At 42.9% G+C, this 141,666-nt stretch overlaps 9 protein-coding genes across 17 annotated transcripts in view; 4 read left to right on the top strand and 5 right to left on the bottom strand.

Moving 5' to 3' along the window:
* Nucleotides 1-949: 949 nt before the first annotated feature.
* Nucleotides 950-9,630, bottom strand: cdk13 (cyclin dependent kinase 13). Its single transcript, XM_015954793.3, has 14 exons — nt 8,271-9,630; nt 7,058-7,618; nt 6,832-6,984; nt 6,619-6,758; nt 6,336-6,506; nt 6,069-6,258; nt 5,930-5,986; nt 5,748-5,849; nt 5,596-5,673; nt 4,826-4,942; nt 4,616-4,747; nt 4,337-4,533; nt 3,755-4,234; nt 950-1,865 (listed from the first exon to the last, which is right to left on the bottom strand). Exons 1-14 carry the CDS (start codon nt 9,413-9,415, stop codon nt 1,165-1,167), a joined length of 4,224 nt encoding a protein of 1,407 aa, XP_015810279.3. The 5' UTR covers nt 9,416-9,630; the 3' UTR covers nt 950-1,164.
* A 5,982-nt stretch (nt 9,631-15,612) lies between these two features.
* Nucleotides 15,613-24,010, bottom strand: ralaa (v-ral simian leukemia viral oncogene homolog Aa (ras related)). 2 transcript variants are annotated; one of them, XM_015954797.3, is made up of 5 exons: nt 23,873-24,010; nt 21,354-21,573; nt 21,067-21,275; nt 20,372-20,546; nt 15,613-20,285 (listed from the first exon to the last, which is right to left on the bottom strand). In XM_015954797.3, the coding sequence occupies exons 2-5, from the start codon at nt 21,465-21,467 to the stop codon at nt 20,163-20,165; spliced, it is 621 nt and encodes a 206-aa protein (XP_015810283.1). In that variant the 5' UTR covers nt 21,468-21,573; nt 23,873-24,010; the 3' UTR covers nt 15,613-20,162. The 2 variants fall into 2 exon arrangements, with proteins under 2 accessions (XP_015810283.1, XP_054607382.1); XM_054751407.2 differs by lacking the exon at nt 23,873-24,010 and adding an exon at nt 23,628-23,764.
* med1l (mediator complex subunit 1-like) lies at nt 23,091-30,716 on the top strand. Of its 8 annotated transcripts, none has more exons than XM_070553093.1 (17): nt 23,091-23,162; nt 24,299-24,387; nt 25,565-25,640; nt 25,711-25,765; nt 25,842-25,968; nt 26,046-26,074; nt 26,407-26,478; nt 26,570-26,644; nt 26,712-26,788; nt 26,857-26,919; nt 27,602-27,716; nt 27,825-27,949; nt 28,019-28,113; nt 28,185-28,383; nt 28,462-28,557; nt 29,277-29,368; nt 29,466-30,716. In XM_070553093.1, exons 2-17 carry the CDS (start codon nt 24,301-24,303, stop codon nt 29,637-29,639), a joined length of 1,557 nt encoding a protein of 518 aa, XP_070409194.1. In that variant the 5' UTR covers nt 23,091-23,162; nt 24,299-24,300; the 3' UTR covers nt 29,640-30,716. The 8 variants fall into 8 exon arrangements, with proteins under 8 accessions (XP_070409194.1, XP_070409193.1, XP_070409190.1 ...); XM_070553092.1 differs by lacking the exon at nt 23,091-23,162 and adding an exon at nt 23,229-23,616; XM_070553089.1 differs by lacking the exon at nt 23,091-23,162 and adding an exon at nt 23,692-23,776.
* Nucleotides 30,717-33,197: 2,481 nt separating this feature from the next.
* On the top strand, nt 33,198-68,978 carry LOC107382590 (F-box/LRR-repeat protein 7). The gene is made up of 4 exons (XM_015954796.3): nt 33,198-33,731; nt 38,649-38,738; nt 64,886-65,503; nt 67,781-68,978. Exons 1-4 carry the CDS (start codon nt 33,695-33,697, stop codon nt 68,515-68,517), a joined length of 1,482 nt encoding a protein of 493 aa, XP_015810282.3. The 5' UTR covers nt 33,198-33,694; the 3' UTR covers nt 68,518-68,978.
* Nucleotides 68,979-71,106: 2,128 nt separating this feature from the next.
* On the bottom strand, nt 71,107-78,949 carry LOC107382593 (TNFAIP3-interacting protein 1). Its single transcript, XM_015954798.3, has 10 exons — nt 78,842-78,949; nt 74,653-74,723; nt 74,483-74,573; nt 74,253-74,324; nt 74,111-74,176; nt 73,945-74,025; nt 73,784-73,870; nt 73,625-73,705; nt 71,632-71,757; nt 71,107-71,557 (listed from the first exon to the last, which is right to left on the bottom strand). The coding sequence occupies exons 1-10, from the start codon at nt 78,842-78,844 to the stop codon at nt 71,504-71,506; spliced, it is 732 nt and encodes a 243-aa protein (XP_015810284.3). The 5' UTR covers nt 78,845-78,949; the 3' UTR covers nt 71,107-71,503.
* Nucleotides 78,950-100,964: 22,015 nt separating this feature from the next.
* Nucleotides 100,965-110,154, bottom strand: LOC107382594 (ADP-ribosyl cyclase/cyclic ADP-ribose hydrolase 1). The gene is made up of 8 exons (XM_015954799.3): nt 109,840-110,154; nt 107,838-107,964; nt 107,607-107,742; nt 107,277-107,359; nt 101,850-101,923; nt 101,683-101,763; nt 101,456-101,539; nt 100,965-101,387 (listed from the first exon to the last, which is right to left on the bottom strand). Exons 1-8 carry the CDS (start codon nt 110,019-110,021, stop codon nt 101,336-101,338), a joined length of 819 nt encoding a protein of 272 aa, XP_015810285.3. The 5' UTR covers nt 110,022-110,154; the 3' UTR covers nt 100,965-101,335.
* A 2,381-nt stretch (nt 110,155-112,535) lies between these two features.
* LOC107382595 (ADP-ribosyl cyclase/cyclic ADP-ribose hydrolase 1) lies at nt 112,536-123,329 on the bottom strand. The gene is made up of 10 exons (XM_015954801.3): nt 123,201-123,329; nt 117,449-117,509; nt 117,235-117,358; nt 116,750-116,876; nt 116,526-116,661; nt 114,270-114,352; nt 114,105-114,178; nt 113,934-114,026; nt 113,560-113,646; nt 112,536-113,285 (listed from the first exon to the last, which is right to left on the bottom strand). Exons 2-10 carry the CDS (start codon nt 117,486-117,488, stop codon nt 113,186-113,188), a joined length of 864 nt encoding a protein of 287 aa, XP_015810287.1. The 5' UTR covers nt 117,489-117,509; nt 123,201-123,329; the 3' UTR covers nt 112,536-113,185.
* Nucleotides 123,330-128,537: 5,208 nt separating this feature from the next.
* On the top strand, nt 128,538-133,838 carry impa2 (inositol monophosphatase 2). Its single transcript, XM_015954802.3, has 9 exons — nt 128,538-128,595; nt 128,897-128,998; nt 129,352-129,485; nt 130,729-130,833; nt 131,072-131,117; nt 131,233-131,341; nt 131,430-131,538; nt 131,764-131,915; nt 133,482-133,838. Exons 1-9 carry the CDS (start codon nt 128,566-128,568, stop codon nt 133,598-133,600), a joined length of 906 nt encoding a protein of 301 aa, XP_015810288.3. The 5' UTR covers nt 128,538-128,565; the 3' UTR covers nt 133,601-133,838.
* A 4,507-nt stretch (nt 133,839-138,345) lies between these two features.
* Nucleotides 138,346-141,666, top strand: part of LOC107382598 (inositol monophosphatase 1) — a 16,583-nt gene continuing 13,262 nt past the window's right edge. Inside the window, exon 1 of the mRNA XM_054751408.2 lies at nt 138,346-140,946. The gene's annotated coding sequence lies outside the window, so the exon portion shown is untranslated. The remainder of the gene's footprint in view (nt 140,947-141,666) is intronic.

Below are 141,666 nucleotides of genomic sequence, written 5' to 3' on the forward strand. Positions count from 1 at the left end.
AACTAATGTTTTTAGTCTCTGAGGGCACAGCTAAGTTACAGCGATCCATCATCCACGCCGTATTAATCCTAGCCGCCCATGTTCTGAATCCGATTTGCTGAACAGATCTCCTATTGAGATAATGGCTTTTTCATCAGCAGCAGCGTGGTGTGACCGACGCAGACACAGAGATGATGATGTGTGGATCCAGACTCTAATGATGTAAGATTTGGTTAAATGTCTGAATTTTATTAAATGCATCCGGTTTCATGTTGGGAGTTTGGATCTTTGAAAATCACTAAATATCTGAAATTGTTGACTTTACCTTAAAACCCCTCAAGATGAAATCGAAGTATCACATTAAATGTATTTGAATGCATGACTCAGCAAATAAAAGGTCTAAACATTGAGATGAGTCTTCCACACAATGTTTACAGCAGCTACCAAGTCCTGTTCAGTGGCGCCTAACATGATGGCGCCACCCAGTGGTTTAACGCATCAAGACGAAAACAACAGAAATGACACAGTTGGGATTTATTTAATAAACTTTAGCCAAAAGGAGGGGGACAGGGGGACAGTTCATTTTAGTACAAGAACAGTTGTTTCCTTTTATCTGATTATGATTGTTTTGCTCTTTATTTTACAGCCGAAGATTCGTGTGGAACTCAAAGTAAAAACAGCCTTTTTCCCATTAAGATCTGTTTGAACAAGCGCTACCGGTCTTTGTCCTCCGCTCCAGACGTGGACGTCCCACGCGCCGGCTCAAGACGTGGACATCCTACCCAACAGCCTCACCCAACCAGTCATACAACAACAATCTCTGTCACAAATGAAAGGACTCGGCATCATCCGTCAGATGGTTTCATAGCCAAAAACAGCTTCTGCCTACTTCGGACAGTACGGCAAAACATACTACTCTGCCTCAGAACGTTAGGAAAAGGCTACGGTAGAATAAAATGTACCCCGCCTGACGAACGTCCAAAAAAGGTCAAAGTTTAATTTAAAAGACTGAAAAGTAGATTACAAAAAAATACAAAACATTGTACGAGGAACAAAAGCTCCTCTGGTGTTATTCAGCGGTCCTTCTGCAACATACTCCAGATTAAGAAAAAATACAGATTTAAGTTATTAAAATGAATGTGCATCTCCAGAGCCGGCTGCTCTGTTCCGGTCCCACCGAGTCTCTCAGAAGGGCAGCCCTCGCCCTCTGATCGCTGCTGTTGAGTTTACATGTGGAACAAAGCCCAGAGGAAGGGGCGGGGCCCCGACTTGTGATGGAGAGCCCCACGGCTGTCCTGGCGCTGGGATGGGTGGAGGTATGCCGTCCTGCCGAGCCATGGTGTGGTTGTAGAGGTGGATCGCACTCGGGTTGGGTGGTGCGTCCCTAGAGATGGAGCTGTGACTGTACTCGAATCGGTGGTCCTTGTCCCCGCTGAACACCATGCTACTGGGACCAGTATTGGCTGGTGCTGGAGGGAAAGGGTCTGGGTGAGGCGGGGGAGGGGGCAGAACCCCAGAAGCTTGGGATGAGGGGGCAGGTTGTCCAGGCCCACTGAACACCTCTCTCAAGGTGTGAGGGGGCAGGCCTCCACCCAGCATGTGACCCATGTAGCTGTCCGCGAACACAGCAGGAGCAAAGGGAGGAGGAGGCGGGTGGGCGTACTCCGCCCCGTACCCAGAACCCTCCGTAGAAGGGAGGGGGGGATAGTCTGGCTCCGGGGGACGGCCTCCATCACCTCCATGTGCTGAGGCAATGGGAGGAGCATGGCCCATTTGAGGCTCAGGCGGGGGCTGCCGGTAGTCCAGGTCGGCATGGGGGGGTGGTTCTGGAGGCTCAGGTGGTCTCTGGTCTGGAGGTAGGATGGGAACTCCGCCTACTTCAGACACTAAAACAAATAAAACAAAACAAAAAACTTTCAGATTTCAGAAGTTGGAAATTGTCTCCCGACTCATTTTTAGTTTTTGGACAATTTTTAACATCTGAGACAAATAATTAGTATACATTTTACAGGACTTCGTTGGTGCCACTTGGAGAAACTGTCGATGTTTTTAAAGTCAGAGTTTTTTAAATACATGTCCATCTCAAAACATTTGCATGTTGTGATAAAGTTCATTATTTTCTGTAATGTACTGATAAACAGTAGACTTTCATATATATTAGATTCATTACACACAGCTGAAGTAGTTAAAGCCTTTTATTGTTTCTAATATTGATGATTTTGGCATACAGCTCATGAAAACCCAAAATTCGTATCTCTAAAAATTAGCATATCAGAAAAGGTTCTCTAAACGAGCTTTTAACCTAATCATCTGAATCAACTAATTCACTCTAAAGACCTGCTAAAGATTCCTGAGGCTTTTAAAAACTCCCAGCCTGGTTCATTACTCAAAACCGCAATCATGGGTAAGACTGCCGACCTGACTGCTGTCCAGAAGGCCATCATTGACACCCTCAAGCAAGAGGGTAAGACACAGAAAGAAACTTCTGAACGAATAGGCTGTTCCCAGGGTGCTGTATCAAGGCACCTCAGTGGGAAGTCTGTGGGAAGGAACAAGTGTGGCAGAAAACGCTGCACAACGAGAAGAGGTGACCGGACCCTGACGAAGATTGTGGAGAAGGACCGATTCCAGACCTTGGGGGACCTGCGGAAGCAGTGGACCGAGTCAGGAGTAAAAACATCCAGAGCCACCGTGTACAGGTGTGTGCAGCAAATGGGCTACAGGTGCCGCATTCCCCAGGTCAAGCCACTTTTGAACCAGAAACAGCGGCAGAAGCGCCTGACCTGGGCTACAGAGAAGCAGCACTGGACTGTTGCTCAGTGGTCCAAAGTACTTTTTCCAGATGAAAGCAAATTTTGCTTGTCATTTGGAAATCAAGGTGCCAGAGTCTGGAGGAAGACTGGGCAGAGGGAAATGCTAAAATGTCTGAAGTTCAGTGTCAAGTACCCACAGTCAGTGATGATCTGGGGTGCCATGTCAGCTGCTGGTGTTGGTCCACTGTGTTTTATCAAGGGCAGGGTCAATGCAGCTAGCTATCAGGAGATTTTGGAGCACTTCATGCTTCCATCTGCTGAAAAGCTTTATGGAGATGAAGATTTCATTTTTCAGCACGACCAGGCACCTGCTCACAGTGCCAAAACCACTGGTAAATGGTTTACTGACCATGGTATTACTGTGCTCAACTGGCCTGCCAACTCTCCTGACCTGAACCCCGAAGAGAATCTGTGGGATATTGTGAAGAGAAAGTTGAGAGACGCAAGACCCAACACTCTGGATGAGCTTAAGGCCGCTATCGAAGCATCCTGGGCCTCCTTAACACCTCAGCAGTGCCACAGGCTGATTGCCTCCATGCCACGCCGCATTGAAGCAGTTATTTCTGCAAAAGGATTCCCGACCAAGTATTGAGTGCATAACTGAACATAATCATTAGAAGGTTGACTTTTTTTGTATTAAAAACACTTTTCTTTTATTGGTCAGATGAAATATGCTAATTTTTTGAGATAGGAATTTTGGGTTTTCATGAGCTGAATGCCAAAATCATCAATATTAGAAACAATAAAAGGCTTGAACTACTTCAGTTGTGTGTAATGAATCTAATATATATGAAAATCTAATGTTTATCAGTACATTACAGACAATGATGAACTTTATCACAATATGCAAATTTTTTGAGAAGGACCTGTATATGAAACAGGAAAAAAGCCTGAAAATTCTGTATTATCTGTTTATTTACATCTCCCAGACTGCAGAAACCCAGCATGTGAAACAAACTCACCTGGAGAAACAGGACTTGGTTCTGGGGGCTGTTTGACCTCTGGAGGTAGAAGTGCTGCGGTTGTTGCTGGAACGGCGCCCTCTATTCCCTCAACGCCATCGCTGACTTCCTGCCTCTGAGGCTGTTGAGCCTGCAGCAGCTGAGCTAGCAGCATGGTCATGGCCGTCTGCGTGGCGGTGGCGGCGGCTTCGCCCTCTGGAACGCTAGACGGGGCAGACATGGGGGGCGACGGAGGCTTGGGCATGGGGGGGGTGCGGGGTACTCCTGCTGGAGCGGGCAGCTGGGGAGGCTGAGGGGGGGGCTCAGACGGATCAGAGGGAGCCACGGCTTTAGTGAGCTGCTGTAACGTCTCCTGGTTGACCTTTGTGCTCATAGACTGGACCAACTGGGCGGTGCTGATGGAACATTTGGGCTGACCAAAGAGGTTCAGGATGACCGCCAGCTGCTCCTGGGTGAACTGGGAGTTTGGACCCTTTGGATCTGTAATAAAAATAACATAATTTTTTTAATGTTAACAAAGCTGAATTAAAGACTCACTCCTAATTCTGCAGAAGCTAAAGATAAAAGCGTGGTGAAGCTCACCGAGCAGCACTGATGCAGCTGCATTCTGGGCTTTGACGCCTCCAGCAGCAGGGAAACCCTGCGGAGTGTTGCTGCGGCTGTCGTCGAGGCCGAGCTCCTTGCGAGGCGCCTTGGGAGCCACCAGCTCCTCTGGCAGCTGCTTCTGTCGCCGCCGTTTCTTACTCCACAGCTCATGACAGTCCTGCCACAGCGGTAAACTGCAGAAAGGGACGCAGTTCAGGTGTCAAGGGTCTGATAACGCTGTGGGGTCAGCGTGTGGACAACAACAACAAAACGTACTCAGGTGGAGGCATCTTGTCTGGATCGACGTCCTTCAGGAACTCGCTGCTCAGAGCTTGTTCAGCAGTGCAGCGCTTGCTGGGGTCCAGGTTCAGCATGTGGTCAAACAGATCCAGAGCTGTAGGCGGGATGCTGGACAGCAACAGAACCATCACACAGGGGAAGCCCGACTCTCAGGAAGGCAGAATCAAAGAATAAAGCAGAACTCACAAAGAAAACTCCTCCCTGAGGCGCCTCCGGTACTGCTTCTTTGGTTTCATGGTGTTGAAGAAGGGAAGCTTGATGACATCTGGCCAAACAGCTGGACAGGGGCTGCCACATATCCGACTGGAACACACACACACGAACATGTTGAAGTGTTTATTTTTAAACCTAATTATATCACCTCCTGAATGGCCTAAAATCAGAGAAAGAGTGAATGTCCTTCAGGATTGATATGCTATTGGGCAGTATGAGCACACTCCCGTAAAGCATCAGCTGTGTGAAGGTTTATGAAACGTTTGCTGTGAGCTTTAGAAAATCAAAGCTGTTCTGGGTTAGTCCTGGACTAGCCGTCAGCTCATCAGTCAGGGAGGTCTGATATGATGTTGTAAAGGAACAGAATTCAAAATGGCAGACATGTCCTTTCATAAACAAACACTGAAGTTTGATGTAATGAGTTTTTTGCATGCTGTCTTTGTGATAGATGATGTGTGACACGCTGCAACAAAGATAATGTGAAAAAGATGGATTCCCCTTCTTTCTCTGAAAACTGACCCTTAAAGACCGACCGAATCTGCCAGGACAAAAATAAAAACACTTCAAATCTACACAATTCACGTGACGCCATTTTTGGTCTCAAAAACGTCAATATGTGCCAAAAAGTGACTAATTTGCAGGTGTGGTGTTGACAAATCTCTGTAGCTGTGCCATCTGCTTGTCAGCATCCCCCATAACTAGCCGGTGTGAGACCCAGCTGTGAGAGTCCAGCGGACACCGACCTAATGAGCTCCAGCTGTGCGAGCTCCTGGTTTGCCTGGAAGATGGGTTTCTTAGTGAACAGCTCCCCGAGGATACAGCTGTAGAGAACAAATGAAAGTATTAATCATGATTATGGAAACTACAACGATGAGGTTGAGTGGCGTGCTCTTACCCGCAGCTCCACACGTCAATAGCAGGAGTGTACCTCTCTTCTCCCAGGAGCAGCTCCGGGGGCCGGTACCATAGTGTGATGACTTTATTGGTATATGGCCGACTGGAAGGGAAGACGTGGTTGTTGGTGACAAAATCATGATCAATGGCAGACTGAAGAACCGCCGATGTTAGCGCACTCACCTCTCCTCGGAGTTGTAAAGTCGAGCCAGACCAAAGTCTGCCAGCTTTATTTGACCTCTGGTGGAAAGAGAACACCGATCAAAGTTAAGAAGAGAGACAAGGCACGTGTGTTTACATTCTGGTCCAAAGAAAGTCTCACTTGTTATTGAGGAGAATGTTGGAGCATTTGATGTCTCTGTGCAGAAAGTTCTTCTTGTGGCAGTAGTCCAGGCCCTCCAGCAGCTGTCGCATGAAGGACTTGATGTGGTTCTCGTTGAAGTGGACCAGGCCCGACTCGAGCAGACCCATCAGGTCGTGGTCCATGTACTCAAACACCAGATAAAACGCCCCTAGGGTGAGAGGGACAAGCCTGAGTCAGCACAGATGTGCGTTTCCTGATCAACAGAACTAAATTAACAAACACCACCTTTATCGTTCCTGAAGTCCAGGGCGTCCTCCTTGTCGGTGACGATCTCCTTCATGTTTATAATACTCTTGTGATTGAGCTGCCGCAAAATCTTTATCTCTCTGATGGCTGTGATCGGGAAGCCCTCTTTCTCGTTGTCCAGTCGAACTTTCTTCAAAGCCACCATTTCACCTAATTAATAAATAGAAGAGGGTCGAGTGTTAGCTGGCCTTTAAAACAGCCGAGTCAGTGACTTGCATAAACATGTCGCCGTGGAAAACAGCAGAGATGACGAGTGACGTACCCGTGTCTTTGTCTTTAGCTTTGTACACCTGACCGTAGGTGCCTTCCCCCGTGATTCCAATGATCTCAAACTTGTCCACACACCGCTTCCCCCAGTAGATCTCAGTTTCTTTGATCTCACCAAATCTTGGGCCACAGATTCTAGAAATGAAAAGCAAACATTTTAATGAGGCCAAGAGAAGAAAAGGGGCTGTAGAGAATTATTAAAACCTACTTGGGTCTTCGACGAGGCGTCTGGGACTTTTTGTCTTCAGGAGGACTGTGAGGGGACGACGTGCCGCTAGGAAGCTCGGGGGGCAGCGGCAGGTCCGCCAGGAGCTGACGAGCCTTCCTCTCTATCTTCTTTTTTCCTGAGATGTCCTTTAAGCTGTTTGAGGGCGCATGAGAACGATGACTGATAAAGAACCACAAAAACACACGTGTGATCGGGATATTCATACCTGTCTCCCTTCTCCGAGTGTTCAGCAGCTGCTGGGGGCAACGGCAGCGACAGCAGAGTAGAAATAACCGGAGCGGTGGTTCGATCCTTGTCCTTGCTCTGCACAGATGCTGCTGCTTTCCTCTTGTCCCTGTGTACGGAGTCATCCCTCCCTTTCCCATCTCTGTCCCTACTGTTCTGGTGCTCCGTGGTCCTCTTGGACACCTTGTTAGCAGGGGACTGAGGCTGGCACAAGGGGGGAGTTCTGGGGCCCTTCTCTTGTTGAGGTGGTGAGGGGGGACGTCCCTTCCTGGATGTGTGGTTTAGTTTAGGGCTGGGCTGAGGAACCGATGAGGAACCCTCGGTTGGAGTCAACGTGTTGCTCGCATTCTTGGCTTTGGCCGCTGCCTCGGCAGCTTTAACCTTCTTCTGCTTGCTGAGCTCAGCGGCGAGGCTGGATTTGAACGTGAGCGTGCTCGGCGAAAGACTGGAGGGGCGGCTGCGGGAACGGGAGTGGCGATGGCGGCTGTGAGAGCGTGAAGGCCTTGAGGTTGTATATGGACTTCTGCTACGTGACCTTCGCCTGGACAGGAAGCAACACAAACTCAGTTATGATAAAAACACACGAAGAGGCGCTTGGGTTCGTCCGCTAACTTTAGGGCCCGTGACGGACTAGGAGGGATATAATAGACTCACAGAGCTGATAAGACTATTCTGATTAATCTTTTCCTTTCAAACTGATCACAAAAAAATGTAATGTGTGGTTTTTTTTTGCTGAACAAAATTATTGTGCAATCCAATTTTGCAAAAAAATATTTTTTAAAAATCTGTATTTAGGCTTCCACTCAGAAGTAATGCTGACTGGGGGGAATTTTAAAAATAAACAAGCCACTGCAGCAGTGTGATGTTTGTCACTCAGCTGCTGCTGCTCTGTTCTAACACCACGGGCCTTGTACAAAAGCAAAAATGTAATAATTACAAAAACAAAAAGGCAAATAACCCAACATTATCACGTAACACAAGAACAAATATTAAAGAATAAATAGCTCCAGCAGCAGGCTGGAGGTAGATGGGTGTCAAACCCCACAAGTTTTTTTAGAAGCCGATTAGTTTTTGTCTTTTATTTAACTAGGCAGCTGGTGAGTGAAGTGTTGGAACTGAGTAAAACGGCACCAAACCCAGACAGATGTTCAGCGCGTCCCGAGTTATCTCAACAGAAACCCGTCTGATCTTACCTGACATCGGGACTTGGGCTCAGCGACTTCCGATAAGGACTGCGAGATCTCCTGCGGCTTTTATAAGGACTTGAGACGAACTCTCCTTGTTCATACGGACTGTGTCGACCATAACTTGGTGACCTTCGCCAGTTGGCTGGGCTTGTTGGGGACCTCTTCCTCTTGTTGCTGGAGTACGAGCTGGGTGACTTGGAAGCACCATACGCTCCATACACATCTATGTCCCGGCTGTAGTACGTGGAACTGGGAGAAGCTCTTTTACTCCCATAAGTTGGACTTCTTCTAGATATCTGGTTATACCCACCAGGAGACTGGTAGCTGCATGAATAGGATGTCCCATAGGGACTTTCAGTTTTAGGAGCAGGACTTCTCCTGTAGGACCTCGGATCCTCTCGTTCTTCTCTGTAAGACTGTAAAGCATCTCTGTAGGCAGATGGGGGCTCTTTGTCAGATCTTGTTTTACTTTTGTGTCTTTTTGAGTCCTTTTTATCTCCAGATTGGGAGGCCTGGGCTGCAGAAGTCCTCTTACTGTTTTTGTCACTGCTCTTTCCAGTGTCTCTGTGGTTTTTAGAGGTGCTCAGGTTACCCCCGCTCCTGACTTTGGAAGGCTCTTTCTCACGACTTTGACGCTCCTTTTTCTTCCCTACCACCTTTTCTTGTTTCCTCTTAGCACATGGTACTCTTGTTATGGCGTCTTTACGGAGGCAAACTGCCTCTCGGCCTCCCAGGCGACCTCTGTCAGGGGATGATGGTCCATTATACTCCCCAAAGTCAGCATCGCTAAGCTGATCCACTGACAGGCTGTCCGCATGAGGGTAGGATTTAGGAGAGGGGCTTCCAGAGAAACGCTCCGACTGGGAGCTCACGTCGTCATACTCTACTAGTGTCCGAAGTTCAAGCTCCTTTTCAAAAGCGTTACTTCGATCATTCTCGATGTCTCCTGTTGTGCCAGCTGGCCACAAGTTTCTATTCCTGGCTTGCCTGCGTTTCTTCCTCCGAGACGCCGACAAGCGCCTCTTTTCCCGGTGCCTGTCTCGCTGAGCGGCACCGCTCCCCGGTTTACTCCGTCTGTCCTGCCTGTTAGCATTCCGCTGCCCAGAGGGGCTTCGTCTCCGACCCTCTCGAAGCACCTCCGAGTTAGGCATTTATTCTTGAAATAGAAAATCAATGACGAAGTTCTGACTAGTTGTACGTTGAGAATTACGTAAACTATGTCCCTTGTTGTGTCGTTGAACAGAACATTGGGCTAGGTGGCTAAGTTAGCCAACTTCTCAGCACAATCAGTTCGTTAGCAAGATATTAGCTATACATTTCCATGACAAAGCGAGCACAAATGAGCTCCCACACAAAGTAGTGACACTTGGCGACAAAAGACTCCACCACACTCCGTTACAAATGAGGTGCTATGTTATAGAGGCAGTCCATACTAAACCATTGCATTCCAGGACGGATTTGTTAGCCACAGCTAATCAGTGAAGCTAGCTAACGGTTACGGAGTCTGATTCCATTTCATGAGGCCCGGATCAGCACCGAATCTTTTAAAACACCATTCTACCCAAATATAACAGCTCACGAGAGGCTTTTAATCCATTTATCAGGCAGTATTAAAATGTCCAAAAACGAACAAAAGCTCTTGTCCACGTAAACTTCTCGCCATCCATTAAAATCCAATGTGCAACAAGGAAGTGAATAGCACGCAACTTTGCCGCTAGCTACCCGCTAGCAACTTAGCCAGCTAGCTTTCCTTTCTCCTTGCGTAGAGTTCCAGGCAAGTCAGTCACGAAAAACTTCCCATTCAAAGACGCCTCTCTGGTCTTGCATCCCGCCGGACTTCCGTTCCGTGTGTTGACAACATTCCCCTTAACGTAGCTGTCGTCTTGCCGCAAACTGACTACAAGATATCTTGGATTTATTTCAAAATAGTATAACTTTGTTCGTAATGTTGCTAACAGTACAGCTTTCAAGGCCCGTGCAGCTTTCAAACTACAGGCCTCGTGCGTCGACGTAAACCAATAGGAGCAGCCTGCGTCATTCCGATCAGAGGATACGTCATGACGAAGGGAAACCCTCACCTTCAAAATAGAACACAAAGAACCCTTTTTTCTTAAAGCTTTAGGTATTTGGTCACTCTACAACAGGGCCGTCAAACTCGAATTCGAACTCGGCCGAAACGAAAAACTGGGACGAAGTTGCGGGCCAAACTCAACAATTATTAAAAAATGACGGCAAATGTGCCCATCTATATGTATTATTGAACCTTTTCATTTTGCATAAACACAGAATCTGCAATAACAATAACCAAGTTATACACGAGCAAGTAATTTTGAAATAAGAAACACATCAGTGATATTTGTTACTTATGTCTAATTTTTTAAAATCTTTTTATTCCTTAAAATGTGTTTATACTGTATCTTTGCATTTTTAATCCTTGAGTGTTTTACATAAAATACTTCTGTTTGTTTGTTGTCATTCACTCTTTATTCTTACTTTTTACGCTCCGTTTTTGCTCTTTTAATGAATGTTGTTGCTGCTGTGACAACAAGGATAATAAAGAGACTTTACCGTTTTGTACTTATTTTTTTAATTATGATCGGTCACATGCAGGCTGAACATGAACATCTATACCCTTATTTCCAGCATTAGCCGCTGATAGAACATTGCTGGGTAAACGCTTGGATTAGAAAAGTCAGTTAATTCTGCCTCACGTTGAAAATTTGCATTCATGGACTCCTATCCATCAGCATTAGCATCTCCATCACATCACAACTCTTTCAGGCTTGAGTTATTTGTGGCGATAAAACATTAACATTGCAGAGCAAACCGAGTCCATGGTAGAGTTGTGTTGGTGTTAAACAATCAGAGGTGAGATATCTGAATATCAGAAAATAAGGCTTCAAAACCAGCTGTCTTCTGCTCACCTCTTCTGTCAACCTTCTAGTTCCTGAACAGGAGAACAAGAGAGCTGATTTTCCCACAGAGATCAATTCACAAGGCTTTCGTTTATGCAAGGGACCACAGCAAATGTGTTGAAACAGGAAACAGTAGAGAACAGCATGGCTTGTGGAAGCTAACCATTAGCAACTTTACCACACAGCAGAAGCTCCTTATGCAGATTTATAAAAAATCTATCAAAGACTTTTTTCAAAAAGAAAAATTAAAATATCACATGGTCCTAAGTATTCAGACCCTTTGCTCATTATAGAAGCACCCTTTTGAGCTAATATGGCGATGATTCTTCTTGGTAAAGATGAAACAAGTTTCTTACACCTGGATCCGGAGATCCTCTGCCATTCCTCCTTGCAGATCTTCTCCAGGTCTGTCAGGTTGGTGAATGTTAGTGCACAGCCATTTTTAGGTCTCTCCAGTGATCTTCAATTGGGTTTAAGTCAAGGCTCTGGCTGGACCATTCAAGAACATTCACAGAGTTGCCTTGTAGCCACTCCTTTGTTAATGTAGCTGTGTGCTTAGGGTCACTGTCATGTTGGAAGGTCAACCTTCAGCCCAGTCTGAGGTCCTGAGCACTCTGGAGAAGGTTCTTGTCCAGGATATCTCTGTAATTGTCCAAAATTCATTGTTCCCTTGAGTGCAACCATTCCTCCTGTCCCTACAGCTGAAAAACACCCACACAACATGATGCTGCCACCGCCATGCTTCACTGTGATGAGCAGTGCCTGGTTTTCTCCACATATACCGCATAGAATTAAGGCCAAAAAGTTCTATCTTGGTTTCACCAGACCAGGGAATCTTATTTCTCTCCATCGGGTCTTACAGGTGTCTTTTAGCAAACTCTATGTGGGCTTTCGTGTCACTTGCACTGAGGAGAGGCTTCAGACGGGCCACTCTGCCATAAAGCCCTGACTGGCGGAGGGCTGCAGTGATGGTTGACTTTCTACAACTTTCTCCCATCTCCTGACTGCATCTCTGGAGCTTAGCCACAGTGATCTTTGGGTTCTTCTTTATCTCTCTCACCAAGGCTCTTCTCCCCCGGTGGCACAGTTTGGCTGGACGGCCTGCTCTAGGAAGGGTTCTGGTCGGCCCAAACATCTTCCATTTAAGGATTACGGCGGCCACTGTGCTCTTAGGAACCTTAAGTGCAGCAGAGATGTTTTTGTAACCTTGGCCAGATCTGTGCCTCTACACAATTCTGTCTCTGAGATCTTCAGGCGGCTCCTTTGACCTCATGATTCTCATCTGCTCTGACATGTGTAACATCCAGCAATGGTCAGTTTTCACCTACAGATTGACCCACATGCCACCGGTCATCTGCAGACATAGATTCCATTCTCTAAAGTGGATTTTACATCCTAGCTTCCAACAAGCCCAGAAGGATACTGCAGCCTTGTTGACATTTCAGGAGGAACAAGATGTCAGGCTGTGTTCCCAAACAAAGCCTTCTTTTGATAACACTGCAGGATTGCTCACTCTCTGAATAAAGGGACTATTTTCAGCCCATATGAGTTAATCAATCGTGAAATGAAATGAACAATAATGGTTGATGACTAATAATAATGTCTTGATTAATCTGTGCTTAAATTAATAAGGTTGATTAATCTGTGCTTAAATTACTGAAGTTTGAAATGAATGTTATTACATTGAAAGATTTATATATATATATATATATATATATATATATATATGATCAGTAATGTTTGATATGACAAGTGAATCATTATCTGAACTCAGACACAAGGTTCATTAGAGATAAATTAAAGTTAAGTTAAATGTCATGACACATAGATATTTTTTTAGCCACAAATCAGAGCATCCTGTATTTGAAAGAAGGCATGATGTTCTGAGGTTTGCTTGTTAACACCCCTTAACATGGCACGTCCCGGTTGGCCAAGAAATCATAATATGAGAATATAAAAGCAGAGCTCACTAGACGGTGAGTCAGTTCTAGAGAAAGCTACGGACAGGCCATCCGGAGCGAACCCTCTTTAACCCAGAGCATTTTTGACAAGCTGTCAAAAACCTGCTATACGCTGAAGCTGACACAGCAAACGGCTCTTGCAGAATAAAGCTGATACAGTTCAGACTCCGTAAGAGTCCTTCTAGATGCAAACCATTTCATCTATCAGTTGTGACTCGGAAACATCTCTGGACTGGAGAGTCGGTGCTGCGGGTAATCTACCAAACCTCAGTGCCCAGCGGTCATCCGACCTCCCTGACCTCCGGATCCGCGAAGAGGGTCTCCAAAGAAAGGGTGAGGTAGACACACAGATTGCGTCTGATGCCATTTTGATAAGAACCAACTTCATAGTTTAATGCAAACCAAATTCCTTTTCACACCCAGAACTCAGTTCTTCTAGATACAAGGTTCTGATAAACACACACCATTAAATCACCATACATCACATCCCATCCTCTTAGATTCATCCGCCACAGTAGCCTTGGTTAACTTGTCATGTTTTTTATTTGTTTAGAAAATAAATTTCTTATCTTTTATAAACCTGACTCTGTCTGAATTGAGACAAAGTGTGTTTGATCCCTGAAAAAAGCAAAGAATCCTAGAATCTTCTGATTAAACATCCAAAGATCGAGCAGGTTGATATTCTATATTTATATAGAGTATCACAGCTTATTGGTCACAAGTAAAGGTAGAATATTAAGCTTAAAAGGAACAACATTTACCCTCTACACATGCGTTGTGAGCTGTAAAGTCTTAGACAGGTGTGTGGCTTTCCTAATCAAGTCCAGTCAGTATAATCAAACACAGCTGGACTCCAATGACGGTGTAGGACCATCTCAAAGATGATCAGAAGAAATGGAAAGCACAAAGTTAGATATGAGTGTCACAGCAAATGGTCTGACCTTGTGATATTTCAGTTTTTCTTTTTTAATAACTCAGCAAAAATTCCTAATATGGGGTGCTGTGTGTATTAATGAGGAAGAAATTAATTTAATTGATTTTGGGGAATGACAGCAATGTTACAAAGTGCGAAAAATTGGCAGGGTCTGAATACTTTCTGTACCCACTGTATAGAAGAAATCATATTTGAAATGAAAAAAAAAAAAAAACTAGAAAGAAGAAATAAACTAACTCCACCAGGGTGCATTGTATCTGCCAGAGTGGAAGACATCATCAGTGAGTGCATGTCACTTAAAGAGGGGTGTGAAAGTTTGGGCAGCCTTGTTAACCCATTTGTGCCCAAACTTTGAGTTGTAATGCATATCATTTTATCAGTTGAGTCCCTCTGAATCATGTTATATATTTTTTTTTCAATTGTATACTTTTTTTAAAAGAAAATCACATTTTTATTGTTGCTAGTGGTCACACAGCTTGTCAGTAGGTGAAGTCACCTAATAATAGGAATAGAGAAGTAATAATATCTTCATAACCAGGGCCGACCCTAGGGCGATGTTTACCCTAGCACCCCCCTTCCCCCAACCCCACCCAGCACCCCCGGGGCAATGGCAATGCCCTCCTTATGTGAGGCATCATTTTGGCACCACCATGTTTTACTGTAGGTAGGATTTTTTCTTGGAATGCTGCGTTCTCTTTCCTCCGTGGATAACGCCGCTTGTTGTCCAAACAGCTCAATTTTGTTTAATCAGTCCACAGCACCTTATTCCAAAATGAAGCTGGCTTGTCCAAATGTGCTTTAGCATACCTCAAGCGGCTCGTTTGTGCTGGGCGGGAAAAAAAAGGCTTCCTCTGCATCACTCTCACATACAGCATCTCCTTGTGTAAAGTGCGTTGAATAGTTGAACAATGCACAGTGACGTGATCTGCAGCAAGATGATGCTGTAGGTCTTTGTTGCTGGTCTGTGGGTTGAGTCTGACTCTTCTCACCGTTCATCGATTCTGTTCATCTGCGATTTTTCTTGGTCTGCCACTTGGAGCCTTCACTTGAAATGTGCCTGTGGTCTTCTATTTCCTCAATATGTTCCTAACTGTGGCAGCAGACAGCTGAAATCTCTGAGACAGCTATCTGCATCCTTCCCCTAAACCATGATGAACAATCTTTGTTTTCAGCTCATGTGAGTTGTTTTTAGACCCCTAGGTTGCTGCTCTTCAGAGAATATTCAAAGAGGGAAACTTACAATTCACCCCCTTAAATACAATAGAGTATTTATACAACATACAATATTGTACATTGACCTAATAAAATGCTTTCAATAACTATACAATTGTTTTAATAACCTTATAATACAATAGATCAGTCATTTTTTAAGCTTGAATCAATCAGTGAAAAATAAAAGCCAGTAAAACTGTGAAGTGGTACAACATAAATGGATCCTGAGGTCAAGTCACGAGGTTGTAAAACTCCGTTTGGCTAAAAAAGAATTCTTTCTGTAAAGATTAACCTGTTGAGTGAAAAAAGTACCCAGACACTTAGCGTAATATTATTAGTAATATCCAGTTTATTTGCCATTTCCAAATAACTCACAAAAACTAACTGAAATGTAAGCTCGACCTCTTGCATTCACAAACAGGCTACGTTAGTGGTTATGCTCAAATTAAGTAAACATGGAGGAAACATTGAACTCATGGCAAACATACACCCATCCGGCTATAAGGGCAGAGATGTTTAGCTTTATTCCGTAGTATTATTATAAAAGGCAGAACTAGTTATTTGGACATTCAGTTAGACAGTTTGCTCGTAGCTTTCACACAGATGTTGAAAATATTTGGGCCGTCAAGTTTATGACCTCATTTTTTACATGAGAATAAAGCAAAAATAATTAATTTCCTATAAAAACAAATGAAGGTGTTGTTACAGCAAGCGAGCACGATGGTGATCAGTAAGCTGCTGTGATGAAGACACACAGCTGTTAATATAACCTAAAGCCGCTCAGACCACATTAAGATCCTCAGTTTCTGTCACTTTAACTTGTGGGAGGGTAGGATCAGCGAGGGTTAGCCCTTAGAATGACTGAAACGGCTTTCCGTGTGCTCTGTCAAAGGCGTCCAAGCGTTTCAGGTTTGGCCTCCTTTTGTCTGAGCTTGACTCTCCCGTGTGCTTTTTGGTCAACGTCAAATATGTTTTCGTTCAGTTAGGAAGAGCCTGAACAGTTTGGGCATTAACTTTTATGGTCAGTGTTTTCTGGGAGCTATCTGAGGGACATTTCAGCCATTAGGAGTGTAAAAAAAAGAAAAGTAATTACCATCCAAAGATGGCTTCCTGAACAGCCTCTGCTCTGAGAAATAGCATGTCTTTGGGATTTGATGGCCCTCTGAGTGATTTTGTTTGGCCCCTGATTGCATTTCGACAGCTGCGTTTCCACTATAGAACATCCAGGAAGCTTTCAGGACTTTGTTGACGAGTGCGTGCAAAAGCACGACACATTACAGATGGGGTTACGGTTTGACAAAACAACAAGTTGGCTTTTTATCTTAACTTGCCAAAATAAAAATGCAAAACTTTCTGGAATCCGCAAACGGCAGACTGTCACAGACGGGACCGGGGTGGGGTGGGTTAGTATTTGTTTAGTCATGTGAACAGTGAATGAAATCATCTCAGAAGCATAAATGTGTGCGTTGTGTGTACATAATAACATAAATTCAGCTTTAATAATTTTCATTTTAGACAAAATCTGATTATTTTAGAAGCATTAATGTCAGTATATCGGTATCTGCAAATACCGGTTATTGGCCATAACTGTGATCTTAACATTGGATATCGGTATCGGCCAAAAATTTTCATATCGGTGCATCACTAACCAGAAGTAATGTTTTTTTACTACGCTTCGTTGAAGACCACAAAGCACTGAGAATTACGGAGTGGGGGGGGTCTGGCGTATTTTCGCCCAGTGATTCAACAGGGTGAGTTCTGAGTACATATCCCAGTTCAGGTACTCGACTGGTCCCTGAAACAGCCCAGAAAATCCTTTCTAGTCGGAAAGGCCATGCCAGGAAAGTCCGGTAAAGTTATCCAGAAGTTCAGGCAGTGGAAAGAGACATTACTATTCTAATTATCCCGATAAATATTCGTAAACCTGAAACCCACAAGCAGAACTCTAGGAACCTTGGCCCAAAAGACAAAATATTTTTTAAGAGTCTTCAAGGTCAAATCAGAGGCCATCCATGAAGCTCGAAGTAATTACTTAAAACTTTTACACAGAAACAGACGCTAAACTGGCTGAAAAACCCGTTAAATGCATCCGAGTTGTGGCGCGTCTATGAAGACTTGCCTCTTTAAAAGGCAGATTTTAAAACAAGGACGGTGCTCTGAAATATTCCACGGTTTCACATTTCCACTTTGCATAGACTCCTCATCTTTACTCTTGAAGACTGATTAGTGTGGATCTTCAACTCTGTCTGGCTATTAATATTACACAAAACCATCGTTTCAAAGTGTCTCAGTAAAACTAAGATTTAAGGGGAAATTTTCACTGAAGCTTTTGAAAACTGTCACACTGTTTTACCTTCATCTCACCTCTGAAACGATTCAGCTACAAAGAACAAAAATAAAAACAAGCACACGATTTTCATTATTATAACACAGCCTGGCACCAAATGTAGCAAAAGGAATAAAATTAAACTGAAGCACTGGCCGTCCAGGATTACAGGATGAGTGAGTGGGGATTATCCAGTTTCACATCCCACAGGAATTCCTAAAGCCCCCGTAACCCTGTTTAGTTGCACTCCCATGATAAGCTAGCTTACTCTATCTACTCAAACTTCGTAGTGCTGATTTCTTTATTCTCACTCACCAGAATTAGGAACTGGTCACTTATTTGTGAGCAGTTTTCTTTGGTGACTGACAGCTCATCCATTTTATTCCTAAATAATAAAAGTATTGAGTTTAAAACCACATAGGACCACATCTGGAAGCCATTAGTTTCATCGTAAGTGTCAGAACTTCACGTAGAAAAGACGTAGTGTTTCTGGAATCTCCTCTTATCAGAGCACCAGGGATTCCTCAGTCACAGCAGAAGGCAACGGCAGCCATTAGCCCGGCCTTTAGAAGCTAGGAGGCCAGTAACAAGTTCAGGTGTTGCTAAAATCCTTCTCGGCTTTAAGGGTTCGATGTGGTTTGTGCATTTTCGGAAGTGACTGAGAAAAGGGGGGGGGGGGAATACCCATATTTCTATAATCCAAGAAAAAAGAAAAATGACCCTTTGCAGACTAATATAGTGCTCAAGAACATTTCCAGGAGTAAAACAGGAAGGAATGGCATCAAATTTCAGCTCTGGTTTGGATAATGAAATGTTTAAATAAAGAAAAAATCCTCCCCAGGTTCAGATAAACTTTCATTTTTTCTTCTGTGGCAAATAGGGACCTGTGGTCGGTTTGCTTTTCCTACAAAGATGTTAAATTCATTAAATGGATTCAGGGCTTTCCTCCTATCTTCTTCCATTTAAAGTTATTTTTACTTGAACTCAACCTGCAGTCTGAGTACTTTATAAACAACAAGCGTTACAATGAAAGGTTCATTTAGGAGCTTCGGGGCACTGATGTATGATGGGATCTAAGGGCCGTTGTAGTTTAAATAGAACAGGAGCGGAACGTAGCAGGGGGGTTAAACTCCTAGATAAGTTGCAGAAATGCTGAGATTAATAAAATATTTTAATTTAAAAAAATGACCAGTGCCTACTGTTTTTTTTTTGTTTGTTTGCATGAAGAAAATACTAATTTAATAACAAAAGTCTAAAAGTACAAAACTAGAACTGGTAGATGTTTGTTTTTAACCATAAATTTAACACTTTAAGAATATCTGGACATTCTTTTAATTTTCTACTTTATTCTTGGGAATTTTTAAGTTAATGATCAATTTAAAGGGACAATGTGCAGTTTTTACCGTTAATCTGGAAAGATCCATCGAAACATTGAAAATGAATAAAATAATGTCCAATCGTTGAAAAATATTGGTGGCTTCGTACCACATAACCATCAAAATCAGGTCTAAAGGGGGACGCCATATTAGATGCCATGTTTCCTTCTGGCCAGCTTGGGGTCCTGCGCCTGTCGATGACATCACACCAGATGATTGGCTGGAAGAACGGCTTATGGAAGTTACATTACCACGTTCAAAATCATTTAAGCAGTAAGAAACATGAATTTAATAACAAAACTGCTGAACTCTTTCCAAAACATGCATGAAAGAACAGAATAAAAAAAGAAATGAAATACATTTTGGCCGAGTGGTATTGCCGTAATAAGATGATGTCATCAGCAGGCGCAGAACTCAAGCAGTTCCGGAAACTACAGCGCCAGAAATCTAGCATCAGCATTCCTTTGATGGAATTAACTGAAGGATCATCAAAGTCTGAGGAGCCACGCCGAGGTTGCATGCTTTCTTCTCCGCAGGTAACGACATTTACTGTAATGTTTTTTTTAAACCAGCGACAGTCATGGCGATATGTTGTAAAATTACCCCGAAATGTATGTACTGCCCCCTAGTGCCAGGATACTACACACTGCCACTTTAAGTGTTTCAGTAAATTCACTTCCCTATATTTTTTTTTTCACAAATTTCTAACTTTAAAATGTCAATATCAGTTTTATTTTTGTAAATTTGTGTGTTTTAGATAAGGACATTTTCACACTTTTCCTTGCAAATGAAGGACTTTCAAGAACAATAATTGTATTTTTGTGTTTCTATGTAAATATGACATTAATCTCTACATTTCTTCTAGGATTTCATTCCCTCAGCTCTATATCCATATTTAATTTCTTTTAAATCAAAGACGGCCCCAATATGTTGTCAGAGTTTAAAAAAATAATAATAATAAAATAAAAAGAGTATTTGAATCCTAAATTATTTGGAGTGTCAGCACATAAAAAGTTAGAGTTATAAATGGTGGATGGAGTGCCGTCTTTACTACTTCCTGACACGGATGTCCTGTTAGCCAGAAACAGGAAGTGGTGTTCAGGTATGGGCACAAAATAAATGCAAAAGTCTGAGAAATGTATATGTACACAAGCAGCTAACCTGCAGAACTTCACTATAAAATACAGCATCTCTCTCTAATTCTCTTAGCCAAACTTTTACTTTTCTTCTTCCCGTTCTTTTCTTTGCTGTCTTCCATTTTCCTCGCTCGGATCTCTCTCATCAGGTCAAAAAACACCTGGACAGAAATAAACAAAATAAAATCTTGTTCTATTTGCTCCAGGTAAACACGGTGGGGCGACTGTAACAGGTGTGCCAACAAACCTTGTCAACATTGGCGCGGGTTTTGGCAGAAGTCTCCACGTAGCACACCCCCCACTGCTCAGCGCGGGCCTTGGCTTCGTCCGCGCTCACCTGCCGCCGGTCGTCCAAGTCCGACTTGTTACCCACCAGGAGGAAGGGCACGTTCTCATCCTCCTTCACTCGCAGAATCTGCTCTCTGCAAAACAGAGACGATGGATAGAAACAAAGCTCTGTAGGTGGTTTGGTTTAGAACAGCTGATAAAACTTGAAGGGATTTCATTTTGATGCACCCGTAGATCCTCCACCAGGGGGCAGTAGACAGAGCTGGATTTGAAAGTGATGATTGTTCTGCAGTAATTAATGAATCATTGGATAAAAGCAGATGGCTGCACGGTGGCACTGCTGATAGCACTGTAGCCTCTCCACAGGAAGGTTGCAGGTTTGAATCCCAGCAGCAACATTCCTAAGCGGAGTTAGCATGTGCGGGTTTTTTCACACGGACAAAAAAAAAACGTTTACTTCAGGTTAATTAGACTTCATCTTGTTCCTAAGAGTGAGTGAGGGGTTGTTCGTCTCTGTGGTGGACTAGAGATCTGTCTAGGATGCCCCCCCCCCCCCCCCTCACCTAATGACTGCTGGGGTTAAGCACCAGCTTCTACTGCTTTCAGATCACGAGTCAGTGAGAGGATTGACTGTAACATAATTATAAAATGTACCTGAAATCTACTGTTGCTGCGAACGACTCCAGTTCTGTGATGGAAAACACGCAGAGGAAGCCCTCTCCGCTACGGAAGTAGTTATCCCGGATGGCTGCGTAGTCCTCTTGGCCAGCCGTGTCGAGGATGTCAATCTGCACCTCCTCCCCGTCCAGCACCACTTTCTTCCTGTAGCTGTCTGCTTTAGTGGGCTCATAGTCCTCCACAAACTTCAAAGAAACATCAGCAGTTAAGATGAAAAGGCCTAAAATGAGTAAATCATTCATTCACCACTGCGATGCACTGACCTCGTCATACATGAACTGGAGGGTGAGGGCGGACTTCCCCACTCCTCCACTGCCCACCATGATCACTTTGTGAAGAGCTAGTGAGTTCTGTCCTTTTGGCTTCGCAGCTGCCATGACTCTGCGTTGATGCGCGTGTCGGGGGGAGAAAGCTCAAGGTGATGGGAGGAATGGTGAAGAGGTGAGAGGATTCCAGGTGAAGCAAAAGGCTCAATGAAGACTCCTGTGGGGGTTGAATGAAAGAGAGAGAGAGGGAATTTGCATCATGAATTCCAAAACCTGCATTTAATTTCAGCAGGTAAATCGACAGGAGAAAGTTGTTTTACAACAAATGTGGTGCAGGAACACAACAGATAGATTAAAAATATGATTCCCCCCCCCCCTTCATTCCTCACATTTTCCTCTTTGAAATGCAATATTAACTCATTCACTGCCAGTGACGACTAAAGTCGTCATTTGCATTTTTTTACTGTTTGAGCATCAGAACGAGCCCCCGCGCTGAGAGAACAAACATCTCAGCCCTGAAGCCGATCTTCATCCACATACGCCAGACGTCACATGATCAGGTAGCAAATCATCCATGTAATTAGGAGATCGTTTTGGGCCGTTCCTGTTAAAAAAGTGAGGCGCGAACCGGAAAAGCTTCCGCCGATCACAATTCAACAACGGATTATGAAAGAACGGATAACGCTGGAAACACACGGATTCTTCCTGATGTAAGAGGTGAGTCTCCTCTGTTTCTGTTGTTTAGGCGTCGACATCATCCTAGCGCGCAACGTTCTGTGACTCTTAAAAAACAGTAAAAATGGTGAGAAACGCTGGCAGCGAAGGCCGTTAGCGATCAGGAAACAGCTGGCAGTGAATGAGTTAATGTAGAAAAAGTGCTTGAGCACAGCTGTGTTACGCAGGCATAAAAGGAGTCTTTCACAGGTTGGATTAGAGAATTTCTAATGATGGACAACTCTGTTGGCCGAAAATCTTATAATCCACAGGTTTAAACTCAATCAACGCAGAAAAATCTCTTTTTGCAAAGATGAAAACGTTAGAAGTCATTTTCAGGCTGGAAGCAGCGCAGGAAAAGAAAAAAACATAGTTGTTCATCATTTTAGGTGGACGCTGAAACAAATCCTGTGGTCTGAATAATAATTGTAGGAGAGGACGGAACTAGACTCCTTTTCCTAACAAACGCTGTCAAAATAAGCATCTGATTTAAAATAATAATAATAATAATTCACACACTGCCAGTGATGGTAAGCTACTATGTAGCCACAGCCGCCCTGGAGCGGCCTGACAGAGGCAAGGCTGCCATTTGGCGCTGTCTGCCCCTCTGACCACCACCAACACAGGCAAGATGGGTGAAGTGTCTTGCCCAAGGACACAACAGCAGAATACCCCTGGCGGGAGCTGGAATCAGACCCATGACCCTCCGATCATGAGGCAACCCGCTCTACCACCTGAACTACTGCTGCCCTAAATGCTCTTTTATGTAAATTACAAACTGCTTCATTTCAAATCAAACAATCCGACTATAGCCGTGTGATGAGCAGCAAGTCATGAGGAATCGTAAGACCTGGTGGTGTTTCCCTTTCTTTGACAGCGTTGAGTCAACTCGGACACATGCTACAGTTATTTAGAGGTCAGATTGTCAGTACGAACGACCCACAACCACCATGACAGAAGCAGGATGTCCAGAAAAGTATGTTTCCTACCCAGGCCAGGCAGACCTCTGGGGATAAATAAGGGAATGATGCCAATAGTTCATTAGCCAAATTAACGTAGAAATCTATACCCTGGAAGTCAATACAACGATTGGTGAGGCTCTTTTAACTAAATTAATCTGGACATACAATAAGAACATGGGTGGAAATGAAGGCGATCATTCATAATGTGTTTAAATTTAGATCATTTCTTGACAAAGCTGCACCGTCACGATACAAAACTCATGTTAGGAAGAGGGCAGATGAAAGTAAAGAGACTACACGGACCACAGCGTGACCAAACCTGTAAAAAAAATAATCTGTGAATCATTACATTGCACATAAATAACGACAAAAGCTCGGTGGGGTTTTTTCGATGCTAACTTAGCAGACTGAGAGCTGTATCCAAATTCTTACAGTAAATAGGAAGAAGTCATAAATAGCAGTAATCATCACGTCAGCGTTAACTCGTTACCAGGTTTACATTTTAACTGTTATTAATCTAGCCACAGTGGTAGACTAAGTGGGCTATGTGGCTAAAAGGCTAACCAAACCCAACAAGCCAGCAGGTAAACGTCACCTGATTTGTAATGAGCAGCTGAGGGAGGTCAGCCTAATTGTAGCGGCTCCGAAAACGTCTGAAATCCCAATTTTTGACAAATTCCAGCAACAGATGCTCGGTCGATGCTCTCAAATTCAGCAGCAAGCTAGCACCACAGCTAAAGCCAAGCAAGTAGCTAACTACAACATAACCACGTTAAAAACGTAAAAGCGTGACTAGCACGCACAATTGAAAGCTCTTCATTTGCGCGAAAAACCACCTACCTGTTTCAAGAAAGCTTAAATCGAGGCGGAGAAATAAAAATAGCTAGCTGTTAGTTAGCTCATGGCTAGCTTCGTGGCTAACTCAAGGGACTGTTAGCAGCAGACTGACTGAGCGTCCTGTGGGCTTGGCTCCGTCTGACAACGCCCGCCCGTCGGAGACAACCAGACAACAGTCCGTTTAACTCCGATTTTCACAAAATAACGATAAAATAATCTCGTGGTAACCCGCCTGGTGCATAGAAAACCGAAAACACATAGCATATGACTGAATAATAAGTATGATGATGGCACGTGAGCAGCTAAGGAATTTAAAATTCGTGTTTTTGTTTAAAATTTTAATACAAATTTACTGTACGTTTTACGGTTACAGCCAAATACACAACTTCATTTTTGATGGAATTATTTGATTGTCTTTCTTTTGTTAAGTGATGAAGGACGCCATAATTTCCAACCTGCACACTAAGTTCGCAGAGAAGACTTGGAATGATACTTTTCAGCTGGTTCGAAGATGCATGGTGAGACAAACGTGCATCTCAACAAAACTCAATTCACACGTTGAAGTGTGGTCCAGTGGACCGGTTTTTAATAAACATCTTACCTGTTGAAGATGGCTCTGAACAACCTCAGTTTGGAGAAATGGATTTGTTTTGATTGACCTAAAGTGCTGGGACATAAGAATGTGTAGGTTTTACCATTAATCTCTGGAAATCTCAATTGAAATATTGTTGAAAATGAATTAAATGACGCTCAGTTGTTGTAAAATATTGGTGGCTTTTTAAAATGTAACCATAAAAATCGGGTCTAAAATACATGAGAGCAGGTCTAAGTATCTGGGTGGCGCCATATTAGACACAGTGTTTACTTCTACAGGAGCTCATGAGGACAAAACACATTTATTGATTTAATAATACATTCCACCCAGAAGTATATCGACTAGCTTCATCTCCTTTCTGCTGCAAATAACTGCAGAATTTTCCATATAATGTGAAATTTATGGATAAATCACCTACAAAAGATCAGATTAGATATTTTTCTTTGCTAAACTGTGACCTAGACTGGGAGATCAGCTGTGAATTTGTACCCTTTGTGCTCATGTGGTCCAGTTAGATCATTCATACTGGAACACACGAGTCTTTGTTTCAAAATAGAGAAACACAGCGGTTTGACACTTTTCTTGAACTTTTTATTTCTTCCTGCAACGTTTGCATTTATTCTGGCCTTGTTCTAGCTCTAAATGCAGATTTCTGCTGTCTGGGTGAACACAAGTTTACATTTTGTGTAGATTTCAGAGTTCAGATGGTGCATGTTAACACTGCAAGGCTGAGACTGTGAAAAAAAGAGTGAGTTAGTTTTCTTTAGATTAGTCACGGGTGGAGCAGCAGAGTAGATAATGCTTGTGGATTAATCTAAAGTGGAGCTTGGCAGTGGCTAGTCTCTGGAGTCCGGTTGGGAAGCGTGATTATTCTGTGGTCTGGAGTGATGTGTGGTCCGATGGGATAATGCTGCATTGGCTAGTTGGCGCTGATGGACCCAGAAAGGTTTAAAGCGTCTCAGTGTCAATATTTCTCTTTGCCATGGTGTCACGCAGCTTTGTGTTCCACGGTGGCACGGGCAGGCTGTTGACACAAGCCTCTCACTGCAGTACAACCAGCCCTTTGTTGGCGTTTTAACTCCTTTTTTGTCTCACAACAGGAGAAATCCAGAGATGAGTCCAAACCTTGTGAACCTCTTGTTAGAGCTCTGGAAAGAATCCAGAAGGTGCTTCATGGTAAACAAACACACGTTCGCATCACGTGTCTGAGAGCATGGATCTGATGGTTTTTGTTCTGGTGTTCCAGCTTCCTCTCTGAGCACCATCATGTCACGGTTGGAGATGATAGCCAAGCAACAAGGGTAGAATTCACTGTTCTCTGCTGTTCTTTTACTAAACTAGATCTGTGTCGTAAAATGATCTATCTGCATTCTAAAGGATGGGCTTCCACATCACCGAGTCCACCTGCTACCTGACAGCTGACCTGTTTTATGTGGAGGTGTTGCTGCTGCCATGTGGTGAAGTGCAGGAGGTGAAGGTGGCTCCACATGGAGAACCTCCTGCTGTATGTCTCCAATAAGCACTCTAAGCACCACTTTCTTTTGATATTTGTGATAATTTTATGCATTTCCCCCCCAATAGTCCAGCAAGTTCCTTCTGCATCTGCTGAGGTGAGAGGTAGTTGTCTTAATTCCTATTAGACGTTTATGTTTCTGAGATTTGCTGCAGGAAAATTATGCAAAAAGGAAAAATGGCTGCACCGGTGGTGGTTAATGGCACAAATAAACTGTCCTCACCTTTTTGTTGGGTAATTCTCGAATCTTCATTTAACAAAATAGTTTTTAGAGCTGGGATAAGTTGCACATCTGCTGCTTTTATTCTGAAAAAAAGATCACTCTCCAAAGAAAGAAAACTGACTAAACATGAGGAGCTTCAGTGCAGAGCGATGGACCAGGGAGTCTGACCTAAAACGTCCTAAAATCCAGACTGTTTCATTTCAAAGGTCCCAAAATTTTGCAGATTTCTCCGTGAGGTTGAGATGCCTGTTTACCCAGTATGACATCCCCGGAGACAAGTATGTATCCACTATTAAAATATTATTTAGTTCTTTTTTTCTGATTTGAGTCTCTTGTGGGGCTTTAGCAGCTTTTGTCACTTTTTCCCAGTGAAATGAAGTTAAAACTGTTGACGTCACTTCAGCATCTCTGGAAAGACCTGCAATTAATATCAGACTTGCAAAAGTAGGTAAATATTTTACTATTTTAAAGGCAAAATAATTGGAATTTAATTATTTGTTTTTGCAATCAGGGAATCTAAACAATTTGACTCCCAAATGGATTTGATCAACTACGGCAAGGTTGGCCTTTTAATCACAGGAAAGGAAGGTACAGCGATAAATTAGCCAAGTATGCATTTATAAATAAAACATTTAAAGTATTTTTTTAAATTCCAGATTTTTCTATGGCTCTCCAGTTTTACGCCCCGCCCACTGATGTCCTAAAAGCCTCCAACTCATGTAAGAAACAAACTTTAAAGCAACACTAATTAAGTTTCTTCCTTCTTCTCCCTACTGGTTTAATGCTGAACGCTAACGGTCGTAAGCAAGCCTGCTCTAGCTAGTGGTAACAACAAGCTAATGCTAACACAAGCTAATGCTAGCTTGATCATGAATAACCTATGAAGTGAAAAGATCCACACTGTTGGACTATAAATATTACAAGTCTAGTAGCAACAATGCCAGGTCACCATCAGTCTGATTTCGTAGCCTCCTTTACCACCCTCAAACGATAGGCGCCATTGTTCACCCTGGTTTTAGCTCTTTTCTTCGCCTCCACAGACTTTACTTTCTTAAAACCCCACCAAATTCTTCTTCCTCTGACTTGTCTGCGAACTAAAACAAGCTAACTGCTAGCTTTTACATTAGCTACTGACAGTAAACAGCTATTGCTATAAAACAGGTAGAGGCCACCCACAAGTGTTCCTACCCAAACCATAAACCTAAGTCCAGTTTCTGGTCACCAGAGGACTACAGAGTGTTGTCCGTGAAGCTGCTCAAGTTTCTAGCTCAATACCTACTATAAGCAGTTTGAAAGCAATAGCTTAAAGTGTTAAAAACTCTTTAGTGTTGCTTTAAAAAAGACACATTCAACCTTTTTCTTGCAGTTGAATTGTGATTTTCTGTTCATGTTTTTATAAAGCTGATTTGGAACCAGGCATCCAGGCAGCCCAAGTTACAGTTGGCCTCAGCAACGTGACTCTTAAACTTCCAATGGCGTCTGTCATCCTGCAGCCTCCTGCACTGGATCCCCAGGGGTTGGTGTTTTAGTGTTTTAATCTCTCACTCAGCTGGACTTTTTTCATTTCAGCGAGTCTTTCGCACAGCCGCTGGAGCTAACAGTAAATCTGTCCTGCATGGGGCAGCTGTCCTGTGTTTGCTCCGCTCAGTGAGGTGCAGAATGAGACGTTCCCTGCCTGCTTCTTGCTCAGGCTGCAGCCACCAATCCCTCTGATGATGCCTTTTGTTGAGAAGCTCAGACAAATAACAGGTTAAACTATTTTTGCAGGTTCAAATGTAGTAACAAACATATTTTTACACTGATGCTCCTGTCATATAGATATTGCTGTACCTGATGCTCACCTGCAGGGGTCACCCTTACCCCAGCTGCTTGTAAGATCACCAAATGCATGCTGGAAGGAGATTTTTACAGTGGTATGAGTATGCATTGACTATTTAATAAACTTAATTCTACAGTTTTAGTTATTCAGTACTCGTTTTTCCAGCCCTCTCCTGGCGGCCCGATGCACAGTTGCATTTTCCCTGAAGCTGCGTGGGATGTACCCACACAGAAAGCAGTCTTAGTGGACAGGGTTCCCTTCACTCAACCAGCCCACATCCCATCTCTGCTGGAGCTGCTGCGCCATCAGTGTGCCATTAACACCCTGCTGAGGACCTGCACCTCCGGCCGGCGCTCCAGTCCAGGTGTGATGTTAACAAAATATGCTAGGCTGCTGATGTCCTTTTATTTGTGTTTCACTTTACTGATGCGGATCCCTTCAGGTGAGATTGGTGACCTGCCTTATGAAGTCCTCCCAGAGTCTTCTACCAGCTTTTCGGTGACCTTCCACCGACCCCACGCTGACTCCCTCGCTGTCTGTGAGCACCTGTTTTATGTAGATTATTTTTGTTTTACTGAGATTAAACCAGTCTCAAAAATCTGTCATTTACACACAAATCTATAGTTAGCTGTAGCACCGTTAGCACTCGGAGTACATGTTGTTAATGGCTTTCAGCTACATAAATGTCACATTTAAACTTAGTGTCTTTAAACCCCCCCCCCCCCCCCCCCCCCCCCCACTGTCCTAATGGGTGTGACCCCGCGAGGAAAGCCCAAGGGATAAACCATCAACCCTGCTCAATGGTCAACTTTCCTCGCGGGGTCACACCCATTAGGACAGTGGGAGGGTTAAAAATGACTGAGTTGTAGCCATTTTGTGTTTGGGAAGGTCGATTGGCTATGGCGGCCATCTTGAATCCCAAACAAACTGTAACAAATTGTGGCTTTAGATCTGGTGATGTAAGACTCATTAATAATCCATTCAGAGGCTCATGAGATATTTAGTCCATAAAAAAACCAAACATGGTCATGATCAACTTCAGTCTTTACTGTAGTCTGACTAGCTGTTATCTTATCAATCTTATTACAACTAAAGTATTTCTCTAAACTGAGGCTGCTCAGAGAGCTATCTGCAGAGGAGAAAACTGATGAAAGAAAATCAAAAAGATCTCAAACAATCTGAACCATCCCTTAGTCCAGCTAGAGTTGTAGTGCACCAGTAGGTGATGGAGCATCATGATCTCCTTCGTCTCTACAGTGATGGTGAGCGTTCCCAACCCACGTCAGATCACGTGCAAGCTGTTTGGTGTAGGAATATGTGACCTGTCGCTGGATGAACACATCTCCACAGTTATGAACAGGTTTTTTTTTATTTTTGTATCATAAATTAACTCTTTTATGGTTTCAGAGCTTTTCAAATGATATTCTTAATTCGTCTCGGCTCTAGTTGCATGTCCATCCCTGTGACCATGACGACGTTATACGGCAGACTGGAGGAAATCTTCTCTGTCGCCACAGAAGTAGAAAAAGACTCCTCGAGTCCTGCGATGGACATCAGCTGAGAGTCGCCCACGCTTGTCCAAGGGACGACCGCGCCAGAGGACAGCGTCTGTGTTTGTGATTCAGCCAAATCTGAGCTGCTTTCTGGAATAAACTCCAGCGCTCCTGACAACACTTAAACATTCTAGCTGTGGGTGGGTTTCCTTGGAGATGATATAAACATGAAAAAGTGTGGCATCATTTGTTTTCTTCACCCACTTTATCCAAGAAATGTGTGCTGCGACTCTGCGTTTGTCCGGTGGAGATGCTGATATGCAGCCACTGGAGGTTGGATTTGTCTTGTTGTGCATTCCAGAGTGGCACAGATTGCTAGTTATAGAGGTTTGAGGTCTGAGATTTGACCTCAGATGGCCAGAAGCCCAGCTGCTCGGTACCGGCCAAGCCAATCTAACACTTTAAAGACGTTCTGGATGGCTTTAAAGCAAACACATTAAAATGAGAAGCATTTAGGATGTGTTTTTGTTGAATGAGATTTCCAAAAGCATTAAAAAGGTATTTTGGGGCATTTTTAGACATCTCTGCATTAGAATTCGATAGGATTTCAGAAATGACCCCTGAAATCAGCAGGTGATTGGAATCTGTGGTCATGCTACCAACATTCAGACATTTAATAAATTTTTTGTGACATCGTCATTGCTAATCACTAATCCATGCTAGCAATAAGGAATCGCTCATGTGGAAATTTTACTTGCTGGACCACAGCTTTCTAGTTATCAGATATTTTAAGTGTATTTGGTAATTATAGTTTTGAGATGCATCAGAATTAGCCAAAATTCACATCTTCATTTCCAAGTAACTTCACTTCCTGAATGGCCCAGGACTGATAGGCTAACAGCCAGTCAGAGCTCAGTTAAGGCCAAAGCAGTTTGCTTCCATATTAAAACAATTCCAATTTCCTAAGTTTCCCATCAGTTCATCCAAAAGTTATGTTCGAAACCTCTACTCTGCCATCAGTTTAGCATAAAAGGGTTACTTCAATGGAAGCATTAGCAGTTACTGCTACATTTGACCCCTAAATGCACCAAAGTGCCTGCCTGGCAACCTATCCTACATACAGTCAGGTCCATAAATATTGGGACATCGACACAATGCTAACATTTCTGGCTCTATACACCACCACAATGGATATCATGAAACGAAGAAGACGTGCTTTAACTGCAGACTGTCAGCTTTTATTTGAGGGTATTTACATCCAAATCAGGTGAACGGTGTAGGAACTACAACAGTTTGCATATGTGCCTCCCCCTTGTTAAGGGACCAAAAGTAATGGGACAATTGGCTTCTGAGCTGTTCCATGGCCAGGTGTGTGTTATTCTCTCATTATCCCAATTACAATGAGCAGATAAAAGGTCCAGAGTTCATTTCAAGTGTGCTATTTGCATTTGGAATCTGTTGCTGTCAACTGTCAAGATGAGATCCAAAGAGCTGTCACTATCAGTGAAGCAAGCCATCATTAGGCTGAAAAAACAAAAGAAACCTTTCAGAGTGATAGCAAAAACATTAGGGGTGGCCAAAACAACAGTTTGGAACATTCTCAAAAAGAAGGAATGCACCAGTGAGCTCAGCAACACCAAAAGATCACGGAAAACAACTGTGGTGGATGACCGAAGAATCCTTTCCCTGGTGAAGAAAACACCCTTCACAACAGTTGGCCAGATCAAGAACACTCTCCAGGAGGTAGGTGTATCTGTGTCAAAGTCAACAATCAAGAGAAGACTCCACCAGTGTGAATACAGAGGGTTCACCACAAGATGTAAACCATTGGTGAGCCCCAAAACAGGAAGGCCAGATTAGTTTGCCAAACAACATCTAAAAAAGCCTTCACAGCTCTGGAACAACATCCTATGGACAGATGAGGCCAAGATCAACTTGTACCAGAGTGATGGGAAGAGAAGAGTATGGAGACGGAAAGGAACTGCTCATGATCCTAAGCATACCACCTCATCAGTGAAGCATGGTGCTGGAAGTGTCATGGTGTGGGCATGTATGGCTGCCAGTGGAACTGGTTCTCTTGTATTTATTGATGATGTGACTGCTGACAAAAGCAGCACGATGAATTCTGAAGTGTTTCGGGCAATATTATCTGCTCATATTCAGCCAAGTGCCTCAGAACTCATTGGACGGCGCTTCACAGTGCAGATGGACAATGACCTAAAGCATACTGCAAAAGCAACCAAAGAGTTTTTGAAGGGAAAGAAGTGGACTGTTTTGCAATGGCCAAGTCAATCACCTGACCTGAATCCGATTGAGCATGCATTTCACTTGCTGAAGACAAAACTGAAGGGAAAATGCCCCAGGAACAAGCAGGAACTGAAGACTGTTGCAGTAGAGGCCTGGCAGAGCATCACCAGGGATGAAACCCAACGTCTGGTGATGTCTATGTGTTCCAGACTTCAGGCTGTAATTGACTGCAAAGGATTTGCAACCAAGTATTGAAATGTATAAATTTGATTTATGGTTCTTATTCTGTCCCATTACTTTTGGTCCCTTAACAAGTGGGAGGCACATATGCAAACTGTTATTCCTACACCGTTCACCTGATTTGGATGTAAATACCCTCAAATAAAAGCTGACAGTCTGCAGTTAAAGCACGTCTTCTTCGTTTCATTTGATATCCATTGTGGTGGTGTACAGAGCCAAAAATGTTAGCATTGTGTCGCTGCCTCAATATTTATGGACCTGACTGTATGTAATTATATAGTCTGGCCATGACTCGTAGACAGATCAGTTGGTGGACGGAAGGTCTGCATGCAATTGGACAGGACTAGGACCAACCAGAGCAATGAACATGTCACTCATCGCTATGGTAATCAGTCAATGGAGTACTCCACCACACACTGTCCACCCAACGTCTCTAAATCAGAGTGCTGTGATTGGGCCAACTTAAAATTGTTTGGGCCAATGGTAGACCTGTTGAGGCTATAATGGAGCGTGGCTAAGCCGACCAGCAGAGCCAAGTCTTTTGCTACAAATTTCTAGGCTAACCAAGTGCTATATTTTTCTGATAGTAATATTTATGCTTGTAAACAACCTTTAAAGATAGCAGCAATCTGTTTAACTTATCCTGCTCGTCATAAAAGCAATTACTCTAAACTGAGGCTGCTCAGGAAGCTAGAACTTTTATACCAAAACTCTACAAAATTCAAGAAAATCCCAGTTAAACTACTTAAAATTTCTAGAATTATTTGTTTTGACTAAATCAAATGTACAATGAAGAACAAGAAGAACATCGTTGATGCTGCAAGATGAGACGCCAAAAACAAATGACTACGGTAGTTTGAGATGTAGTGGGAGTAATTTTACTACTTTATGCACATAAAAGACTGTGTGTGTTTTATGTAGATCTTTCAGCTCCGTGCACATGGAAGGAGATTGTTCAGAATATTTGGTCAACTGTCAGCAGGAGACAACTGGCTTTGTCTGGTAACTTTGCTCTTAGGTATCCAATGACCTGCCGGGCTGCTATTCATAGGAACACACCACACATGTTGGATAAATGGCTCTCTTCTTAGGATCTGATCCTCTGACTGTTAGGGATTATGTGTCCTTGGGTCGAGAATAACTCTATAAAAGTGACACATGTCCTGTGTGGTTCCCAGCAACAATATGTTACCATTTGAGCATTTCTGAGTCACGATCTTGGCCTTTTTAGGTCTTTTTTCATCCCTTCCATCAACATCCAGGCTTCCCTAATTGGTGCGCGGTCCCTTTAAATCCGGATCCAGCGGGAGCGGGGGTCCGCTGCGCGTCCTCGCTCACCCGGCTGGCCGCCGTGGCTCGCCCGCACTCATCCCGATAAAAAAGCTTCTTACCATTTTAGGGAACTTCACGAAGTTTTCTCGGACCTCCTCGAAACAGGGACTTTTGTTTGCAGCGCTGAGACTCAGCGGAGGTTCGCGTTCATGGACAAGCCTGCACCGCTGGATTCTCGGTTTGCGTAACTCTGGGGCGTTCTCAACATCTGGATTAACTGTTTGAAGCCAGAGATAACGGTCCTGCACATTAAACTCTGCCTGCGTTGCCATTTTTAAATGAAAATACTGCCTTCATTTTTTTTCACCCTGGAGTTCAGCCTGACAACGCGAGTGTGTGCGCATAGATTATGTATTCTTTAAAATGGGTGCGAACAATGGAAAACTGTACGGGAGCGAGGGTAAGTCCACTCTAAAAAAAACTATAAACTCACACTAGGGGGAAAAATGTCGCAAAGTAACAGTTGGTGACGTCACTCATAACTAATATTAGCTAGTTTAAAATGAGCACAAAAACATTAACGCTAACTCTAGTTTGTTTTCATAATTTATCCCGCTGCTTTGACCTGTGTGTAGCTGATTTCCATTTTAACATGTAATTAGTACATTTTCATAACTTTTTATCTATGTGGAATTTTTATATTGTCTAAATTACGCAGCGTGACATCTGCTGGACGTGTTTCGCATCTAATGCTGAAAAATGATGCTAGCTGCGCGTGCCAGTTTTGGTTTTCTTCTTCGGATCTGAAGCAATTACCTCCACTTGACCCCATTGTTCTTTTGGTTTATGCTAGAAGTTCACAGCTCCTTTATGAATCTACAGCGGGGAGTTTATTGCGTCCAGTAGTTTTGAAATATACTAGTTTTAATTTATCATTAGCAGAAATATTCACTTTGTAACCCAGACACAGATTAATTTAGATACATTGTTAGATTAAAAACAGGTGGGTTTATATTCTCGTTTATTTTTGGCTTGTTTTTATTAATAGGAAACGTTTATTTCCCACATGGAGGTGAATAAGAGGATGTGAGTGCTTGCTTTTTAGGACATGTTCTTATCTTGACAAGAGCCAGTTACTGGGATTTTTGTTCATAATCCCAGATCCTGTTGTTCTTGGACTTGGGAGCTATTCATTTCATATGGGTCAGCTCATATCAAAGTTGTAAATAATATGGTAAATCCAGTTTCCTTGCAGAATTCTTCTGTTTCGTGTTCTTTATTGTCTCTTCTAAAAGTTTCAGATCAGCAAAAACACTTCAGTATAGGACAAATATTCATTTTAGCCATCTAAAACAAACTGGCTCTACATGAATTGATAGATTAACCAGATTATTTGGAAACTTGAGTTCACTTCTACTAGCCACACCAGGCCTGATTACCACCACACCCGTAGAACCAAGACAACATGAGGTAGGCTGAAAGTTCTCAAAAAGCAACACACCATGGCCTTTTTTAGTAAGAATTTAAACTGAAAAGCTCAGAACAGATCTGTGTTCTGTTGTGGTGTAAAATGAACTCTGCAATTCAGAAAAATAACAGTCAAGCATGGTGGTGGCAGTGTGATGGTCTGAGGCTGCCTTGCTGCTTCAGAACTTGGACCCCTTGCTGTTTTGACCTTTGACCTTGCTAGAAAACCTTCCAATATGGCTGAATTTTTAAATTTCAGCAAAGACAAATGGAGCTTAATTCCTCCCCGTCATTGTGAAAGATTTGTAAACAGTCCAAAGGTGTTCCAACCAGTCATTCACTTTAGCAGCAGTTACTTCACATTACGTACTCAGGTTTGTTTGAACGAGTTTTTTTCACTTAATAAAAGAAATAATCATTTAGGCTAATTTAGTAAAACTTTGCAACAACAACAGTGTTTTTGACGTCTGGATGATTATTTCTGTTAGTGTGTAACTATTTCAGTTTTTAAAGTGCATAAAAATGAAAATTTTTCTTGTTCGGTAGTTTGCAGAAACCATAAAAATCAAACAGCAACTTTCCTGACATTTTTTGTGATTAAATTTAGAGATTTCGATATCTGTTCATGCAACTGTTGACCCAACTCAAATTTTATTTTTATGAAATTACTCAGTTTGCCCTCATACCACAAAAAACAACTCATCTAACTTAACTACAGTTAATATTTGGACATCATTTTGGGTGTTACCACCAAAAGAGTATTTACATTCATCTTGTTTTTATCTCTTGCACACATTTCTGATTTCATGAAAGAAAAACAGCTGTCCAGCTTAACCAAAGGCCTTAGAGAGATGCTTTTGCACATAACATTCCAATGAGCTCTATCCCTAAGTCCGGAGGAAAGGTCGGACATCGGGGTTTTAAAAAATAACATGTGGAGCAACTCCACCTCGGAGGTCAGTGTGTAACAGTTTCTAGCTGATCAGCGCTTTTCACAGCAGCTTTATTTATATGGTACATTTCGTACACAGAAGCAATTCAATGTGCTTTCCAGGAGCAACATCAGCAAGAACATAAAGCATAAAAATCAACGTGACAACATAAAACAGTTGATTATAAAATTCAATTTAAAATACACAAATAAATTCAATGATAGAAATAAATAAAAAAGCTAAGTGAAAGACTGAGCAGTTACAGTGCAGAAGGTGCAACATAAGAAATAGTCATTCAAAGGTTGATGAATACATGAAAGTTGTCTGTGTTGATATAAAGCTGCTTTAGCAAATTTACAGAACAAGCAGGGTTTTGAATGCAAACATGGTCACAGAACACTCAGCCCTCCCCTTGGGTATGGGGAGCCTAAATCACGCCCATCTACTTCCGGACCACGGGTCTTCGGAAGAACAAAAACATTTATGCAAGTCAATAGAGCTAAAAACGTTATTTTTTATTCCTGTTTGTTATGTGCTGTGGATTTCACATATGATGTCTATGAATTTTAAAGACACATTGTGATGCTGAGAAAGCACTTATTTTCAAACAAGGGCAAAAGTTATTTTAGGTTTTGTGTGAAAATATGTCCTGGACTACAAATGGGCATCAGCAAATTGATGTCATTGTCGGGCTGACATCTGATTTGTAGTCCTAGGAATTACAAATTTTTACAAGCTGATAAATCTCAAAGTACGTGACAGACGTGGGTGAAACACCCATCGTTACTTTTCATTTAAATTGAAGTGCAACATGTGCGATTCAGGGCATAAGGCAAAGCAGATTAGAAAATAGCTATTTTAGCCCCATTGACTTGCATTCCCTGAGACGCTTCTGCTGGAACCAGATACCTGTGATGCCGGGGAATACGAGATAGTGCCAAACACCAGTCGCAGTTTTCTAGGTCCAAATGACTTATGTTGTCCGTGACTTCAAATTGTGGTTTTTCTTTTGGGACTCTGGTAGTTTGTCCCAAAGTTGAAGTGGTAGCAGCCGGCTGTTTCTCCTTCTCTGATAATATGGAGCAGAGAACCTCCAATCCAGTGATGTTCAGTTGCTAAATACATTAGTCTGTAATCAATGAAGGACCCAGGAAAGTGCAGCTGACAACCGGATGGTCCAGTAGTTGCTTTCTGTCTGAAACGTGTTATTGGTGGAGATTTTGAGACAAATGTGAGAGAACCATTTAATTTATATATTTATTCATTATTAAGCGTCCTGCAAGCAGTGCCCTTGTTGTTATGCTCCTAGGGGGAGTTAGACATTAATCACCTTTATTTTTCTTCTTCCACGGACATTAATGCGGCTCGAATGGCTGCGTGCACCCCCACAAATTATACATCAAAACGAGTGGCTCAGGTGTGGGCGGTGTGCTATTACTTTACTAAGTGATCTGATTTACCATGGCGAAATTATTAGTAAAAAACTTTGAAGAATTTCTCATTTTTGGGCAGACTGAACTACCCTTTCAAACTTTGAGTGTGTGACATTCTTTAAATTTACATAAAAACTGTCTTGTGCCAGGTGACAGGTCCCTTTTAAAAGATTTCTTCAGGAATTTTCCAGTTTTTTTTAAATATGTCCACAATATATTTGTAGCTATACTATGTTAGAATGCTGTTAAGAGGCATAAAACATGTTTTAAGCTCATTTGTATTTCAAATTTGCCATTGTAGCTGTAAATGTGGCATATATTAACCAGTTAATTGGTCTACCTAAACTTCTTGGCAGTCACAACAAACAAACTGTTCAGATCTGCTGAACACAAAAGCTAATTTCTATTAGACAATATCAAAATCTACAATATTAAAACAGCATATGGTTTAGATAAAGCTGCACAAAATCAGACAGCCCTTCCTCTGGGGCGTACTTGTTTGAAGATGAAAGATCAGAAAATTAACACACAAAAAAACATTAAAAGAACTGCATTATGGGTAATTTATGCATCAGTTTTTAATAAAATTAATGTTTCTGCTGCTTCGGATTCCTTACTGGGAGTGATGCCAAACCTTTAAACTGTAAATAGTCTCATATTCTTATTTAATAAAAGCATAAACGTGCAGCTTTTACTGACCAGAGCTTTATTTACAAGATCAGAATTCTGCAAGGCTTCAGTCCACATCTGTTTTCAAGTGTGTCTCCACAATTAATCACACACCGGTCACAAGTATGCAGCAACTATCTACAAGTGGGAGTTTTAGAGAAACTTGTTTTCCTAAAAAGACTAAAACAACAACCAGAAATAAGATAGTTTTGTCTTTCATGAAACCAGCTTTGCTCTAAATGCTCTCATGTGTCACCATGTTTTCCCACCTGTCTCTGGTTTCCATATTTACCGGCTATTCCAGGAGGAGTCTAGCCCGTGTAGGTGGCAGTTCTCCTCGCTGAAATGCTAACGTGCTCTCAGGAAAGCCACAGAGCTGCATGTATAATCTGACAGAAGAATGGGCGCCACAAACAAACTATTCCACGAGCAGCCACTCAGAACAAACACAAACTCAGATCCAAAAAAAAAAAAAAAAAAAACTTCTGTCGTTATTTAGAAACATGAATCTAATAAAGCAAATTCAGCTGCTTTGCTGTTTTCAGGCAGTGACCTCAAAAATATGCTTCCATCTTCTCTAAAAGTCATCCCCGCTTGTTCTGGGTGGAAGTAAAAGCAGAAAGACGCGTTTAATAAACATTTTTTCCCCTTGAAATATCAAAAGCTGATGCCAATTTAAACAAACTCGGCCAAATTTTGTGTACGAGCCAAGGGAAGCTCCTCACTCCCAGCTGGAAAATGTCAAATCAAAGCAGACAGTTTATATTTCCTCACGCTTCATACCTCTGACAGACGCATCTCAGCGTCATCTACAGAGGGACTGGTTCTTATTGTGAGATCAAGCATCGTTTCAAGCCCTTTCTCTGTGTTCTGCAGGTAAAGGCAGCTCCAGCATCTCCTCTGACATAAGTTCAAGCACAGATCACACTCCAACTAAAGCTCTGAAGAATGTTGCTACCATCGAAGGTAGGGCATCTGGTGCTCATTAACCCTACTGCCCTCCCTTTTCTCCTCCTCCATCTGTAGCTGCTGCTGCCTTTTTGGGACAGAAACCTGTGTGTTCCTGGGATAATTCTTCAAATGAAAAACAAACTCAGCTTGCATCAGAACCCAACATCTAGAGAGCTTCTCCTGGAGGAGGAATGCTTGGCTCATGGTGCTGTATAATGTGGAAGGAGGGGTCCGAGCACCATTTTTTAGAAGGTGTAGGGAGTGGGAAAAGGGAGGCAAGCTTCCCTTTTTCTCTCAGATCATTTTTTAAATTTCTTTTAGCTCTTTTGTCTCCCTCGCCTCCTCATCTCCTTGCCTTCCGGTCCAGCCCAAATTGTTTCTGTCAGGAACAGTTTGCAGGGTGCACGTGTTACGAATGTAAACTTTACACTCACTGTAACAGTGCCAAAATGCGGTGCAGCTGTGAAAACAGCTGTGTTGGATGTAGGGCTTTAATAATAAAATAACATCAGGAAGAAACAATTATTCATAGTTCCATAGTTCTGCTCTCTAAAATGTGTTTTCTGATTGCCAGATGGCCTTTATATTAAATTGCAATCAAAGGAATAATTTTTATTCACAAGAATAATAATAATTCACGTTTTTATTTATCTTTAAAAATTGATGATCAGAATAGGGTTAATATTCATCATGATCCGCCAGTCTAACCAGGCCTTTCCATCAGACGCCTAGGCATCAAGTATCCTCCGTGAAGTGCAGAACGCAGCTGTTAGCCACGACTCGGTTAATGGGTGTGTTTCCATCAGACATGAAATGGCGCGCTTTGTCCTAGAAGACATTCACACGCTGGTGATGATGAGCTACATCCAGCCCCAGCTGCCCTGGGGCGCGCTGATGGATAGTGTTTTGGATGGTGGTGGTTTATGACTTTTATGAGTCATTTGTCTTTGCATGAATTAGTCGCTGTTCATTAGTGACTGTAGACCTAAGTTTCTCAATAGAGACAGTAACGTTTCTCAATCTAAATATAAACATCTGACAATTCTTTATGTTCATGTGGAAGAGTTTCCTCCCTGAATCAAAATTCCAAAGCTATTCAAATGTTTTTTATTGTCCTGCTAATGATCATTTTTTTTAAAGATAAAACACAATGTGGCGAATTTATTTTCAGGTCAAATATTTGCTTTAATCAAATCGTGATATGAGGCTGATACTAAAACTAGGATCAGTGCATCTTTATTTATGACATAATTTCATTGTTTCTTATAATAAATCTAGAGTTTTTTTCTCAGAGGACACCATCTAGAGGCCAAAACATGTATTGCAACTCAAGCCCCTTTCCCTATTTCTGTGATTATGGCTCGAAGCAACACCTCTTATTTGTGAACGCGCACCTCTAGCCAGGCAACAGAGCTAAAACACATTGTTTTACAATCATTATTCTGACATTATGTTGTTTATTCATATATTTATATTTTAAAGACTGGCTTGTAGATAAGAAATGCCGCTAACTCTGCATCAGTCTGGAAGTCCACAAACGCACTCACGCTCTGTGATTACGTAAGCAAATCTCTAACAGTATCGGCTAATTCTGAGCAGCGCTCTATTGGACTGGGGTGAAGCAGAATAAGCAAAATAAAATTTGATTAATTGTTTACATTTTCACATTACAGGGTAAAACCATCACTTTAATGGGATTCTAAAAAAAATTCTACATCAGGGGTCCTCAATTATAATGGTCCAAGGGCCACACACAAAAAAGACACAGAAGGTGGGGGGGATTTGGATTGCTGGCTGTAATGCACATAAAACACAAGCTTGCAATATAAAGGAGGACAACACCTATTCCCCTCCAGCTCGGCTGTGACTGCACTAACCTGTCCTGTGTGACCTTCACCATGTAACCCTTATGTCCATGCTGTCTCTGGAGGAGCAGATAGGAGACAAGATCTCCTGTAACCTAAAATGAACCAAAGCTTCCTCCCAGTTTCTCTTTAAGCTAAATTTAACATCAGTTTATCTTCATGAAACAAAAGAATAAAGTGGAACAAGAACTTCTATCTTCTATTTCTCTCTCCTTTTAACTTCTCTGTGTCCCTAAATAAAAGAGACAGATGATTACGCTGCAGTCGCCGTCACTCACCCCGCTCCCTCCCCAAGACCGGACCTCCCGACATCACAGCACTCAGTCTGACTGAGCGCTTCCAGGAGAAACCATAATGAAATTACGAAAATAATAATGCGTGTTTGGAGGAGCATCCTCCGATCCTCTCTCTTGTGTGAGCAGACAATCAATCAATCAATCAATCAATCAATCAATCAATCAATCAATCAATCAATCAATCAAAACTTTATTAATCCCAGAGGGAAATTAGAGTTTCAGTACACACAATTCAGAGATCAGACATACATGGGCAAGACACATTACAAGAATTGGTGACTGTGGTCCTTCGCAACACAAGTCGCGCTACCTTAATAGATGAAAAGGGAATTACATGAGGATAAATTGGGGGAGGGGGAAAAAAGGCACACCAGTTACTCCCGGCAGGGCATAGCTTTACTATGCAAAAAAAAAAAAAAAAAAAAAAAAAAACGCCTCAAACATATAAGCACGAACATCACAGTTCACAACATGAGACTCCGATAGGGAGGTGGGTTGGAGGGTGGGGGGATGGGGGGGTGGGGTGGGGGCTGGGAGCCTGTTTCCCCAGCGGGCTGGGAGCCTGTTTCCCCAGCGGGAGCAGCCCTGTGTGGCGCTCAGCCAACTGTATCCACAGGTGGGTGGGAGATCTTGGGAGGAGTGCAGAGCACATTGAGTTCCTGCAGTTTGATGACCTCGCTAGGCAGAAGTCCACAATCTGAAGGGGGGGGGGGGGGGGGGAGGTCGGGTTTTCACAGCATCTGTCTGCATTCCTTCCTTCGTGGGGGTTGTTGTTAGCTAGGGCTGCAACAAACGATTATTTGGATAATCGATTAATCGGATGGGGTCTCGACACGATTAATCGATTAATCGGATTACATGGGGAAATTTTTAAAAACTGCTAGGGAAACGTTATTTCTCTCCTTCCTTCACTTTATTTAACACAACATTATTAGAAAACAGTTCAATAGCAGAAAAACAACATGCCATCACCTAAATTGTCTTATAAGGTGTATAGACAGAGACCCTAAGCTACATCTATCTGTGACCTAAAATGCTTGGTCCAAGTTAAACAGCTTAAGGGCAATTCTCATCTGTTTTGTTTGATCTCATCTGTTGACATTTATTTTAAATGTAATTAAACATAGGCTGTGAATTAATCAAAATTGATCACTATTTCCAAAAATGACTGAAAAAAATACCAAATAAAACAAAAGTAAATGAATGCCATCCTCCTTGCGATGATGCCCTGGGCAACTGCCATAAAGTCACATCAAGAAATGCTGCTGATCATTCCAATGATCCCAAATAGACTCGCATTAGGCCACATGAAAGCAACTGAACCCAAAAATATATTAACCAGTATATAACTGCACTCTCACACAACACGCCTGCAGCAACAGTTAGTACTCCTCCCTCCCTTTTAAAAGCGTTTTTGCTTCTGAGGACATTGTGGTTGTAAAACCACATGCTAGTAGTCTGGCCCCGGTGTGATCAACCAGTTTCCGCGGGAATGTGACGGCGGAACCAGGGCCAGATTAACACTTTGTTGTACCCTGGGCAACAATATTCAAGGGCTCCATCATCACGACCCGAGGATCACCATAATGTGGTCACATACAGAATATTTTACTGTAATATGCAGTAAATATACTCAATACTTGAATGCCTGACAACACATAACCCGCCCAGAGTAACCTTTGACCCACCTCGTGTGGACTGACCAATGAGGAGAGGGTCTTAACTTGAGGCCCTCTCTTCATTGGTCAGTCTGCATGAGACTGACTCTCAACTGACGTTCAAAGTCATAGGCAGCGAAGCGTCTCTGTGCAGTGCAAAAGCCTGGGTGGACAGTTTGTTTAATGTAGGGTGATCATATTTCCATTTCCAAACAAGAGAACAGGGATCTGTGCCTATGACGTCACACTATGGCAACGCCACACAAACAATGTTGGGACCCATTTTTTGTAAGAACTAAATTAATATCAGATTCTGCCAATTAAAGGGCTCTAAAACAATTCATATGTAAATATTTTGCATATTTAATGCAAAATCTAATTTTTCTGCTTTAGTGCTGCAACAAGGTTTTATTAATAATAAATTATTATACCTTTTGTTTTACTACAGCATCGGTAAGCTTCCTGTGCACAGATTATTAAGGATGCTTGTTTCAGCTGTGAGATTAGACGATAGGATCAATGAAAAAATAAGTTGTCACACACTCCATGGAAACTTTCAGAGAATCCACAAATAGTGGCTTTCAAATGGTTTTGTTACTTTTTGCAAGTTTATAAAAGCAGCAGATGAAACAGCATGTCTGATAATTTAGTTTTTCATCTGATAATATTAGAACATGTCAGTAATGTCTGAGGGGCTTTTATAAACACTGTATAACTAACACTACTGGAGAGGGTATGAATTACACAGAGGCTTCTGGGGAGCCCAGTTATTGGGGGGGGGGGGGGGGGGGGGTCGCATTTTGCCTTGGCCCCCAAAATGTCTTGAAACCCTGGGTGTGTGACTGAGTTTTGAAGGTGATCTGAATTGTATCAGATGTATAAATATTACATGTGTATAACTTATTGTTTTTTACTGGTAAAAACGTGTAGTGGAGATAAATCTACCTACATTTTACTTTTCAACACTTTGTTTTGTTTTCTTGTTTTTATTGAACTATTTTCCTGTCCTGTCTGTCTCTCATCTTCCTGCATCTCCTCTTAATTCTCCAGAAAATCTGTTGCCTGGATTCTTACCTTTTCACCTCATCAGTTACTTTTGAGCAGATCAAAGGGATCTCCTGACCGAAAAGCTCAGAGCGCGTTTTCGATGCTGCGTGAGGTGACATCACCACAGCACAGGTGATGAGCTCCGCAGTAGCGCGCTTCAGGCACAAATAAGACAGAAAATAGAGAACATGTGCGGACATGAACGATCGTGTGCTAATTATAGTTTTTTGGTTGCGCCACTTTGAGAATGGACCGTGCGCTGGAAGCAGCTGCCTGGATCGCTGTGCAACAATGCGGAACCGGTTCGCAGCAGCGCAAGTCTGCCGGCTTTCCCTCGCGCTGATCTGCCGGTACGGGCTCTCCCTCACGCTGATCTGCGGCTCTCCCTCGCCCTGATCTGCGGCTCTCCCTCGCGCTGATCTGCGGCTCTCCCTCGCGCTGATCTGACTTGCTCTGGTCTGCGCGCAGCGGCGGGCGGGAAGGGGGGGCGCTTTTGGAAGAGTTGTGCGACACAACGAATCGATGACGCAATTCGTTGCCAACGCTTTTAGTAATCGATTTTCATCGAATTTATCGATTCGTTGTTGCAGCCCTATTGTTAGCAGCTCAAGGCTGCCTTGGCATCAGATTTGGATAACAAGACTTTGTTAGGGTCAGGCAGAGATAATTTTCCTCTCTGCCTTGAAGTCTGTATTGATCATTCAAGTCCTCCAGTGAAGCCAATTTAGGTTCTAATCATCCCCACACCGTCTGGTGACCCTCTCCGAGATGACATGCATTTTGCGCACTAATACCGGTAACACAGCAAGGACATTGTCCAGCTTACAATTCACCGCTCTCTTTGTCTCAGTCGCTGATCGAGCGAGCGAAGCGCGCCGTGCGACAACCCGCTCAATTAACATAATTTACGGCCCAAATCCAACAGAACCGGTCGGGCTGATTCGATTCGGGTTCGGTCTCAGGTTATAACTCCAGCGCTCAGCCCTGCAGTACCGCATAAAGGCAGATGGGGGTGCTCCAAGGCGGTGGGGGGTGCGCGCAGGGTTTGGGGGCCACAAAGAGAGGGCGGCCCGCGGGCCGCCATTTGCGGACCACTGTTCTACATGATTACTGAAAGGGGAAAACTCCGAATTTTAAATTTAATGGTACGTCATACAATCTTAATCTCAGCTACTACCCTAACACATTTATCTTAGTATGTTAGCCTTTTATGTGTTAGCTAAGGTAAGTTAGCTGTCACAGTTAACTCCATAACATTAAAGCTGTAATACGGAATCTGCAAACACGGTCACGGAACACTCACCCCTCCCCTCTTTTCGGGATCTGCATCTATCTGAACAAAACCCCGTGTTACCAGAGGAAACGAGATAGCGCTAAACACCAGTCACAGTTCTCTAGGTCCAAACGTCTTTTGTTGTCTGTGACTTCAAATGGTGTTTTTCTTTTTGGGATGCAGAGAAGCGCAGCAGTTCGACGATTCCGACAACCGTGCAGTAGTTGCCATTAGTCTGAAACGTGTTATTGGTGGAGGGTTTTAAACAAAAGCGAGAGAACCACTTCATTAATTTAAAAAATAAAAATTCATCTCCTCAACATATTTACAGCTATACGATGTTAGAACGTTGTTAAGAGGCATGAAGAAAATGTTTTAAGCTATTTTCCACATTTGCCACTGCAGCTTTATTTAGTTTCATGAACATGGAATGATTCATTTCTGAAAATCAAACTCAAATCCTTTGTGGTTTGTGAGATATTTCTAAAACAGAAAGGCAAAACTTTTTCAGTAAGTACATTTTTTTCTCTGTCGTGTTAGCATGTTTTGGTCTTAAGCAATCCTGATGCTAGCGTCGTAAAGCGTGCGAAACATTTAGTAGTAGCTCCATCTGAAAACTTCCTGATCAGACCAGCGGTGTCCTCTTCACCTTTCTGCTGCAGCTCCACTCAGCTAAACAGTGACTCACTGCCTTCTCGTATACAACATACTCACCCCGTTGCTCACATGCGTTGCCATCACGGATCTTGAATTTGCTCTGGTCTGGTGACTGTAATATTCTTGTGGTTTGGCTCGGCCCACACAAAAACAAATAGCAGCTCCAGGCTGTGTTTATAGCCGTCACTCAGCTGAAGGTTTCAAGGTGCACCTCCTCACGAGATTGGCTTTTGGCTCCATGCGAGATGCGAGCACATAGGCTAATTCGCTGATTTGTCTTTTTGAGTATAGAAACGAATGCAAGCTGTGTGGGAGGAGTCTGTTCACTCGGGGGCTTCTGGGGATAAACTTCTAGCCCTGAATGCGTGGACAACCTGTGCTGATCTGAACAAAGAAAAGATCATAGATACAACTGTGTCCAAACCATAATACCCAACTGTGTTTTGACTGAAATAGTTTTTTTTTCTCCGTGCTAAGTGGGAGTAATTACACAGTCCAGAACCGCCACGGCCACAATCAAATCCCCCTCCTTCGAAAGACGCACACACACACATGTAGACTCACACACAGTAGCCCATCGCACAGCTCCTGCCCACCCAGACCTGTGGTCCACCAAACTAATAAGGAAGCAGTCTGGACCGTTTCCCCACCACACACTGGGAGTATTCAGGACCCACACGGTCCCAAAGCTGCAGGAAGGTCACTCCTGCGTCGCTTTAATCTCTTGACACTACACCAAACCTCAAATTAGAAGATGTTTTCTACATCTCATTTAGGAATTGAATTAAAAAAAAACATTCAGGGATGTTTTATCACACAGAATCTTTCTAGTTTTTTAACGGTGATCCAAAGCCGCGAGCTATTTTGGCCAGTAAACTGTTTTTCTACCATTCTAACTAAACTCCTTTGGAACTGGGCATTAGCTTTTACAGAGATGTGTTTGTTCTGTTCTGAAGATTAGAATATCACGTTTATTTTCCAAGACAGTTTGGTGGGTTCGAGGACATTTTCTGATTTACTGCGGTGAGAAGAGGCAGACACCTCCATCTGCACCCTAACGTCCGATTGATCCGTTTACTGCGTAAAATAACAGTCTGTTATTAACAGGCAACTCTAGGGAAGTTTGGGTTCGGTTTTAGTTTTTTTTTTTTACGAGTAATGTTACACTTTGACCTCGCAGCAGTCGCTGAGTCTAGGATGATGACGATGAAAAGTTACAGGAGACTGCAAGCTAAAGCCTTCCAGAGATATTCTGATCTTCTCAGACCTCCAAACGTCAGCCCTAATGTCCGTGCGCTAATGGAAAGTAGGACATAGCTGTTTTCGTTCACGGATCCTTCATGCATTCCCGCAAAATCAACACGAGGAAGTCACACTCGTTCTCCTCCTGAAAGCAAACGATCGTCTGGCAGGTTTCTGCTCCGTGTCTCTGCTTTCAGTTATTATTTAGGCAAGTTTGTGGTGGCCTGACCCAGTTAGGTTCCTTATTAGCTGCAGACTGAAAGGCACAGTCCTGGAGTGTAAATTCTTCCTGTGGGATGGAAACTGAGTTTGTCTCAGCAGGGGTTTCTCCATGACCCTCTCTGGGCCTCAGGGATTTGCTGTGGCAAAACCCAAACCAGGGTCCCACCTAATTAATACAGGTACTAGAGTCTGATGTGACACAGACCTGCAGACCCAGGGTCAGTTCCTTCAGCCGTTTAGAGCGGCACCAGGAAGGTGGGAAGTACTGGGAACAATGGACATGCCGACTTCCTCTCTGGCTGTGTGGGAGCAAAGGAACGGAGATAACAGCGATCAGGAAACCGCTTCTACACCTCGGACGCTGCGCTGCTCTGTGAACACGCTGTGCAGCTCTAACATGTCGTGTCATTTAGACGATATTTCATAACAGATGTCTGCTACCAGCTATAAGTCAATTCTGCCTGTCTCTGAAGGCTTAATGTGTACAAATCATTTAATATGTCCTGCTGTGAATCCTACAATACTACTACTAATACTACTAATAATAAGATGTTTATTTGGGTACATTTGCAGTTAAATCTAAGCTATTTAAGCCTAAATGGTTTATTTTCATGACAATTTCTGTTCCTGAAACTTTCTGCATCATGTTGATAAATTAATAACAATTATATTTTGTCTGAGATTATCTTATTTTCATTATTTAATCCAAACAAGGTCCAATTTGTTTGCATGGAGGGGGCGGGGCTTAAAACATATACTGAAACCAGCCACAGGGGGGTTCTTGTTTTGCTTGTGGTTCACCTTTCAGGTTAGATTTAGATGTTTATTTATTCTAGTAGCTTTAACTTACATTGTAGGGGTAGACCGGCCGATATTTACTGTTTTTTTAATACATCGGCATCAGCTGATGTTTGTGCTTAGTAAACCCGATTTAAAGTCAGGCACATCCTTGGGCAGCCCAGGGCTGTTGCAGAATTTAATTTAAATCTATTTTTACATCCACTAATATCTTCTTCATGATAAATACTCTAAATTAACTTTATTTAGGTGTCTGACTTTAACTCTGAACAGTGCATAAAGTTAAAATGTAACAGTTAGTTAAATTCAGAGGTCAAAAGCTGACTCAACTTCAGAAGCTTTGGGCACCAACTGGTGTCATTAGTCACATTTTACCATGAAAAAAGGTGGAAAACGTCTAGGTTTCGGCCATGAAAATTGGCCCATAAAAACCAGCCATCAGTTGACCATGTCTCCTATTTATTGATATCGGCAATAGAATAAACATTATCGGTCGACCTCTAATCTATATATGTCTCTTCACAAATCAAAGTTAGTAAAGTATTTACGAGAAAATAAACGTGGTACGATGTCGCGCAGAGCTTTCAACAATAAAAATAATGGTTGCACTAAATGCAGAAACAATGTTGAATATATTTCCTAAACAACAGTTAGTTGTTGCTAAACGTTTCAAATGCCAAACTAGTAAATCAATGTGAAAATATTGTCTTTAATTCTAGTAACTTTTGAAAATAACATAATCGTACAGTGTTAGGTTAGGGTCCAGCTACCTTCATCCCACCAGTGCATTGCCTGATGTTAGTTTGTTTGTTTGGTTGCCTGATGTTTGTTTTGTTTTTGGGAATATTTCAGCCATTTTAAAGTCAGAATCTGTGTAAAAAAAAAAGATTATTTCCTCAGTGGTCTGAGTTCATGTCCTTCATTACTGATGAGCTAACTGCTAATCAGGACCAGAACATCTTGTTGTTGTCTTAAAACAGCACCACCTGATTTCAGCTAGTCTCTACCCCTGGATACAGCAGAAGTGCTATAGTTTACTGCTGCAGAGGGACTTCTATGTAAATAATAGTTTAAAGCAGTGTGAAAGTTTCATGAACTGAGATTGGAGTCTATTTAAAACCAGTCATTAGCGTTTAAGTCTCAAATGCCATAAAAACTATTTCTCATAACAGACGCTGCTCATGAAGTAATCTGCAACAGCTAAGGTGGCAGTTACTTAAATCTGTTAAAACACTTTAAAATGACCAAAACGTCCACAGAGATGCTAGTTTCTACACGTCAGTTAGCATAAAAACAGTAAAACAGCCGTTATCAGTGACAGACAAGCTCCGATCTGAAAGAATGCACAGAAATCTGCTCCTAATATTTCCACTCTGATGTGTTGAAGGATCAGATGTTGAATCTAAACAGCTCGGCTATTAAAACTCCCGTTTCCATCTTCAGTCTCTTTGCCTTTCCAGCACCAACAAATCCCTCTCGCTTTATCTATAAACCAACCTCGACTCGTTTACTCCCGTTTACTCAGACTGATATATAGAGGGAGAGTGTGTGTGTGTGTCACACCGTCACTGGGACGGTTTTACAATCACAGCTTGTTCTTTAAACAGACACGCAGAGGAGGGTTTGTTTTTTGAGAAGAGACGGCTCTAATTTTAAGAAGAAACTCAGTTTTCTGTTTTCATGAACCCGTTGAAACTGCGGTCTGCTTTTAATATTTGTCATGAACTGTCAGTGTAAAAGACACAGAAAGGAAAAAGTTCCTCCATCAGCTGTCCTCAGCTCCTCCCTCTCGACTGCCTGCAGAGCCAGGAAATCTGAGCAAAAGGACTCGGAAGAAGAAAAGGAAAACAATTGCTAGCAGATTACCAAAGGAGGAGGGGCAGGCCGCTCCGTGAGCAGACCTCTCCATCTCATAACTCTTTTTGACCCAGAGGAAATGGCGATCCTGTTGTCCTAGTCTCTCCTTCAGCCCCTGGCTTTGCCTCCTCCTCTTGATGGATGTGTTCTCTCTGATCCACCCGGCTCTTTGTGCCGTGGAGCAGCGGGACCGACGTGGCGGACCCCCATCACCCTTCTCTGGTGTTTTGTTACATAAGCGGGGAAGTGTCAGCCGTGGTTCAAGCTGCAGTACAAAAATGAGAAACATTTCTCTCTAAATGCAGCTCCCTGAGGACTCCTGGCTGGGATCGTGTTGAACATGGAGACAGTTCAAGGAACACTCACAGACAGACCAACGCTGAACTCTTATGAGCAAGAATGCCAGTAACTTTCTATCTAATCCCAGTAATAAAGCATGTCACTGATCGCATTAGACAACGGCACCAAAAACACCCATCATCTCATATTCATAAACATTTAATCCCTTTTGTCTGAAATATGATGCAGCGGCAGCTTTTATCTGCTTTCAACAAACTAAATTTGTAAACAGCACAAATATTTTGCAACATCAACTCAAAAATGGTTTAAACCTGCTGAACATTGATGCTAACACATCTGCTATATTAATATAAATAAAATACCTAAATGATAAACAACCAATAAACAAAACCAACTTTAGGTTAATACCTAAAATATCTATTGGTTTTAGGTGTAGTTATTTTAAAAAAACTGGAGGGTGAAGTAATAAATTTAGTGTGAAGTAATCACGAAACAGTCTAATATCTCACATTGGAAGATTTAATCAATATATTTGCAGTGGTCTTTAGTAGGAATTAATGCCTTGTAAGTTGTTCTCGGGAAGGGGGTACACAGGTGCACCATTTCTTGGAACTAGGAGGTGCCCACATCACAGCTGAGCTTTAGACGGCGGGTTTTGGAGTCTTATTTTCTGATCTTTGGACATCTTACCTCGGATTACATAACAGCAACACGACTCTACCACGAACTTGCAACATTGATGTTTTATCTCCACAAATAACACAAGCCTGGAGGAGATTTCGCTGTGTGGTGTTTGTTTGTTTATTAAGATCCCCATTAGCTGCTGATATACAGCCACTTTTCTTCCTGGGGTCTCATCTCATACAGTCATTACATTATTTATATATACACATATAGTGCACATCATTCATACATGACCACACACACACACACACACACACACACACACACACACACACACACACACACACACACACACACACACACACACACACACACACACACACACACACACACACACACACACAAACTAATTTCAACATAACATTGCAGTGTAGAAAAATCACAGTTCAATTCTCAAAAGCCCAAACATAACAAAATACATTCTTAAAATTTAAAATACAGCTCACTTCAGAAGATGTTTAGCTTGACATTAACTTTGGGAAAATAAAAATATTTGGAGTTTTTTCTGAAAACATTTTTTCAATTTCCCTCAACAGAAATCCTGGTAGTGCATTCCATAGCACCATTGCACGATAGACCACAGTTTTCTGCATTTGATTTGTTCTGCACGTATAACACACATCGTCCATGCATACTTTGTCTTGTGGAATAATCATGTTTATCCGCGAAAAAAGACGAGGTGGAATAAATTCCATTTGGAGTTTTTGTCGTAATGATATTACTAATAAACATTGTTAATGAAAACTCCAATCTCTCTCTTGCTTTTAGCCAGGACAGATTTACACTGGTTCTGTACGGACTCCCCAATACCATGCACACTGCCTTGTTTTGTAGCAAAATATACTTGTTTTCAATTGCATTTATTGTGCCCACTTACTTTTTCTTAGGCCCACCCACAAATGAGTTTCTGGCTACGCTAATGGTGACATGTGACAGACTTCTCTGAGCTCCGCAGCCATTACACTTTTCACCTCGCGCACCACACTTAGGGAATCCCTGGTCTAAAACATCAAAAGCTGCCCTTAAATCAAGCAGCACATTTCCAACTAGGTTTTTATTGTCAATTTCTTGCAACCAATCATCTGTTATCTGAGTTAATGCTGTGGTGGTAGAGTGCTCCCTTTTATATGCGTGTTGATATATTGTATTTAACCCATTCACCAAGAAATAACTCTGAATTTGTTCATAAACTACCTTCTCCATGATTTTACTCAACGCAGGTAATAGACTGATTGGTCTACTATTTTGACCTGAAAATGGCTCTTTATTGTTTTTAATCAGGAATAATTTTTGCCTTTTTCCATTGTGAAGGAAATACACTTTGCTCCAAACTTAAATTAATTATATATGAGAGCGGGGAAACAATAAAGTCTGCTGCTAACTTCAAGAGCCTTACCTCAATATTATCAATGCCTGATTGTGTATCTGTCATGGTCTGTGTCTGCGTCTTTCCCCATGTGTCTCCTGATGTCCTCCATCCATCTCTAGATTCCCCTTTTGTGTCTCATAGCTCCCTCATGTGTCCTTTGTCTGCATCTTATTATGTGTGTCTTCTGTTTGTAGCTCCAGCCTTTTTGTCCCCAGCTCCCTCCTGGTTTGCTTCATGTTCTCTTGGTCTCCCCACCATATCTCTATAGGTCTATTATTTCAGTTTTGTGTGTATGTGTATGTCCTTCTCCAGCTGTTTGTGTGTGTGTGTGTGTGTGTGTGTGTGTGTGTGTGTGTTCTTCCCCAGTCAGGTCTGGTGTCCTTTCCTGCTCCTCCTTCCTGATTAGCTATCGCCTTCACCTGGTTCTCACCCCACACACCTGCAACTCATCTCCCTCTCATCTTCCCAGTGTATTTAAGCCCTGTCTTGTCACTCTGTGTTTGTTGGTTCATTGTCGTATGTGTCTGCGTTGCTCGCTCCCCTCTCGAGTTTTCCTGAGTCTGTGCTCATGTGTGAGCTTTTGTTTGTTTTGGAATTTTCATTCTGGGAATTTCTGCATCTTGGGTCCAACCTCCTACACTCAACGTGACGGTATCTTTACTAGTTAGCAAAATCTTCTTAACCGTCTGATCAGTAATTTTTTCAAATTTAATTGTACATCCTTTTCTCCCCATCATTTTTATCATTCTACATGAAATGTAATTATGTTGTTTTTGATTCATGGAAGATTTCCAGGTTTGAATTTTGTCCTTAAAGAATTTGCTTAAATGTGTGGCGATATGTTTTGGATTTGTAATAAAGACCCCATAGACTTTCAAAAGAAGTGGAATTGTTGTAGCTTTCTTTCCCAATAGTTCATTTAATGTACCTCATATGCATGCATTATCCATTTTTGCCTCTTTAATTTTGTTTTGATAACCGATTCTCTTCTTACTTTTATTTAGTTTGGTAACATAATTTCTCAATTAGCGATATTTATTCCATAATGCTGCATCATCATATTTAATTGCATTCTCTTTAATTGTGTTTCTTTGAGTCATAAACTCCTTCAACTCTCGGTCTAGCCAGGGGGTCGAGTTACAGCTAGCTTCCTTATAGGAGCATTCTATCTTTCATTTCTTTTTAAAACACAGAAAAGGTTTATTTACCTGCAACGTTTTGTTTGCTGCAGACGAAGCGTTGCAGGTAAATAAACCTTTCCTGTGTTTTAAACAGAAATGAAAAGATGGAATTTGAAACTCAACACAGCAAGAACACACCAAAGATGCTTATAGGAGCATGTTTATCAAAAAGCTTTCTTATTAACTCATTGAAAACCTCCACAGCACTATTTGGGGCACGCTCCTGATTTACTCTTTTCCAATCCATATTTTTCACATCCTCTAAAAAGTCATTTTCTTCAAATTCCTCTTCACTATAAATCTTTGGCCTGATTTAGGTACTTTTGTTATCCTTCTGATTACAATGAAGTTACGATCACTGCAGCCTACCGGGATTGAAACTGCGATTGAACACACCTGACTCATATTTGTAAATAATAACTCAATTAAAGTTGCCGATTGAGAACCATCAGCTTTTACATTCACTCTTGTATGAGACCACCTGTGTCAAATTGCACGTAAGAGCCGCTGAGTACAATTTATTCCTTAAAGCACAAGTTGTAGAATTCCAATCAATGATGAAATCTAACAAGTAAATATCATATACTCTTTCACATACTGTGTCCAACATATCACATATTGAGTCTAAATACATCACAGACACATTTGGTGGTCTATAACAACCTCCTACAAGAATAGTTTTCAAATGTGGCAACTGCAGCTCTAACCAGATCACTTCCACTCCTAATACATTCAGACCACTACGAATCTTTACTGGTATTTCACTCTGAACATAACACGCTACTCCTCCACCATATAAATTCCTATCTTGTCTATAAATGTTATATCCCTCGACGCTTAATACAGCACTGTTTATTGAAATATCCAGCTGTGTTTCTGATAACACTAATACCTGTAAATTATAGTCCTTCATAATCTCAGATACTTCTTGTACCTTGTTTCTTAAACTACAAATATTCAGATGAGCCATTTTAAATCCACCTTTCAGAATCCTTACATCCTCTTTACTCATCCTTATAAAATATTTGGGTTTTATCTATAACAATTGCTTTTAACATGTTTTGGGCTTTTAAACAAATACACACTATGTGATCCCACTTTATCCCAGCACAAGACAGTCTCATCCGCACCCCAGACTCACCCACACATATTGTTGTTGTTATTGTTGTTGTTAGCCTCAAGGGCAACATGCCGATTATCACTTGTAAGTCGCTTTGGACAAAAGCGTCTGCTAAATATACAAACATAAACATAAACACCCACACACTGTCATGGTCTGTGTCTGCATCTTCCCTCATGTGTCTCCTTGTGTCCTCCATTCGTTCTCTAGGTGCTCCTTTTGTGTCCTAGTGCCCTCGTGTGTCATGTCTGCATCTTCCTCATGTGTCTTCTGGTTTTCCCCATTTGCCCCTAGATCTCCAGCCCTCTAGGTTTCTCAAGTCATTTCCTTTAGTTACAGCCTTTCATGATTTAGTATGTGTTTTCCCATCAGTGTTTATTATTTTTCTCCCTCCTCCCTTTGAATTGTAGTTGTTTCCTGCTCTTTTGTATTAGGTTTTATTCTTAGGTCAAGTTAGTTTCTCCCCTGATTAGTCATTGCCTTCACCTGGTCCTCCTCCCACACCCCACACACCTGCAGCTCATCTCCCTCTCATCCTTCCTGTGTATTTAAGCCCTGTCTTGTCTCAGTGTCTTGTCGGTCCATTGTTTGTATTCTGTTGGTCTTGTCTACGGTGTTTTTGATCTCAGCCTTCTCTAGTCTCCTGTGTTTTTGGTCTCTAGTTTTTGGACTGCCTTTGGATTTATTGGCTCCCAGCCTTTTGGATTAATTTTATTTTTTGGCTCCTCCAATAAAGGATTTTTCCTTATATCTACTCCTGCCTCGTGTCCTCCTGGGTATCTGCATATTTGGGTCCTAAACATCCCCGAAACGTGACACACACATTTCTTAGCCATTGTAATGTAATACATAGACAATGCGTCAGCTGAGCCAACTCAAGAATTCATGATAGAACTCCTCTATCAACTAAAGTGAGCTTAACAGAATCCAACCCGGCTTAATATATGCATTACCATACATTTGTATGTTCAACATTGTGCTTTCTCCGGTCTGATTGTGGTCTTAACATATGTCTCTGCCACACTTCTATCCATAAATTTTTTTGTTTCACCTTTAAAAGTTATAAGTGTGGCTGGATGAATTATGCCACGTCTCACCCCAGCTTTTCTCAATTCGCTCCTGATGTCGTTGGAGCTTGCTCGCCTCTTGGTCATCTCCGCCATCAGATCCGGGAAAATGTGCAGCTTCATTCCTCGAAATTCCAACTCCCCAGTTTTTTTGGACATAAAAAGTTGCAAACTTTTGAAGCCTCACCATCATCACTCTGTCCGCTGCTTTTCCCATTGATCCTATGCGGTGTGTGCTCTCCACTTCCACCTCCAGTTGCAACTTGTCACCAAATATTTCTTTAAAGTTGATGGACATAGTGGGTAGGTTTACCCTCTTCAATACCATTTGTTAGACCAAACACACGCAAGCACAAGATTATCCCTGTGTAGTTGCTGAACAAAAACAAAACAAAAGTTCATTTCAAGACCATTAACAATATTTATTCATGCTCTGAATGTTTTAGACTGAGATTTAATGTAAACAGCAATGAATCTAAATTTGGCGAGAAGTAGTTTGTTTGTTTGAAAATTGTTAAAGATTTTTTTGTTTTTTAAGTAGCACAAACAGCAACATGCATGTGTTGCAGTTGATAACCCAATGCTCCCTGTCCCAGTTCAGCAATTATTTGCACACCTACTGTGGATTTCCTCCAAGTGCACTTTGCTGAAGACGGGGATGACAAAGCGTACAGGGAGCTGACTCAGGTCTTTGTGGACTGGTGTGAGCAAAACTACCTCCAGATCAACACTGGAAAAACCAAAGAGCTGGTGGTAGATTTTTGCAGGCAAAGACACCCTCCAGTACATCCACTGAACATCCAAGGAATGGACATTGAAGTTGTTGAGACCTACAAGTACCTTGGTGTTCATTTAAATAATAAACTAGACTGGTCAGATAACACAGCAGCTCTCTACAAAAAAGGGCAGCGCAGGCTGTACCTGCTGCGGAGGCTCAGGTCTTTTGGAGTCCAGGGTCCACTACTCAAGACCTTTTACGATGCTGCTGTGGCCTCAGCAATTTTTTATGGCATGGTTGGCTGGGGTAGCAGCATCTCGGTTAGGGACAGAAAAAGGCTGAACAGACTGATCCAGAGGGCCAGTTCCATTCTTGGAGCCCCTCTGGACCCAGTGGTGGTGACTGAGAGGAGAATGATGGCCAAGCCATCTTCTCTGATGGATGACATCTCCCACCCCTTGCACCGGACTCTGACAGCACTGAATAGCTCTTTCAGTAGCAGGTTGCTGCATCCACGCTGCGTGAGGGAAAGGTTCAGAAGGTCGTTTCTCCCAGCAGTGGTTAGATTTTATAAGGAGGCCATTGCAGCTGGCCGTTGAAATGAGGAAGATTGTGGTTTTCTTTTGGTAGTTTTTATATTTTTAAATATTTCGGTTTTTTATCAAATTATATGTTATTTGTCTTACCTGTTTTTCTGACTGTACTGTCCTCTATGCTGCAACGATGAAATTTCCCTCGTGTGGGACTAATAAAGGTAGTATCTATCTATCTAGGGCGCAGTGCGAGTATTGGGATTGGGCCCTAGTTTACAATCTTCCTTGCCTCTATACTTCCTGGTTTCAGAACCAGCGTGCAGGGTTGCCAAGTCAGCAGGAAAACCTTGTGGGAAAAACATGTTAAGCAGTAAACCGGAGTGAACCAGAAGTTGTTTCTAGAACCCCCAAGAAGCCACGGCATCTTTTTGTCGTACTCTAATACCTGATAAAGAAAACTAAAAGCTAATGTTGAGCTAACAATGCTAACATGGTAACTTTCTTTACCCCTGATGCTCAAGCCCAGTTTAGATGAAAGTAGTCGAGTGATCACAGATTAGATCTTCGTCTCATCTTCTGAGCTGTGTTTCCTCAGTAGGGCAGCGGGGAGCCATCAGGAGAAAGGTGGGTGGACTCTCGCTGTAGCATCCTGTAGCCCACAGATTCAATTGTCATAGTTGCAGCTATTCCTAATATTGTCTAATTTTATTTTCATCAGCTTTTTCATTAACTTTATGAAACACTAGTTTTAGTCTTTGAAATCAGCACACGTGTAGCCATCATGTTAACCCAGATGCATGCGGTAGTGTTGCATTAAACCATTATAACATAAAAGAACCATGATTCAGGCAGGCTCGCTCCAAACTGGAAGCGATCCCAGTGAAGTTTCTAGCCACAAAGCTTCAGGCTCTCTTGATCTAACCACTGATCATCTCTGCGTTTGCTCCTCATCAAAACCGGCTTTCCCTTTTCCTGTGTAATGTGCCCTTCTTCTGGGTGCCATGTTTCCTTTGCCAGACACATCGTGCTCCCTCCTTTAACTTCATCACCTCATCTTCAGCATCCCTATTCAAAAAATTTTAAGCAATGACATCATTTCCTAAAAGAGCGGGTCAGCTTAGCGCGGTGCCAAATAACTTTTGTGTTTTCAGTTTTTATGCAGATTTCAACCTCAAAACAGGATTAATGGGATGGCGGAGGCAGCGTGGGGGGATGTGTGAAGGATGAAGGACTTTTGTTGATGGAAACAAGTTATATGATGGAAAATACGTCGGAGTTTCTGCAAAGCTGTAGCGGTTGTTTTTTTTAGGTCTAGAGGCTGTGAGAACGGCTCATAGTAGAGGAGCTGTGGGGGGGTTGTGTTGGGAGAAAGAGTCTATTTCCTGTCTGAGTTTACACATTGTGAAGGAACAAGTGGGTTCTATTGTTTCTCAGGTTGCACGGTGACGTTGGAGCTTCCTGTAGTGAAGGCTCTGCTGATAGCATGGCCGCCATGCTCTACTGTAATATCGACTTCCATGTATTCAATAAAACCCGAGACCGAGCCAGATGTTTTTCATCCCAGCGCTTGTTGGATGTCCCAAAAGCCATCCAGCGTTGCTTTTGGTTTTGCTTCAGTCCAGTCCTCTTTGCCTGGTAGTGTTACCTTCTTCTCTGGGTTTAGATTTGATCTCCTTCCTCAGGAGCATCCCTGATTCCCCTCACACTTGGCTGGCAGGGTGCATCTCGTGGAGTTGGAACATGTCACAGAGCTAACGGCGTTGAGGTAATGGACTGGTCCGCTCTGCCAGACGCAGCGGTAATAATCCTTGGAGCTCCAGACGAGGTCTTAGCAGAGCTTTGCAGGACTGTCAGATCCTGAGCGGAATCCCTACGGCTTTGCTTTATAACCCAAGTCTGGTCTGACCCTGCCGGTGCACTTGTCCTCGTCTCTAACGTCTGCCGCCATTTTTCCTTTTCTCTTTAGTTTTGTCCTGCCTTAAAGCTTTTTAATTAATTAGGTTAGTATCATTAAAGCAGCATCACCACGGACATCTGAGGCCTCTTGTCGTAGTGATCATGCTGATGGATTTACATGAAACTCCTGGTATGAAAGCAGCATCCAGATGTGCCTCTGAAGTAAGGCCGATGTTAATGAGATCCTGCTGCAGGCCTGCCGTGGATCCGCACAGATTGAGTATTAGTGGCGAATGGTTTTAGCCAAGTATGCCTTGCTGTGGCTCTACGTGCATTCACAACCCATGAGATTTTCTTTCACTTCACCACGGCTCAGTCGTTCTTTGTCCTGGGCAAAGACCAGATGTTCTACTGTTCTCCTCTGATTTCCTAAACCAAACAGAATCTTCCACCAGCTGCACTCTCAGACCTTCAAACGGACTCCGACAGCTGCGTGGTATTTGCTCGGTTAATGATAGGTTTGCACCGATACAGAGATATATAACATGACACCCTTGGTTAACTCAGCTTTTTTCTTTTTTTTTTTTTGCAACAAGTGGAAGATTTAGGAAAGTTAATTTTGAAACTTAAGTTTAGGAATGAATGCTTCACTTACTGTCCTTTTTAAGGAGTTTTCTTTCATATTGGTTTTTCTGTGATATTTAAATCTTGAGATGGAAATTTAGAAGCTCCATGACGGACTTCATGTTCCTACTGACTTGTGTAAATTAAAACAACAAACTTGTTTTTGAGTTCAAAAAGAAAGTCGATGAGTTTGGAGGTCAAGGTTCTCCTCAGAATTCATTAAACTTCAGACTGATGATTGTTTCCTTCAATGCTGAACTGTGAGGTTGGGAAATATTGATGGGTATAGCAGGATCACTGGTGTGTGTGTGTGTGTGTGTGTGTGTGTGTGTGTGTGTGTGTGTAGATTTTCTTTGTCTGCAACAACTTAACTTCAAATGCCTAACATATATTTGTATGTAGTTTTATTCCTAAAGAGGAAGTTCACTGAGAAACGTGTCACTTTTTGAATATGATCGATCCCTCTTAAGTTTAAACTAAACATGAAAATAGGCGTTTACTCTTATTTAATCAATTTCCCTCTGGGATTAATAAAGTATTTTTGAATTGAATTTGAATTGAATTGAATTTCCTGCCCTATCCACCGATAGACAATAGCCTGACATCTACATCCCACTGTCACGTAACATTCATGGACTCCCTCACCTTGGTTCACAATGGGGAATGTTGTTGTTGATGGGGAAACAGAAGAGGACATCTCAGCTAGTAGAAGCTAACCGCTGGCATTAGCAACTCCACCGCACAGTGGAGTGCTAACTCCGGTGATTGAGCCACCATCCTGTATGTTTTAGTTGTTTCTCTGCTCCAACACACCTGCTCATTCAGGTTTGTGTTATTAGTGGAGAAAAAACATCAATGCTGCACAGCAAATGGAGTCAGTGGTAGAGTCACATTGATGTTAGCTAGTCAGAGGCGAGATGTTTGAATATCATATTAATTAGTGAGACTCCAAATCCTGCCTTCCACTTCCTGAAACAGGAGCACCAGAGCTTTTTCGCTATAGAGATCGACTCACAAGACATTCATTTATACTGGAGACCACAGCATCCACATGTCAACTTTTTCTGTTGATAAACTATATAAATGAATATCTAGTCGTGCCATAGACACGTGTAGTCAATAATTAGGCACTTTAGTGCGTCTTAGCTAAAATTGAAATATTCTGTCTAAAGATGTCAGTGTTGCACCGTCTTTAGGTAAAAACTCTGCACTACATTTGAATTTGTCTGCCATCGTTATTGGTTAGGAGGTACCCTATGATGTTAGCTGGTACCATATGATGTCACAGCACCGCTGTGTGTGTGTGTGTGTATTTGTTAGCAGCTCCGCCCTCTCGTTCTGCCAGGAAAAGCCTCCTTGTGGCGCATTTTTCAAACAGGAAATGGGAGTGGAGTTAGACTCTGGTAGGGGGTGACTCACTCTTTAAAGCTCAAAAATGTAATTCCTCAATTAGTTGCACGTGTTACCATTATTTACTATGACATTTTACTTAATTTATTCCCCTTCATGGACAATAAATGTGATAAAAATCACAGCACCAGATCAAAGTCATGTTAAGCACCTTCATGGCTTTAGTTCTGTTCTTTCCTGAACACACAGGAAGTGATCAGGCTTAAAGTGTGTCACATCTAAATCCGTCCTAGTGGAAACTCTCTCTCTTCTCATCCTTTCTGATCTGACCCACTCTTGGATGTTGTTTCTGGCTCTAATTGTCTTTAGTTATGTTTAAAAAAAAACACTTCAGATTTTCCGTGTAACATTCAGACCTGTCGCTCGTCCTTTAACCTGAATGCAGATGTGAGAGAGGCGGTCTGAACGTGCATGAGACGACTGGTCTGTGGATGTCATCAGAGGCAGACCCAGACTCGGGTCTGGAATACAGATCTATGGGACGTCACCACCCAGCTGCCAGTCCCAGCGCACAAATCCACATGACAGACAGGATGCTCTCCATTAGTCATAAATATTTCTGTGTAAATTTCAGCCGCTCACCAACACACGTTCAGACTGGGACTTGAAATTTAGGTCGAAACTGTGCTTCCAACTCTGGCTTTGAAACAGAGGAAGTTCCAACCGTTACTCAAAAATGGAAAAGGAAATGGAAAATGAATTCTGTAATAAAAAAGCATGAATTTCCAGGACATTAATTTACCAAATACTAAAGATTAGAGCCGTGGTGCTAACTCCGGTGATTGAGCCACCATCCTGTATGTTTTAGTTGTTTCTCTGCTCCAACACACCTGCTCAGCAGCCCTGGAGAATCACCCCTCTAACTCAAATCAGGTGTGTTGGAGCACATTAACCAGGATTAAACAGTCGATGGAAGTGTCAGACGTTTGTATTTGTGATATGATGTACCCAACAATCTGGAGGTGTAATGTTTAGTTCTGTCACCTCAGACAAAGATGGGTTTGTTGGTGAATTATTGGATTGCTTTTTCTCTAATCTGTGTCTGTATCACAGTTTTCTGCCTCATTTTAAAAGAATTTGGCACTTTTTTTGTGCTTATTTTACAGCCAAGTTTTAGATGGTTGCATTCTTGTTTGTTTACATTTATATTTAGCTTCTTTTTACATTTTTTGCGACAACTTTCTTCTCTCTAGATTTTTTTTTACATTCCTGTAGATTTTTCTACATTTCTGTTATTGTAAATTATTTCTGCTCCGCTTTGTCTTTGTTGTTTTACAAAAGAATTCCTAAAAGATGAGAAACGGGTATCAGCAAAGTCATTACCATCATATCTTCCTATAGGTAGTGGAAATATTTTAGGAAAAGAAATAAAAACATGTTATTTCTTTATTTCTGAAATATTTACTTTTCCTATTTAACATAAGGAGACTTCTCAGGGTTAGGCTGATGAAGGACGCTGTCGCTGTGATGGGATCCAGAGTTCGCCCCTCACAGCTGGATTTACAGATAATTAGTGCACATCTGTCAGAGGGGCCTCAGCATTTACACATGGCTCACCACACATCGCCAGCTTTGAAGCTCCATAATTTATCTGATGAAGAGGCCCAGTGAGTGCTGCTCCAACGCCTAGCAGATAAACCTAACGCGGGTTTTCCCAAACATCCCAAAACAGGATAATGAGATCCATGGAAACCCTCCCACATGTACGATAAGCGCTGGTGTGGCACCATGATGGTGGACTCTGAGCTACATGACTCATGTCCTGATCATTTCAAACTAAAACGTTCATGTTTGTGATTTCAAACACTATTTTTATATCATGATCACACTTTTATTTAAATTTCATTTAGAGGTTATGTAGCTCATTTTTAGTTGGTGCATTAAACTGGTGCTCACAACTCGTTTACATTCGTTCAAATGAAAATAAATCGTGACATCTGCACTATCTGCTACAAAGAGCAGTAATTGAGCTTGTAATAATGAGAAAATGAGTGTAAACACAGGTCACACCTGTGTCGTTAGAGCAAAACCTGAAAGCCGTTTATTTACATCCAAAAGCAAATGCTGAGGAGATGAAGGTGTGGAGAACTGTCTCAAGTTCAGAGCGGGACAGAATGGAACTCAGCTTAGCAATGTTCCTGAGATGGAAGAAGGAAGAGCGAACAAGAGAACTGACATGAGAATCCAGGGTGAGAGCTGGGTCAAAGGTCACGCCAAGATTCCTGACAGAGGGTTAGGTGTGAGAAGAAAGCTGACCAAGAGAGTCTCTGACTTTAGGAACCAGGGGTCTCATTTATCAAACATTGCGTAGAATCCTTCCTAAAACCGTACTTAAGCTCAGCAACAACAAATGTACTTACGCCAAGTAGGTTTGTGATCTATCAAACATGGAGTACGCACAGCTGCACGCAATCTCCGCTTCATAAATCAGACACTATCTAGAATGTTTCTCAGCTGCATTTTAGTCACATCCCGCCCTCAACACGCCCACTTACTGCCATAAATAGTCAATGCAAAGTGCCTTGTGGATCTCATGCATACACATAAGCCGGCTGTTGCAGCGCTCCGCCAATGACGATGGCGACCGTAGATCAAGGAAGCGCTATTTCACAGAAACAGAAATTCAGGTACCTGTGGGTGAGGTGGAGAAATGGAAGGTGGTGCTTTTGCAAAACAAATTAGAGAAAAGCCACGGAGTGGCACAGCGTTGCTGAAGCTGTCAATGTTGTGAATTCTTCAGAGAGATCTGTGGCGGATATAAAAAAAATGGTCCAATCAGGATTCGATCTCCAGACTCCTGGGTGAAAGTCACGCGCTAACCAGTCACCCAAACGGAAATCTCCCCTGTACAAGTAGCCAGGGTGCATGATCAATCAAGTCACAGTGACAGGACACACACACTGTCACAGACGGATGACATTCTGTCTCAATCTGTCCCCCTGTCCGTATTCTGCGCTTCAGGCTGTGTGTGTGTGTGCGCGTGCGTGTGTGCATGCATGTGTGTGTATGCGCGCGTGTGTGTGGGGTGTCTTGTTCTGTGTGAAAATGAAGCAGTACAAGTGATAATGCTGCAGGATTTCATCATTTTATCCTCAGCTGCAACACTGCAGATGCTCTCCATGTCCAAAATGTGCTTAAGCCAGGTCCTTAGTCAACTTAACGTTGCGCACATTTTTCTGCTAAGTTTTCTTACATAAATCCCAAAGTTTGCGTGGAAAGTTGTTTACGCAGTTTTCCGACCCCGTTTTGTGCGTAAGCAAGCTTGATAAATGAGGCCCGTGCTTGTTTGGGGCACAGATGAGGATCTCAATCTTATCTTCATTCAGCTGTAGAAAGCTCTAAGCAGGAGTGTAACAGCTGCAGCTTAAACATCTCATGGGGCTTAAAGAAAATGTACAGTTGGATGTCATCTGCATAAAGATGATAGGAGATTCATTTAAAGGAGCTCAGGATGTGCTGAAAGGATGCAGATAGAGGAGGAAGAGCAGAGGCCCCAGCACAGAACCTTGTGGGACACCATGGGTGAGGGAGGAGGACCAAGACTTGGAGACGACCATAGAGAAGGAGTGCTCAGACAGATAAGAGGAGAACCACTCTAGAGCAGATCCTGATAGTGGGATACCCAGCTGCCTGTGTACTTATAATGTACTGTACCATTTGTTCATCACAAAAAGGAATCTGAACTCCCAATCCCCATATTAGGTCCTTAGAGTGACTCGGTTCTGTTTTGTGTTGACAAAATTAAAAGTTTACTTCTCTTTTCCCATCAAAACCTAATCCTCTGTCCTTAGAGTATTTGGTCCTTAAAAACCAAAGGTGATAGATAATTTGCTGCTGTGGCCCCCAGACTCTGGAACTCTCTCTCCCCCTGAACCTGAGATCAGTGGACTCAGTGGTCTCCTTTAAAAAAGCAGCTGAAGACTCACTTGTTCAGGCTGGCTTTTGTATGACCTTCATCACCCTCTCCTTGTTCTGCTCTCCCCACCAATTCCACCTTCCTCAGGATCCACTGATTTCCCTCTTTTCTATTCACTCTCTCTCTCTTTCTTAACATTTTTAATCACAATTGTCTATGTTTTGCTCATTTTAAATATATTTTTAATCATTTTCTAAATTCTTTTTATATTTTTACATATTTTGTTTTTGTGAAGCGCCTCGTGGTTTTTATCTTGAGAGGCACAATAGAAAAGATCTTTTCTTCTTCTAGTGTGACTTTGGATGTCAGATTTTATCATCTAGACATGAGATCTGATCGTTATTTTCTGACACTCACCCAAAGGGTCAACACATTTTCATCTAAAATGTCCCATAAGATTCATCTGGTGTCCTTTTTTCCTGTCTTCAGGCTTGGAGAGCAGCACAAGAACACTGAGCACCCCCAGTCCGGGTCTGATCCTGCCATCCAAGTCCTCCTCCCTCTCCTCACCAGCCTTGTCCAGTAATGGCCATGAGACCAACTCCTCGTCCTCATCCTCCGCCCACGCTGAAACGGTGGCTGTGATCCACCCTCAGCCCGGCGGCCACACTCGCTCCAGACAATCAAAAACCCACCACCACGCCCCCATCGACCTCCTCCCAGATCACAGCCTCATCCAGATCCTTTCCCATCTCCCAACCAACCAGCTGTGCCGCTGCGCTCGTGTTTGCCGGCGCTGGTACAACCTGGCGTGGGACCCGAGACTGTGGATCACCATCCGCCTCACAGGAGAGCTGCTTCAAACTGACCGCGCCATCAAAGTTCTGACCCACCGGCTGTGCCAGGACACCCCCAATGTGTGTCTGACACTGGAAAAGGTGGTAGTCAACGGCTGCAAGAGGCTCACCGACCGGGGGCTGCACGTTCTGGCCCAGTGCTGCCCCGAGCTACGGCACCTGGAGGTCGCTGGTTGTTATAACGTCTCCAACGATGCCGTGTTTGAGGTGGTGTCCCGCTGCCCCAACCTGGAGCACCTGAACCTCTCAGGTAAGAACAACCTTAAAGCTCCTATCTCACCAGGCTTGGATTGGTGGAGACACATAATTGCAAGAAAATTGCCTGTTCTAATCAGACTGATTTGGTTTGTAGAAGACATTTGGGAAGCTTTATATCTGTCTGGGTCATTTTACCCGCATTATTATCACAAAGCAAAAGGACATTTTAGGTATTCACCACATCTGACTAATCAACACTTGTGATAGCGTGGTTATTGTCCAACCCGATCCTGGTATCAGGGCCTCTCTAGAGGGTTCTTTAAGTCTAAAATTGGGAGCTTTGAGAGGTCATAAACAAGTAAAATGGATGTAAATTGAGAAATAATAAAGATAATTTGTGACTAAACACAGACTGGAGGATCAGTCACTTTAGTGTTGCCCCACACAAGTTTGGAAGTTCCATTCCAGTGCGATTCAGCCCTCTGCGATCCTGGCTTTAGGCAGTCAGGTTGGGTAAAATAAAATCTACTGTATACGATGAACATGTGTGGAATAATGTGAATGGATTCCTCCACTCAGAGCTGCTCAGCTATTCCCTGTCAAGCTGCTAAAGTCATTAGAGGAGCTGGAGAGCCTCACGTGTGCGAGAAGAATGAACCTGGACACGAGCGAGACGAGCAGGCTGCTGCCTTCATCCAGCTGCTGGAGCCAGACGTTAAAAACATCTGGGTTTCATTTGCAAACAGAAAATCAAGTTTAGTTTAGATGCTTAGATTAACAAAAGTTCATTTATTTTAGCATCAATGAACATAAAATGTGCAGCTATCACTCCACTGCCCCCTGGTGGTTAATCCTTGCATCTCCTTGTGTTTATTTACATAATTTTGGTTGCTGTGATGATTCAGTCTGTCCTTAGTGGCCATTAAGAGATTCCATCCCTGATGACTTTTTAATGTAAGCAAGCTGAGATAAAACCCGCAATCCTCCTGCTGTAACTAAAATAACTCACAAACTTCAGTTTAATTTATTATGTGGTGGATCAACTAATGTTCTTCAGGCATTATGGGCTTGTCTCGTTTTTTTTCTCCTGCTCTGAGTGAGACCACTACAACTTTACTGTAGGAGTAATTATGGAGCAACATCAAGATCAAAGCTCAGACTTTTCTGCTCCTTTAAATCTGTCACTGATGTGTTTTAACTTTTAAAAAGTTGTGTCAAAGAAAATAAACAGAATCAAAATAAAAAAGTAATTTAAAATACTCAAGTGAATGATTAACATTCACACACAATAATACGCCCGCTGCCATGCTTCACACAGGAACTTTGATTCATCTTTAGAGTAAGCGATGCGAACACGTCTTTAGCATCAACTTAACTTAAGATTCTGTACAGAATCCACAAATTTTTACAATGTTGTTAAAAATAGATAGCTTCCTAAACGGCTTTGACTTGGTGAAACAGTTTGTCTGTCGGGACTGATGAGCTAACGGCTAGTGAGAGGACACTAAAACAGCTGTTTTTTTTGTTTTTTTTTTACAAATTGTTATGTACAGCAGCAGCTAGGTGCAGCACTTGCTGTTTCTCTAGAGGTCAGGTCAACATATTTATGTTTCTGCTTCAATAATTATGCTAACTATGAGCACAAATATTTTACAAAAATTCTCTGTTTAAGAAGGAAACTGTACACTTTAATCTTGCTTTCCAGATAACCATTAGCTCATTAGGTGTAAACTATTTCTCCAAACTGAGGTTTTTCAGGAAGCTTTTTCATATTTCTAATTCCTTTCCTTGAGACAGTTTCTGCTAAAATGACCCTTTACAGGGTTAATGAAGTGTCCCTCAGACCCACACCACTCTCCATGGCCAGAATACCAAACTTACAACTTCAGAGTGCTGGTCCAGTCTGTTGGACTTAGAACTAATTAGAGCTTACATACCTGGTGCTGCAGTCTGTTTACAGCAGGTTTCCTGCATGTTTTAGATCATGAACACAACTGATTTGTTACATTTAGTGATAAATCAATCCTGTAAACACTAAAGAAGGCTGGGGAGACATTTCAGCTGTTAAAAAGACAAACGCACGGCGAGGAGATACATTTTGCTTTCAGTCCTACTGAACTACTGAACTCTGCTAGGGGCCGCTAACAGCAAGCCAGACCTTCCCAGTCTGCCTTTAACTCTGCTTTGTTGTCCCTTTTCCTGTCGTATCCAGTAAAATCTGACTGTTTCTGATACTTTTGGTTTTACATGCAAACTGGAAACTTTGTCCTGACAGGTGTAGGCATTAAAATCTCAGATGGTCTGTAACCTGATTGGTTCTTTTTTGCAGGCTGCTCTAAGGTGACCTGCATCAGTCTGACCCAGGAGGCCTCGCTCCAGCTGTCTCCACTCCACGGACAGCAGATCTCCATCCACCACCTGGACATGACCGACTGCTTCTCTCTGGAGGACGAGGGTTTGCGGACTATCGCCTCCCACTGCCCCCGCCTCACCCACCTGTACCTGCGGCGCTGCAGCAGACTAACGGATGAAGCCCTGCGCCACTTGGCTCTCCACTGCCCGTCCATTAGGGAGCTGAGTCTCAGCGACTGCCGCCTGGTGGGTGACTTCGGTCTGCGGGAAGTGGCTCGGTTGGAGGGCTGCCTGCGCTACCTGAGCGTGGCTCACTGCACCCGCATCACGGATGTGGGGATCCGCTACGTGGCCCGGTACTGCCCCAGGCTGCGGTACCTGAATGCAAGGGGCTGCGAGGGGCTGACGGATCACGGCCTAGGACACTTGTCCCGGAGCTGCCCCAAACTCAAGTCCCTGGATGTGGGGAAGTGCCCACTGGTGTCGGACAGTGGGCTGGAGCAGCTGGCCATGTACTGCCAAGGCCTGAGGCGGGTCAGTCTCCGGGCCTGTGAGAGTGTGACGGGCCGAGGACTCAAAGCTCTGGCGGCCAACTGCTGCGAACTGCAGCTGCTCAACGTGCAGGACTGCGAGGTGTCGCCGGAAGCCCTGCGATTCGTCAGGAGACACTGCCGGCGCTGCGTCATCGAGCACACAAACCCGGGCTTCTACTGACACGCGTCAGGAGCCGGTCCGATGTAATAATCCAACTCTTTCGTTGGCAGAACCGGTTAGCTGCAAACGCCGACTTTCATCAGAATGTTTTTAACGTATTTATCCGTGGCGGGTGTGACGTCTGCCCCCACCAGAACAACGGGCCTCAGCACTGAGCTCTGGGGACACTTATGTAGCATCCATCCTCACATCAAGGCCCTGAAACCGAATCACTCGTCTACGTTAATCAGAATATTTATATCAGAGGAGATCAACGAGGGCGGAGCGGCAAAAGCAGCGTTCAAAAGTGTTCTGTCTAAATGATATTGTTCAGACAATCACTTCAACTCAGCTCAGCGTGTCATATCTTACACAGTCAGAGGTTTTTCTCATGCCGGGACTTCCAGTTCCTATAGAAACCACATGTAACAAACAGGAAACCGCTGCTAAAACTGCTAATAAATCTCTTGTTAAACCTTCAATGTTTACGAGTCGTCATTTCACCAGAATCCTGATAAAATATACACATTAAAATCTTAAGAAGTGTGCTCTTTTAATTGGTTTCATTCATTCCTTCTTCATTTGGCTTAATTTAAACAAATTTTTTGCATCAAATTAGGAATTTTTTTTATTTTAATTTCATTTCTTGATTCTGACCAGCAGAGGTCACCAGAGAGCTGTTTTCTCAGCCTTGATTTATCTGATTAATCTAAATAATCTGACTTTTTGGTTTGTTTTCTTTGAATAATCTGGATATTTTCACCTTTTTGCTGTTTTTTGGGGGCTGTGATGACTGCTCATCCCACATTTATCGTTGATGGACAGCTCGCTTCAGACATTCTTACTGCTGTAATGAAGTCAGAGGGTAAATTGGATTAAATAAATTGCTTAAGAGCTATTTATTTCTGTTCTCATTACTTTGTGACCAATAGCTGTAATGCTCTATTATTACAGAATATCACCTTGCTTGGTCTTAGGATGATTAATTAGAAGGTTCTAGGATTCTTTTAATTATTAAGGGATCGTCACACTTCGCTTATGATTCAAGAACCAGTCGGTGTTTGCAAACAAATAAGAATTTATTTTACAAACAATTTTAAGCCTCGACAAATGGTTTAAACTATTATTTACTGTGAGCGGATGAGAACTAAGAGATGGGTGTCTGGAACTATGAATATAGTATTTCAGAGTCAAAATCTCCACATCTCAGAGAGAGGTGAGTTCTGTATAATAAAATAATTTAGTTTGCATCTGAGCTGTAAGCAGTTCTTATCAAACTGCATACAGACGCTATCTCACTGTGTTCTACGTACCTAAGTGGAGACGCCCTTGCGGATCCGAGATGTCAGGGGGTTGGAGACCCCGGGTACAGAAGTCCGTAGTACGACCAGGTCGGTCCAGGGTCGCTCCAGGTAACACAGGTGGACTGGATGAAACCAAGCGTCTCAAAACCACTCTGAAGGAGTGTTGTAAAATCAGCTTTGTTCTGCAGGAAAAATCTATTGTTGTCCTCGGCTTTGCAGGTGCAAAGGTTTAAGGGTTTTGACAGCGTGTCAAACTCCTTCCTTCGAGTTAGAGATCTGCTAAGAGGTGGCCGACCTCCGCTTGCTCTCCGAACTCTCATTCTGCCGGTGTTCTGAGAAAACGTCCTACTTTGGCGAAACGTCCTACCCGTAGGATAATTTTACGGTGTTTTACATGACACAAACCCTAACCCTAACCATAACTGTAACCCTAACCCAAAAAAAAAATCAAGTATCAACATCATTAAAAAGTACTAATACTACTTATCTATTTTACTGCAAATATGACAGTGGAGTAGCATTCTCCTTTTGTGTTGTGCGCATGCACACACATGCACAGTAACAACGGGTAGGACGGTTTACAGGGTAGGAGAAATTCCCAGAACACCTGTTCGAGAAGCAGAGCGGCTGGTTTATATAGCCCGCATTACCAAAGTTATCAAGAATTCTCAGAACGTACCCTCTGTGATGCAGAGCCGCTGAGTCTGCAAAACAAGGTCAGTTTATGTGTACTGCTTCTTAATTTAGCCTTACTTCTTGTCTGGTGTGAGTGATCTAATCCAGTAAACATACTTAGCATCACTGAACAGATTCGTGAAACATTTCATCATTTATAATTATACATGGCAATATTTAGTGATTATTAATTGTAAGATCTTCTTTTCTTCAAGGATTATTCTGAAATATAAAATGATTACTTATATTATGAAATCTTCTTTACTTCTGGGAATAAACGTTTATTTTAGGAGTTCTCTTGTGAGGAACCTCGGGGAAATGAATGCTACTGTTCATCTTTATTATCTGGTGAAGCTTCAGTTCAGCTGATGAAGTCATCTGATTAAAGAGCCTGTGTGCAGACATTCCATCTCCTGTCAGGGTAGAATACAGCAGAACGTGTGTAGCCTGGGTTATTTGCTCTGGCCGTGCATATGAACTGTAGGATCGCAAAATCAGTCCATTTGGTGACGTTACACTGTATAATATTCTTTAAACATGGTGAAAACTTTTATTTTGTTGACATTTAGCTGTTTTTAAGCAGCTTTTTTCTGCATCGTGGTCATCCAACCAAACAAGCCGGTCAAGCCACTTGTCATCAGGTGGTTTATTTTTATTATAAATAAAACAAAATTCATTTACATTTGTATAAATATACGGAACAAAACAAATGTTCCCATGTGTGTTTTATTCTTTTCCAAACTCCAGATCTTAAAGGAAGTCGTGCAGCTGAAGAATCCTGAGAGGAGCTGAGGAACTCAGAACGATGGGTGTTTTTTAGTCCGAGCGTGGTTCCTGTTACGGTTAGTTAAAGCTGATGAACGTTTGTTTTTTCGCCTCCCGAAGAAAGCATCACGTCTAGTGTTGTGGTCAAGCAGAAACTGGATGATTTTCCCATCCTGATGCTTCCTGATGAACCAGGATCTGGATCAGACTTCCTATAAAGTGCAGTTTGTTGCTGTGGAGAATGCCGTTTCTCCTCCCACTTCTTACTTTTTAGCCCGATTTGTGCAGGAACAGCAGTGCACTGGCGTCGTCGTCACCTGGGGCAACAAAAACACCCGTTTCATCAACGGCGCCCACACCGAGCGCTTACACCTTTTGTGTTTCTTGATACCTGGGATTTGTAGGCGAACAGCTCGCTGTGAACCTTCCTATAGCGCTTCTCCAGCTCCAGAAACTTGGACTTTAGCTTCTCTCGGTCCTTCCTCTCCTTCATAAAGTCGTCCTTGTAGGTTTCGGCCTGAACAGGAAGACTTGCAGTCATTTAGTTTGACTAAAAAGACTCAACAGGACCTTTAGCGCTCATGTTTCACATCTCAGGTCAGGATCATTTGGTCTAAACAGGAACTTTATTCAATTTATTTTACAGATTATTCAGAAAGTGGATAAATGAAAAGTAAATTACTCTTTTAAAGAAACAGAAATTTTACTTTTGGATCCTTTTTTTAAATCCCCACTCATAAAAGGTAAACAGCAACATTTTCAACGTATCTCTATTTTAAAACACATCCAGAGCTCTTATTTGACCAATTAAGAGATATTTTCTGCTGTTTTTAGGTCTGTTTTTGCCACAAAATGAGATCAAATGTCTTCCTGAATGACATCAGTTTGGGTAAATAGAGTTTATGTCCAACAAGACTGATGATCTGAAGGCTAGTGTGAGCTCGGCAAGGTACGAGGTGTGTTACAGATCCAGTCTCCTAAATCTCTCAACAGTTTAAAAGGATACGTTACAACTTTTTCATATTTAACGTCTTTTTCTTGAGCGAGCATGTGCTAAAATGACCCTTTACAGCACGTGTCAGACACAAGGCCAGATGTGGCCCACGGAGCATTTTTATGTGCGAGATAAATATCAAAAATATATTAAAACTGACCCGCTGGCCGATTTTACCGCAAAAACTACGACTCCCATGATGCTTTGCGGTGTTAGGGCGGAGCCGAAGCGCCCCCTCCTTTGTGTTTTTTCCAGCGTCTGCTGCCGGTGTCTGCAGCTCCGCTGTCTTGGACAAACTAAACACTCTCAATCAGCGCCGAGTTTACTCAGCTATTTTCGAACGTTGAAGCCCAGCAACGGAGATTTTAACCGCTCAGTAATGTGTTCACGACTGAAAGAGAAAGTTTTCCAACTAACGTCCAGACAAAGCTGATATAACTCCAGCGAGCAGCGACACGCTCAAACCAGCACGGCTCTGTGGCTGCTGTCGTGTTTCCTCCCCGACACACAACAACGTGGTCAAGCTGCTCAGACATGTTCATCAGCACAAACCTATGTGAGCACCTGTTGTCGTTATTATGATGAAGATGAACAAAACAACAGGAGTCTCCTCCTCAGCTCAGATCAACCCCATGATGCAGGTATCTGGCTGGAACAGGTGAGCATCACAGTAAACCAGTGGAACAAACTGAGCTTTAAATATTTGGTTTTATGCTCTTTTTCTGCTCCAAAACATGAAAGCTAACAGGTGAGATGTTGCATTTTCACTTAAGATAAAATGATATTTTTATTTTGTAGTTGGCGCGTGAGAAAAGATTTAACCTACAGTAAAACAGGAACTGGAAAGGCTGCAGATACAAAACAACGTCAGTTTCCCATCACGCAATTATTTTTGCACAAATTGTACAAAATTCAAGGTGAATTTGACTTGGATTAACTAAAATACTTTAAAGCTGCTGGTGATGTTTATTTGAATTTAATATAAATAATGCTATAACATTTAAGAGATTTTAGCAGTTTTAGGATGCAGCTGCACACTGAAGTCTGGGACTAGCCGTTAGCTTATCAGTGCTGTAGGATGTAGACTCTGTTTCTCCAAACAGAGACCACTCAGGGAGCCATTGCTTATCTTTGTTACACAGAAACACCCCAAAGTAACCTTTAATTATAAGAGATATAAAAATTTATATTTTAAAAGTCGACTTTTTTGCTGTTTCTTTTTTCGCCTGATTTAAAGCTTTTATTTCTTTAGAAAATTTGCAACATTCTAGATTTTATTCTGACCTGAAAGTGTTTATTATGGCTCAGTCTTAAAGGGGGCATTTCTCTGCCAGCAAGGAGAAAACGAGAATCCCCCAAATCTCCGACAGAAGCGATGACTCAAACCCACCTGGTGTTTCCAGATGTCCTGCGGCGTCTCGCTGCCACCGTCCCCCAGCTGCTGCGAGGTGAGGAGAGCTTCCTGTAAGGCCTGCGGCGAACAGAACCACTCTGATGATGCTAACGTCTAAACATGATGAAGAGAGGTCAGAGTTCACCGCGGTCTCACCTTGTTGAGGCGTCTGATCTCCTCCTGCTGGTGCTGCCCCCTATGGGTCAGAGTGGTGTTGCGTGCTCGCAGCTCTGCAACTTCCGTCTGTCAAATCAAATCAAAACATGAGCTTGGGGAATATAAACTGTTTCTATGTGAATGTCTGGAAACACTTGTACTCGTCTGTCTGTGTTCTCCCGCTCTTCTTCATCACTCTTCTCCTCCTCAGACTGAATGCTCACTTCTTTTAGATGTTGCACCTGGATGTTAAACAACAGCACACTAAAATGAGGTGAAAGTAGAGCAATAACTTCAGATCAGAGTGATAAAACAAGTCCTCCTCACCTTGTTTTTGTAGTACTGCTCCATGGTTCTGTACTCTTTGGCCCACTTCTTATTGATAGCGAGAAGCTGAGTGAAACAAAACAAAAACCCTTAGAAGTCCCAAAGTGTCTGACATGTTGATCAGATTATGAGATGTGCTCACCTCTTTATTCTGCTCCTCGAGCACAAGAATCTCTGCTTTCATCCTCTCAGAAGAGCCGAGCGGTTCTTCTGACTGAAGAACACACACAACAACAAAAAAGAAAGAGGAAGTATAAAAATCCACACAGGCAGAGAGGTGCAACAAGACTTCCTTTTACACGTTTCTGGAAGTTTTACTGTTGCTGTGAACACAAAGAATCAGGATTCTGTCAGGTCACGTAAATCACCAACCGGTTTATCTTCCAGTAAACTCTCAGGATGGGACTCTGCAAATGTGGGACGTTTTTCTGAAGAGGAGCCGACCGGCAGGCAAAACTCGAGCCTGAAAATAAGATTCAGACGCAAAATGATGACGAGATTATCTTTGATAACTAAAAATGGTGAGAAAAGACGAGCCTCGCCTCTTTAAACTGGGTAACGCTGGGTAAAGTCGGTTGGGCTTCAGGTCTGTGGACTCCATGAAGTTTTTACTCTGCCACAAAACAAAAAAAAAAAAAAAAAAAAAAAACCAGACGTCACATCATTTGTCTAACAGATAAATCCTGGTGGTCAAACATTTCTCAGAATTTCATTAATTTCTTTTATCCAATTTCCTCAAATAATGTAATGAATAAAAATCAGAAAACTTAGAAAAGCACTGATTCAGATTTTGAGGGCCAACACCGATTTCTGGTTCCTGTTCTAACCTGCTCATGCTGATTTTTCCTGTTTCAATTCATCTCAAAACATAAAGTTAACAGATTACATAAAAAAAAAACATTTACTTGAAAATTTTTGTCTTTAGCTAAATTTTGCTGAACATCGGCCAATTAATTACAATTACCAGACGATTTTTGGGAGCCTCAAAACACAAACTACAGTCAGGAGCCAAAACATTCCTTTAACGTACATTATTTTAGCTTTTTAATTTTTAACATTATTTTAGCTTTTTAATTTGTAACTTAAGTGAATAATTATTAGATATCCTAATAAATGTATGAAGGTGGGATTCTGAAGCTAACAGCTGAGTCTGTCTGAACAGACAGCGAATGGAAATAATCTCAGCTTTACATTTTAAATCAAAACTCAAGCTACTAATTCTGGGTTTCGCATATTCTATTAAAAATTAATATAAATAAACATACATTTACTTAAACATACATAATTCATTCCAAATATACACCTTAGAGGACATAACAAGAATAATTGATGATATGTGCAGAATGCCTTTCCTATAAATGTTATGCAATGTGCAAAAGTTTGAAAAGGATCCCTGGTTTCACAATATGTCGCTTTTCCTAAAATTTTAAATGTGGTATTGATCAATAGATTTTCTTTACTGCTTTTTCACGCAGAATCTGAAAATAAATTTTAAGATAATAGAAAAAAAAAGATATTAACCAAAAACCTAAAATGGCATAAATCCTGTATGGTTTTCAGCTAATGGCTCGTTTCTGTCAGGACCAATTTGGATGTGACACACCCTAAATCTGAACACTGCTTTGTGTTTGCAAAAGAAAACCAGTGCACACTAAAATGTATCTATGATTATTTCTGGCTTTGCTCCACACAGAACTTTAGTCTTAGTTAATAAACTCTAGGATGATAATAAATGGACTAGCATGTAAGCACCGGGCAGCTAATGCTTTATTACACTAAATAGCATCATTTGCTGCTGCTGAAAAACTCAGCTGTTTTGTTTCTTCTTTTAGGAATATAAATAAAAATCATAGTAGAAATTATGATTTCATAGCAAAAAATAAATCGTATCATATTTTCATATATAGCTTAGCCACAGATTTGGAAAAGGTTTGTACACAAGTTCTGGATGGGATGGAAGGATGTTTTTCTAGTCTTGTTAGATCTCAGTGCTGCCTTTGACACAGTTGATCACAATGTTCTTTTAGAAAGACTTGAACATGTTGTGGGGATCAAAGGAACAGTGCTAGGCTGGTTTAAATCCGACCTGTCTGACAGATTTCATTTTGTAAATGTACATGACAAATCTTCTTCATACTCCAGGGTTGCTTGCGGAGTACCACAGGGTTCAGTGCTTGGACCAATTCTTTTTACTATATATATGCTCCCAATTGGTAAAATCATTAGACAGCATGGGATAAACTTCCACTGTTATGTTGACGATACTCAGTTATATTTATCCATTAACCCTGATGAACCTAATCGGTTGGGTAGATTACAGGCTTGTCTTGAGGACATAAATTGGATGACTCTAAACTTTTTACTTTTAAATCAAGACAAGACGGAAGTTCTCATCTTTGTACCAGAAATCCAGAAAAGGAAATTGCTTAGTCAATCACCTGACCTGAATGGCATTACATTAATCTCCGAGAACAAAGTAAGGAACCTTGGTGTTATCTTTGACCAGGACACGTCATTCAAAACCCAGGTTAAACAGGTTTGTAGGATTTCCTTTTTCCACCTTCGGAATATTGCTAAGATTAGAAGCATACTTTCCAGGAGTGATGCTGAGAAACTAGTTCATGCATTTATTACATCAAGACTGGATTAATGTAATTCATTACTCTCAAGAAGTCCACAGAATGTAGTTAAAAGTCTTCTCTTCAGCTTGTCCAAAATGCTGCAGCTAGAGTTCTGATGAGAATTAAAAAGAGAGATCATATCTCTCCTGTCTTAGCTTCCCTACATTGGCTACCTGTTAAATTCAGAATAGATTTTAAGATCCTTCTTCTCACATATAAAGCTCTTAATAATAAAGCTCCATCATACATCAGTGATCTGATAGTTCCATACCTTCCTAAGTGAGCACTTCGCTCTCAGACTGCAGGTCTGCTGGTGGTTCCCAGAATATCTAAAATTAGGATGGGAGGCAGATCTTTTAGTTCTCAGGCTCCTCTCCTGTGGAACCAACTCCCAGCCTTTGTCCGTGAGGCACACACTTTGTCTACTTTTAAGAATAGGCTTAAAACATTTTTATTTGATAGGGCCTATGGTTAAAATCTGATGTTAGCCTAAATCTGGACAAGTGGGGGAGTACAGGGAGGTGGAGTGTACAGTCGGTAAATACGGCTCTCCCTTGCCCTGACTCCAACATGCCTCCATCTAAATAGGATAGATTATCCAGAGTTATCTCTGTAGTTATGCTGCTATAGGCTTAGACTGCTGGAGGACACACTGACCACTTTTCACACTCTACTGCTTTCTTCTACAATCTGCTCTTTAACTGTACTATTTTCTACAATTTCAGCTGTTAACTTTATTTTCTCTGTAAGTGTTTTTCTCCCCAGAAGAAGCTACAACAACGTTCTGCTGAGCTGTGGTGCCATGGAGTGGGCCATTGTCTAGCACACTGCTGCTAACCACTTAAACATTCTCACTCTCCTGATAATAACTTTTTGTTTTCATTGACTTTTGATGTGCTAATACTAGTTTATCCGTTTAATTATAGATTCACTAGGATAAATACAATAAAGTTTATCTTTCACCAAATAGAATATTTACTAAGAAATCACAATGTAACTACAGACACATTACTTGTCTGTGTGTGTGTGTGTGTGTGTGTGTGTGTGTGTGTGTGTGTGTGTGTGTGTGTGTGTGTGTGTGTGTGTGTGTGTGTGTGTGTGTGTGTGTGTGCGTGTCTGCTCTGTCTTCTCGATCCCCAGTGAGTCGTGGAGGATGGCTGCTTATACTGAGCCAGGATCCTCTGGAGGTTTCTTCTTGTTAAAAGGGAGTTTTCCTCTCCACTGTTGCTTATGCTTGCTTAGTGTGAGGATTGCTGTATAGTCACTGACACTAGTCAGTGACTTGATGCAATTTGCTGGGTTCCTTATATAGGAAACATTATTTCTGATTGGCTCAATGAACTGACCTGAATTGGAATGTTTATTATGTGAAGTGCTTTGAGACAACTCTTGTCGTGATTTGGCGCTATATAAATAAACTTGAATTGAATTGAACAAGTAAAAAAAAAAAACACTTTCCAACTTTCAGACATTGTAGCAGGTGACATAAGATGCTCACATGTTTATCTCACTTCCTTATCCCTTAAAAACTTAAATTATTATACTGAGTTAATAAACTCACAAATTATACGTCTCTATCTTAAACTATAGCTAAAATTCTTATTTTCAACAAACTATTTTCCAAGACATTTTGCGTCATGTAAACATGTTCTTTTTAAAGTATTTCTTCTCTCATTTAAATCATGATTTTCTTCTTTTGATCTGAGATTTAATATTTTAAACACCCAAAAATGCTTTTTCCACCCACGTCAGTCAAACGTTCATGCCTCAACCTTGAAATGTTTACATTAAATTCACTATTTATCAAGGATCTCAAGAACCCAACAACAACAACAACAACAACAATAATAATAATAATAATAATAATAATAATAATAATAAAATATACCCCGCAGGATTGAAATTTTATTTATTAAATCCGAATTTTACATTAAAAACATGAGTACGTTTTATAATCACACCTCTTTTAATAGATGTCATAAAACTTTCCCAGCTTGATAAATAATTAAAACAAAAACTTTTAGACAAGCTTGGAGAAAAGTTAGCGGTACAAACTACTTCCATAAAATCACATTTCACTAAACAAGTTATATTAAAGGGCAAAACTCACCATATTGGCGTGATTCTGGAGCGCTTTGGACCAGAACAGCTTCTGTTCTTGGAGCAGCTGCGGCTGTTTAGCAGCACCTCGCTCCGCTTGTTAAATTTAACCAGGAAGCCACGTGACGAGGCTAAATCAGCTCTGTCCAATCAGCGGCCGGGATTCCCTTCAGTGAACAGCCGGTCACGCGAGAGCCACTGACGCAGTTGTCTCAGAGAAAGGAAAGTACAAGTGGCTCATGGGCCAGCGCGTGCGGTAATAACGAGTGTTTACAGTACGAATGATGATTCAGAGAAAAATCTGCCGACAGGCTTCAAAAAGTGGCCTAAATATCAAAACTCCTGCTTATTGGAACTTTTTGTTTACCTGAACATGAAAGTTCTTGTTCACGCAGCTGTTTTATTAGTTTGTGTTTTATTTGTTTCAAATTTAAAATGTATAAAAGCAGCATAAGTGGGCAAATATTTTCCCACATTTTACATCTAATTTGTCATTTAGTTTTGAGGCTATTTTAATTTAGATATTTGCACTTCACCCGTCAAACTAATATATATGAAAAAAATAAAACTAAAATGAATATCCTCTCATACTTTAAGAGTAATTTATAATACAGACAATAAACCTAAAACATGATTATAATTAAATTATTTTTGACTAAATTTGCAACCAACAGAGCATGCAAGTCAGGATGTTAAAAATAAAACAGACTCCATAATGCAGGGCTATTTAATTCCGGGCCTCGAGGACCGGTATCCAGCACATTTTAGTTTTAACCCTGCTTCAACACACCTGATTTAAATTAGTAGGTGATTAACATGCTTCTGCAGAGCCTGATGAGCTGCTGCACAGGTGACTCAACCACTCAATCAAGTGTGTTGGAGCAGAGAAACCACTAAAACGTGTTGGATACTGGCCCTTGAGGCCCAGAATTGAATAGCCCTGCCATAATATTTGGATGTCATGGTTGTGATGAAAGTCTGTAAGTAAAGGTCATCTTTTTTTTCCTTTTTACAGCAGACAAACTACAATTGAGTCATGTGATGTTTATCAGTGTTAGCACATTTTGACTGCCAGGGAGATTTAACATGCAGAATGGTTTCAGAGCCACTAATGCTAACAATCTGAGGGCTATGGGGGAAAAACACACATCTCTCAAGCTTTATCTTGTCACATAATCTGTACACAGTCCATTCTGAAAGGTTTTGACTCAGAGCAGAAATGTTTCAGGAAAGAAGAAGAGGGGAAACCACACCACTGCTCCTCCTCCAGTAAATGCTGTAGCTGGGGCTGGACCCATGGCTGCTCTTTACTATTCATCATGGAAACATGTAAAAACTGGTGGATTTGAAGTGTAATGGATTGACAGATAAAGCTAAATCCACTTCATGCCCTGTGCTTGGAGTGGTTGGTTAAAACAGGAGCTTTGAGTCATCGCTGGGCAAGTTTTAAACAGGCATTCAGGTGCCTATACCTGAGATAGGCCTATACCCAAACTGCTGTCTCTACTGATTCAAAAAGTTTAGAAACATTTTAAATTGAATAATTTCCTGTTTTCCCATCAACAGACCAGAGTTAGAGAAAAAAATACCAGAAAGAATGTAATTTTCTGACCGGAATGAAGACTAAATTTGCAAAACTGTCAATAAATATACTTAGTGACAAATCTATAAAAAACTTCTCAAAGCAAGCAAAATTATCCAGAAAAGTCACCATGTTAGTTCTCTATTAAATGCTCCACAGCTTTGAAAGCAGCCACCAGTTATAACAATTAATATTTTTATAACGTAAAGGCTGAATATGGAACATGAACCCCAAAGCGACATCTAGTGTGTGGAGGTTGTAGTTGCAACTGTGGATCAAGGATTCCAGCCGTTGGGATACCAGGTTTGCTGCCAATTTGTGACAGTTTTAGGCTTCACCTGAACTCACGCTGGTTTAGATCTTTTATCGTCCTTCTCTTCTGAGAAGGATAACAACATCTTCTGGGCTCAGAAGCAGCTGCTTGACTTGCAGGCTCGCTGTGCTGAGCAGACTGTTTGGCAACCTACAAATGTGTTCTCTGTTGGCTGGTAGATGTAAACATAAACCCAGTGTCATACTCGTCAACAAATATTTGATTATTTTTTTTAAAATAAAATATAGCTTTTAAAGAAAATACTGTAACTTCATTATACACACCTCTAATAGGCATCCTTAAAATAAATATAGAGTAGAATGGACTTTATTGAGCCCACAGTGGGGAAATTTATTTGTTACAGCAGCAACACTTAGAGAATAATTTGAAGAGAAATAATAAGAAAGGTATATGTACATAAGCAGTAAGCTGTTTTTGTTGCCTTCGACCACTAAAAACCACAAATAAAAATGAAAAACCTGGGTTCCAGAACAATGCAGCACACTGTAAAGGACACAGATATACTATGTAAATCCAGTATTGTACAAGAATCCAACACATACTAAATATTGCATTGGTGTTGTCGTGTACCAGGATAATGCTAGTACTAGTTAAACTGAGGAGTTATACACTTGTAAGAAAGCGCATCTGCAAACGCTTCATCACGTGTACCGAGGTCATCTCTGGACCGGGTCGCAGCACGCCTTCGTCTTCTCTGCCAGCTGAGGTGTCACCCCTGGATGAAATATCGTCCTTTGACGTCCCGGGTCTAAAAGAGGGTCCGAATACGGTGAGGCAGTCCACGAGAAATAGCGTATGATGCATCTTTTCCAACAAAACCTAAGTGTATTCAAACCATCACTTTTCACTCAGACACCTGTTTCTTCCTGAAGCAAAATCAGATACACACACATTCATCTCACCTTATTCTCAATTTTCACTACATTTTGCACACACACATCCATAATCACATCACATCACTCTCAATCTTCACACATTCAACACAAGGTCTATTTGAGCAAGTTTACAATATCAACTGTTAAAGATTGTTCAACAAAGTTGCCAATGTTGATTGTTGTTTCCTATGCTTGTCATTTCAAAATCATTAGTTTAATTTGAATAATTAAATCTTTTAACTTTCAAACTTGTCTCTTCATTGAACTGAAACACAGACCCACGGATATTATCGACAGTTTATCGATGAAAACAACCTTTGAGTCTTCTTAAAACTACAAAATATGTAGGATGGTTCCTCTTTCATAAAAGAGCATAAATCATTACTCTACATAATTAAAAGAGCCTAATCAGGTTCACTACACACTCTTACTGCAGAGGGGATGAATGACCTATGGTAGCGTTCTTTTTTACATCTGGTATGTTTCAGTTTGTCTCAGCAAGAGCTGTTCATAGTCTCCACAGTGGAATGCAGTGGGTGGGAGGGGTGTTTTAAGATGGTGATCGTCTTCCCCAGCATCCTCCTTTCACACGTCTCCTCAGCTGTATCCACTGGGCAGCTCAGAACCGAGCTAGCTTTGTTAACTAGCTTGTTCAGTCTCTTCCTGTCTCAGTCAGAGCTGTCTGCACCCCAACAGACCACAGCAGAGTGAATAACAATACCAACAACAAAGTGATAAAAGGATTTTAGCAGCTGGGAATTAACTCTGAAGGACCTCAGTCTCCTTAGGAGGCCCTTCTTATACAAAGCCTCTGTGTTTTTGGACCAGTTAAGTTTAATGTAGAGGTGAACACCCAGGCACTTAAAAGTATCTGCCACTTCAATGTCTGCTCCCTGGATGTTTACTGGTGAGTGTGGAGGAGTGTTTCTCTGGAAGTCAATCATCATTTCCTCTGTCTTGCTGGTGTTCAAGCGAAGATGGTTACGCTCACACCAGTCCACAAAGTCTATGATGACTGACCTATACTCCTGGTCATTCCCGTCAGACACACAGCTGACAATGGCCGAGTCATCAGAGAACTTCTGAACGTGACAGCTGCTGATGTTGTAGCTGATGTGTCCGAGGTGTAGATGGTGAATAGAAAGGGTGAGAGCACCATACCCTGTGGAGCTCCAGTACTGCACACAACCACCTCAGACTTATAATTGTGCAGCCTCACATATATAGTTTTTTTTTAATTGTCCCATATTCAACCTTCAAGCAGAAATTAATTTCCTCTGTTAGGGGACTGGTATCATCTTTTAATTTAAGATGAGGAGCTCAGAGGAGCTTCTTATTGGAAGGAGCTAACTAAGGTGGTCACCTTTTTTGGAGGTTTCCAAGCACTTTCCAGAGGTGGGAGACACTGGGTCAGACGTAGAACTTGCTGGAGGAATTAAATATTTTTAATTTAGGCATACCAGTGGTTCCTCCATGAAAATGCTGGTGTTGCTGTAGAAAAGGAAGTATTGGTTTCTCCTGGATTAGTTGCCTTTGAGATCCAATCTTAGATAAATCAAAGAAAGCGAGTGGACTTCTTCAGATGATTTCGAACAAAAAACCATAACGTATATATGGTGAACCATTTAATATGGTTTGTTCAAAGATAGGTCAAAGGTAACCAACTGGTTTGTGAAGCATAAATGTAACCAAAGCAAGAGTAGACCTAATCTCATGAAATCTGGAGCTTTGCCTACAGATTGAGCACCACAAAATGAGAGGCAAAAACTCCCTCTTGGAAGTCCTATTTAGAAACATGGAATCAACCTCAGTTGGCAAAAAAAAAAAAAATAAAATAAAATAAAAAAAAATAAATAAAAAAAATAAAATAAAATAAAAACAAAAGCAAACTGGATTGATGGTTGGTACATTGGGTGATTGGTAGGTATGCTAGTTGGTATTCCAGTTGGTATGCTGGTTGGTTTTTTTGGTTTGATGGTTGCTAGATATGTACTTTGCTTGGTTGGTGTGTGTGCTGGTTTGTTGGTTGGTTGGTTGGTTGGTAGGTACGCTAGATGGTAATCTGGTTGATATGCTGTTAGGTTATTTGGCTGTTTTTTTTTTTTTTTTTTTTTTTTTTTGGTAGGTAGACATGTACTTGTGCTTGGTAGGTGGGTATACTGGTTGGTAGGTAGATTCGTTGGTTTGCTGGCTGGTTGCTTGTTATGCTGGTTGGTTGGTAGATATGTACTTTGTTTGATGTGCTGGTTGGGTGGTTGGTTTGTAGGTACATTTGTTGGTTAGTGGGTATGCTGGTTGGTTTGTAGATACATTCTATGGTGCACCAGTTGGTTGGTTGGTACATAATCTGGTACACTGAATGGCTGGTCAGTATGTTGGTGGGTACGCTGGTTGGTGGCTTGGTATTCTGGTTGGTAGGTACGCTTGTTGGTTGGATTAAAGGATGGAAAATACTTTGACTATACTAACATAAAATTATTGGGATGCTTTTGAGACTTTACATGTTTCTGTGACTATCAGTAGAGTTCCCCTGTAAAAAAAATTAGACATGTGTCTTGAATGTTCAAATGACCCTTGAGGTCAGTTTCTGAGCACGAAACATTCCAGCACAAAACAGAAAAAGGCTCTTGTGTTTCTAAAATGCCCTAAGTGTCTCAATGTTGTTTCCTTTCAACCCATCAATGTGGCAGCACATCCTCATTTCTGAACACATTTTCACATGACCTAATGCTGCTGATCATCCAAGTGTTACATGATACTTTCAGAAACTACACATAGGAACAAGCTCAAATTTGTACTGAGTGACTATGTGTATGTATGGAGGTACACTCATGACCTTTTACTTCTTCATTTGTTGCTATTAGTTTAATTGAGAAAATAAATAAATAAATTAATTAATTAATTTAAAAAAACAATAAATATTTTCAAAAGTATGTATGTATGTATATGCCAAAATTCAAATTTCCCTTGGGAAAAATGGACTTAGGAAAGCATTTTCTCCATCAGTTTTATAAATCTATTAATGATGTGTTAATATCAATAAATAAAATAGACACTTCAGGCATGATTCTGTTTACTAATTCTGGGAGGAAAAATATTGCATAGTGTGGTAAGAAGGCGTTGGTGTAGGCAGATCTACAAACAGTGATGAAGTGGAAACTTAGAGGAGCTCAGAACAAAACGATCTTTTGCCAAGTACCAGAGAAACATTTAAACAGGTCTCCATGAATCTGTTAGATTAGAAGTTTTTCTACGCCAGCAAGCACAGAACGTCTATTTAAAAAATATCAGAATCTCTTATAAGTTTTTCATGTCTTAAAGTTTTTTATACAAATATTTTTTAATAAAAGGGTTTTGACATTTAATCTTGACATTTCCTTATCAGAGAAACATTTTCTTATCTGCAACAAGTTTCTCTCATTTTCAGGTGTGACAAAATACATTCTCACAGCCAGAGCGACTTCCTATATCAGAATTTACCCCATTTCTAATGTGTGTGTACATTTAATGAGAATGTTTAAAAATAAACAAATAAACAAAAACAATCCCTTTGGGAAATCCTTTTATTGATGTTCCCACTAAGTCATTGATAAGAGAGTGAAGCAAACAGACCCTGAGTAAAAACTATCAAGATTTTAGTTTTTGTATTTTGTTGGCTTTCCAGGCAGGACCCATTATTTTTACATTTGTTATTTATGTCATAGCCACCCTTTGCTCTGATTACTGCTTTACACACTCTTGTTGCCAACAAGTGCTAAACACCTCTGGGAACTCCATCTAGACTATTGGAAAACCATTTCAGGTGACTACCTCTTGAAGCTCATCAAGAGAATGCTAAGAGTGTGCAAAGCAGTAATCAGAGCAAAGGGTATTTTAAAGAAAATAGAATATAAAACATGTTTTCAGTTATTTCACCTTTTTTGGTTAATTACATAGCTCCAAATGTGTTCATTGATAGATTTGATGCATTCAGGGAGAATCTACCAAGAAAATAATGACAACACTTTGGCCTGTACCGTATATATAGTTCACTTGTTCTCTCTTCCTTCTTCCATCTCAGGAACATTGTGTCAGGCTGATCAGACTGGATGAAGGAGACGAACAAGGTGAGACGTTTAACAGTTTTATTATTTCTCTGGTCGTATCTCTGTGAGGAAGAAACGATGACTGAGATGAGAAGCCGGTCACGGCGTCTTCCATATATAGCCTTGCTTGGCTGTGACGTGGAGGGAATCCCCGCGAGGAGCACGCTGGGAGCTCCCCACGAGGGGCATGTCGGGAGTTGTGGTCCGAAGGTCAGCCGGGAGATACCTGAGTCCTGACAGGACCCCCCGGTCCAGGGACGGCTCCAGAAGTCCCAGCGCGACCCCGGCGAACCCAGAAGTCAGAGATCAGGGAAGGGTCCAGGATGGACCGAGCCGGCTCCCAGGAGCGTTCCTCGGGGCCATAGTCCTTCCAGTCCACCAGGTACTGCCAGCCCCGACCCCTGCGGCGAGCGTCCAGGATGCGCCGGACGGTGTAGATAGGCTCACCGTCGAGGAAGCTGGCAGGAGGCGGCGCCGGAGCCGGAGGCGGGAGAAGGGAGGACTCCACGTAGGGCTTGAGCCGGGAGGTATGGAAGGTGGGATGGATGCGGAGAGTAGCCGGCAGCCGCAACGTGTACGTGACCGGGTTGATGACCCTTTGGATGGGGTATGGGCCGAGGAACCGAGGGGCGAGTTTCTTGGACCCGGCACGGACCCGAAGGTCAGCCGTGGACACCCAGACCTTGTCCCCAGGAGCATAGGAGGGACCAGGACGGTGTCGACGGAGATGCTGGTGAGCATAGCTGGTGTTAGCTCTGGTTATGGAGGCTCGTGCTTTGATCCAGGCGCTCTTGCAGCGTCTCACCATGGCTTCCGCTGCTGGAACGGCAACCTCGGGTTCTTGGTGGGCAAAGACCGGGGGCTGGAAGCCATAGCAGACCTCGAAAGGGGACAGCCGAGTGGCAGATGAGGTGTGAAGATTGTGGGACAGCTCCTCCCAGAGGAGGTATTTAGGCCACTGCGAGGGTTGAGCCGAGACAAAACAACGAAGGTACCGACCCAGCTGTTGGTTAGCCCGCTCCGTCTGGCCATTGGTCTGCGGGTGGTAGCCTGAAGATAGACTGACCGATGCTCCCATCAGCCGACAGAAAGCTTTCCAGAACCGGGCCGTGAACTGGGGCCCCCGATCCGAGACCACGTCGACTGGGAACCCGTGGAGACGCACCACGTTCTCCAGGAACAGTTCCGCTGTGCGTTGGGCTGAGGGGAGACCCGGAAGGGCGATGAAATGGACAGACTTGGAAAAGCGGTCCGTAACCATCATGACAGTGTTGAGGTTATTGACCGGCGGGAGACCCGTGACGAAGTCCAGCCCCACGTGGGACCAGGGGCGGCTGGGCACCGGAAGAGGTCGGAGGGCACCAGCCGAGGCCTGGTTGGGGTTCTTGGAGCGGGCACAGACGTCACAGGCGCTGGTGTATTCTTTCACATCCCTCGCCATGCCTGTCCACCAGAGGGCTCGCTGGAGGAATTTAAGAGTTCTGGAGAAACCAGCGTGGCCAGACAGGCGTGATGAGTGGGCCCAGGACAACGCCTCGCTGCGACAGGCCGTGGGGACATAGAGGCGACCCGCGGGGGTCTCTGGAGGCGCGGGGTCGTCCCGGAGGGCGTTCTGGATAGCTTCCTCCAACGGCCACCTCAGTTGGCCCAGGAAGCGGTGTTCCGGGAGGATTGGTGCTGGCTCGGACGAGGGCGTGGAGTGGGTGAATTGGCGGGAGAGGGCGTCCGCCTTCTGGTTCTTGGCTCCCGGGCGGTAGGCGAGATGGAAGTCGTAGGGTTCAAAGAAGAGGGCCCAGCGAGCCTGGCGAGGGTTAAGCTGCTTGGCAGATTTAATGTGGGTCAGGTTCTGATGGTCAGTCCAGATCGTGAAAGGCCGAGTGGTGCCCAGAAGCCACTGCCTCCATTCCTCCAATGCCCATTTTATGGCCAGTAACTCACGGTCGCCCACACCGTACTTCCTGGAGAAGTAGGCGCAGGGATGGAGCCTGTCGTCGGGCCCGCCTTGAGACAGGATGGCGCCGGCGCCGACGTCAGAGGCGTCGACCTCGACCACAAAGGGAACTGCAGGATCTGGATGGCGGAGGATCGGGGCCGAGGTAAAGCAGGTGACCAGGTGGCGGAAGGCCCGAATGGCGTCGGGAGTTAGACGAAACAGCTGGCCAGGGGAGCCTGGTCGAGTGAGAGAGGTGAGAGGGGCTACGAGGGTGCTATAGTTCTTTATAAAACGGCGGTAAAAGTTGCAGAAACCCAGAAAACTCTGCAGTTGTTTCAGGCTGGTTGGCAAGGGCCAGTCCTTCACCGCCTGGATTTTCTGAGGGTCCATGGTTATCCCTTCGTCCGAGATCATGTAGCCCAGGAAAGATATGGACTGCTGATGGAAGGAGCATTTCTCGGGTTTACAGTACAGGTTGTGGTCCAGGAGCCGGGTCAGGACGGCGCGAACATGATGGATGTGTTCGGCCTCGGATTTGGAGTAGATCAGTATATCGTCCAGATAGGCGAACACCCACCGTCCCAGCATGTCGCGGAGGACATCATTAATGAGACATTGGAAGACAGCAGGGCTATTGCATAGTCCGAAGGGCATAACCAGGTACTCCCAGTGGCCGGTGGGTGTTATGAACGCGGTCTTCCACTCATCCCCGGCCTTTATACGGACCAGATTGTAGGCGCTCCGGAGATCCAGTTTCGTAAAGATCCGTGCCTGGGAGATGGCATCCAGAGCGGTAGTGAGGAGCGGCAGAGGATGGCGGTCCTTGACCGTGATCTTGTTCAGACCCCGATAGTCTATGCAGGGGCGAAGATCGCCTTCCTTTTTCTTCACGAAGAAGAAGCCAGCGGCACCCGGAGAGGAGGAGGGTCGGATGAACCCCTGCTGGAGGGCCTGGGCGATGTATTCTTCCATCGCTTTGGTCTCGGGAGGCGCGAGAGAGAAAAGGCGCCCGCGGGGAGGACTGGTTCCGGGTAGCAGCTTGATCTCCATATCATATGGCCGGTGAGGTGGCAGGGAGGTGGCGCGCCGCTTGTCGAACACCGCGGCCAGGTCCCGATAGGGCAGCGGCAGGTGGGGCGGTGTGGAGCCGGGGCGGTGTGGAGCCGGGGCCCCCGTCCGGAAGACCCGCCGAGGATGGAGGAGGAACGAGGTGGGTCTGGCACGAGGTCCCCCAGCCCAGCAGGCGGTTCTGGGACCAGGAAATATGAGGGTCGTGGAGACGGAGCCAGGGGAACCCCAGGATTAGAGGAGAAGAGGGAGCAGAAATGACCAGGAAATGGAGGGTCTCCTGGTGGCCTTGGGTGATCATACGGAGTGACTGGGTTCGGTCTCGGACTGGGTAGGTTTGGAGAGGCCTACCGTCCACCGAGGTCACTGGTATAACTCTCTCCAGGGGTTGTAGGGGGATCCGTAGGCGTTTTGCCAGATCTAGGTCCATGAAATTGTCCGCGGCCCCCGAGTCCACCAATGCGTTTACGTGGAGTGAGGCCTCACCATGGAGGAGGGTGACAGGAATAAGGAGACGGTTAGTAGCGACAGGGGTAGAAGAAGACCCAGACTGAGCGACCCCAATACTCAGTGGGGCCCCCCGTTTCCCGATCGTAGCGGGCAGTCCAGGCGTCGGTGGTCGGGAGAGCCACAGTAGGCACAGAGGCCCTCGCGCCACCGTCGTTGTCTCTCCTCGGGGGGAAGGTGGCTGAGCTGCATGGGCTCCTCCGCCAGCATGGGTACAGGAGCTGGCGTGGGTGAACGAGGGCGAGGCACCGGCGTCCTGGGTGGACGCGTGGATAACTTGGGTCGAACCAGAACCCGCTGGTCGATGCGCAGCGCCAGATCAACCACCTCATCCAGGGTCTGAGGCAGCTCCCTTCCCGCCAACTCATCACGGATGTAGGGTGACAGCCCCTCCAGGAAGGCGGCCCGCAGAGCGGAGTCATTCCACTGCAGCTTGGCGGAGATGGTGCGAAACTCCGACGCATAAGCGCACACCGAGCGTTCTCGCTGGCGGAGTTTGAGAAGGTGTGTCTCTGCTCCCACTTCGCTGCTGGGGGGAACAAAGGTCTTCCGGAGAGCGGACACAAACGCAGCATAGTCGTTGCTGGCAGGGGATTTGGAATTGTAAAGCGCAGCAGCCCACTCAGCGGCGCGTCCGGAGAGCAGGGAGGTGAGAAGCGCCACTCGGGAGCGCGCAGATGGGTAGCGTCCAGGTTGGCATTCGAACTGCATGTCCAGCGTGGCGAGCAGACCATCGGGGCTCCCCGTCTCCCCGTTCCACCTCTCCTGCAGGCTGAAGTGGGGCTCCTCCCTAGGAGCAGAGCGGGTTGGCTGCTGGAGTGCAGCGATCTGTTGCTGCTGATCGTTTGCCTGTTGTTGGAGAGCCGTGAGAGCCGTGGATAGACGCAGGGTGTGGTCGGACAAGGAGTTCACCTTGGTGTTGAGCTGATCTACCATGGAACGCAGCTGCACGTTCTCGTGGCGGAGACGATCGATCTCCGTCGAATCTACTCGGATCTCAGTCATCCTGTCAGGCTGATCAGACTGGATGAAGGAGACGAACAAGGTGAGACGTTTAACAGTTTTATTATTTCTCTGGTCGTATCTCTGTGAGGAAGAAACGATGACTGAGATGAGAAGCCGGTCACGGCGTCTTCCATATATAGCCTTGCTTGGCTGTGACGTGGAGGGAATCCCCGCGAGGAGCACGCTGGGAGCTCCCCATGAGGGGCATGTCGGGAGTTGTGGTCCGAAGGTCAGCCGGGAGATACCTGAGTCCTGACACATTGCTAAGCTGAGTCCCATTCTGTCTCGGTCTGAACTTGAGACAGTTCTCCACACCTTCATCTCCTCACGCTTAGACTACTGTAACTCTCTTTTCACGTGTCTGAGCAGAACCTCCCTGAACCGTCTACAGGTGGTTCAGAATGCCTGTGCTCAGCTTCTGACCAAGTCCTCCAAACACACCCACATCACCCCGCTTCTCCTCCAGCTTCACTGGCTGCCAGTCAACTTCAGGATTCATTTCAAGATCCTGGTTCTGGTCTATAGGGCCTTACATGGACAAGCACCATCTTACATTGGTGATCTTCTTAGTCCCTACACCCCCAACAGGTCCCTGAGGTCCAGTGATCAAAGCCTACTGGTTGTGCAGCACCAGGCTAAAGACCAAAGGTGACAGATCATTTGCTGCTGTGGCCTCCAGACTCTGGAACTCTCTCCCCCCGAGCCTGAGATCAGTGGACTCAGTGGTCTCCTTTAAAAAGCAGCTGAAGACTCACTTTTTCAAGCTGGCTTTTGTGTGACCTTCTTCACCACTCTCTCTTTATTCTGCTCTCCCCACCTATTCCACCTTCCTCAGGATCCACTGATTTCCCTCTTATCTATTCACTCTTTCGCTTTCTTAACATCTTTTTATCACAATTGTCTATTTTTGCTCATTTTAAATATATTTTTAACCATTTTCTAAATTCTTTCTGATATTTTTACATTTTTTGTTTTTGTGAAGTGTCTCATGATTTTTATCTTGAGAGGCGCTATAGAAATGATATTTTCTTCTTCTTCTAGTCCATTATTAAAACTATTATAAATGTAATTTTAATAACTGACTAAATAATTGTCTAATGTTAACATTATAATTAAAACATAACTTTTTTTATTGTGTCTTTTTCAAACAATTCAACAAGAATGAATAAAGCTTTACCACATCAGCACTCTGTCAGTCTGAGAAGTGCTACACAGATTATTATTAGTGGGGTGCATTAGTGGCAGTATCAGTGACTCAGACTGTGATGGTGTTTACCGACATTACAGTACTTGTCCCAGTAGCCCATGCTGTGGTTTTCACAGAAGGGGGGCCTTTTTCTAGCAGCATCTCTGCAGAGACAAACCCGAGCATTGGTTCCCAGCACCACCTCAGGTCTTTTACGGTACATGTGACACAGCATCATGTCAACAGAAAGGAAAGAGGAGGTTCAGCTCTTCTTCATGGGCTTCCCTCTTCCTGCCACAGCACTCTGAAGCACATGCAGCTGCACACTTTGTGCATTTGTCTCTGTGGTCTGGAGATATGAACCCAAAAGCACATGAGAAATGTTGTTTGGATCACTTTCTTTTCTCTTTGGTGGTTGAGCCAGTTTGCATATTTACAGAAGTTTGTGACAGCAGGTTGGAGTTTTGTGAGAAACAAAAAAGAAAGCAAGCCTAATAGTGTTTGTAAAGACACATTTGTAAAAAAAAAAAAAAAAAAAAAAAAAAAAACCTTTTGAGTTTAGGTTATTAAAAGTAAATGATGGTTTTATGAGCATACAACATTTAAGCAATTTTTAAGCATGTGAAATGTTTCTTGTGTCTTTCCCTAAAAACACAAAACGTCAATGAAAACCTAAATAAATGGCTTTTGGTGGTGCTTAGCATGTTTCTTTAAGTCTGTGACACAAAATGCTAGAAAAATATGAATTTTCAGGTGGAAATACCCCGAATGACACATTTACAAGAACATATTGCAAACAAATTGGCACATGTTTCTTATACAAGTTTTTTTGGGTCACAATTTAGTCACAGAGGGTTTAAATTAGTTCCCAGATTACCCTCCTTTTACTGCACCAGTGCAACCGGGTGTTATTTGTAGATAAACACAATTGAAAAAACACAGACAGAACGCATTAAATCGACAGAAACAAAGTTCTAACTTTTCTTCTCAAACACGTTTTCATTTCTCACAATGCTCAAGTAACATTTTCCCAAAGTACTTTTTATAGGTAAATATTTGTGTCACTACATTTTACACAACACCTCAGGTCAAAAGCCTCTTTCATCCACATTGGATGGACATGCTGTTAGGACGTTCTGTCGGACCTCTTCGTTTACAACGCTGCCTCCTGGGTAACTCCACATCTGTGAGCGTTACTAGTATCGGCTCGTCGTTCTCGGATGTAGGACCTTTCTTGTCCACAGCACGTAAAGAACAAATATATGTGTACCACCCTGAAAATCTGCTCCTCCACATAAATACTGCCACCGATTTCTTTTGTCTGTCTTTATTTTGGCCCATTCCCTTTCCAGCTGTGTCATTTTATTGCAGATGTTAGCCGGCTTTGAATATGGGATAAAAAAAAGATTTCTCTGACATCCGATCCCTCCTCCTTGAACTGTCACCTTATCGTGGTGGAGGAGTTTGAGTGTCCTAATGATCCTAGGAGCTATGTTGTCTGGGGCACTTTGTGCCCCTGGTAGGGTCTCCCATGACAAATTGGTCTTAGGTGAAGGGTGAGACAAAGAATGGTTCACAGGATCTTTCATGGAGGTAAATTCAAAGAGTTGGAGTACCCGGCCCGAAGGGTTACCGGGGTCCCACCCTGGAGCCAGGCCTGGGGTTGGGGCCCGTGAGCGAGCGCCTTGTGGCCGGGCTTTCGCCCATGGGGCCCGGCCGGGCCCAGCCCGAACTGGATACATGGTCTCATCCAACTGTGGTCAGGTGCAGTGTGGATCGGGTGGCAGACCAAGGCGGGAGCCTTGGCGGTCCGATCCCCGGACAAGAAAACTGTTTTTTGGGACTTGGAACGTCACCTCGCTGGCGGGAAGGAGCAGGAGCTTGTGGCAGAGGTTGAGCGGTACCTGCTAAATATAGTCAGACTCACCTCGACACATAGCATTGGCTCTGGAGCCCGAGTCCTTGAGAGGGGTTGGACACTCTCCTTTGCTGGAGTTGCTCCGGGTGAGAGGCAGAGGGCTGGGGTTGGCTTTTTGTTAGCCCCAAGACTCTCTGCCTGTGTGTTGGGGTTTACCCCGGGGGACGAGAGGGTAGCTTCCCTGCACCTTCGGATCGGGGAACGGGTCCTGACTGTTGTTTGTGCTTATGGGCCAAATATCAGTTCAGAGTACCCACCCTTTTTGGAGTCCCTGGGACGAGTGCTAGATAGTGCTCCATCAGGGGATTCCATTGCCCTGCTGGGGGACTTCAATGCTCACGTGGGCAATGACAGCTTGACCTGGAGGGGTGTGATTAAGAGGATCGGCCCGCCTGATCTGAACTCGAGTGGGGTTTCGTTATTGGACTTCTGTGTAAGCCGCAGTTTGGCCATAACGAACACCATGTTCAAACATAAGGATGCCCATCGGTACACTTGGTACCAGGGCAGCCTAGGTCGCAGGTCGATGATAGACTTTGTAGTCGTATCATCTGACCTGCGGCCGTATGTTCTGGACACCCGAGTGAAGAGAGGAGCGGAGCTGTCAACTGATCACCACCTGGTGGTGAGTTGGATCAGATGGCAGGGGAAGATGCCGCGTAGACCTGGCAGACCCAAACGCATAGTGAGGGTCTGCTGGGAACGCCTGGCAGAAGAACCTGTTAAGGCGGTCTTCAACTCCCACCTCTGGCAGAGCTTTGACCGCTTCCCGAGAACAGTGGGCCTTGTTCCACTCTGCGATTTGTTGAGGCAGCTGTTGCTAGCTGTGGTCGCAAGGTGGCCGGTTGCAGTCGTGGTGGCAACCCCCGTACCCACTGGTGGACACCAGAGGTTCGGGGAGCCGTCAGGCTGAAGAAGGAGGCCTACAGGGCGTGGCTGGTCTATGGGTCTCCGGAGGCAGCGGACAAGTACCGGATAGCCCAGCGGGGTGCAGCAGTGGCAGTTGCCGAGGCAAAATCTCGGGCATGGGAGGAGTTTGGTGAGGCCATGGAGAAAGACTATCGATCGGCTCCAAAGAGGTTCTGGCAAACTGTCTGGCGCCTCAGGAGAGGAAGGCAGCAACTCGCTCACACTGTTTACAGTGGGGATGGGGAGCTGCTGACGTCAACTGGGGCTATAGTTGGACGGTGGAAGGAATACTTTGAGGAGCTCCTCAATCCCACCTATGCGCATTCTGAGGAGGAACCAGAGACTGGAGACCTGGGGATGGACTGTCCAATCTCAGGGGCAGAAGTTGCTGAGGTAGTCAAACAACTACACTGCAGCGGAGCCCCGGGGGCAGATGAGGTTCATCCTGGGTATCTCAAGGCTATGGATGTTGAAGGTCTGTCATGGTTGACATGTATCTGCAACATTGCATGGTCATCGGGGGCAGTTCCTGTGGAGTGGCAGACCGGGTGGTGGTCCCCATCTTTAAGAAGGGTGACCTGAGGATGTGTTCCAACTATAGGGGGGGGGGGGGGGGGGGGTCACACTCCTCAGCCTCCCTGGAAAGGTCTACTCCAAGGTACTGGAGAGGAGGGTCCAATTGATAGTTGAATCTCAGATTGAGGAGGAGCAATGTGGAGTTCGTCCTGGCCGTGGAACTGTGGACCAGCTCTATACCCTTGCAAGGGTGATGGAGGGGGCATGGGAGTTTGCCCAACCAATCCACATGTGTTTTGTGGATTTGGAGAAAGCTTATGACCGTGTCCCCAGGGGCACCCTGTGGGGGACGCTCCAGGAGCATGGGGTGGGTGGCTTTCTGTTAAGGGCCATTCAGTCCCTTTACCAGAGGAGCGTGAGTTTGGTCCGCATAGCCGGTAATAAGTCGGACCTGTTCCCGGTGAGGGTTGGACTCCGCCAGGGCTGCCCTTTGTCACCGGTTCTGTTCATTACCTTTATGGACAGAATTTCTAGGCGCAGCCGTGGTGTGGAGTGTGTCGAGTTTGGTGGCAGGAGAATCTCGTCTCTGCTTTTTGCGGATGATGTGGTCCTCCTAGCTTCATCCAGCTCTGACGTTCAGCTCTTGCTGGGTAGGTTCGCGGCCGAGTGTGAAGCGGCTGGGATGAGGATCAGCACCTCCAAATCTGAGACCATGGTTCCCGACCGGAAAATGGTGGCTTGCCAACTCCGGGTCGGGGGAGAGGTCCTACCTCAAGTGAAGGAGTTTAAGTATCTTGGGGTCTTGTTCACGAGTGAGGGTAGGAGGGATCAGAAGAATGACAGGCAGAGTGGTTCAGCGTCTGCAGTGATGCGGACGCTGAGCCGATCTGTCGTGGTGAAGAGGGAGCTGAGCCAGAAAGCCAGGCTCTCGATTTACCGGTCGATCTACGTCCCAATTCTCACCTATGGTCATGAGCTTTGGGTAATGACCGAAAGAACGAGATCGCGGATACAAGCGGCCAAAATGAGTTTCCTCCGTAGGGTGGCCGGGCTCAGCCTTAGAGATAGGGTGAGGAGCTCAGACATTCGGGAGGGACTCGGAGTAGAACCGCTGCTCCTCCGGATCGAAAGGAGCCAGTTGAGGTGATTAGGGCATCTGGTCAGGATGCCTCCTGGACGCCTCCCTGGGGAGGTGTTTCGGGCATTTCCTGCCGGCAGGAGGCCCCCGGGTCAACCCAGGACACGTTGGAGAGGTTACATCTCCAATCTGGTCCAGGAACGCCTTGGGGTCCTGCCGGAGGAGCTGGTGGAGAAGGCCGGGGAGAGGACGGTCTGGAGCTTCCTAGTTGGGATGCTGTCCCCGCGACCCGGACCCGGATAAGTGGAGGAAGACGACGACGACGATATCCAATTCTGGTATCTAGAGTCCAATTTGCACAACCGTTCCTTCTCATTTGAACATCTTTAGAAGATAAAACAACTTTGTGACCATAGCCAACTGACTCAGACCCATAGCCACCCATACAAAATGCATGGTTGTTTGTCTAGGGCCACCTCCCAGAATGCATTGTGACATTATACCACAATCTATTTCATCTACTTTAAAGTCAGCTATTTGGTAATCAACCTCTCCAAATGATATCTCCCATTAATTATCCTTTAAGACTCTCAAAAACTAAATTGTGAATGGATCAAGATGCACACAATTGCCTTATGATGAAAGCCTTTACTACCACTATACCATATTTACAATGAAATGTGTAGCACACTCCCTGAAACAAGTACTCTGGAAGAAACACTAATTTTAAATTTTTTTAACAGAAATTGGATTTTGTGAATTTTTTTAACACATTAAAAATTCCTGCTACTCATGAGAGGAAACTGAGAACTCTTGCAAACATTTCAAGACTTTTTGACAACTTTCTTAGGAATGCTGATCGCAAATTGTCACCAAAAGTTGTTTTCTGCGTTTACCATATATAGCATTTTGCTTACATCTTTCTGACTTGGTTGCAAGTGTTTGCAACTATTTAGAGACATAATAAATGGCAAGGAAGCATGCACACACAATAAAAGCTGAATTAAGGGTTTAAGTTGGTGTTGGACCTATATTCAAAAGAATAATTTAAATGTATCTAAAGTTCCAGCGATAGAAGAATGAGGCTCTGTGACTCAAATGAGCAAACTGAGAACCCTCTGCCAACATCTCGGAGCACTTTGGAGACTGCTTCGTGAATACCAATCAAAATTTATAGCAAAAAGTTTTTACATATTTCTGGCCTTGAAATCTAGACAAGCCGTTGAAGTATATATATTATCTTTATTTCATTCAATAAAAATAACACAACAGATACTAAACAATATTCATGAAAACACAATATATATTTGAATGAAAGTGTAGGGTAGGGCAGATAGAAGAAAAATCTTATTATTTCTGCCCCCTTTTTAAACTTAAATATCAATTTATATTTGTGCAGTCCCTCACCAGTTCTTTCAGTCCCGTAACTGTTCACATTTGTTAATTATTATGTCCACATCAATTGTCCGTTGTCATATCCACTCAACACACGTGATTTAATGTGTAGACTGAACACTTTTAGAGTTCTTGACTCTTTCCATTCTCTGTCCAGGCAATTCCACAACTTCACACCATTCACAGATATACTCATTTCCTTCATTCCAGTAGTTACGGTCAGTTTAGCCATGCTTAATTGTAGCCTCAGCAGGTCTACTATTGGCCTGAACAGTTGTGTGTCCATCAACTAAAAGCACTCTGTTTGTTGGGCGAACTTGGCACTAGAGTTGCAATGGAGAAAAACTACAAGTATGGCGTCGGCTTAGGAACGAAACTCGTTTGAAACGGCCTTGGTTTCAACTTTGTTTTAGACTTGGGTTTTTCTCTAAGTCACCAGCAGATAGAGGTCAATTAGTGAGAAACAGAATGCATCCTCGACTGTGTATGGTGGACTACCCCCAGGCCCGGCGTCAAGGCCGGGCCTGGGCGGGCCCGGCCCGCCCATTTGCCGATCTGGCCCGCCCAGGACAGATTACAGCACTGCATGCAAATGTATTGGCTTGAGACAATCAACAGAGGGCGCTCTAGGTTACTAATCGACAGTTTTAGATGCAGTAGAAGAAGCCGCTTTGGTACAGTAGCTTGCTAAAATGGATATCAGAGCTTGGTTTAGCAAACAGAAAAACAATGCTAGCACAAGCAGGGATGACGCATCATCAAAAAGGCCAGTGCAGCCAGAAGTTGCAGCTACAAGCACTTCTGTTCCTCCTCTCTCCGTGCCTCCAGCACAGTCTCAGCAGGCAATTGCGCCACCGAGTGGCAGCAGCACCAACATAAATCGCTGTTCAGATGACGTCGGGGTGGATAAGCATAATCAGGTGCGCCTGGAAAATTATCCAGTTCGACTTTTCTCTGGGAAAAAAACGCAGTTTTTCTTCATCATGGTACCAAAATAGAACATGGTTGGAGTATTTAGTGAAAACAGATGCAGCATACGGTTTCCCCTGCAGACAGTTTAGTTCTCATTCCTCATCAAACTCTTTGTTACCATTTTGAATTCAGGGGTGTCTGCTGTCCTTTTTATTCAAATGTTTTAAAACGCATATTAAAGTTGAAACTGTTCCATCTTAAATACAGGGTTGTCTGTTCTCTTTTTAGAAAGAAAACAGTCTAGATTTTCTAAATCTTGTTTAGAAGACCTAGGTTACACTTCTTACCAGCTGGTAGCAGTAACGCACCAAGTCAATGTTTACCCAGAAGAAGAAGCACGCAGCCAAGAAGTAGCATGCTAACCTGATGCTAACTAGTATTCATGATGTAAACATTATGAGAAATACGTGCAAAAAGAAGAATTTACTAAGGTATCAAGCTGCAGGGCAGGATTTGGAAGAAGACTTTTGGACTAAGTATGTTATTGGAGAACATTAACTGGACGTTAGGATTGTTTTGAGATGGTGACTCTGTGGTGCCCAGGCGCAGCTAAGAACGGTGAGTTGCAAGTATTGGTTCAGTAAAATTGGTTACTTTGTCTTAAGTTTTGATTGCATCTTTAATTTGCATACATAATCGGAATAAAACAATGAAGAATCTTAGCTTTTCAGTTAGTTATGTAGAACAAGTTGGTGATGCAAAACGACGGATTTGACCCAGAATTATATGTATGTAACGTCCACCAGACAGATTATAAACATGCAAAGGGGTTGAAAAAAACACGGTTTACTGGGCCCCCCCAGAAAAACCCACTGCCCCTCCAGGTGAAGTCCTCTGGCGCCGGGTCTGACTACCCCGTTAACTGACATTTGTGAGTATGTCACGTTGTTTGTTCTCAATTAGCATGCAGAGACAGTCTGGGAGACAGCTGTAGATCTCCGCCCAGTGCCATGACTGAGTTCTGTCTATGGGTCGTAGCCAGACAATACATCATTTTCACATATGGCTTGCCCGGCTACGAAAGCCTGGCATTTCTTCCAGAATGTTACTCTGAACTGTGCAGTTCAAGAAGAAAGCAGCACTGCTGGTGAAACAACAACACTCAGATATGAGATACACTTTAAAGGTGCAGCTGTGGAATAGGTTTCAGGAGTTTGCAATGTCGCAAGTGTCCAAGTGCATTTCGCCATGGGTCAAAGTTTGTGTCTGTGAAAACTTTATGATGTCACTTGTCATAAAAGGAAATGATAAAGTGAATAAAACATTTGCAAACACTTAAAAATACAGTTTTTATTCTAATGAGCTGGCAGGAGCAAAGAGATTTTTGAGATTGGAGTTAAAGATCTTGGTCTTGATTAGATTATCCATTAGTTAGCCCCATCGACATATAAATATTGGACAATGGGTTTCCATAGACTCCAATAACACATTTTTGAGGCTAAATGGGAGATGGCCACCACCGCCATTTTGACCGTGTCACAGGTTCCGTCAAGCCCAGACAATTCCAGAAAGGGAAGAGAGGTGGAGCTGAGGGTGGGGCTGTAAGGCTGGGATCAACTGACGACACCCGGTCGAACTAGCTATAAGCTAACCTGAAGCTAACCCAAAGCTAACGGAGGTAGCAACCTAGCTACAACCGGAGTTAACTGTGCACAACACCAGAGCTTCTGAGTCAGAGATACGCTGGGCTGACCGCTGGGTAAAACCTGGTGGAACACAGAGGTCTCCCGAAAGCTGCTGAAAGCCGGCAGCCCGCGCAGCAGACAGAAGCCGCGATCAGACAGAGATGCGCCGAGCTGCGGGGAGGGGAGAACGGGTGGAAAACATCGGTCTCCCGAGAGCTCCACAAGCCGATAGTCGGAACCCAGCTCCACCAACATGTTATATTTCAACCCATTTTCTAAAGTGCAGCATTATGTTAAATGCACTGGGTTTTACCCTATTACATTTAAATTTCATGGTTAAACAGTACATGTTAAAATCTAAGCTCAGCTCGGCAGTGACCTAAAATACATAAATATAATTTCACTTACCGAAAAAAATGAAGTGGAGACTCCTTGGACGCTCTATTAGTGCAATTAATGCCACAGCAAGTCATTTTGTCCAACAATTGCACAAAAAATATCCAAAAAAGAATACACAAACACAGAGACTCAAAATCCCGGAACAGTTTCCAAGCCAGGCCGAGGCTCTACTGCTACTGAGGCCTTTCCACTGAGGTAGCTCTGTGGTCACGTGGATTGGATGCTCATTAATTATACAGAATTTTAGGCTTTTATTACACTTAAACAGAAGAGTGAGAAAAAAATTCACCCCCCTCAGAGTTGTCATGAGTGTAAACTAGATAATTTAAACAAAAAACATGTTTTGGTACCAGGCTGTAAACATGTTTATTTCTGCTGTGAAATTGGTATTTTTAACATGGGAGTCAATGAGGATTTGCTCGCTTCTGACACCAGCCCCCAGCGGTCGCGGATGAGGGTGGAACTGCAATTTTTGGTACTTTCGGGTTGAGAACAATTTTAGAGCTGCATTGTGGGGGCTTGGTTAGCCCACAAGAACAGAAAAAGTCATGTACATGCTGCAAACATGCAGTTTATCTTTTGAAATCAAGGTGGCAGCAGTTTGTTGGCTGGCAAACGCAGTGGCTTGACCACACTCACCTAGACTCGATGGTTTCTCAAAACCCTACTCAAGAGAGGACATAGGGACCATTCTATAAACCTAATGACCATAAAACACACAAAAACACAAAAAAGACCCAATTGGGTGTTTCACAGCACTGAAATTTATAAATAGAAACATAAAAATCAATTAAAAACACCTCCAAGGTTTGGTAACTGATTATTTGAAAAATATTTCAGAAATAACTAAGTCACTTTAAAAAGCCTCAGATCCATTTATTTTGTTCAAAAATAAAACACATTCCATCAGAGATTTTCAGCATTAATCCCTGTTGTAGTATTTGAAACAATCACATGAGAGAAACAAAACGACTCTTAAAAACACGACTGTTTGTTAAACTGGCCCACACCAATAAAGGTATGTTTAGTTCAGACGACATTTAACAAAAAAAAAAAAAAAAAAAACAGAAGATAAATCTCTGTTCTGGGTCGATTATTTCTGCCTGGTTTGGTGTGATCACCAGCATCTCCCGCAGTCTGGTTTGGCGCTGCAATCGGTGATCTGAGATCTGCAACAAGATCAAATACGATTAAATCAGAGGTAAATAGTTCATTTTAAATTCATTTGTTTACTCACTCTGTCACTTCCTTGCAGGTATAAACAATTCTCTGATCCAGCTTTGTCTTTAAGCTCTGTAATGAGGCATTGCTGCAATTTGATCTAAATACACAAAAAGGAAATGAGGATCAATTTCCCGTCAAATGAGTCAGTCTAAGATGAATAAATGAAACTTGCATGAGCTTTTACATATTAAAACATTAAAAAAATGCAGGAAAAAAAAGTGAATAAAAAGGAAATCTTACACAGAGTTAGTGACCAGAACAATGTTCAGGCTTTTCACCTTGGTGGAGTTAAGTCTCGGGACCTCGATGCTGGCAAAAACACTGAAGGTAGTAAAGGAGGACAGCTTAATATCTCAGAAGAGAGCTTTTTATGTTTAGATGGTGGATCCTGAAACCATCAGACGAACCTTGTGGGATTAAACGGCGTGGAGATGGAACCATTTAGCATCACGCTAACGTCACCACAAGCCGCCTCTGCAAACTGCACACAAGAAGTACAATTCAGATTTGTTCATGTGTTGGGATTCGCTCTCAGCTAACACCTTAACTCATACTACCTTAATAGCCGTGTTTCCGCTATAGGAGTTCTGGGACATTTCTGGCTGGGGGGAATACGATGACTCGTCGTTCCACACAAGATGGTCCTTTTTAGGACTTTGCTAAGACATCAGCATATCGCAACTGCAGCTGTGATGTCACTGATCAGTGCCAAACGACATCCATGGACAATATTAAAAGTTTGACTCTGTCAAATTAGGCAATAATTTAATATATTTGGGGCAGCTTGTGTGACGTTAAAAGTGGCATTGAATGACCAGAAGAAGCACTTTTTTACAGTGCTCTGTAGAGCACAAAATGGTGAAAAGTATGGTATTGTGGGGGATTTTTGGCAACATTTGTAAGCGTTGGGAGTTTAGAAATGACTGTGTTTTATTTTCCTTCCATTGAGCTTCACGAGAAACTCTTCCAATTTTACAGCTGCTGGTTGTTTGTCAACATCAGCCGGTATCATTTCCTACTGAGGTACAACCAATCAGCATGATTTAACCCCAAGTCTTGTCCAGTGACTTCGCATAGACCCCAGCTCAGGTTCTCGGTTAGTCCCTGAAATGTCCCGAACAGTGGTCCTTTGGGACAGAGTCGGTGAATTGAAGACATGCAAATGCTGCGAAGGTCGGGTAAAATTATCCAGGTATAATGGAATCAAGCCTAGTATCTGTGAAACTGATTGATTTTTCTATTGACACCGATACGGGAGACATGGCCAGCCCATGGCCGATATGTACTGGCAATTTTTATGGGCCGATACCCAAGGCTAATATTTAGACATTTTCCACCTTATTTTCATGCTAAAATATCACAAAATACATTTTAGCACAAAAATTCTGAAGCTGAATCCATTTCTAAACTCTGAATTTAACTAACTGTTAAATTTTAACTTTGTGCACTGCTCAGTGTTAAAGTCAGATACCTAAAAACCTAAAGTATTTATTATGCAGATGTTATTAGTAGATCGAAGGATCTTTCATGGCGGTTAAAACGAAGAGTCGGAGTACCCGGCCCGGAGGGTTACCGGGGTCCCACCCTGGAGCCAGGCCTGGGGTTGGGGCCCGTGAGCGAGCGCCTGGTGGCCGGGCTTTCGCCCATGGGGCCCGGCCGGGCCCAGCCCGAACCGGATACATGGGCTCGTCCAACTGTGGACCCACCACCCGCAGGAGGAACATGAAGGGTCAGGTGCAATGCGAATCGGGTGGCAGACCAAGGCGGGAGCCTTGGCGGTCCAATCCCCGGACAAGAAAACTAGTTTTTGGGACATGGAACGTCACCTCGCTGGCGGGGAAGGAGCCGGAGCTTGTGGCAGAGGTTGAGCGGTACCGGCTAGATATAGTCGGACTCACCTCGACACATTGCATTGGCTCTGGAACCCGAGACCTGGAGAGGGGTTGGACACTCTACTTTGCTGGAGTTGCTCCGGGTGAGAGGCGGAGGGCTGGGGTTGGCTTTTTGTTAGCCCCGAGACTCTCTGCCTGTGTGTTGGGGTTTACCCCGGGGGACAAGAGGGTAGCTTCCTTGCGCCTTCGGGTCGGGGAACGGGTCCTGACTGTTGTTTGTGCTTATGGGCCAAATATCAGTTCAGAGTACCCACCCTTTTTGGAGTCCCTGGGACGAGTGCTAGATATTGCTCCATCAGGGGACTCCATTGTCCTGCTGGGGGACTTCAATGCTAACGTGGGCAATGACAGCTTGACCTGGAGGGGTGTGATTGGGAGGAACGGCCCACCTAATCTGAACTCGAGCGGTGTTTTGTTATTGGACTTCTGTGCAAGCCGCAGTTTGGCCATAACGAACACCATGTTCGAACATAAGGATGCCCACCGGTACACTTGGTACCAGGGCAGCCTAGGTCACAGGTCGATGATAGATTTTGTAGTCGTATCATCTGACCTGCGGCCGTATGTTTTGGACACCCGAGTGAAGAGAGGGGCGGAGCTGTCAACTGATCACCACCTGGTGGTGAGTTGGATCAGATGGCAAGGGAACATGCCGCGTAGACCTGGCAGACCCAAACGCATAGTGAGGGTCTGCTGGGAACGCCTGGCAGAAGAACCTGTCAAGACGGTCTTCAACTCCCACCTCCGGCAGAGCTTTGACCACGTCCCGAGAGCAGTGGGGGACATTGAGTCCGAGTGGGCCTTGTTCCACTCTGCGATTGTCGAGGCGGCTGTTGCTAGCTGTGGTCGTAAGGTGGCCGGTACCAGTCGTGGTGGCAACCCACGTACTCGCTGGTGGACACCAGAGGTTCGGGGAGCCGTCAGGCTGAAGAAGGAGGCCTACAGGGCGTGGCTGGTCTGTGGGTCTCCGGAGGCAGCAGACAGGTACCGGATAGCCAAGCGGGGTGCAGCAGTGGCAGTTGCCGAGGCAAAATCTCGGGCGTGGGAGGAGTTTGGTGAGGCCATGGAGAAAGACTATCGATCGGCTCCAAAGAGGTTCTGGCAAACTGTCCGGCGCCTCAGGAGAGGAAGGCAGCAACTCGCTCACACTGTTTACAGTGGGGATGGGGAGCTGCTGACGTCAACTGAGGCTATAGTCGGACGGTGGAAGGAATACTTTGAGGAGCTCCTCAATCCCACCAATGCGCATTCCGAGGAGGAACCAGAGCTGGGAGGCCTGGGGATGGACTGTCCGATCTCGGGGGCAGAAGTTGCTGAGGTAGTCAAACAACTACACAGCGGCGGAGCCCCGGGGGCGGATGAGGTTCGTCCTGGGTGTCTCAAGGCTATGGATGTTGTAGGGCTGTCATGGTTGACACGTCTCTACAACATTGCGTGGTCATCGGGGGCAGTTCCTAGGGAGTGGCAGACCGGGGTGGTGGTCCCCATCTTTAAGAAGGGTGACCTGAGGGTGTGTTCCAACTATAGGGGGATCACACTCCTCAGCCTCCCGGGAAAGGTCTACGCCAAGGTACTGGAGAGGAGGGTCCGATCGATAGTTGAATCTCAGATAGAGGAGGAGCAATGTGGTTTTCGTCCTGGCCGTGGAACTGTGGACCAGCTCTATACCCTTGCAAGGGTGATGGAGGGGGCATGGGAGTTTGCCCAACCAATCCACATGTGCTTTGTGGATTTGGAGAAGGCTTATGACCGTGTCCCCAGGGGCACCCTGTGGGGAACGCTCCAGGAGTATGGGGTGGGTGGCTTTCTGTTAAGGGCCATTCAGTCCCTTTACCAGAGGAGCGTGAGTTTGGTCCGCATAGCCGGTAGTAAGTCGGACCTGTTCCCAGTGAGGGTTGGACTCCGCCAGGGCTGCCCTTTGTCACCGGTTCTGTTCATCACTTTTATGGACAGAATTTCTAGACGCAGCCGTGGTGTGGAGTGTGTCGAGTTTGGTGGCAGGAGAATCTCGTCTCTGCTTTTTGCGGATGATGTGGTCCTCCTAGCTTCATCCAGCTCTGACCTTCAGCTCTTGCTGGGTAGGTTCGCAGCCGAATGTGAAGCGGCTGGGATGAGGATCAGCACCTCCAAATCTGAGACCATGGTTCTCGACCGGAAAAGGGTGGCTTGCCACCTCCGGGTCGGGGGAGAGGTCCTACCTCAAGTGGAGGAGTTTAAGTATCTCGGGGTCTTGTTCACGAGTGAGGGTAGGAGGGATCGGGAGATCGACAGGCGGATTGGTTCGGCGTCTGCAGTGATGCGGACGCTGAGCCGATCTGTCGTGGGGAAGAGGGAGCTGAGCCAGAAAGCCAGGCTCTCGATTTACCGGTCGATCTACGTCCCAATCCTCACCTATGGTCATGAGCTTTGGGTAATGACCGAAAGAACGAGATCACGGATACAAGCGGCCGAAATGAGTTTCCTCCGTAGGGTGGCCGGGCTCAGCCTTAGAGATAGGGTGAGGAGCTCGGACATTCGGGAGGGACTCGGAGTAGAACCGCTGCTCCTCCGGATCGAAAGGAGCCAGTTGAGGTGGTTTGGGCATCTGGTCAGGATGCCTCCTGGACGCCTCCCCGGGGAGGTGTTTCGGGCATGTCCTGCCGGCAGAAGGCCCCCGGGTCTACCCAGGACACGTTGGAGAGGTTACATCTCCAATCTGGTCCGGGAACGCCTTGGGGTCCTGCCGGAGGAGCTGGTGGACAAGGCCGGGGAGAGGACGGCCTGGAGCTCCCTAATTGGGATGCTGCCCCCGCGACCCGGACCCGGATAAGCGGAGGAAGACGAAGACGAAGACGAAGACGAAGACGAAGACGAAGATGTTATTAGTAAACATAAAAATACAATACAATTCAATTCAGCAACAGCCCAAAACTGCCCGAGGATGCACCTGACTATAAATCAGCTTTACTAAGGACAAGCATCGGCCGATAAACGGTAAACATCGGCCCTATATATCAGCAGGCCGCTAGATCGGTCTACCCCTACTCAGTTATACTATTTATTTACCTGCTAATGTTGATCAGCTTGGTGGCCGTAAGTTTTACTTGTTGGTAAGAGGTCATCAGCACTAGAAAAGACTGCTTTGTTGTTATAAACAGGCCTGGTTTCTAACAGTTAAGATAAATAAATAGACATGAAAATAACTTTTCATCAGATGTGAAAGTTGACATTTATGTGAATCACTGCTGGTTTATAAATGACAGTTATTTTGGTCAATATGAAAAATCATGACTGCTCAGCTGACCCTAACCCTAACACACCAGGAAAGTAACAGTGAATTTAACAAAATAAAAGCATCAAAATTTTACTTTTTTATTCTCATATTATTGGATATTTTGAATTTTGACTCAAAATCGTTGATCACCAAAAGTGTTTATCAGAGTTTTAGAGGATTACGTAACACCTAAAAGACCCAGAGTTCGTGTTTTAGAGACTTTAGTTACTAACAGGTGGTACCTCCTCATGTTTCTGTAAACTTTTAGAAGAAAAAGGTAAAAATCTGAGTGTTTTCTAACTGAAGTGAGAATTTACTGTTTACATCAATACCTCCTAATGATTTTCAGACCTTATACAAGCAGCATTTAATCTGTTGGATAGTATAAAGGTGAATTTGTGCTGAGTAATTTATTAAAAACAACATATTTCATGCATTCGATCTCAGGCTGTTTTAAGTGTTTCTCTGCAGCAGAACCCAGACCGGTTCTCTGTGAGTGTGTGGGCCGCTGCTCCATCAGGAGGGAGCAGCTCCATGGAGACCGACACAAAGCCTCTTTCATGCACATCCAGGCAGTGCAACCTTTCCCCCTTTCTACCTCTCCATCACAGTCAGGAGATCAGCACAGATGTTCCCCCACAGCTGGGACACTTCTCTCAGGAACATCTTGTAACGAGTTTGGGACTCACCGCGGCCGAGGCTCTCCTCCAAAACGAGCGAACGGAGTTGTTCACACACTCGTTCCATTCAGGACACCCGGTGGTGAACGTTTCTGTGGCAACGACGTACAAACAAACGTGAAAATAAAGGCTTCAAAAGACAAGTTAAGTTAGTCGTTTTTACGTGACACAAAACTGCTTGAAAAATAAAAAGTGCCAAGCTGAGCTTTGAGATGTTGAAACACAAGGATGTACCAACAAAACAAACTAATAACACGTGTGTGTCCTATTTATTACAGTCCCAGATGATAATTATAGAGCCTTTGGACCAGCGAGACTGACGCTCTTCAAGAATCTCACCTTCGCTTCCCTTCATCCCACACCAGCTCAGATTATTCAGGCTCGACCCCAGGACGGTGTCCTCTATCGTCTGGAGACAATCTCTCCCTGTGGTTAATTCATGGACGGCTTTATTGGTTTTGCTCCACAACATCGTCTAATCCCAAAACAGAGTAAAAAAACATCACTTTTAATGAACATTTCTGTTCAGCCCAGAGGAAGATTTATGGATTGATGTGAGGGAGTTTGAACCTGGTTGCATAATCTTTTGAAGGGGACAGCAGCGATAAGAGGATCGTAGGCTTCCTCAGAAACATTACAAGGATCCCGGTTCACGAAGACTTGTTTGAACGTCTTCCATATGTTTTCACAGTCGTACCTGAAAGCACATAAATGCACAGTTTAGTCCTTCATTCCAATTATTTGGACATTTAGAAAAGTAATATAATTTAGATTTATTTCACATATTACTTTAACAATGTAATCATTTTCAGTTTGATTCTTTAATATTTAGAGTTGACATTAAATGCTTAAGTTTTATTCTAATTTAGACTTAATTTAATATATTTTGGATTTGATTCTACTAATTTTTTGATCAAGTGTTTTCTAATTTATATGTAACCTCATTTCATTCAGAATAGTTTCTTTATTTTTTAATATTTAGATCATATATATATATATATATGTGTATATATATATATATATATATATATATATATATATATATATATATATATATATATATATGTATGTATATATTTTGTGTGTGTGTATATATATATATATATGTATATATTATGTGTATAGAGTATTTAGACTTAAATCTAAATATATAATTTCAATCAACTTCATTAAAAATGTATTTTAAAATTTGAAGTCCCTGGGCTACCACCTTACTGTGGTGAAGCGGTTTGAGTGTCCCAATGATCCTAGGAGCTAAGATGTCTGAGCTTTATGCCTCTGGTAGGGTCACCCGTGGCAAGCAGCCCAAATTCTCCTTATGAAGAAAAACACAAATGGAATCAGATTTTCCCCTCGCCCAGACGCGGGTCATCGAGGCCGCCCTCTCGAGCCGGGGCTGGAGGTGGTGGGGTACGTTGGAAAGAGCCTGGTGGCTCCGGAACCCGTTTCCTTGAGAGGGGTATGACACTCTACCACTCTGGAGTTTGTCTCACTAAGTGGCGCCAAGCAGGGGTGGGCATACTAGTCCGTGCATCCGAAGAGAGGGGTGGCCGACCAGAGCTGTGGCCACAGGGTCGTCAGTACCTGTCATGGTGGCAACCCCCGAACCCGCTGGTGGACACCGGCAGTTAGGGATGCTGTCAAGCTGAAGAAAGAGTCCTATCAGGTATTTTTGGCCTGTGGGACTCCAGAGGCAGCTCATATGGCGTTTACACATTAGCGTCGACACGGGCCCATATGGTACCGAACGGCACCAGAATTTGGTTTCACACACTGGTCCGAGTCACGTTTTCAGTGCCGAGGCCACTCTTTTTCTCTGACCTCCTCTCCAGGGGTCAGACTGGGACCGAGGCGACACTACGGACTGATTGGGCAGCTGAAAATACGCCTACCGCCTCTGATCTGCGAGAAGAATGAGCCAGCGGAGGTTTCCTGCATATATATGTATGTACAAATATATATATGGCAATGGAGAGGAACAACATCATACATGACATCAAACAGCAATATCAAACGTGATTTACTTCTTTTTGATTTAATGGTGGATTGCATAAAACACCATAATGGCATGGCAGAGAAGCCACTTTGCTGCTGAGACTTTCCTGGTGTGCACTTCAGTGCACTGGTTGTCGTGAGTACACCGTTCTGCTGCTGTTCTGCGCCTCTTTTGCTTCCAGTGTGCAGTAGCTGTTAGGCTGCTGTCATTGCAATCCAACTCCAGATGAGTGGAAGAAAATGGATTGATGGATTTTTATGTTTTATATATTTAGATTTTTATCGAAACATTTAGATGATATTTTCCAACTTTCATGTTGCTGTATGTATATTTGTGACCCAGCAAATGGGATCACTTTTCTCTGTTAACCCATAATAAAGACATTAAAGAACCAAACTTCATGAATGTTTTTTGTGACAAAGAAGTATCTGTTCCAATCACTCTATCAGAGAAAAATCAGAGTTTTAGAAATAACGGGACACTCAGTAGAGCCATTAAATTATATTTTTTACAAGTGTATGTAAACATGTATATCGCGGCTTTCCTCTCAAAGTGAATGAAAATTGCAACACTTACCCTTTGAAGTTTTGGCACCTGTTCAGAAAATCCGTTTTAAGTCCAGCTGACTGTCTGCCAGTCAGAGTCACTCCCAGCACCACGGCGATGATAATGAGCAGAACCAGAACCACGAGCAGTACCAGGGGGATGGCCCATTTACTCCGTTTCTTCCTCACATCACCAACCTCACCACGCTCCATTTTAAAGCCCTCAAATTCAGAAATCTATCTAGAGAGCTGTTTGTGATCACTTCTGCCAGGCTCGCGCTCCAAGTAGTGCTCGGGCTGACTGCAGCTCCACCCTCTCTCGCGCTCCAACTGTTAACAGCGGGGCGAGCACTGGAGAGCGCACGCGAGACGGTGTCAAATGCGCGCGCGAGCTCGCTCTGCAAATAGACACAGTCCACATCAAACAGGGCTCAATATGACATCACAACAAGGTAGAAATGCCAAAAACAAAGTATTTATCTAAAATCATTTAGACTTAAGCTAACAACTTAGAAGAATAAGTTGGAGAAAATAAGTCCCAAGTCCACTTTCAAATGTGACTTTGAACTTTTTCAGTCCATTTTTTATTGGATTTAAAATGGATAAACATGTACAATAAAATTTTAAGTCCAATCTTTTCACATGAAAAAAAAAGAAAACAATAAAACAATCGTCATAAGAATGGTCTTCACAGATCTTTCAATGGGATTTTTTGTGGGGGTTAGTAAAAATTGTTTTATGGTGAATCTTTGCTCTAATGCTTAACATACCCTAATAATAATAATAATAATAATAATAATAATAATAATAATAATAATAATAATACATTTAGTACATTTTAGAAATTATATTTCAGAAGTGTCAGTCTACATCAACAGCCATACTGAAGAGTAAAATTCACCATTAGAAGTTGAAGTGTGTGTGTGTGTGTGTGTGTGTATGTGTGTGTGTGTGTGTGTGTGTGTGTGTGTGTGTGTGCGTGTGTGTGTGTGTGTGTGTGTGTGTGTGCGTGTGCGTGAGGCACACTTGTCAGCTGAAGCCAAATGTATCACACAGCTGATGACTGTAGAGCAGAATGGCTTTAACTAGAGCTGGACAGTTATTCAATAATGATACTTAACTATCGATAGAGGTGAGGTGCCATAGAAAAAGCGACAATAAAAACCTCAGTAAAAAGTTTCCTTTGTTTTATCATAATAGCCTATCAGGTTTAATACTAAAGTCATCACTTTTTCCTCAACCAATCACAATCACAGGCCCAGGCATTACCAAGCCTTCTCCTCTCAAACCCAAACAGAGGTCCAATTCCTATACTCGCACTGCACCCTGCGGTCTTCTGTGAAGGGCACTTGGAGGAAGTGCACAGTAAGGGTGTTTCTCAGTGTCAAGGCGCCTGGCCTTGCGAGGCGATGTCTTGTGAGGCCAGGCACCTTACTTACCAGCACCGTCCTTCCTTGGTCAAAGAAAACTGGAACAGACTTACATCACGTGACCGCGTCTTCCACAGCGGTCACGTAATGTCACGTGACACGGGAGACATCGTTACATTTTATACGCATTAGTTTCAATATAAATGTATAACGAGCCTTTAACAATTTAAATTGTGCATATATTTGTTAAATTAAAAATATAAGTGAGCTACTTCCCGCTAGCCAACAAAACTGCGACTACTACTGTAAGCAACTAACCAACCATAGATAACTTCGTTGGATCTAAAAAAATCATTTTAAATTAGTTGACTTACTTTAAAACTAGAAAATTGTCCCCGAAGTAGCTGCTGGCATCTGATCCGCCATCCTTTAGAAAATACCGCAGTGTATTTTGGGTAATTTTTGACCAAGGCTAGGCTACAAGACACCTCCCGTGTATCCTTGCTCAGTAGCCAAACGACTAACAAACGGAGAACACACGCCTCACTAGAACATGAACATTGGAACACATCTTGGCGGCTCCCAATGACGTATCTCCTCGGCAACCAGGGCGGGGGCAAGGCAAGGCAAGGTTCTTTGGTACTGAGAAATACGTTAAGGCTTCCAGTGAGTAGTACATGAGTGTGCAAATAATTGCCGGATTGGGACAGACATGCCGGGATGCTTGTTGCTGTGCTATTTTTTTAAATTAGTTTTTTACATTCATCGCTGCTTTGTTCAAAAGTTTCAGAGCATCAACCAGTCATCCTAAAATTAATGATTTTCATTTGAAAATACATATTTTCAGAAAAAGGCACTTAAGCCTTTTCTCCCACAGCAATGGATTTTGGGTAACACCGATACAGACTTGGGAGAAGTGCGGATGAAAGTTGCAAAGGAAATAAGCCCAAAAAATTGTTTGAATAGTTCACCAGCATGGCAACATTTGGATTTTTACAAGTCTGACAAAAACAAACTGCGGTCGTTCAATTCATTTGCAGAGAACCAAGTTGTTTTATCATAAAGTACTGACATAAAGTAGCCAGGGCTGCACTGAAAGTATATTTTCTCATATTTTTACAGTTATCAATAATTATTGACACCAATCAATATGCCTTTTATTTTATTGATGTATTTTTTTTCCAGTTCGTCCAGCCCTAGCTTAACCTCAGTTGATTTTAAAAATATTGAGGTAAAATTTGGTAGCGGAGATTTGTTCCTGTTCACTCAGAGCGCTAACTCTCATTAGGTCTTTGTTTCAGACTTTATCGCTAAACTGTCAGAGTGTGGCTGAGGACCCAGATGTGGTGAGGAGATCCAGGAAGCAGCAACACAAAACTAATCTTTATTTAACTGGAGCAGAGCGGTAGTACACAAGAGGAACTGAAGTATAAATACACAGAGAACAGGGAACAGGTTTGAGGATTAAGGATCGGTTGCAGGTGTAACTAGTTGATGGGGCATTGAGGAAGAGTTTGCAGGCATGAACATGTATTTAACTTTTGTCTGTTAATTCTTTCAGTTATGAAAACACACTCAAGTTCAACATCAGCTAAGGAACTTTGGGGCCAAACCAAACATTGTTATGAATACAAGCAGAAAGTCTTTTGATGTGGAACCAAACTGTATAAAAGCTTTGCAAACTTGGTTGGTTGGGCCCCTGGCTCCCTGAATGCTGATGTCAGATCTTTTTCTTTCATTTTGTTGTCTCCAGCCTGCATCTCGGATCCATTAAACACAGATTCACGATCAGATCAACCAGATCAACCAGATCCAATAATTTATAACATAAAAATTGTGCCACTAAAAACACATTTCAAAGGGTTTTCCTCCTTACACCTTCAAATGACTTCAATGAACACAATTTCTACGAATGCAAGTTTCTGATATTTAGAAAGGCAAATCCTTAAGTTTCTCTTTAAAAATCAACTTAATTTAACCCTTTCTGAGCTTCAATAATAAACCAGTTCAGTTGGATGTAAGATTCTGTTGCTGCAGCAGGATGCTTGCATGTCTCTGGCAGTAGGGTCGTGTGAGGTCCTGCACACACTGGAGGATCATCAGGGTCCTGGGAATAAATGAAAAATTTTTGCTGTATTGTTTAACTATCCATGCATCTTCAATGTTGTCTTCTAACTATTTAAATTGAATGATTTAAATGATACATCAAGATAGTCCAAATCTTCTCAATTTCGAAATGTCCTTTCATAGTTTTCATCAAAGTTCTTAATAATGGGTTACGTAATGAGCACAACCCGACACTATGATACTGGATGATGACATTCCTCTAGTGAAACTTTCCAGAATTTCTCAATGTGAGAAAAACTTCCGATGTCACTTACGGATCACTGTCTGTACACGTCCAGCGGAACCCTCTGGACCGGAGGACGTGGATCAGGTCTACAATGGATCCTTGACTGCAGGATTCTCTGTCAAAAAAGCCAAAAATGTCACAAAGTTTTTATATTCTGGATATTGCAGAAGCATCTTCAACGCAGCACTAGGCGGTGTGGATTGTTATTCAAACTTAACCTGATGGTATCAATACGTTTCCTTTGTAGGGGTTAAGGAACATTTCCGTACCCACTGTATGTGTGTGTATGTGAGTTTTTTTTTTCTCGTATTTGAGATGTTTTTAGATGTCAAAATGTGATTTTACAGGAGCTATTTCCATAAATTTCTACTAGAAGATCAACCAGTGTATGTTCCTCCTCACATCTGTGGCCCATCCAGGTTGGTCACCACTTTAATGTTGACATATTTGACTCTGTGAGGATTCAGGCTGTCCAGTTCCACACTTCCAAACATGCTGCCAAAACCCACAAAAACAAGAATAAGTCCTCAGTACAAACACAAAAATGTATCCGTGTCATCCGTCATCTCCTACCTTTTTCTATTAAACGCGTTAACAATAGACCCATTCAGTAACACAGTGATGTTGCCACAAGCCGCCTCTGCAAACTGACACATAAGTGCTGATTGATGCAGTGAGCAGCTTCTGAAGAACATGTTGGACATGCAGAAGAAAGAGCTAAGTAGTGTTTGGACTCACGGTTTGAGAGGCCCGCTTCCACAAGGAGAACACTGGATGAGTTCTACACACTGACCACTCCGGACAAGAATTAAAATCAAAGTCTGCATGAAACAAGGAATATTGCTGAGAATCACACGACAGAGGAAATCAAACTCTTTGCCTTTTGCATCACTGGATACTTGTTTGCGTTGTGTAGGCATCCTTTAGATTTTGGAAACTTGGCTGAAGTATACCTATCAACAGGTGACTTTGCACTTACACTTTTTTCACTTATGATTCAGGTAAAAGCACAACAAAAACTGTATTCATGGAACAAGTTTAAACAAAAAAGTTGGTACAAAGTCAAAGTGGTTAAGCCCAACTATAGCTAAAGGGCTACAAACTCAGAGTTTTTATTGACTTCATTTGAATGAGGAGGGGAATTGATGCCAAGATAAATTACATACAAACCCTTTAGTAAAGATCCTTTTAACCTCCTAGCTGGGAACAAATCTATAATCTTTGTTTTGCCCTCTTGAGAAAAATAAGAAGAAAGAGGAGGAGGAGAAGAGGGAACTACATTTCTAAAGTTCCAATCGCTACTTAGCAAAAACACGTCCTTTAAGTTTTTTCAAAATAAAACACCATGGAAATTAGTTATGAAAACATTACCTAAACAACTCTCAGGAATAAAACTAATTGCTAAAAGCTTTAGGAGTTACCCCAATTCAAGAAGGCTACAACAGCTAGATCAGTTGAGCCAACACAAAATGGTTATAACTCAGTCACTTTTATATATTTTGGCTAATATCTGGTGTCATCATAGTTGAGAATCACCCACAACATGCACCACAAATACAAGTAAATCAAATTAAGTTGCATGAATAATGTCTCTAAAGCTATCGCTTTAAAAATTATTTTTGTGGTAGAAATTTGTCCAACTTCACATTTGAAATCACTCAGCACCCCTCTGTTGACCAGAAACCACACTTAACAGTTTTGTGGCATTGATAGGTTCACTAGTAGTTTATCTGCTTTACGGCAACAGCAGTTTACTCTTCTTGTAGCTGGGATAAAGGCTAGCAGTTCACTGACAGCCAATAAAAAGCACAAGAAGACAAAGTAGACTAAAGCTTTTTGTTGGCATTGTGGTGGAGGCGAAGTAAGGAGGTGAAGTAAAACCAGAGTGAACTCAGCTAGGCCTACACTTGTTTAATGGAGGTTCGATGATATGAAATCACGGACTGATGATGACCTGGCTTTGTTGCTACTGCACTTGTAATATTTTTTGTCCAATAAACAATGTGTGTATCTTTTTACATCATGGCTTATTTAGTATAAGTTGGCTTGTGTTAGCTGGTTGTTAGCTAGCTACGGCAGACTGGGAGTTGTATGGAGCTAGGATTGAGACAATATTACATGTAACTTGTATCACATTTTGTAAGTCGTAACATGTTTTGTATCTGTAACTTGTGCTTTGTAGCATGCAATTCATGTTTTGCAACACATAACTTTCAGTTTATAACATGCAACTTTTGTTTTGTAGCACATAATTCTCTTTCTTTAACATGTAACTTTTATTTTGTAACACACAACTTTGTTTCGTAACAATAATTATTGTTTCGTAACATGTAACTTTTGGTATGTAACATGAAACTTTCAGTTTGTAACTTGCAGAAAATAATCTAAATCACAACTCTCAAAACACAGATCTCAGTCTACAGATACAAAACATTTTGTTACGTTTCACGTTATGTGCCAAAAGTTACATGTTACAAAACAAGAATTACATGTTACAAAATTAAAGTTACGTGTTACAAAATGTGAATTACATTCTAAAAAACAAAAATTACAGTTTCAGAATATGTTACAAGTTACAAAACCCAGTACAAGTTACATGCAATATTCTCCCAATCCTATTGATAAAGTTGCATCTGCTGAATAAATGAACATAAAATTACAACTAATTCACTTTTGGTTTCAAGATGGCTGTCAACTAACTAACCAACTAACTAACTAACTAACTAACTAACTAACTAACTAAAACTAAAAAGATTATATTTCTGTAAATTTTATAAATATTGAGTTAAAATTGCACCCAGCGATATCTGAGACATTCACAACACATAGTTAGATGCCTAACAAGGTTTTTACATTAATGCTTGCGTTCAAGCGTGAGGTCATTGTCAAGAATGGACCAAAACAACTATAACACTTTTGTTCGGTATAACATACTTTTAGCATTTCTGTCTTTTTTTTAATCTTTAATAGATTTCTGTCTAAAACTCCTTGTACCAGAATCTTCTTCCTGACCACACCAGATGAGCTCATTGAACATGTAACCAGCCAGCGTATCCTCCAGCGTCCAGAAATGTGGGACAACAGCTGCATAGCTGTGCACCAGAGTTCTGGTTTTACTCCAGAAAAGAAACTAAATGCAGGAGAGGAAAACAGCAGGGTGAGATAATGGGGTTAGAAAAATGTTTTTTTTAGAAGCTAACATGTACAGTCTTGCTCACCCTGTCACAAGGCTGGATTTGAGACATGGCATGGAACACCTGGTTATAATCGTCCTCTGTTACATTACAGGAGGCCTGATGGATGACCGCCTCCTCAAACCGCCTCCAGATCTCCTCACAGTCGAATCTGCACACACACACACACACACACACACACACACACACACACACACACACACACACACACACACACACACACACACACACACACACACACACACACATTTAGAATTTTATTTTTACATGGTGTAAACAGTTTGGCTGTTTTCTTTATTTACTGGATAATAAACAAAGCTGAAGTCGATCAGTTAGACTTTTCCTCAGAAATGATTATTTTTGTATTGACACAAAATTCAACACTGTCTTATTGATTATGAGCTTATAACATTTTGCCTTGGGCTATATGAGGAAATGTACTCTAAAATGCTTTTTTTGTCTCACAGGATTTAGCAAACCGCCACATTAAAAGATGCAGGAAAGAATACCTCAAGCTAGGGTTGATCAGGGTGGTGTAGGTGAAGCACCTTCCAATCACGATGTGTCTAATGTTGGCGGTGGTCCCAAGCTGTCCTGGTGTCTGACTGGAGCAGAGGTGAAGTGGAGCAATCCCTTTGGATTAAGTGCAAAGGTCAAATTTATCATGTGGGAATAACTGATTAGTGAATGTGAAGATGTGGGAAGATTGCGGAAATTACTCACATGTGGTGATACTGATGATGAAGGATGTTAGGAAAGGCATGATTGTGGAATCAGAGTTCACCTTTTCAGAAGAAAAACCACCAAAAACAAACATTAAATATGAGGTTGAGTGAAGCTGTGCCTGCAGGGCAACCGGCTTCCTGAGAACTCACAAGATGAGTGATTGCCTAAATCATTCCCCCACGCTTGTGTTTCAGAGCTGTCAACCCGATCTTTGAGGAATTTACTTTTCAGATGTTCATTTATTCATCATATGCAAGAATGGCAAGTAATGTCGGGGCTTTAATGGTTGATTTAAACTGTTCTTTCTGTTAGAGCTACTTCACCAATTTTCAAAAGGAAAAAAGATTTTTTTTGTCCTACAGAAAACATGTTGTGTCATTCTTCTGTGGAAATTCAATACAATTCCATAAAGTAACCTGGAAAGCTCCTTAAATGTGCATTTTTTATTATCTATATTTAAAAACACAAGTGACTGTTTTACCATTTAAACTAAAATTAAGAGCCATTGTAGAAATTCCAAAGAGCCACTTGTGTGTGCAGACCCCAGTGCTAAATGTTCTGGGATTAGACACGATGACAGGAAGTGTCAAGGCGAGACTTTTAAACCAAAGAGCACTACTCCAGCTGTCAGGCATGGTGGTGGATGCATCATGGTATGGTGCTGGTGCGTTGCCTCCTAATGCTTCCGTTTCAACTCAGACCATGAGCTCAATGGTTAGCCTAGAAATCTAGACCAATAATAGCAGCGGCCAAAGATTTTGTTCTGCTGGTTGGTCAAGCCACGCCCCACAATTCAGCGGGTCAACTATTGGCCCGATCTATGTTTGTAGAGACAAGATGTGTGGGTTTAGCACCAGAGCAGCGGTATAGAGAAACTTTAAAGATGACATCCCCTCAGGAACGGCTCATGTTTGAAACGGCTTTGGCATCAATGTGAGCAGATAGACATATTTCATCTTCTTCAATGTTGTGTGGCCACTACTACTACTACTACTAAACTTTATTTATATAGCGCCTTCACATGGTCCAAGGACCAAACAAAGCATTGCACAGCAGAAATAAACATAAAAAATAAAAACATATAAAACCATTTAAAAACCAACAAAAATATGCAGATAAAATCTAGGTGGGGCAGCAAAAACGTGCAAAGCCATCCGTTAACGAGGCTCTTCTTGAATAAAAGCTAAAGAATAAAAGTGTGTTTTCAGCTGGCTCTTAAACTTGCCGAGCATGGTGGCCTGTTTAACCCATGCAGGTAGCTCATTCCAGAGCCTCGGCCCCAGTACCGAGAAAGCATGACCCCCTCGAGATTTCAGTCTGTGTTTAGGAACAACCAACAGTCCTTGTTGTGCTGACCGAAGGTTCCTTGCGGTAACATAAGGATGGATCAGATCCGATAGATAACGTGGAGCTAACTCATTTAAACATTTAAAAACAAACACCAGAACTTTAAATGAAATTCTAAAGGAGACTGGAAGCCAGTGTAGGGATGCCAAGACAGGCATGATGTGTTCACATCTCCCGGTACCAGTCAGTAACCTGGCTGCCGCATTTTGGACCTTCTGTAGTTTCGCTATGCAGGCCTGCTTGATGCTTGCATAAAGCGAGTTACAGTAGTCCAGTCTGGTGGTAATGAAGGCATGGATGACAGTTTGCAGATGTTTACGTGAAAGAAACGGCTTAATCCTAGCTATCCTCCTGAGATGGAAATAGCAGGATCTGATCTGGCTGTCCAGTGTGAGCTCTACATCCAACTTCATCCCCAGGTTTGTGACCACAGCCTTCTCAAAAGGTGCTGATGAAGGAGAGTCAATCCCTTGGGCACATCCATGTTTGTATTTCGAGCCGAACAGGATAGTCTCAGTTTTATTCTGGTTGAAGAACAATAAATTCTGAGCCATCCATAACTTGACCTCCTCCAAGCAGTCCAAGAGTGGTTTAAAAGAATGTGAGTTATTGCATGATACAGGTAAATAGATTTGACAGTCATCCGCATACAGGTGAAACTTTACGTTGTGCCGACGAAACAAGTCACCCAGCGGCAGCAGATATAGGGAAAAAAGGAGAGGTGCCAGGACTGATCCCTGAGGCACTCCACATTGCAAATCAGCAGTATCAGACGAACAGTCCCCCAATCTTACACAAAAATTCCTCCCTGAGAGGTAAGATTTTATAGCCTAGTGAACTAGACCAAATTCTTGCTTTGCAAAGAATGGTCTAGGCATGCTCCATTGGAACATCAGCAGCTCCTACCAGGACTCTGGCTGGCCAATCACAGCTCTCTAGAGGGGTTTCAAACACATAAAGAGCTGTGAATGGTCCATAATGAAGGGCCAATCATAGTGCTCTATCTGCTTAGTGAACAAATCACAGAGCTTTATCCGCTTTGTGGGCCAATCAGGGCACTCTATATGCCTGGTGGGTGGGATGAAGCAACAGGGTGAAACAAGAGTATGTCACATTCATTGTCCAGTGGAATGTGGAGATCATTTGAAAGACAACGGTAGAACCCGCCCCACAACCGAGAGCTGTCAGTGGAGCATGGCCAGACTAAATAATACATTTATTTAGTCTGGCTTGCCAGGCTAAAGATTTTATCCACTGGAGTGCTAAGCCTGATATTCCCACCCAGTGCTCCAGTCGACCAATCAGAATATTGTGGTCTATGGTGTCAAATGCCGCAGTCAAGTCCAAGAGTACCAAAACCACAGCCTCCCCAGAATCGTTTGCCATCAGGATATCATTCAAAACCATCAAAGGGCTGATTCTGTACTTTGGAGAGACTTAAACCCAGACTGAAAAACCTCTAGTATCTCATTTTCATGTAGAAAGGATATCATTTGGGCATAAAGCTTTTCTAAGACCTTAGCTAAGAACGGCAGTGTGGAAACAGGCCTATAGTTAAATACATTTGACAAATTTAGGCCAGCTTTCTTCAGCAGAGGGCGCACTACTGCATGTTTAAAAGAGCTGGGAACTTCACCCGATAGTAGACTGCTATTTATAATTTCTAGAACATAAGGAGACACAGCTGGAAAAACTTCTTTTAGAAGTTTAGCAGGGATTGTGTCCAATACAGAACCAGATGGTTTCAGACTATTGACCACCTTCTCCTATGAGAGATGTTAGATACAAGCTCTCCAGGAGCCCTGGGGCAGGACCCCACAGAGGAGGATGGTAATTGGAGGGTGTGATCGAAGACTTCGTCCTCTCCACTTTGTAAACAAAGAAGTTGAGGAAATTATTGCAGGATGCTGTAGTGTACTCAATAGCCAGCGGTTCATTTGCATTTAAGATAGAATCCAAAGTGCTAAAAAGAACCCGGGGATTCTGTGAGTTGGAGGAAATAATGTCAGCAAAGACCTTAATTCTCGCCTCTTTCACAGCTTTCTGGTAGGCTACCCAGCTATCTCTCAGTAGGTCAAGGGAGATCTGAAGCCCATCCCGCTTCCACCTACACTCTGCCTTCCTACATTTCCTTTTTAAGTCCCGTGTTGTCATATTTAGCCATGGCTCCTTTTTACATTTATGTTTCTTAGCCTGCACAGGCGCTACAATATCTAAGACCGTCAAGCATGTTGCGTTAAAATGTGCAGTAAGCTCCTCAGTGCTACTAGGCCCAGCAGTTTGCCCCTGCCCCACCAACCCAAACACTGAACAAAACTCAGTGGCTGTAGAGGACTTTAACACCCGGCAGAGTTTCACAGGAGGACACTGCATCACAGGCTGACAGGGGAAAGGCACATTAAATAAAACAGGTCTATGGTCCGAGAAAAAGGCCTCCCCGACCTGCAGATTGAAAGCAGATACCCCAAATGACAACACAAGGTCCAGGATATGCCCACATACCTGTGTAGGTTGGTCAACTAACTGAGACAGATTAAAAGAGTCAACAAGATTTAAAAAATCCTTCACCATAGGCTTATCATGACAGCAAACATGGATGTTAAAATCCCCAAGAATTAAAACCTGATCATATCTCTGTGAACTCCTCCAAAAAGTGTGCATTAAATCTTGGTGGACGGTACAGGAGTGTGACCAAGAGTCAGGGCGCATGACCCAGCTCGAACAGGCAAAGCTCAAAACTAGTAGGCATAACTGGCGAAGCCACTTGTTTACAAGTGAACTTTGACTTAAAAATTACCGCCAGTCCTCCTCCACGTCCTGATAGTCTCGGGACACTAAAATAGGCACAGTCATCCTGTAGTAGCTCCACAAAAGCAGCAGATTCACCTTTGGGAACCCAAGATTCCGTAATGCATAGGTAATCCAGGCCATGAGTCTCAAAGAACTCCTTCAGAATAAAAGTTTGTTCATAATGGACCTGGCATTCACCAGGGCAAACCTGATGGTGTCCGGCGCCGAGACGTCCTGATCCTTCCCATCCAATTATGGAGACCCTGATGGCTCGTAAATCACCTCTTGTAAATTCCGCCGATCGACTCCTCTCTAAGAGCCGTACCTCGGACGTGCAGGACGTCGGAAGCGGACCAGCTGACCGCCGCCAACCACCGACACCAACCCAGAAACCACCGGGCCTGGTGGACGCCACCGCTGCAAACAGGACCCAGCCGCACCAGGATTCTCCCTCAAAGCATCTGGTTCGTCAAGCAACGCTGATCTTGGCTTCACCAGACGTCCAGCCCGTTTACCCCTTCTCCGACGCTTCCTCCACTTAGGTAGGTTTGACAGTCAGAGTAAGAATCCGGGGACTCCCGATAGTAGTGCAGATGTGCCTTGTCCATTTTCATAAGGCTGTGGCAAACAATTAGCCGGTTGCCAGAGCTGCAGCAGGGCCCCACGGCTATACACATGTAGTGAGCTAATATTGCAGAAAAAATATCCCAGTAACAAGTAAAACCATAACAACCACGGGAGCGACAGATGAGCTGCTCAACTTGTGGGAGCCATCTTCACAATAAGTGTTGTGCCACATTGACGTACTTCCATAGCGATAAATACATCAAGTTGTTTGTTGCTGTGATTGGTCCTAGCTTTAGCCATTAGTGGGTGGAGATAGTTTCAAAGACATCCGTAGGTTCAACCCCACGACTGAGTTCTGACTATGGGTCGTGGCCAGACTACATGTTTACATATACAAGCTGGCTTGCCAGGCTACTAAATGGTACCAATTTGGACCTGTTTGAGTGTCCCAACAGGACAATAAAAACCTCCAAACTGGTTTCTGATAGGATAAAGCAGGCTAGCATTAAGTTACTGGAATGAGTGTCCCTAATCCTCAATCTACACCCAATTGAAAATGTGTGGAATATGCTAAAATTTAAGTTTGTTAAGAGAAAACAACTTTATCTAGCCCGGCAAGCCATTCTAGATGTTTGAATAGATTAGCAAGCTACAACACTGGCCTGGCCTGCTGAGGCTCTGATGAAGCGTGGCGAGACCAACATGTAGAACCATGCTAAACTTTACCAACTCTACCAAGGAGAAGGGTGAAATATCCAACCAGAGGGTCAACATAAATGATTTGGTAATTTTGTTAAAAGACAATTAACTAAATATTAGTGTAGTGTAGGTACAATAAACTCAAGCTTAAACCATGGATAAAGAACAGTTTCAATGAAGTAGAGCGCAAAAGAACTAGATATTCATGCATTTAATGAGTTTATATTAACTTCTGACTTCAACAAACACACATTAAAAAGAATAAAATACTGTTGGAATGACTGAAAGAATTCACTTACTAATATTTTTCAAATTCTTTGTTTAAAAAATAGTAATCAAAGCTCACCTCTTCCAGCTCAGGATGTTTAAACTGCAGCAGACGTTCCCATGATTGATGCTTGACTCCTCTGGACTTCTAACTTAACTGAGTCCAACAGGATGAGATGCAAAGATTCCAAATGAGTCCTAAAAAGGATTTTTAATGTTGTCTTTCATTGGTGGACGAACACACCTCCCTACCAGGGCTGACACAGTCCCAAAGGACCAATGAGATGGGCTTTCAGAGTCGTCCAGTTGCAAAGATATAATCCTCATGACTCCTGTTAGGATGCTGTTAGGAATCTTCTGGAACAAAGTGTGTGCTGTTCCCTGGAATGTATTAGTTATGATACAGCAGAAGCAGACAGGGAGTATTTCTTTGTTTCTAAGCAGCTTTTGGTTTGGTTATAACGAACATCTCATTTCTGAAATCACTTCTTACTTGTGACTCTTTGCAAAGAAAACATTAAAGCATTAAACAAAAATGGTTTCAGTGACATGATGTATGGTTAAGTGTTGCAAAAGTACTTAAAGAACATTAACATGCAGGTAAATGTGCAAAAGGTGATGTTGGACCCCATTAAAGATAAATTATTCCCTCCGAGAACAGAAGCTTGGATCTAATGAAATCATGTGTTCACCCATGTGAATTCCATAATAGTATACAGCTGCAGACCCAGAGACTGCAGATTCATGCCGACATGTCCCACTTAGGCTGAGGCCTGACTTCCAGCTTAAAGTGACAGTGTGCATTTTCCCTGGCGATAGGGGGCAGTAGATACCTAAATCATTGCAAGCTAGCAATATTTTTGTGTTGGAGTAAGACTTTACCAACGGATGCCCATTAGGGTCAAAAAGCCCTGGGGAGTGCAAACGTCAGCTAAATAACAAGCAGATCGGACTCCCTTTCATCACTGGCAAAAGTGGAGGTAAATGTGTAAAACAACAACATTAAAGAATGACGAAAGTTTTGCAACCATTTGTTACAAATCAGTAAATGCATTTTGTCCTCATGGGCTCCCGTAGAAGGAAACATGGCATCTAATATGGTGTAGTGTCAGGCTGTATAGCGTAACAACTGCATGTTTAATTATGAACAATAAGTTGTGATGATTCCATATAAATATCAAATGTCAACCTGATTGATCTTTGAATGTTTAATCAGAAGAGTTTAGGATTCTTTGCTTATTCAGGGACCATAAACACACTTCGTATTAATTCAGGCAGAGTCAAGTGTATAGTTAAAAAAAATTATTTTATTTTCCTAAACTAATTATAATGCATGACAAGCTGTGAATAATGATATGTGATGGAGTGTATGTGTAATGATGGAATGTGTGTGTAGTGGATATTTATTAGAACCTTTGTATCTGACAGAGATTGTGAATTCTGGGTGTAAAAGAATTTTGTGGTGTGCTATGTTTTTGCTATGGAAACCCTTTCTCCCTATCCCAACCTGGGCGGGACTGTGACCGGTGAAGGCCGTGGAACCATCTAGTCAATGTGCCCTCTAACCCAATATCTCCCTCCCCTGTCCAAACGGAGGTGATGGGCGCTGCTCCATGCGGCTGCAGGCACTGAAGTGAGGAGAGTCCCAACCCATACCTCCCCACCTATTGAACACTTATGTTGTGTATCATCTGAAGTCTGGGTGCATATCTGTCTGAGGTGTTTTTTTTTTTTTGCATAGCAAAGCAATCCTCTCTGTTGAGGGTAACTCTGAAGTGCCTTTTTCCCCCCTCCCCTGACTCTATCCTTAAATAAACCCTCTTTATCTATTACGGTAGCGCGACTCGTGTTGCGAATGACCACAGTCACCAATTCTTGTCATGTGTCTATGTATGTATGTCTGATCTCAGAACTGTGTGTACTGAAACTCTAATTTCCCTCTGGGATTAATAAAGTACTTTTGATTGATTGATTGATTGATTGAATGATTGATTGATTGATTGATTGATTGATTGATTGATTGATTTGTTGATTGATTGATTGATTGATTGATTGATTGATTGATTGATTGATTGATTGATTGATTGATTGATTGATTGATTGTAAGCAATAATGTTCATTTCAACTTCACTGAATTAGGCACAGATCATTCAAATATTTCATATAACATCTGGTTCATTCAACCATATGATTATTCAACTTATGAGTTGTAAAAGTTCACCTTTTATTCAGAGTGTGAAATACCGCAGTCTTATCAGAGGAAAGCTTTGTTTGGAGACATAGGCTGACAATCTTGTCTTCATGGAATGTCATCAAGCACTGCAGCATCTTCTGGGTTGTAGAAGATGGAATATAAAATCCACCTAGAAAATGGAATTATTTCTGTTGATGGCCGGTCACTATGTAGGTCAATATATATGTGAAAATTGATCCTTTATGGACATTACAATGCGGCGTCGCCCAGAGAGTTAGACCCGCTCCCATGTACTGAAGACCTGATTTTTATGATTATATGTTACAAAGCCGCCAATATTTTTCAATGACTGGGCTTCGTTTAATTAATTTTCAACTACATTATGATGGATGTTTCCATAAATGAATGTTAATAACTACACATTGTCTCTTTAAATTATTCATTCAGTCAGTCCCTGACGCTCACCCACCAAACTTTATAACCATCCAGCTAGCGGAAAATGGTTAGCATCTTAGGTGTGTTCTTGCTGTGTCGTATCTCTAATTCCATGCTGTAGTTCTTTTTTAAAACACAGCAGTTTTGTTTACCTGTTTTCCCGCTACTTTTCGTTTGCGGCTGCAAACTTCCTCAGTTTCCTTCCTTCCTTCCTCAGGAAGTTTGCAGCCGCAAACGAAACGTAGCGGGAAAACAGGTAAACAAAACTGCTCTGTGTTTTAAAAAAGAACTACAGCATGGAAATGGTTAGCGTTTTGGTACTCACAGCACTGGCTCTCCATCGGGTGGCTTTAACGTTAGAATGGCACTGGATTGAAGAAGTAATCCATTTTACCACTCAAAGTAAAAAAAACAAACTTAATCAGCTCATGGAGCTGAAATTCTATTTACCTGTGCATTTGTAGTAATGGAAGCAGGTAACTATAGGCGTCTCGTCCTTACAACTTTCAGTGGAGGCCTACAGCTGTGCTCCATCATAAAGTAGTCCCAAGTCTAAAATGGTGCCTATGATTCCTGTGTGTTACTTATTATTTTCACTTGCAGTCAGTCTGATTATTGAGGTCACAAAGCCGAATTAAAATCACTATTGAGTAACTTTATTGACTTTTTCACACTGAAGGCCAGTTGGTTCCATTTTCTTACTTTGTTTTATGCTAAAGCGAAGAGTACAGCCGGATCAGAAGAATGACTGGACTGATTACAAACAGTTTTTTCTTACTTATCAAACTATGGGAAATATGGAAACAGATTAAATTTTACTTTGGGGTGGCAAGATTGTACTACATTTTGTAAAGAGACTGATTTTTTTTCTCCTTATCTTTGATGTAGCTTTAAAATAATTATTGTTGTCTTCTTGGGAATATTAATATTAAGGAGGAGAAGGGGCAAGGCGATGTCTTGTGAGGCCAGGTGCCTTGACATTAAATACAACAGAATGTCACCTAGGACCTCTTAGCCATCAGCCATGGCTGATTCAAAATCAGTGTAGAGCAGAGTTTTAACCTGAAGAGGGAGAAATAATTACGGTTTTTGGCTGAAATCAAAAATTTTAAACAAGATGCATGAAGATGCCAAAATAATAACTGCACATGTCTACAGGGGGATGTTGGAAGCTGACCGCCTCCATTTGGAAAACCACCTGCTTTATTTCACTGTGGAGGCCATTGGCAGCTCTTTTAATGGCAGATTGAGACATCCAAGATGTAAAAGGGAATGCTACCATAGGTCATTCACTCCCACTGCAGTAAGACTATATAACTCCACTACTGGGCTGCATGGTGGCGCAGTTGTTAGCACTGTTGCCTCGCAGCACGAAGGTCGCAGGTTCAAAACTCAGCGGTGGCCTTTCTGAGTTGCGTGTTCTCCCCATGCATGCGTGGGTTTCCTCCGGGTACTCCGGTTTCCCCCACAGATCACAACATGCCCTATAGGTTATAAATTGTTAGTCGCTTTGGATACAAGCATCTGCCAAATAAATAAACATAAACATACCTAACTGGTACTGGCATTATCACTTTTCACTCTAACATCAGTGCTATATCAGTACATGTGCAATACCCGGATGTACACTTCTATGCCTGTGTCCTTTATGCTGTTTCTTTTTGGAGACTCAGTTTTCAATTTTTATTTGTTATTCTAATTGCTGAAGGTTACAATAATAGCCTACGCCCCTGTGTATTTACCTGTATTAGTGTTTTCCTATTTAAGTGTATGTGCTGTCTTAACAAGTGCATTTTCCCCACGTGGGATCAATCTATACTATTCTATTCAAACTCTATTGTTTAAAAGGTAAAATAGAAAGTAAGTAAAAATTTATAACAAAAGAATTTAAACAATAAACTCCAACTCACTCTCATTCACAATAAAGCTTAAAAAAACTAATTGATGTGTATTTGTTAGAGAAATCCAATGTAAGTACAGTATTTAACCCAGAACATAGTATTATCGAAATACTTTCTGGTAGGAACTGACCACTTGTTTGCTATAAGGTCACTAATGTAGGCTATAAGACATAACACGATAAGAACTGTTATGCAGTGAAAATAAATGTAAAATGTAAGCATTTGAAAAAACTTTCTCTGCTATACTAATGTGCCATTTAGCCAACCAAAACACACAGAATAAAAGGCAGAAAGAAAGAGTCTCACTCGACTTTGCAAAAGTTGGCAGCCCTGTCTCAGGTGCAAGATTCTGCATCAGTGGACAGGATTCTGGCGCTGTGCAGCGAAAATGTCTTATTGTGTCTACTGCCATCTACTGGCATAAAATGAGTTGCATGTAAAATATTTGTACTATCACCCTTTTCAGATTTTTTTTGAATATATATATATATATATATTTTACATGATATTTTATTGGGGAATCCTGCACTACACAATTTCTTCACACTTCAAAAACAAGTTATTTATTTAGCAAAAAATGGTATAGTCTCAGATATATGTTAATGTCTAGAAGAGATTAATAATTTTACTTTCTGTCCAAAAGTCCTAAAATTTATGAGCAACCTGAAGTTTAACAGCTACCTATTAATGATTAATAGAGATATGAGCACTGTTAATTTAAAAATGTAACTTTTTTAGACAACAACTAAAAATCTGTTTTTCTCTATTTTTCCTAGGAGAAGTCTGATTGGTTACTGTAGAGGCACGTGACAACCTTTAAGCCAATGAAAATCTAGTATTTGATTCCACTGTCAATAATTAACCAATAAGATTAGGTGTTTTCTTTAGTCCCACCCACTGCTAGCTAAAAGTATATGCGAGGACGCTTCACTGTCAATCTACAGGTTAGTAGAATGAGATAAAAATCAGTCTGAATTATTAGTTTTTGTCTCTTTTTACTCCTCATATTAAAGCTTTTCCACAACCGCTTGATATATTTCATTGTTCGCTATTTGATTATAGTTATATTTAAGTTAACTGCTTCTTTTTATTGTTTCCTGTAGCTAACTGTGGAGCTAACCAGTGCTACATTGCTAATGTTTTTGCTTTTTAAAACGTTTAGTTAGTTTTTTATAACTAGGAAATAATCCCACCCGCACTGGGTGATAATGTGATTGACGGAAGTCGCGTGTCTTCCTCCTGCAGGTCCGTAGAGCTCACCATCAGCTGTTGTTCTGCATCAACATGAGTGATCCTTGGCAGGAGTGTATGGAGTTTTGTAAGGAGCTCACCAAACAGGCAGGGAAGGTAAGGACGCTTCATTTAAACTGACTATTTTTAACGATCTGACCCAGAAATGTAAGAGAACTTCAGACGTGGATTCAGTTCTGTCAGTTTCACTTGGAGGTCAAAGGCATGCAGCTTCTATTATTATTGATACTTTGTCAACAAGGATGCATAAAAAGTAGATTTGTACAGTTTAGAACAAAAATATTCAGATGCTGGAGCTTGTCTGTTTAGTCAGGACATTTGTGAAACATCAGCAGTCATGGATGTCATAATTAGATGTCTCATAGAGAAATTAGGACCACCTGTCAACATGTCACCTATCACCCTGTTAGAGCAGCAGATGTAATTAGCCTATGTTGTGCTTCTACCAGATGATCTGCGAGGCGCTCCAGAAGGACATAGCTGTCATGCAGAAGAGCTCACCAGTTGACCTGGTGACCGAGACGGACCAGAAAGTGGAGCAGCTCATTATTTCTTCCATAAAAGAGAAATACCCCACACACAGGTACTCTGCTTCACTGGAAACAGACCAGAAGCATGTGAACATAAACACGCAGTGATAATCAGATCACAGTTTTGGTCTGATTGTTGCTGCATCAGACCGCTCACCATAATATAAAACATGAAAACATTGTAATAATAAAATATTTGATTTATTAACTGAACTCATTCAGTAACTTGCTGCTCAAAACCATGTGCACCGCATTTATTTAGTTATTTTCCTCATTTAATTTTCTAAGTCTGAATTAATGAGTATCTCAGCAGAACATTAATGTGCATTTACACTTTTTGCCCTAACCCTTCCATAAGAATTACTTGATAAACTAAAAAAAAAAAAAAAACGGGAGAAGTTATGAACTTGTTGCTCAATTATTAAAAAAAAATCTAAATCACAGTTATTTTTGGTCATTGTAAAACTTACCTTACAGAATTACTCATATTTTAAACAGATTGATTATTTGTGTTCATGTCATTTGATTAAAACTGAAGATTGAACTAAAAATAACTTATCATACAACAATTATTAAAATGAAATATTTCAGCCTATTTATGATAGATAATATATCAAACAAATATTTTTGTAACATCAGGCTGAAACACACGCAGAGACCATCTAATTAAACCTAATATCCTACCACGCTGCTATAACAGAAACCTGTAGGTCCAATCAGGGAGTCGGTTTTCAACATGCTGCCTGTGTGTTGTCCCCTTGTTCTGCCATCTTTACTTGAGCTATTGTTTTAGACTTCATTATAAGTCACGTGTGAGTTTAGCCTACAGAAGGGAAGGAAGTGTGTATCAGTCGTAAAGCATTTCAAAATAAGAGCATGCTTACGAAGCGGAATGTGACAAAGTAACTAATTTTTTCTGATCGTTTGAAGCAGAAATCAAAGTTAAAATTCAAATCTGAAAGTTTACCAACGCAAATAAATGTAGAAATGTTTTTTTTAATTCTGTGAGTGAGGTGTCGGGACGATTGGCTCCCACCTCCTCTGTTCTCCCTTTTGTTTCCATGGCAACAGCAGAAAGATGGAGTTAATGCTGCTTTGATTACAGGACTTTTCTCCATGTTTACATATTAATGCACTTAAATTTTACATTTATATTTAAAAACAAAGGCAGCAGATTGTTTTACAGACGTCCCCTGATGAACGTATTTGAGGCTGTAATAGAAAAAGAAACAGCTTTAATGTTCACTATAATTAATTTTACAGTCATGTGATACAGTCTTGTGTTTCATTCTGAAGCTTCATCGGAGAGGAGTCGGTGGCCGCGGGCGCCCCCAGCGTCCTTACGGACAATCCCACTTGGATCATCGACCCCGTCGATGGAACCACCAACTTTGTCCACAGGTACGGCCGAGCTGGGCTCAGTTCTGCCTCAGCAGCCCGATACCTCGCTCGCTTCTATCTTCCTCCTTTTTTCCTATTTTTATCTTTTAATTAGCTTTCTTTCCTGGGATTGTCCTCTCTCGGATTGTCTTCAGGGATAATTAGACAGCCTGACTGATAATAGAAACCGACTCTTCAGCTGAAATCCAAAGGGAGTTCATTAAATGGGTGTTTCATATTGATCCTGTCTGTTGTTCAGGTTCCCCTTTGTGTCTGTATCAGTTGGATTCACCGTGCATAAAGAGGTGAGCTTTAATTTATGCAAATCCCACATTTTTCTGCTGTGATTTCCTGATAATCAGGGATATTAGCCCTGCTGTGAGTTCTGGCTCTAATCTGCTTGCGTTGCTGTGGTCTCAGATAGAGTTTGGGATCGTCTACAGCTGCATGGAGGACAAGATGTACACCGCACGGAGAGGGAAGGGTGCTTTCTGCAATGGAGTCCCAATCAAGGTGTCCGGGCTGGAAGGTGAAAACCGGTCTCATCAGAGCCTGGAGCTGCAGTTCTGAGTAAATCCACCAGGTGGAGCTGAGCTTCTGCTTCTGTTTCTCCCCAGACATCAGCCAGTCGCTGGTGCTGACAGAAGTGGGCTTCAAGCAGGATGCAGAGCACTTTACGGCCATGATGGACAACATCAGGACCATCCTGACCATACCTGTTCACGGGTTAATAAACCCCATAAAGTCCTCTGCTTGGTTCAGACCTGGAAACAAACTGTTGCTTTGGCTGTTTTAAAACTTTATTTGGTCACATTCAGTTCAGTGCTGGCCAGTCCTGCTGACTGTGTTCTCCCACACCTGCTCCAGGATCCCGTTTAGATGACCGTTCACCAGATCTTCAACACATCACTCAAGGTTCTGACCCAATTCTGTCATTTTTCTAACCCCTAGGATCCGCTGTCCAGGCAGCGCTGCTGTAAACATGTGTCTGGTAGCCTCTGGGGTGGCGGACGCCTACTACCACATGGGCATCCACTGCTGGGACATGGCCGGCGGGGCGGCCATCGTGACCGAAGCTGGGGGCGTTATCGTGGATATTTCAGGTGAGCGAGTCAGGACAGGCGGAGCGGCTGCTGCTCTCCTCATGAATGGTTACCGAGGGTCCGCCCTCCTGCTCATAAACATCTGTGATGTCAGCCAAAGCTGGCTGAAGCCCTCCGTGGTCCAGATGGGAGTTTAGAAAACAGCCAGCATGACTTCTTTGTATCTAAAACTAGTTTATGAATGGTTTATGAACTAAAACATGAGCATCGACCCCACGGACAGACGGGGACCTCCTGTTGCTATTGGCAACATTTTATTTACAGCAGCATCAGCATCTTCAGCTGGTCTCTGAATGTTTGGAGGTGAGGAAACCTGAGTGGGAGCGTTTACAGATGTCCAGCTGTGTCCCAGCTCCGCAGACGGAGAGTTTCCTCTGACTCTTTCACCTTTGACCTCTTAAGACAGCAAGCTTTTTCATGAGTTTAAATGGGATTATCAAACATACATCATCAAAGGTTTTAAGGGGATTTTTCAGCCACTTCCCATTCTTCCTGAACAGCGTCCGTTTGGAGAAATTGAGTTTCTGTATTGCCCAGAGGGTATTCCATCCATCCATCCATTAATTTTTATGTGCTTATTCGGAGTCGGGTCACGGGGCAGTAGCCTAAGTCGAGAAGCCCAGACTTCCCTCTCCCCAGCCACTTGGGCCAGTTCTTCTGGAGGAATCCCAAGGCGTTCCCTGGCCAGGTGAGAGACATATGGGCCATTCCCATCTGTACCAGGTCGGCCCGGGCCGGGTAGCGTAGGTTGTTTACATATCTGGGTGGCCTGGTATTTTTCCGGGCCAACCAAGGCTCATTCTCAGCCCTCTTCTCGAGGGGGTCTGCTTCAGGCCGACCAGGGCCAACACACCCACTGCTGACAGCAAATTCACACCTTCCATTAGAGCAAGCCTCTGATTGGTGGGTAGAATCAGCCCACATGGGCTTTAGACAAGGATGTGTGGAATCAACCGGGCCAGGCTGGGGCCGACTGGGGCTACCCGGCCCGGGCCGACCCGGTACAGATGGGAATGGCCCAATAGTCCCTCCAACGTGTCCTTGGTCTCCCTTTAGGCCTCTTCCCGGTTGGACGTTCCTGGAAAACCTCACCAGGGAGGCGTCCAGGAGGCATCCTCACCAGATGCCCAAGCCACCTCAACTGGTTCCTCTCAATGTGGAAGAGCAGCAAATCTGCTCCGAGCCCCTCCCGGACGACTGAGCTTCTCACCCTATCTGTGAGGGAGACCCCTGTCACTCTGTGGAGAAAGCTCATTTCGGCAGCTTGTATCCGTGATCTCGTTCTCATTCCAGCCCAGAGGGTAATCTAAACATTAAAAGCCAAAAACCTCCATCACATCCTTCAGGATTGATGTGCTAACAGCTAGTTTTAGACCAATGCTATCTGTGAGCATCTCCAGTACCAAAATGTGAAAACCCTCCTATTGAATTTGTGAAGAGTCATGATTACATGTAAACAACAGTGAAGAGCTTTGATCTTCGGCTGAAGGACACAAAAAGCTATGTTTCTGAGCTGAGGCTGCTCCAGAAGCTTTCTACAAAACTTAACTCTTCTCCGTTCACCAGGTGGGCCGTTTGACCTGATGTCTCGCCGGCTGATCGTCGCCAGCAGCAGGACGATCGCCGAGCGCATCTCCAAAGCGTTAACCCAATTTCCCGTGGGCCGCGACGACAAGGACGACTAGTGAAACCTCCCCTCACTGTTGTCGTGGAAACCATCAGCTGTTTGCGGTCTCACATCCGTCTCTGCCGTAAGGATCAAAACGATGCTCTTACCTCTACAGACAAGGGAGGCGGTCTGCTGAGTTCAGACTTTAGTTTAATGTTTTTACTTCTGCATAAAGTCCTTTTTTTTTTTTTTTTTGTAACTTATAAGAAATGCACCTGTTTTTACTGGATTCTTTTATTCATTTAGACATAAAATACCTCACGTTTGGACCACTGTTGTCTTATAATCAAAGGTATTTAAGTTAATGTTTAGATGATTTCTGCTGCACTTTACAGGGAGTGCAGAATTATTAGGCAAATGAGTATTTTGTCCACATCATCCTCTTCATGCATGTTGTCTTACTCCAAGTTGTATATGCTCGAAAGCCTACAACCAATTAAGCATATTAGGTGATGTGCATCTCTGTAATGAGAAGGGGAGTGGTCTAATGACATCATTACCCTATATCAGGTGTGCATAATTATTAGGCAACTTCCTTTCTTTTGGCAAAATGGGTCAAAAGAAGGACTTGACAGGCTCAGAAAAGTCAAAAATAGTGAGATATCTTGCAGAGGGATGCAGCAGTCTTAAAATTGCAAAGCTTCTGAAGCGTGATCATCGAACAATTAAGCGTTTCATTCAAAATAGTCAACAGGGTTGCAAGAAGCGTGTGGACAAACCAAGGTGCAAAATAACTGCCCATGAACTGAGAAAAGTCAAGCGTGCAGCTGCCAAGATGCCACTTGCCACCAGTTTGGCCATATTTCAGAGCTGCAACATCACTGGAGTGCCCAAAAGCACAAGGTGTGCAATACTCAGAGACATGGCCAAGGTAAGAAAGGCTGAAAGACGACCACCACTGAACAAGACACACAAGCTGAAACGTCAAGACTGGGCCAAGAAATATCTCAAGACTGATTTTTCTAAGGTTTCATGGACTGATGAAATGAGAGTGAGTCTTGATAGGCCAGATGGATGGGCCCGTGGCTGGATTGGTAAAGGGCAGAGAGCTCCAGTCCGACTCAGACGCCAGCAAGGTGGAGGTGGAGTACTGGTTTGGGCTGGTATCATCAAAGATGAGCTTGTGGGGCCTTTTTGGGTTGAGGATGGAGTCAAGCTCAACTCCCAGTCCTACTGTCAGTTTCTGGAAGACACCTTCTTCAAGCAGTGGTACAGGAAGAAGTCTGCATCCTTCAAGAAAAACATGATTTTCATGCAGGACAATGCTCCATCACACGTGTCCAAGTACTCCACAGCGTGGCTGGCAAGAAAGGGTATAAAAGAAGAAAAACTAATGACATGGCCTCCTTGTTCACCTGATCTGAACCCCATTGAGAACCTGTGGTCCATCATCAAACATGAGATTTACAAGGAGGGAAAACAGTACACCTCTCTGAACAGTGTCTGGGAGGCTGTGGTTGCTGCTGCACGCAATGTTGATGGTGATCAGATTAAAACACTGACAGAATCCATGGATGGCAGGCTTTTGAGTGTCCTTGCAAAGAAAGATGTCTATATTGGTCGCTGATTTGTTTTTGTATTGTTTTTGAATGTCAGAAATGTATATTTGTGAATGTGGAGATGTTATATTGGTTTCACTGGTAAAAATAAATAATTGAAATGGGTATATATTTGTTTTTTGTTAAGTTGCCTAATAATTATGCACAGTAATAGTCACCTGTACACAGATATCCCCCTAAAATAGCTAAAACTAAAAACAAACTAAAAACTACTTCCAAAAACATTCAGCTTTGATATTAATGAGTTGTTTGGGTTCATGGAGAACATGGTTGTTGTTCAATAATAAAATTATTCCTCAAAAATGCAACTTGCCTAATAATTCTGCACTCCCTATATATAATCATGTATTCTGCAAATGTGCAACTATTGTACTGTATTTATTCCTTTTCAGGTCCAAAACACACACAAAAAACCCCTGAAAGTTACACATTTGATGTCTTTTGCACTTGAAAAACAAATAAAAAGCTCTATAAATGTAATTCAGATTCATGTTTAGTCATATTTTTGAGTTGCAGTCAGATTTAACTTCCAGCCCTCCAGAGGCCGTTTTCAGCGTGGGCCTACATGCCACAGTCATAAAATAGACATAAACGATTAGCAGAAAATCTCTGCAGGAAATGTGTTGAAAATCCCACAACTTAAACATTGATGCTCTGTGTAAAGACTTGTCGGCTTTAATGAAAGAAATCACCCTCATGTTCCCAAACCTTCCTGCATGATTCTGCTCCACTTCCAGAACAAAAGACGCTCCTCCCCCTTGCTTCTCCTCTGTACCCTTGTAGCATCCTGTTTCCCAAATCCACACTGTGATGCTGCTTTGACCTAGAAAAGTGATAAATCTATAAAGTAAAGGCACAAGCTAGAAAAAATGTCTCTGGTGGCGAACGGGGAAAGAGCATAAACAGAGAACAGGCCCCTGGACAGAGAAAAATGGTAGAAAAAGCAGCTGTTGTGATTTAGTGGAGATAAAAGTCATTACTCCATGTAAAATCCCCTCCGCTGCATTTCTCCTGCCCTTTCTTTCAGTCAGCGCTGCCATCTCCTCCCAGGCCGATATGTTCTATTAAAGATGCCATGCTCTCCCTAGTCTCCGCAGACTTCCCCTTTCCCAACAGTTTGTGTTTGCAGATGCCTAATAAATGGTTTTAAAGCACTTCAGTTGTGCAAACCCAGATTTTATGTGTTGTAAGAATCAGCAGTGCGTGTTTAGAGCCGAAGTCGACCAGTTCCCCACCACACATCTGCACAAATCCCAAGATCTTATTGTACTCATTGTAGAAAACTTTGATTGATTCCAGTTTGGAGATTTATTTTTGACAGTATTGATGTGCTAATGGCTAGGCTGGGTGAGGTCAAGACTAAAGTGAGTTTCTGCCATCTTCAAACTGTTTTTAATGGATTTTCTAAGCATTTGTCACATTAATATTGTTGTTCACTTACTAAACAGCCTCTGTTTTGATAAATTCTGTTTACCTCCTATGGGACTGACACGCTAACGGCTAGTCCTAATCTAGCCAAGACCAAAGTAGATTTATGACTTCTCAAAACAACTAAAGGCATTTTGACGTGTGCTTCTGTTGTAAAGCTATAAGCAGGGATGGACTGGGACAAAAACTCAGCCCTGGCATTTCTCGGTCCCTCCGGCTTGTCAGGAGGTGGGGGGGGGGGGTGCTCACAGACATTTCTCCAGCCGTCAGAGCGGGGTTGGGGATGTGGATCGGATTGGTCCCCATCCGTTTGAGGAATTTCAGTCTGGTTTTAGAGAGCATCACAGCACTGAAACTGCATTAGTGAGAGTTACAAATGATATTCTCATGGCCTCAGATAAGAATCTTGTGTCTGTTCTAGTCTTGTTAGATCTCAGTGCTGCCTTTGACACAGTTGATCACAATGTTCTTTTAGAAAGACTTGAACATGTTGTAGGGATCAAAGGAACAGCGTTAGGCTGGTTTAAATCCTACCAGTCTGATAGATTTCATTTTGTAAATGTACATGACAAATCTTCTTCATACTCCAGGGTTACTTGTGGAGTACCACAGGGTTCAGTGCTTGGACCAATTCTTTTTACTGCATATATGCTCCCAATTGGAAAAATCATTATACAGCACGGGATAAACTTCCACTGTTATGCTGACGATACTCAGTGATATGTATCCATTAACCCTGATGAACCTAATCGGTTAGTTAGATTACAGGCTTGTCTTGAAGAAAGAGAAAATTGGATGACTCAAAACTTTTTGCTTTTAAATCAAGACAAGATTGAAGTTCTCATCTTTGGACCAGAAATTCAGAAAAGGAAATTGCTTAGTCAATCACCTGACCTGAATGGCATTAAATTAGTCTCCGAGAACAAAGTAAGGAACCTTGGTGTTATCTTTGACCAGGACATGTCATTCAAAACCCAGGTTAAACAGGTTTGTTGGATTTTCTTTTTCCACTTTCGGAATATTGCTAAGATTAGAAGCATACTTTCCAGGAGTGATGCTGAGAAACTAGTTCATGCATTTTTTACATCAAGACTAGATTACTGTAATTCATTGCTCTCAGGAAGTCCACAGAATGTAGTTAAAAGTCTTCAGCTTGTCCAAAATGCTGCAGCTAGAGTTCTGATGAGAATTAAAAAGAGAGATCATATCTCTCCTGTCTTAGCTTCCCTACATTGGCTGCCTGTTAAATTCAGAGAATATTTTAAGATCCTCCTTCTCACATATAAAGCTCTTAATAATCAATCCAATCCAATCCAATTTTATTTATATAGCACATTTAAAAACAGCATGTCAGCTGACCAAAGCACTGCACAGAGTTAAACCTAAAAACCTATTCAAATTCACATACATACACATTAAACACAGATTAAAACTGTCATGAAATAGAAACACCTAAAATCAGAACAAAAGTTTAAAACAGCCAATAAAAAGAGAAGTCAATAAAAACAGAAGTCAGTAAAAACAGAAGAGAGTCACAGCATAAAAGACCGATCATTGACCAATAGCTAAATTAAAAAAATGTGTCTTCAGGCTGGATTTAAACTGTGCCAGTGAAGAAGCTTGGCGAACTACCAGAGGGAGTGCGTTCCAGAGTCTGGGGGCAGCAAAGGCGAACACACGCTCCCCACGAGCTTTATACTTCATTGTAGGGACTTTGAGCAGTAGATGATCAGCAGACCTTAGTGACCGGGGGGGGGGGGGGGGGGGGCTCTGACAGATATAAGGGGGCTAGACCATTCAGGGCTTTGTAGGTAAAAGTTAGAACTTTATGTTGAATTCGAAATTGCACAGGAATCCAGTGTAGGTCATCCAGAATGGGAGTGATGTGACAGAGTTTATTTGCATTGGAAAGAAATCTGGCTGCAGCATTCTGGACTTTATGCCGCGCCTCTTTCGGAACCATACTGGACGCGGGGCGGTGAGCAGAAATGCTGGGACCGTAGCAAACAGCGAGCCAAAAGACCTTCCAAACTCACGACTGTGGAACTGAAGTGATCCGAGGGTCTGCCGGAGATCGACGAGGGTAAGTCAGTCGTATGAGATAACAGTACTGGATTCTGTAATCCAGCAGTTTGTAAACACAATAATAAGAAACAAAAACAGGAGAGGCAGACGAGCAGCTATTACAGCAGGCACCATCATACACCACCAATCACTCAAGCGCCATCATACATCAGTGACCTGATTGTTCCATACCTTCCTAACCAAGCACTTCGCTCTCAGACTGCAGGTTTACTGGTGGTTCCCAGAATATCTAAAAGAAGGATGGGAGGCAGATCTTTTAGCTACCAGGCTCCTCTCTTGTGGAACCAACTCCCAGCTTTAGTCCGTGCAGACACCTTGTCTACTTTTAAGACTAGGCTTAAGACATTTTTATTTGATAGGGTCTATGGTTAAAATCTGATGATAGACCAGATCTGGATAAGTGGGGAGTAGAGGGAGGTGGAGAATACAGTCAGTAAAGACGGCTCTCCCTTGCCCTGCATCCAACATGCCTCCATTTAAAAAGCTAGGTCATCCAGAGTTTTCTCTGTAGTTATGCTGCTATAGGCTTAGACTGCTGGAGGACATACTGACCACTTTCCACACTCTACTACTTTCTTCTACAGTCTGCTCTTTAACTGTATTATTTCCTGCTATTTCAGCTGTTAACTTTATTTTTTCTCTTTTATGTTTTTCTCCCCAGAAGAAGCTACAATGGTGTTCTGCTTAGCTGTGGTGCCCTCATGGAGGGGACCATTGGCTTAAACCATGTTGATAACCACTTAAACATTCTCCCTCTCCTGATAATAACATTTTACTTTCTTTGACATTGAATGTGCTACTACTAGTTTACCCGTTTAATTATATATTCACTAGGATAAATACAATACAGTTTATCTCTCACCAAATAGAATATTTACTAAGAAATCACAATGTAACCATAGAAGCATTACTTGGTTTATATGCTGTGTGTGTGACATTACTTGTCTTTGTGTGTGCGTGTGCTTGTGCGTGTGTGTGTGCGTGTGTTCTGTCTTCTCGATCCCCAGTGAGTCGTGGTGGATGGCTGCTTATACTGAGCCAGGATCCTCTGGAGGTTTCTTCCTGTTAAAAGGGAGTTTTCCTCTCCAACGTCGCTAAATGCTTGCTTAGTATGAGGATTGCTGTAAAGACTCTGACACTAGTCAGTGACTTGAAGAAACCTGCTGGGTTCCTTATATAGGAAACTTTTTTCTGATTGGCTTAATGAACTGACCTGTATTGGAATGTGTACTATGCGAAGTGCCTTGTGACGACTCTTGTGATTTGGCACTAAATAAACTTGAATTGAATGAATTGTATTTGTTTACGGACGTAGCATTTAGCTAGCCCCAAACTCAGCTAAATAGAGTCAGTCAGATATAATGTGTTTATAACACTGTGTGGACAAAGAATATAAACAAATTTGTTTTAGCTTGAATTTGAAGGACATTCTCGTTAATTATCTCCCAACCTGTTCTCTTTTTGTCTCGAATATTTCTAAAAGCCCAACAGCAAAGAAGCCTTTTTATCTTGATCTCAGATGAGTGAAATTCCTGCAACACGTTGAGCGGCAGGTCAACCACAGAGTAAAGCACATTTTAGTCCTTAAATCTTATGGAAACATACCTTAAAAACAACATAACTAAAGAAATGTGAGAAATAAGAAGGTGTTGGAAAAAAAGTCAAACGTTTTCTCCTCGAAAAAATGCAACTTAAAATTAGCATCTTTATTGTTTTTCTTTATACTAAAACCCTCACTGCCCCAAATTAACAAAAAAAGGGTGCAAAAATAGAAGTTTTGTTGCATTTTATTAAAAACATTTACTTATTTTATTTGCTTAAATCAAAATTTTAAAGTCCTGACAAAATAAGGATGTTGTGTATTTTTTCCCCTTAAATTTGTCCTAACTGTAAGAAAAATCTTGGCACAAATCAAGGAAACACTGAAGTATAAATCAGAATCAGAAAAACTTTATTTATCCCCGAGGGGCAATTAAAAAAATTAACAGCAGAGCAGCATGATGTTGGACATACGAACATTGAATAAATAGGCAATAAGGAAGTAATAAAGCAGCAAGAAGATGGGTAAAACAGAAAGTATGCAAAAATCACTGAGTAAGTGACTAAAGTGTCATCTGTATAAAAGTTAAATATATGGAGAGCCCAAGGAGAGGGTTTATCGGGGGATGGTCTTATCTTATCTGCTGGAGTTAAAGAGCAGAATGGCTTTGGGGACAAAGGTGGCTCTCCTCCTCAGTCTTGCAGGAAATGCAGCGCAGGCGTCGCCCAGAGGGGAGCCATTGAAAGTAAAGTAAGTAAAGTAAAAGTTTATTTATATAGCGCCTTTCACAGATATAAATCACAAAGCGCTGTACAACATGATAAAGATCAGGGCAAATACCTCTAACCAATAAAAACATCAGAAAAACAATAGCAGTGATAAAATCGTCTTCGTCTTCGTCTTCCTCCGCTTATCTGGGTCCGGGTCGCGGGGGCAGCATCCCAATTAGGGAGCTCCAGGCCGTCCTCTCCCCGGCCTTGTCCACCAGCTCCTCCGGCAGGACCCCAAGGCGTTCCCGGACCAGATTGGAGATGTAACCTCTCCAACGTGTCCTGGGTCGACCCGGGGGCCTTCTGCCGGCAGGACATGCCCGAAACACCTCCCCGGGGAGGCGTCCAGGAGGCATCCTGACCAGATGCCCAAACCACCTCAACTGGCTCCTTTCGATCCGGAGGAGCAGCGGTTCTACTCCGAGTCCCTCCCGAATGTCCGAGCTCCTCACCCTATCTCTAAGGCTGAGCCCGGCCACCCTACAGAGGAAACTCATTTCGGCCGCTTGTATCCGCGATCTCGTTCTTTCGGTCATTACCCAAAGCTCATGACCATAGGTGAGGATTGGGACGTAGATCGACCGGTAAATCGAGAGCCTGGCTTTCTGGCTCAGCTCCCTCTTCACCACGACAGATCGGCTCAGCGTCCGCATCACTGCAGACGCCGAACCAATCCGCCTGTCGATCTCCCGATCCCTCC

The sequence above is a fragment of the Nothobranchius furzeri genome, chromosome 7 (assembly GCF_043380555.1).
Source record: "Nothobranchius furzeri strain GRZ-AD chromosome 7, NfurGRZ-RIMD1, whole genome shotgun sequence".
Lineage (NCBI taxonomy): Eukaryota > Metazoa > Chordata > Actinopteri > Cyprinodontiformes > Nothobranchiidae > Nothobranchius > Nothobranchius furzeri.

Excerpts from the sequence above, each read along its gene's own strand:
- cdk13 (XM_015954793.3), bottom strand. The coding sequence starts at position 9,415 with ATGCCTAACTCGGAGGTGCTTCGAGAGGGTCGGAGACGAAGCCCCTCT. Across the intron at positions 5,987-6,068 it reads AACATTCTCCTCAATAACAA|AGGTCAAATAAAGCTGGCAG; the intron begins GTGAGACTTTCT and ends TCTTTCCACCAG. Across the intron at positions 5,850-5,929 it reads CTTTACAACTCCGAGGAGAG|TCGGCCATATACCAATAAAG; the intron begins GTGAGTGCGCTA and ends CTTCCCTTCCAG.
- ralaa (XM_015954797.3), bottom strand. The coding sequence starts at position 21,467 with ATGGCAGCTGCGAAGCCAAAAGGACAGAACTCACTAGCTCTTCACAAA. Across the intron at positions 21,276-21,353 it reads TCCAGTTCATGTATGACGAG|TTTGTGGAGGACTATGAGCC; the intron begins GTCAGTGCATCG and ends GTTTCTTTGAAG. Across the intron at positions 20,286-20,371 it reads CCCGCGCCAATGTTGACAAG|GTGTTTTTTGACCTGATGAG; the intron begins GTTTGTTGGCAC and ends ATTTCTGTCCAG.
- med1l (XM_070553089.1), top strand. Across the intron at positions 27,950-28,018 it reads GAAGCTCAGACAAATAACAG|ATATTGCTGTACCTGATGCT; the intron begins GTTAAACTATTT and ends CCTGTCATATAG. Across the intron at positions 28,558-29,276 it reads CGCTGACTCCCTCGCTGTCT|TGATGGTGAGCGTTCCCAAC; the intron begins GTGAGCACCTGT and ends TCGTCTCTACAG.
- LOC107382590 (XM_015954796.3), top strand. The coding sequence starts at position 33,695 with ATGGGTGCGAACAATGGAAAACTGTACGGGAGCGAGG. Across the intron at positions 33,732-38,648 it reads AAAACTGTACGGGAGCGAGG|GTAAAGGCAGCTCCAGCATC; the intron begins GTAAGTCCACTC and ends TGTGTTCTGCAG. Across the intron at positions 38,739-64,885 it reads GAATGTTGCTACCATCGAAG|GCTTGGAGAGCAGCACAAGA; the intron begins GTAGGGCATCTG and ends TCCTGTCTTCAG.
- LOC107382593 (XM_015954798.3), bottom strand. Across the intron at positions 74,325-74,482 it reads GTTTACTGGAAGATAAACCG|TCAGAAGAACCGCTCGGCTC; the intron begins GTTGGTGATTTA and ends TGTGTTCTTCAG. Across the intron at positions 71,758-73,624 it reads AGGACATCTGGAAACACCAG|GCCGAAACCTACAAGGACGA; the intron begins GTGGGTTTGAGT and ends CTTCCTGTTCAG.
- LOC107382594 (XM_015954799.3), bottom strand. The coding sequence starts at position 110,021 with ATGGAGCGTGGTGAGGTTGGTGATGTGAGGAAGAAACGGAGTAAATGG. Across the intron at positions 107,965-109,839 it reads AGGTGCCAAAACTTCAAAGG|GTACGACTGTGAAAACATAT; the intron begins GTAAGTGTTGCA and ends ATGTGCTTTCAG. Across the intron at positions 101,924-107,276 it reads GGAGGAGAGCCTCGGCCGCG|TTTGCAGAGGCGGCTTGTGG; the intron begins GTGAGTCCCAAA and ends TCTTGTGTGCAG.
- LOC107382595 (XM_015954801.3), bottom strand. The coding sequence starts at position 117,488 with ATGCCTTTCCTAACATCCTTCATCATCAGTATCACCACAT. Across the intron at positions 114,027-114,104 it reads AACGCGTTTAATAGAAAAAG|CATGTTTGGAAGTGTGGAAC; the intron begins GTAGGAGATGAC and ends GGGTTTTGGCAG. Across the intron at positions 113,286-113,559 it reads ACGTGTACAGACAGTGATCC|GACCCTGATGATCCTCCAGT; the intron begins GTAAGTGACATC and ends ATTTATTCCCAG.
- impa2 (XM_015954802.3), top strand. The coding sequence starts at position 128,566 with ATGCGAGGACGCTTCACTGTCAATCTACAG. Across the intron at positions 128,999-129,351 it reads TCACCAAACAGGCAGGGAAG|ATGATCTGCGAGGCGCTCCA; the intron begins GTAAGGACGCTT and ends TGCTTCTACCAG. Across the intron at positions 129,486-130,728 it reads GAGAAATACCCCACACACAG|CTTCATCGGAGAGGAGTCGG; the intron begins GTACTCTGCTTC and ends TTCATTCTGAAG.